The sequence below is a fragment of the Cololabis saira genome, chromosome 17, assembly GCF_033807715.1.
Source record: "Cololabis saira isolate AMF1-May2022 chromosome 17, fColSai1.1, whole genome shotgun sequence".
Classification (NCBI taxonomy): Eukaryota; Metazoa; Chordata; class Actinopteri; order Beloniformes; family Belonidae; genus Cololabis; species Cololabis saira.
In genome coordinates, this window is record NC_084603.1 from 27,417,993 (window position 1) to 27,531,949 (window position 113,957).

The 113,957-nt window shown below is 39.1% G+C and overlaps 4 protein-coding genes across 6 annotated transcripts; 2 read left to right on the forward strand and 2 right to left on the reverse strand.

Annotated features, from left to right (window-relative positions):
* Positions 1–7,283: 7,283 nt before the first annotated feature.
* Positions 7,284–65,585, forward strand: LOC133463303 (inactive phospholipase D5-like). Its single transcript, XM_061744776.1, has 10 exons — positions 7,284–7,761; positions 42,456–42,592; positions 51,854–52,040; positions 55,975–56,083; positions 56,285–56,412; positions 58,921–59,118; positions 60,452–60,588; positions 60,735–60,900; positions 60,998–61,088; positions 61,885–65,585. The coding sequence occupies exons 1-10, from the start codon at positions 7,756–7,758 to the stop codon at positions 62,424–62,426; spliced, it is 1,701 nt and encodes a 566-aa protein (XP_061600760.1). The 5' UTR covers positions 7,284–7,755; the 3' UTR covers positions 62,427–65,585.
* A 1,714-nt stretch (positions 65,586–67,299) lies between these two features.
* cfap36 (cilia and flagella associated protein 36) lies at positions 67,300–77,591 on the forward strand. Of its 2 annotated transcripts, XM_061744778.1 has the most exons (11): positions 67,300–67,653; positions 68,333–68,397; positions 68,545–68,646; positions 72,482–72,596; positions 72,680–72,767; positions 74,295–74,448; positions 75,657–75,756; positions 75,915–76,093; positions 76,343–76,507; positions 76,794–76,892; positions 77,115–77,591. In XM_061744778.1, the coding sequence occupies exons 1-11, from the start codon at positions 67,548–67,550 to the stop codon at positions 77,196–77,198; spliced, it is 1,257 nt and encodes a 418-aa protein (XP_061600762.1). In that variant the 5' UTR covers positions 67,300–67,547; the 3' UTR covers positions 77,199–77,591. The 2 variants fall into 2 exon arrangements, with proteins under 2 accessions (XP_061600762.1, XP_061600763.1); XM_061744779.1 differs by lacking the exon at positions 76,794–76,892.
* Positions 77,592–79,110: 1,519 nt separating this feature from the next.
* Positions 79,111–90,542, reverse strand: ppp4r3b (protein phosphatase 4, regulatory subunit 3B). Of its 2 annotated transcripts, XM_061744655.1 has the most exons (16): positions 90,117–90,542; positions 88,481–88,536; positions 87,883–87,981; positions 87,114–87,737; positions 85,918–85,995; positions 85,383–85,499; positions 85,174–85,290; positions 83,619–83,750; positions 83,278–83,380; positions 83,138–83,185; positions 82,557–82,715; positions 82,215–82,384; positions 81,989–82,128; positions 81,710–81,855; positions 81,474–81,610; positions 79,111–81,352 (listed from the first exon to the last, which is right to left on the reverse strand). In XM_061744655.1, the coding sequence occupies exons 1-16, from the start codon at positions 90,256–90,258 to the stop codon at positions 81,248–81,250; spliced, it is 2,373 nt and encodes a 790-aa protein (XP_061600639.1). In that variant the 5' UTR covers positions 90,259–90,542; the 3' UTR covers positions 79,111–81,247. The 2 variants fall into 2 exon arrangements, with proteins under 2 accessions (XP_061600639.1, XP_061600638.1); XM_061744654.1 differs by having other exon boundaries at positions 81,474–81,855.
* A 4,268-nt stretch (positions 90,543–94,810) lies between these two features.
* LOC133463226 (polyribonucleotide nucleotidyltransferase 1, mitochondrial) lies at positions 94,811–104,202 on the reverse strand. Its single transcript, XM_061744628.1, has 28 exons — positions 103,987–104,202; positions 103,749–103,809; positions 102,958–103,032; positions 102,521–102,626; positions 102,359–102,408; positions 102,162–102,225; positions 102,035–102,082; positions 101,811–101,924; positions 101,422–101,608; positions 101,264–101,315; positions 101,105–101,162; positions 100,901–100,997; positions 100,694–100,796; positions 100,388–100,458; positions 99,125–99,161; positions 98,967–99,033; positions 98,790–98,879; positions 98,282–98,335; positions 97,969–98,078; positions 97,781–97,852; positions 97,148–97,211; positions 96,961–97,044; positions 96,767–96,850; positions 96,519–96,625; positions 96,344–96,399; positions 96,169–96,247; positions 96,009–96,056; positions 94,811–95,918 (listed from the first exon to the last, which is right to left on the reverse strand). The coding sequence occupies exons 1-28, from the start codon at positions 104,103–104,105 to the stop codon at positions 95,763–95,765; spliced, it is 2,313 nt and encodes a 770-aa protein (XP_061600612.1). The 5' UTR covers positions 104,106–104,202; the 3' UTR covers positions 94,811–95,762.
* Positions 104,203–113,957: the final 9,755 nt, after the last annotated feature.

Sequence of the window (113,957 nt, forward strand, 5' to 3'; positions counted from 1 at the left end):
GCTTTTTTTTTTTAAAGCAGTCACTACCTGTCGTGGTATTCTGTCTGTACAATTGACTCTGTGTACTCTGTGTATCACTTATGGTACTTTGGCACATATCAACAGCAATGAATCACAGAGCTACAGTGGGCGTCATAGCTGAAGTGATCAAGAAAGTAATGACAGAATGAGGACAGAAGAGGAAACTAAGCAAGACGGATAGAATCGTGAGAACGACCTCCATGCCCGTGGGGGGAATCATTGAGCTAAAAATGACAAAATGTTCCTTTGTGCTGCTTTAACCAAGTGATATAGATCCATGGGGAGTTTGAAAGGCTGCACCTTAAACTTCCCTTTTAGCTGCGTTTGCTTTAATGTTAGTTATTACTTCTAACTGCATCAGCTTTGCATCCAACTCTTTTTGAGGTGAAAGGGATTCATCTGAAGTAACCTTTATCTTTGAAGTCTTATATGAATGAGGGGTGAATTAATAATGTGAGTGCTTTGAGTGTTTGAGAAGAGCGATATAAATCGAATCCAATATTATTATTATCATATAAGACATTTGTTCCTGACATTTTGCTTTTATAAGTATAGTGGTCAAAGAACAGTGATAATTCTGTTGTTTTTCAGAAAACTCTCAGGTTTTATGAGCATATTTTAAAAATGTTTATTAGAGCTAAATGGTTTACTTGAGTGAAAGAACAGGCATATAGTCAAAAGTTTATTTAATGTATTTTTGTGAGATTGTTTTAAACTCATTCATTTGCTCATCTTTTGAAAGTATTTATCAAGAAAGACAAAATGGGAACTTTCTACTTGGGTAACTCAGTTGCCAGAAAAACTTTTGTATTATGTGTGATTTCCCTACAAGCTGAACAAAGCCCTACAGTTCTTCTCATTAGTTCACAAAGCTGTCAGACTTGGCCTCTAGTTTGAAGCAGCTCAGGCACATCCCCTGAAGTTAAAAAAGGACCTGGTTTAATACTATGTTGTTCCTTTCATGCATTATTAATGAACTTTAACAGATAGTCAAAATTACTCACCTTCAGCTTTGTTCTGTAACTTTATAGTTTAACTCAGCTATAAAAACAGCCTTTCATAATACTTAGACGTTTGACTTTCAACTGTCCTTCCTCTCTCCTACCAAAAAGCATCGTATGTATAGCTAATTAAAAGTCTTACTCTTGTCCATTAGACAGGATGCTCTCTTTGCGTGAAGCAAGGAAAGCTCAAGAGGGAGACAGGTGAAATGAAAGCAGGATAAACTGCAGTGGCTTCAGGGGCTGATAGACAACATTTCACTTTTTAGGATATTTTTCCCTGCCTATTTGGCAGAAATAGGGACAAGGAGCGAGTAATGAACAAAATAGAGAGTGCATTTTTGTGTCTTAGTTGCTAGTGTAGATGCAACCAGAGATAAATATCTCAATGGAGGGATGTCTTTAGCCTTAAGCCTACTATCATCAATCTTCCTCCCCCATCACTGTGTTTAATATTGGATACCAATTAAATTGGTGTTTGGGTTTGATGGCTTGGCACATGCTCAGTCTGACTTCACTTTAGGGACAAACCTACCTTTGTGTCAAGGGTTCTTGTTTTAATTAAAGGGCTGAAGGCAAGGCAAGGCAGGCAAGGCAAGTTTATTTCTATAGCAACAACAGGGTGATTCACGGTGCTTTACAAAGACATTAAAATATAATAAAAACGATTGATTTAAAGTTTAAACAAAACAACAAAAAATTGGAATAATTATAATAAGATAAATAAATAAAATTAAATAAAACATAATTTACAGGATTTAAACTATGATTACATTTTGAAACTCAAATTTAAAAGTACCAGTGTAGAAAAGAGTTAAAAAGCAATTATTAAAGAAAAACCACTTAAAAAGAATGAACAAAAGGGATACAAGAAATAAAGGTTGTAGTGCATTGTGGGAGATTATTGAAATGCAGCAGTAAATAAAAAAGGTTTTCAACCTTGATTAAAAGCAACTGAAAGTTTCAGTAGCTCTGATGGATTCTGGGAGTTTGTTCCACAGGTGAGGAACATAAAAGCTGAATAATGCCTAGATGCGTTTGGTTCTAACTCAGGTACAGGACGTAGGTGTGACCCTGATGACTTGAGGGTTCTGGTTGGTTTATAATGGAACAGGAGTTCAGAGATGTATTTTGGCCCGAGACGATTCAGAGATTTATAAACCAACAGCAGGATTTTAACATCTATTCCTTCCATCATAGCATCATTAAACACCCCATTTCAGAGAAATACTTGATTAAATTCAAACAGTCCCAGAAAAACCATGCAGCTATGAGGGGTTGATAAAGTACTTAAAATGTATAGTTTTACAGAAATGATTACCTGCAATAATTAATTACTTTAAATAGTAAAATGGAAGTAATCAAATATATGCGTTTTTAAAACTGTTATAGTTTGATAAACATTTACACTTTTTAATATAATGTTTTCCACAGAAAGACAAAGGTCAGTTTACAGTTTACAGTTTTATTAGTGCAGTTTTCAGGGGGGAACAGAAACAGCAGAGGGAGCTCTTGCATTACGAACAATTGCAAAACAAGGATGACCTTTATTTAAACAGGTTTGCATACACATAATTTCCTTTCTCATTCCTAATTTCTTTGCATTTAAGGATACATTATTTCTCTTAAATTTGTGAAAAGGATCTGTTCTGCAGATATTTTAGGGGATAAGTGCACATCTCTTATAACGAAGCTATTTGATTATTTAGTACTGAGCTAACAATTACTAAAAATTAAATGAATAAGTTAAGAGTTTGAGGTTTACTTCCGTTACCCTTCATTTTCCTCTGAATATCTTACATTCCTTTTTTTTTTTTTCCTATTATTGAATTTTACCACAGAATATGTATTGCTGGCAGGGGTCTGGTTGCTTGTGTTGTTGTCTTGTGCCAGCCAACTGGGCTAGGGGACCTCCTGGGTCTTTTGGGGTCATTTTAGGGTGCTAGGTGTGGGCATATATATGTCTATGGGTGTGGGGCTGGTGGGGTGAGACTGGACCTGTTGGTTTGGTTTTGGTGCCGGAGTGCAGCAGGGGGGGAATTGGGGGGTCGTCTGAGTCCTCTCAGGGTGCACTGTCTGGGCCTGTGAATGTGTATAAGAGTATCAGTGTGTAGTTGGATGTGAAAGTCTATCTGAATGTAAATTTACAACGTTAAAATGTAACATTAAAATAATAAAGATTACTTTCTGTATTACTTTATATGTATATATGTTTGTTTGTTTTTTGTTGTTGTTGTTTTTTTAATAAATGTATAAAACCGGACACAAATGGATATAAAGTGTAATTATGGACTAGTCTAGAAGTTTTAAATAAGTTTTACTTCTTCCTACCCCTTTTCAGACATATTAAACATGATTTGTTTTATGTGTATTGTTATGCGTGTGCAGGTATATAGATATGTATATATAGAAAGGTGTGTGCACATTGGGTATAGATTTATTTTATTGATGTATCTATTCTATGTACATTCAGTTAAAATAGATTCATTTATTTATACAAATGTATTTACTAGGGGTTCTACATGCTCAACATGTGTGTGTATGCATTTGTGTATATGTGTATGTATATCTAATTGTGTACTGATACATAGATTCATACTAGTGTTGACGTTGTTATGCCCTACACAACGGTTTTGACATGTCTGGAATGAATCAATAAATGAATGAAAATGAAAACATAGCACATTTGGTTGTCATACTGAGAAAGCTCAGCTTTGCAAGACGTGCATCTGTCTCATTACTGCGAGTACTGTCTGTATTTCATCTCCACGCCTGACATCCTACAGTAAAGCCACCAGTGTACTTTTAATTTCTAATCACCATCTGTTGTGGTTACCGAGATGTGGAATTGTGTCCAAACGATGACTTTGATGGTTGTAAAACTATTTCCCAAGCTGTCCGACTTTGTCAGTAAATAGAAACCATGTAAATCCTATAACTACACACACTTCACACTTCTTATTAGCCAAGAAAAAAAAGCAAGACAAACAAATCAGCAACCTGAAATTTCAGCAATATCATAAGCGGGTCCCTCTATCACCCTTTAATTATATATATTACATAATGGAAAAGTACCTCGACTGTTGGGTGTACTGTAGTCCGAGGCCGAGCAGACAATTACCAAAAAGTGTCAGACTGACCTTTCCAAGAAGAACAGCATCTTGTGGCCCCCACCACCTCCCTGAGGACACAGCAAAACATCATTGGGAGCTGATACCTGAAAATTGGCTGTGAAATGGCGTGAACAACAGATCAACGTTATTACAGTTGTACTCTATACTCATGGCAAATGAACCAGTTCCTGTGTGTAGAAAACCTGACACATCCTGGAACATAAGCATGAATTTCACGGTGGAGGAATAATCATTTGGACATGTATTATGTGGATTTGAAATATATTTTTGTGTGCAGTTGGCATCACAGTGAACAGGTGTGCTCTCAGGGATGACGGATCCTGTGATGTGGAACACAAAGACCCACACATCAAATTCAGAGGCAACCACGGCAGGCTGAAACGCTGTCGCCGATCAAACACTAAAGCAATTAGTCAGCCTCAGTTTCAAAATAATATTGGAGCTGCGTATAACATACAAATGAGATTAATTCTCTCAGGCGCTCAGATTTGTGTTTGCCATTTCTGCGTTGATATAATAATGGTGTCACAGCACAGATAGGTGGTGTGGTACAGATGCATACAAGTATAAATATTCAGGGTAAAAAGAGTGGATTTTTAATTTATTTATGTTGTATGTACATTCATTAAACAACTTGGATATGGAGTTATAGATATGCAATAATACAGACTTGTGTCTTGTCCTGCAAGAGATTTGTCAAACTTGTCTCGATATTTAATGCTGTTTGTTTGTGGGCTTTTATTGGCAAAGGGCAACAACCATGAAAGACAACACATTTACGGTGTCTTTTACCGGCCTCTGCTGCCCTCTGCTTGTCTCTTATTGGTCATGGTTTCATCATTCTCCTGAATGTTGGTTTTTGTCGATGCTGTTCTGTACGCTCTGCAGTTACAGTTTTTCTCAGTCGCTTTGGTGCTATTCTCAGATCACTCTTAACATTTGCACAACACTTAGTGCATTTCTCAGAACAATTATCACAAACTGCAAAACCTAGTGGATGACCTGCAAAAGCGCGTCACTTGCTCAAAATGGATTGTCTATCCCTCAAAAGCAAGTACTCATGTCAATGAAACTGTCAGTGTCGTCAAAATGAGAAGTCCTGTCACCATCGTTTATGAGCATGATAGTCAAATGGCTTTGTCATGTTTTCATTAGGACACTATATTCTCTAAGAGTTTTCTAATGTAAAAAAAAAGGTCAGGACTTGGTGACACTACCTGAAAATGCTCAAGGCAGAACTATACACTACTTGTACAGCCATTTGTAAACTGCAGTAAAGTTACACATTGCTGTAGTTAGGGGAGTAACTGAGTACAAGACACTGAATATGTATGTTTCACATTTTTACTGTATGCTCTTTGCAATTCTACAGCATTGTGCAAAAGAAAAATACACTACAGTCACTAATTTACTGTAGAACAAACATAAGAAACACACAATTGTAGCCCATTAGGAATATGCGTATGTATGCGTATGTATTCGGCCTCTTCCCCCTCTTCCCCTGATTTTGTCCCCTTCCCCTTCCCCTTCCCCTTCCCCTTCCTTCCCGCATCCTCACCCCTCTTCCACCATGCTGACCTTCCATTTCTGTGTCACAGAATTGTAGAAATGGTACACATGTCTTGCTCGGTCTATATATGCTTGCCAAGTGATGGTTCATGGGATTCAGCCCTGAGTGATTGTGGACAAGTGGCTTGTCATTGGTTGCAACTAAATGCTTCACACACCTCCTCATGAGTGAAAACTGAAGTTCACCTGAGAGCAATTGTTCAATTTAGAGAGATTTCCAGGAAAAAATGATAAAGAAAGGTATTACAGTAAATTAGCTTGACACAATTTGATAACTTGTTCAACAATTTTGTATGTAATGACTAAAGCAATGAAATGAGGACTATTAGTTTTTTAGGAAATGACTATTCAGCGTCCATAAGTATAGTTCATTTTGACTGACATGACATAAACAAATGATAATGTTGTAAAACAGCAGAGAATTGTATGAGAGCAACTGATACATGTCCAAAAGCATTTGCAATTTGTTCAGAGGAAGGAGAAACTGCTACTATGATGTGGACAAAGGACTACATGTTGTGGAGGTTGAACTAATAGTTATGAGAACTTTCATTCTGATCTGAGAATAGCACCAAAGCGACTGAGAAAAACTGTAAGATAAATTATTTCAGTAATCAAAGTATCTATGAGGCTTTCATAGGATTCAGAGTTTTACCCTTCTTGAATCTTGTAATGACATACGACATGTCAATCTGACGATTTATTGGTGCCAGATATAAAGAAAGAGACACATTTTCATAGTCAGCCTGTATCTATGTGATCATACATAAACCCTGGCAATCATTTTGTTTTTTCTTTTCTTTTCTTTTCCTCTCATCCCTACTGCACTGTAACGGTATCTTACTTGTGAGGAGTACTACCACCCTCTGTTGACTATTCTATGTCAGCACATAACTGCAGGGCAGAGAGACTAAAATATTTACTGTCAGTGCTCTTGCATCTTTAACACAATTCCCTCTGCATTTCAGCCAGCTGTTAACATTGCTGCCACATAGCGAGGGGTGAAATCATCAACCAAAAATTATTTTGCCAAATCTGTGGTTGCTATTAATGATGAGCTTTTTTCTTATAAATAACATACAAAAGAACTTTTGTATTCACCCTTCGTCAGAGTTGTTCAATTGGTTGAAAATGACTCGAAAGCCTTTGCATCAGCATAATTTATTGTATTTCTACTTCAACGTGAGCTAACTGAGAAGAATATATCCAAATATTGCGTGCTGTAACCACACATAGAGTAATTAAGCACGAGTAAGTGAAGAGAAGGGTGCAAAGAAAGGTGAGAGGAGACAAAGAGGACAGATGAATGGCTATACAGTGAAGAAGAAAAAAGAAAGAGAGAGAGAGCCTGGCCATCTATTTTTCTCTCCGTTCCCTCCCCTTTATGGGTCCATACTGAAGAACATAGAAATGTGAGCTTGCTATTAGAGGGAGAGAGTGGTGAGATAGGAGGAAGGAGGCACGGAGGGTAGGAGAGAGTTACAAGGAGGTGGATGAACATTCGATATCGTGAGACGAGAGGAAAGGAGGAAAGTGACATACACAGAGGAGATGGGAGGAAGGGTGGAAGAACAGGAAGAGAGCGGAGCGAAATGATAGATAGATAGATAGATAGATAGATAGATAGATAGATAGATAGATAGATAGATAGATAGATAGATAGATAGATAGATAGATAGATAGATAGATAGATAGATAGATAGATAGATAGATAGATAGATAGATAGAATCATATCTGTTCTCTCTTAGTTTTCATTCACAGTTGTAGCAGAGTTTTGCGAGGAGCAGCACTTTCCCTCTGTGCCACACACATAAACTCTTTTCACACGCACACGTGCATTTAAACAACCAACACCTTCAATTTTTCTGCGCAGCGGACGCACAGCCTCCCCTCCCCTGTGACTCCAGGGGAAGAGGGGCAGCAGTGGATTCACAGCTTACACACATGCACATGCTCTAGCAGTTCCTGTCCTCACACATCAGGGGAAGCACATGTGTCTTAGAGTGGAAACGCCACAGAGGGATGCATCATGAAGGTGAGCTCTCTTTACATAAATTACTTGTGCAAATTATTTGTCCATTGATCTTTGGCTTTTTGAACTCAGTGTGTGTACGTACATGGGTGAACAGAGAGTAGTTTTTGAATGGTGTCAACAGCTTAAACAACAGCTTGAGGAAGGTTTCGTAATAGCATTAGAATATGTCATATTCTGTTTGCGGTTTGTATTTGAATTGAACTGAATTTCATTAAACTAGTTATGTGGCAGCGCTGTTTTGGAGCAGCGTCACAGCTCCTTATAACTCTGAACCTGTGAAGACTCTCTGAACCTGTGAAGTGCTTCTATGATGCTATGCAGAGAACAGAGGCTTTACTTCACAATGGGGGGTAAATTAATTCAGAGTGGGCTTTTGTTCTCTGATAAATTGATTTATTACATTTTAAATAGTTTTTTCTTCTACAAATTCCCTTCTATATCTTCATGTTCCTTGGACCAGTGATGTAGCGTCTATATGCGTGTATCATTTTACCCACGTCAAGGGTACAATACAAAAAATATTACTTGGTTAGGTAAAAAGTTGTGTGAAATTACTTTGATAAGATTTCGTGGGGAACATATTCACATTTCTCTTCTTTAAATAGAAAAAGCAGTGAATTTCCTTTTATGATTAGATTGGCGAGATGTTTCAACAGTAGCACAGGATGTCTACAGTATCAGTGTCAGACCCACCGAGGACTGAATAGGATTTCTTGGCACAAAAACATTGTCAAGCTGAAAAACACATTGTTCTTAAAGCAGCACAACGTAACTTTCAGCTTTTGTTGAGTTTGGCGGCTCCTTTGGACAAAAGCGGTAGTGCTTTACCAGTAGTGTGGCAGGGTTCCTACCATCCACCTCAAAGTTACATAGTGCCAGTGAAGGCGATACAGACCCCTCAGACCATGACAGAGGTGTCATTAAACCTGTTGTAAGTTGATGTTCCATCACAATGACTCTGGAAATATTATATTAAGGTGGAAAATTTACATAGTGCTGCTTTAACAAGAACAATGTTGCTTGCAATGCAGATGTGTTTACATGCCTCAACAGTTACCACAGCTGGAATTGTAACTTTAGGCATTGTGCTGTTGAAAAATTATCATTATCATTACTATTAAAGGCAGGAAAACAAGTTCTTGAAAACATTAAGATTTTTTGATTTATTGAATGCAGTGAGGGTAAAGTAATTTTTCTCAGAGAAGCTATGATGTGGGCAGAGGAGGTTGCAGTAACATGATGCCAGAATCTTTTTATGGTAATTTACAACTTGTGTTGCAAAGATTTTCAACTTAAAAGCAAATCCAAGTTATTTCTTTCTTCAAAAAATGTACCGCTCAGAGCATATTATAATGATAGATCATTAGAGTAGCACAAGAAAAACTTTTGCAGTTTCAAAACACTCAGACTTATTTGTTCTCTTCTTCACTCACTCATTTTTCTCTTTCATCACTTTCTTGAGGCTTTTCGTCACCTCTGCCATGATGTCCATCGTAACTCTGTGAGCTAGTTGCATTGTTAGTGATCACAAGTGACGCGCAGTTGTTGCAAGAGACGAGTAGGATGGGAGTTCAAATTTACTTCATCTGATTTGTTTTGCAGAGATAATGGATTGGAGACTACGAGAGTTAGACCATGCTTTCTAAAAATAATCAAATGTTACTTTAAATGAAACGGAAACTCATATTTAACAAAAAAAAATATGCTGTCTAAAACCTTTTTAACAAATTTACAAGTCAAACTCAAATCTTTTTCCAGGTCACTTTAGCTCTGTTACGTAAATGTTGAGTAAGTTCAGTTAACTCACTTTTTTCTTGGGTAATTGCATATTTATTGCACGGCTGTAAGGACATGGAATTTTTTTTTTTTAAACTTCATAATGGTACCACTCTGGCTTTGTCCTATTCTTCAAGGAAAAAATGTTTCAAAGTCCCCAAATGGGATAGTTGCAGAAACATTTTTCATTTCAAAATGCACCACACATTCTCTATTGATTTGTGTCCTTTCACATCAACATTACGTAACAACACGGTTCCCCAGAATGAAATATTCCTGGAGGAGTTCCATTCACAGCCCACACTTTTATCATTATAGAAACTAAACTTCTATACTATAGAAATACTTCACTTCGGGGGCACGGTGGCGCAGCAGGTAGTGCAGCCGTCTCACAGCAAGAAGGTCCTGGGTTCGATTCCCGCCGGGGATGCTGTGGACGCTGAAGTGCGTGTTAGTTCCCCCATGACTTCAGTGCCCACACCCTGGGTGGGGTTGGCGAAAGGATCTTTCAAGTTTGTATGTTCTCCCCGTGTTCCCTTGGGTAGCTAATGTGAGCTACCCTCACAAAAACATGCAACAGTCCTGGGCTATACATGCCCCTTCTGGCCAACCGGGGCGCCAGATGGGGTGGGGAGGATCCGGCCGGAATAACGTGATCCTTCCACGCGCTACGTTCGGCCGGAGAAACCCCACCCTGTCTGGTGAAAAGATACGGCCTGCTCACTCCTCAGGTTAAGGAGGAGACCTGAGCTCAGTGCAGGGCCCTCCCGGGGTTGGTAGAGGATGGCAATGCACAGGACTGTTAGGTAGGAGCACTGGGTGATAAAATGGGGAAAAAACCGGTATTTAAAAAAAAAAAAAAAAAAAAAAAAAAAAAATACTTCACTTCCCAATAACCAAATTGATTAGAAGTAAGATAGTACTTTGAGATTATTTGTAAGCACTTCTTGCATAAGCTTTTCTCTAACAGACATATTTTGTTTATTCTCTACCATAACGTGTAAATTCACAATTAATAAACCAAGGTTACACCAGCCAAATAGTTGTTACTTTTTAAGCATTTCATTTAGACTTACTCAATAATGTTCACTTGAAGGGGCATCAAGAAAGTTCAATAACGACAATATATTGAGTAATGACATGAAATGTAATTAAACTAAACTGGAATGATCTTAGTGCCTGAATTTAACTTGGTCATTATTTCTGCAAAGTGCCCAGAGATTACTTTCATTATGGATTGCAACTTTCTTATCGTTTCACTGATGCTTGAAGGCACTAAGTCTGGCTGTTTTGGAGTCCTCTGCTGAGCAGTAAATAGTACATACATATCAGACCTATCCAGACATAAGGCACAAATCTTGTTAGATTCTACAGCAATTTTAAAAAGAGTGCAAACAGTCAGTCTTTGAAAAGAGTCGATCCTCTCAAGACTTTCTGCTTGTCTTTGTCTTATCCCACATCTTTCCTGTAACTGTTTCTCTTCATCTTCTGGTGCCATCCATCCTTGAGGATGAATGTACAGATTAATGACTGATAAGTGAGCTGATGGGTCAAAATGGACTGGCCAGCTTTGACTCAGAACACTCTGTTTGTCTCCGGGAAGTAGAAGAAGTAGAAGAGAAAGGAAAGAGGGAGAGGAGCATAAGATTTCAAGATGCTGGGTGTACAGATACACATTCACAAACATGTTTTTCCACACACACACACACATATACCAATGGCACACAAAAACAGACCATAAAGCCAGCATGCAATTATGCAAAACACCAACAGATAATAAGTCCAAATGGCATCCTTGGTGCTACTGGATTTTTCATGTCAAAACAATGGAGCAAATCAGGAATCACATTTTCTCTGTGTGGTATGTTTTGAAAGAAGACGCTCTGGTCAACTTTCACATCTTGCTTAAAAATAAAATTCTATTTGAAGACTAGAGTTTGTGCTAACCGCACTTCAGGTTTAAAGTAGTACATGTTGACTATAGGGACTGCTGCCTCGTGACGGCTTCTGCTTTTCCCTTCTGGTATTATCTGCTCCTGTTCCCACAGATTAATAAGATGTAGTACACAAAATACATGCTGATAAAAGAAAAAACGCCTGAGCTATGCATATAAAGGGGATTAATTCAGGTCTAGATTAAAAAGGCAATGTTCACAATCGCACATTTTTATTAAGGGGGATGGGATTTTGTCCTATTATCATAATTAATCATAATATCTTTTACATTTTATGACCTGAGAGGATGATTCAGACTCAGTTCAACTCATTTTCTTTCAAAATTACATTATACAATTAGTCTGAAAGGAGGGCATTTTGTTTATTGAATTACTAATAATAATTAATCAAGATAATGAACAGTTCATTTAAGCAATAAACATGAGCAGCAATAAACATGTTTATGTTTAGTGGTATATTTGTGGGTGAACAACTGTATCTTTGTAGGCGGAAAGATGTTTCATTCTTGTGCCATTTTCTTTATAAATTGCACAAATGTAAATGTTGTTTCTTATATAAAGTCTCATCTCATCTTGTCATATAATGCCAGTCTCCAGGCTGCTACCTGAATGCTGACTGTAAGAAACCGACTTTGCATGTCTCACATTATTATATAATCTCTGCTAGAAGAAAACTGTTACAAACATTTATAATGCAGGAGATGCCTGAATAGATCAGCAGTTTGTCCTGTCTTTACTGTACCTTGCTGTCAAAAGTAAGATATTCTTTTCATGTTCCAGCAGATGATGTGATGTAGAAGGGCATAATTCATTTCAGTATCCTTCAGTGCTAAATTAAAGCAGCTGCACTTCCTTGAGGTTCTTAAAGATGCTTCACACCATATATGAATGTCTTCCTCATTTCCAACTGGCTGGGGAGTCTTCGCTCTTTAATCGTCTGTGGGGTCTTGACTTGTACCTCATCATCATGAAAGTCGTTAAGTCCAACATAAATCAGTATATGAAGGGTTGTTGAGCTGTCCAAGGAGATATCTTAGAAATAGATTGATGCTTCAAAGAGGGAAAAAGGAGGTCGACAACATTGTATTGAATTTTTATGAAGCTGGGAAGTGGACTATTGCAGGATCTAATTCAGCTCTTGTCTATCTCTGTGAGGTTTGCCGGTTTCTCCTGTGGCTGTTTGAGATCTCTTGGTTTGACTACTTTGACTGGTGTAGGATTGAGTGTGCATGGTTTCATTTGTCTCTTTGTGACCCAGTCCAGGCTGTAACCAACCTCTTGGCTGATAACAGCTGGGAGAAGCTCCAGCTGGCTCAAAACACTTCCCAGGACGTGATGAGCATTGAAAATGGATGGGCGGATATCTGCTCTCAAACAATTACAGGGAGTCTCAGATTGAACATCATTAGGAACACTGCTGACTAAACTTGAAACGCACTGACTGTAGCTTCCAGAGGCCAAGACAGCAGACTACTGACAATCTGCCGTCAAAAACAACGCCTGGTTTCAAGTCATGCAGATCTAGATTTAAAGTAAATCTGAATTGTAGGTAGTCAAATGAGTAATTTTTCTTCTATATCTAGAACTTATGACGGAGTATTAGGGCCAAACTAAGACAAAAAAAAAAAGGAAATTACGAGAATAAAGTCGTAAAATTACGAGAATAAAGTCGTAAAATTACGAGAATAAAGTCGTAATATTACGAGAATAAAGTCGTAAAATTACGAGAATAAAGTCATAGCCTAATGTTGCGAGAATAAAGTCGTAATATTACGAGAAAAAAGTTGTAAAATTACGAGAATAAAGTCATAGCCTAATGTTGCGAGAATAAAGTCGTAATATTATGAGAATAAAGTCGTATTATTACGAGAATAAAGTCATAATATTACGAGAATAAAGTCGTAAAATTACGAGAATAAAGTCATAGCCTAATGTTGCGAGAATAAAGTTGTAATATTATGCGAATAAAGTCGTAATATTAGTAGAAAAAAGTCGTAAAATTATGAGAATAAAGTCATAGCCTAATGTTGCGAGAATAAAGTCGTAATATTACGAAAAAAAAGTCGTGAAATTACAAGAATAAAGTCATAGCCTAATGTTGCGAGAATAACGTCGTAATATTATGAGAATAAAGTCGTACTATTACGAGAATAAAGTTGTAATATTACGAGAATAAAGTCGTAAAATTACAAGATTAAAGTCATATTGTTGCGAGAATAAAGTTGTAATATTACGACTTTATTCTCGAAGTATTACGACTTTATTCTCGTAACATTAGGCTATGACTTTATTCTCGTAATTTTACGACTTTATTTTTCGTAATTTTACGACTTTATTCTCGTTATTTCCAATTTTTTTTGTCTTAGTTTGGCCCTAATACTCCGTCGTAAGAACTTGCATATTTAAAGAAAGTATTTCAAAAGAGATCATATCAAATCTTTTAGCAAAACAATCTATTCTGTTACACAGATTGTTAAGCAGCTCCGCCTCCTCATGTCACTATGGTTTCTCCCGCCTTCCACACCTGGTCCACATCTGCAATCAGCCCTGGGCTGCTACTACAGCACTCCACTCCCAGCCATCACTGCCACGTTGTTCTTTGCATTATGCCTTACTTTCCAGCACTCACCTTTGGACTGATCACCCGGTTTTGACCCTTCCTGTGTCCGTCCTGGTAATCACCTCAGCCTTTAGTTTAAATATATCGTCTACATTATGTAATATCAGAAGATTCTAAGTATCAAGTCAAATGTCTGTGCGTGTGGGACAATACTAATCATCTTGGGATGCTTATGAGCGTTAAGAGAAGTGCATTCATAACGGTTCTTGAATAAATTACTACGAGGCTTGGGAAGTCATTTAAATAGCTGTGTAAGAACACAGTTGGCCGTGCGATCAAGAAATGTTGCTCAAAGCTCTATCTTGTAAAGAGGAGGCTATACGGTATGTATAAACATTATCTAGATACGCCAATATCTACACTGGTCCAAGGCTCATTCACGATTAACCTGTTTGTGAAAAACTGTCCTGTGGTCAGATGAACCCAAACTTAAGTCATGGTAACCATTGCTCATGTGTCCTCTGGAATACAGAGGAGAGGGGCCATCTGGCTTACTATCAGCACTCAGCTGTGGAATGGACAGTTTGCCCATTTGGAAAAGTTTTAGAGCAACATACTGTATGTCTGAGCCCTGCAGAGCTCAGTGGGTTGGATGGGCACCATTTACAGAGGCTATTGTCCTTGTGTAGGCAGCACAGGTTTTAATCCTGGCCCGTCGCTCTTTCCTGCGTGTCTTACCCCCTCTCTCTATACCCATTTCCTGCCACTAGTGCCAAAAAAAAGAGCAACATATGCCCACATTAAGACATCTTTTTCACTGAGGTCCTTGCATCTTTAAGCAAAATGAGGTTAAACCACATACAAAATCAAGTGTTCATAGTGAAAAGGTCTGGGTTCTTAGTTGCCCAACATGCAGGCCATGCCTAAGTGAAAACGTTAGGTGCATTGTGACATGAAATATACAACAAAGAAGATCCAGAACTGTTCAGTAGCTAAAATCTTATGTTAGACAAGCGTTAAACAAGATTCCTTCCCAACATCTCCACAAACGGATCTCTTCACTTTCCAGGTATGTTGTTATGAGAAGAGAGATGCAACACAGTCATCAACACCACCTCCTAACTTTGAAGAGATGTGACAGCCATCAAATTTTGCTAATTTTATTCATTTTGTTCAGTAGTACTCTCAGTAGTGTCTCCTTTGCCAGAAAGTAGTCTGTTTCATCATCTGTGCCAACTGAATACCTGGACCACAAACAAGACGGTGTAGTCTAGCAGTAAACATGACATCTTATACACTGCAGAAGCTGATGAGACTCAGGGGTAATCTTGGTGACAGAAATGTGTACAGAAGCATCCTGGCACTTGCAGGTATAAGCTGATGTTCAGGCTCTCAAATACTGACAGTGTATCTTTTGTGAAATTGATAGCCATAATGTCTTCAGATATTGAAAAAGCCATAACTCCACTGTAATTCTTGCCTAACCTTGTTATTGTGACAGTGAAAACCATATCACTGCTGCAGTTCTCAAAACTGATCAGTGTATACAGTAAACGGTGAACAATACTCTACTTAGTATGTACTGCATCCTGGTACGGCTGTTATTGTTAATACACTCACACCACATGCACACCACACACACACACACACACACACACACACACACACACACACACACACACACACACTAAACACGCAAATTATACAACTGAACAGGGAATGCTCCTTTTTTTGTATAATACAGTATCACTCATTTTTGTTTGTATATATCTGTACTAAGCTAAAATACTCCAGTGAAAATCAGTGCTGCATTTAGCTTGCTGAGTGCTTTAGCAGAACGATTACTGATGAGGAAGTGGTAGTGGCTAGCCATTGGCTGAGCTGACTGCCAGTCATATTGGAAATAAATGCAATGCTTTATATAAATTATCCTGGCATGGTACAAAACGATTCACCCCACTCAGAGTTGCAACGGGAGAGAAATCAAACAACTGGGACCAAAACAGTTTGAACAATTGAACCAGGCTGCAAATATGTTTATTTCTGCTCTAAACCTGGACATTTAAACATGAAGGTCAAAGAAGAGCGACTCTATTTTGGAGCCTGCCTCCAGTGGCCAGTCGAGGCACTGCAACAAATCTTAGATCCAAATGAGACTCAAGGTGGAAGTGAGATGGTTGGCACCTGGAGGAAAGTCATAATTTCCCATGGGCTCCAGACTTCGGGCAGTCATTAGCTGCAAAGGAGTTCCTTCCAAGTATTAAAAACAACGGTTATATTAACAACTATGTTGCTTTGTCCAAATACTTTTGATCCCCTGATAATGGAGGTGTCTCGCTTAAAATGCCTGTGATTTTTTGTGAAACCGTTTAAATTAAATCTGAAAGTTGACACTTTGATCCCAACATGATTGTTTTATCTAAAATGCATTATATACTGTATAACAAGGCAAAACAATAAAAACTGTGTCATTATCCAAATACTTTTGAACATGCCCATATTTGATCTGTGTTTTACATCAACAATACATTTACCGGTATACACACAGTGTGTAGATCATGTGCTCAATCTCTGTGTGGTTAAGAGCAATGTTGGTCTGATAGTGCTTGCTTCCTAGAAGCAGCTTCTACTGACTGGACACAAACACACACGCACACACAAAATACTGATTCTGCATTTTGAGTAGACACATTATTCAACATCCCGCACTAACAAGGGATTAACCAGGCAAAACAAATGACACATTACAAGATCTTAACAGAGAAAGCACAGTATGATTTGTCAAATCATTAATTATGAATGTGTCTGGGGGGAGGAGAGGAGAGGAGAAATATGTGTATCTTTATTGCTTTACAAATTTTATAGTTGTATATATGCATCTGAAATAGTTTGTCCATATATTGGAAAGAATTTATGGGATAGCCAGGAGCCACAGTCAGGATTGAATTATACTAAAGTAATAACACAGTACATCAGTAGGATTTCAGTTGTGTGGCTTTTGTCTGTGTGATAGATGGAGTTTGTTTTTTTGTGAAACCAGCAGCCTTAACTTTGTGTCCTTGATTCATGTCTCTGATAGAACAGCCTGACAAAACTGGGAAAGTGCCTTTATGTAATTTTTGCAACAGCTGCATCAATTCTCCCTAAGCTTCTGCCACTGCTCAAATAATGACCACATTCATTTCATTTCAGTTAACTAGGAGAGACACAATATGCAGAAGATCTGTTTGTAAAAAATTGATGTGCTTGTAGAAGATGTTTTTCGGATACAGTGGCTCTGTATTATAGACCTCTTACACAGTAGCCAGTTAATGTTCCCAGCAGGAAAAACATGTTAAACTAATAGCCTTAATTGTGGCTCATGCATAATAGGAGACAGGCCTGCAAGAGACCGGTGTTAATGAGACGGTGCCAGCATGAATGTCATTCATTTTACCTGCACAGCTACAGATATGAACATTCACAGTGAATATAACCATAACTGGCCAACCAGTAAGTCATTTAGTTTTTGTTCCTCATATGAGTGAAAATTGTTGATTTCAGAGACAACGGATGCAAGTCCATTTCTTTTGAATGATTTGTGGTGATAGTGTGGACTGGAGACTGAATTGAATCATTTAATGCTAAAGTATTAATATTGACATAGGCAAATATACTCTCTTCGGATAACAGCGGTCAGAAAAACAACAACAACTAAAAAAGTGCTGGTGTCGACACAAAAACAAGCAACTACTTCTACAGATTTTACACAACTGCACGAGTAGGTGTCAGAAATATTGAAGCGGTAACCAAATGAAGACATGGGAAAGTAGAGACAAAAGACTTTAATGAACAAAAATCTTCACGACCACCACTGCAGAACAAAAAAAGTTACGTTGACAGCAAAGTGCATGCAGAGCAGAACTTGAGCTGAATGGAAAGCAACAAGAGAAACACGCAAGGAAGCCATGCTGAAGACTTTGGTTACTCAGTATGATCACTGATGAGGACAGATGATGGACAACTGACTGTCTATAGACATGAGCAGTAAATGTAATGTCCCTGTAAATATATTATCATATCCATTACGCAAACGGTACACAAAGCAAACTGGAATAAACCATGTGAGTCCAGATTCCAAAAACAGTCAATATTTCACTCCCTAAAGCCGAGTTATGAAGTTCTATAGTACTACAGATAACAAGTACTACAGTACCACTGGATAATATGTGTTTGTCATCTCATTGTAAAAAAGATTTTAGAATCTAGTTTGGTAATTTCAACATTATCCGTGTCCCATTTCACTCATTATCCAGGCTGTAACATTCAGCAAATATATATTTTAAAATTAGGTTTTATATTAATAGTGTGGGGAAAAAAAAGGAAATTAAATTTAAAAAATACATCTCAAATAGAGACATGAATTGCTTTCCAGAAGCATCATCCTAGGGGTAGTCGTCCACAGCTAGCTAACATTGAAGAACCATAAATATAGATATTTTTGCCACCTGTCCTGCAAACATGTGGTGGCACAATGTTGGGCAACGTTGAATGCAAATTGAAACTGGCACGCTGTTAGTGCACATAAATAGCGATCAAGGACTTTATTACTATCGGTAATGTTTATTTTGCTATGCACTTAACACTATGGGATATGGAGCTTGGGTGCAGACCATGAGCAGAGATTTGTGACATAAATTTCTTTGTTTTATTTTTTTCTAGCACAGAATTAACTGTTGTTTGCTCTTACTGAGGCATTTTTCCAGGGTCTTTATAACATTTCTTGTGTATATATATGTCTGTCCTCAGAGAGTTCTGCTGCCCGCTTAGGATTCAGGGACAAATGTTATGTCCTAAAGCCATTTCCTGAACCACTATACCTATAAAGTAACATTTTACGGTAAGAATTCTATACTGTAAGTCTGAGACACTTCCCCCGACAAAAGAAATTAAGTGCACACAGTATGAGTAATACAAGAAAATGCACGCTCGCATACACACACTCTCACACACAACTGATGCACACAGCCAATAAACTGAAAGCACTACATAGACAACGAAACATATCAATCACTAACAATAGAGATGAATAGATACGTCCTTGTGTTGCTCTTGTTATCTGATACTTTGTCAAAGAACTGCTTTTAAGATTTCTATTGCGACTGAAAACACACGGGAGCAAGCGCCCCCAGTAAAAATAGCAAAAACTGCCGTAATCTACAAAGTTCTGAACCGTCTGAAGCCTTGGGGCTCCAAGTTTGCATACAAGGTCATGGTGATGAGTTATTGCTCCGCTGTATTTCAGCTGCGCTGCAGATATTGTGCCAAAACTCCTACGAGAGCAGTTCATCACATTGTCTCCATGGTGACACTTTAATATTGTGATTACAAAACAATGCAAATTTCTCACAAGTATTTTGTGAATGAACCTCTTTACAGATGTTTTAACATCACAAAAAAATCTAGTTTTATAATCCCAACATCTTCTGAATATTGAACCACAATGAAATACTACTTTTTTTATTTTGGTCTGGGTCATATCTGCTGAAAAGTGCAGCTTTCAGAGAGCTATACGAATTCATATGAAGGGGTGGAGACTTGAAGCTTTCTTATGAATCACTTCTGTCTCTTTTACTGTACTTTCTCTCATTTTCTTTGTTCCCTGTCATTGTGATAATTTAGCCAAGGCCAGTGGCTTGTCGGGGTATCGAGCCCAGGCAGCTCTTCTGGCAGAACTTTAATGAAACATTTTTTGGCTTACAAAGCCGATTGTGCCTGGTTTGGGTGTGTGTGTGCATTCATACTCAGTAAACCGTTGTCTGTCTATGCACCAGCTGAGCCAGTGTAATTGAACATCCTGCTGATTCCGCCACAGGCGCATGCACAAGTGGTGGCATGGCTGATCGCGATGTGACCCGGGGCAATAGGATACCCTTATTGTTTTAGACGGAGGAAAAAACGGCAGGAAACGCCATCACATGGTTGGAACTGTGGATAAAAATGCAGTGTTCTGCAAAAAAAAACCTTACTTTTTAGAAAGATGAGAACACTTTATAGTACTGTAGTGAACAGTACTGCAGTATTGTGTCACATTACCAGACGCAGCTTATTGTAACAGGGTTCATGGTCCCTACTGCTGCACGAATGCAGTTTTAAATCTCCCAGTTAAGTAAATACTTGAGCTGAGCTGACTGGATGCACGTACATTTAGCTTTGCTAACATGGGATCAAGTCTTATCATAGTCAGCAGGGTTCTGTTTGTCATTTAAGTGAGAATATAATGAACATATTGATTTTGGGAGCAAAGCTAAGATCAATGTGCAAAGCTGCTTTGCAAGTGGATAAAGCATGAAGTGACAGAGTGAGAAAGCCTAGAAGGATATAATACATCATAGAGCAGATGTAACAGCTGTATATGAATAAAATAGCATTTTATCAATTATAAAAAGATAATATGAAACATAGAATATTACTGCAGCTTATCCAGCACGTGTACTGCAAGCAGAACCTGATCAAAGGAACATATCTTAAAAACAAAAATCACTGCCTTGGACTCGACATGTTGTTAGAGCAACAATGTTCACTTGTAAAAAGCAAAGCTGATATTTCCGTGCATTATTTATTTCTCTATATGCTGCTGCTCCAAAAATGGTTGATTTTCTGAACCCTGTCTATCAGGGATTCACCCCTTCTTTCACCGACCCTAAATGCTGTGCTTGCAAACATTAGTGGAAAGGTTTTTTTTTTTTTAATGATTGTACAAAATATACTGTGAATATCTTTGTTACCAATCAATACATTTTCACTCAGAAATGTGACCATACATACCTATTATTGTTATGCTGTGATCTTTTTGGTATCTTAATCAATACCGTGATTCCTTTATTTTGCGTGTGAGTGAGTGTGTTTTAGGAATGTATATCGTTCACAGTGGTGGGTCAGCTTCAGGTCTCCTCCTGCTGTTTGCCCTCAGAGACAGAAAATGACCTCTGTCTGTAAAGACTGTTCCTGAAAAAGGTCAAAGGAATGGTTAGTCAAACGCTGCTGTGGGGGAGGGGCAAGTCACGTTGCCTCGTCTGTCTGGCCTTCAAAAGACCGATGCATTAGCGGATGTGTCTTTGTCTAGTTGTGCATTTTAAAATGCACACAGTGTACTTTAAACTTCCCTCTGTAGTTCAGGACCTTATTAGCAAAGCTAAAAAAAGAAATGAATAGAAGATGTAATTAGGGTTGTCTGTCTTTTCTTTTGTTTGTTAAACTTTGACATAGATGAAGATGAATCTAAGCTGATCACAGCCCACCAGTGGGTTTAACAAGCAAACATTACATGTAGGTGCTTCCACTAATCGATCATGTTGGTCTGAGAGACACAGGAATCCAGAGGTAGCGGAAGCATTCTCGCTAGTTCAGAGAAACTCATTAGTTCAATTCCCACCGGAAAAGAAAAGGGCATAAGTCAGGTTTTGTGCTGTTGAGGCTCTCAGCCTCTCCGATATCAATTACTCTCTAGTTGAAGCAGTGTGTCGACCTGGAGACATTCTGCAATTGAAATCATAAATTGTGATTTTGTTGTCAAGACAGCTATTTCCTGCACAAATTACATTCACGTTATATAACTCCTGTTTCTCAGCTGCCCCTGTAAAGACGTGACATGTTAAATTAAATAGGATGATAGATCATTTCAGCACAAAACTGAACAAAACAATGTGCTAACCTTCATTCCAAAGCACGAATTGGGGAATAGATCCCAGGAAGAAGGTGGAGATAAAGAGATGGAATGAACAAATAAAGACTGAAAGACGACAGCACAATTCCCGGCTAGGCCAAAATTGATGAGTTTTTTTGTTTTGTTTTGTTTTGTTTTGTTTTGTTTGTGTAGGTATGAGGCTGACTGACTGTCAGAGTAAATCTAACTGACTGAAGCTTCTGAGACTCTTTAGCTCCAGCTCGCTTCCTCCAGACTGCCTCCAGAGGTGATGGATGACTTTCCTGCTGTGTCTTTAATTTACACAGCAACTCCTTTTAGACCAACTTTATTTACAACGATCAAAGGAAATAGATCACCGCTGGAGATTAAAAAGAAAAGGCTTAGTCTAAAAGGAAGTCTATTTAGACAATCATATATGGCATAAACATAATAATAGGAAACAATACAAAAACATTAACAATGCTAAAGAGATAGAGTAGTTTAATAATGTAAGAATGCTGACAATATGTATAGCCTGTTTGTCTGTATTTATAATGTTCAGGTCTGTTGCATTAATGTGTTTTTAATCATCATTTCCATCTCATTAATGGATTTATGAAACTACATAGGAGCTAAAAATAAGCTCAAACCTGTCTTCCAACAGGTTTCAGTTATAAAACAAGATAATTCGTTATTGAACTTAGTATTCCTCAGTAAACACACCTGAAATCCCTGCACAAGGGCAATAGTCTCAGTAAATGGCACCTGCTCAACCCACTGACCTATCCAGAGCTTTCGTTTAAGCAGATGCAAGATCCACCATCTCAGATGTGCTCCTGCATAGTTACTTGTTTGGTCAGGCTCTCTTTTTCTCTTCAATCATTCATTGAGTCGCTTAGTTACCTGTGCCATGATGTGCACTGTAATTCTGTGAGCTAGTTTCATCAAGGTAGTTTGATAGTACTCTAAAATGTACCAAAACCAGGATGGGAGTCAAGTACTTTGGCTGGTTAAAGGGACTGGAGACCAAAGGAGCTAGACAATCTTACTGGAATTACCCATTATTTTCCTCCAATCCATGTTTTCTTTCACATGGGGATATCTACTGCTGAGTGGGGACTTACTAAGACAGACAGAAATATGCTAGTCACTGTCTTTGAGGCATAGCTCTTTATACATCTCCATGTGCATCATTTAATTAATAACTGTTATGCTATTATTAAATGTTGCTTCTAATTAGCTTCTTCCCACAAGTACTCTTGATCTAAAAAGGAAGTGTTGAGCATAAAGGTTCCTTCTGCCCTTCTTTAAAGATTGCAGGCAAAGATTGTGCATCTGAGGGTTGCTGCTTCATTAGAAAGAATAACAGCACAAATATTGATCCAAGGGCGGGATGTGGGATGTCCATTTTTGTGTCCTCCTAGTGAATGATTTGACCTTTATCAGTAGAAAAAATGGGGATGGATGGATGGATGGATGGATGGATGGATGGATGGATGGATGGATGGATGGATGAATGGATGGATGGATGGATGGATGGATGGATGGATGGATGGATGGATGGTGATGACAGCAGCAGCTGAACTAGTTTAAAATTCTTCCTGATTCAGACAGATAAAGTGATGTTCTTCTTCTTGAGGTGGTTAATTAAATTAGGATTTTTTTTAAATTCATCTCTGGCTATTTTATTGAATACCAGTGGGCTTTTTGGGAGTCACTGTCTAACTGCACATTTGCAGACAAAGCAAAGGAAAGAAATGCAATGCTTATTTTGCCAGCAGTTATCAAAAATTAGATTATTTCATTTCAGATTTCAGTTTTTAGGCACTAATTTCCAAACTTCACTCAACCCTACTGCTGCTTCTGATAACAAGTTGGCGAAGAAAAAAAATGTGATCTTGTTGGTTTAGCAAGGCATTTATTTAAAATGTATTATGCAGTGCTTTGTGTCCTTGTGCTCGTGTCTTAAAGACAGATGATGTTCACTGCTTTATTGATTCGATTCGATGATGCCTTGTATTCAGAGTCGAGCCAGGAACTCTGTTAGTGAAAAGATTTCAAATACATGATGGTGTGAAGATGCTTACAAGCAGATATAAATGAAATCACACCTCTTGTATGTATTTGCTGAAGAGAAAGTATAAAGGTATCCTCAGTTCCTGGCCATCATGTGTTCAACATCTCCCTAAGAAAACCTTGGAAAAATTAAATATTAAATCTCACCATTCATTTTGTGTCATGTGAACAGTGAGGATCACTGTAGGGACACTTATCTTAGTGTTTATTATCTCATCTAAACTAACTGGATGAAATAGCTTCAAAATGGCAAGGCCTTTATGGTATGTAGAGTATAGTGACATATAGGGTTACTAGAAAAACAAAATCAGTTTAGGTAAGTTATACTAAATGTAGATGTGTCAATACAGAGCATTCGATGAATTTGCCAATTTGCACTTTCCAAGGCCAACACCAATATTTTAGAAGAGCATTGTTCAACAATAAAGCCAGAGACTGGATGTATAGCACTGCAGTTTTTTCCCATGTTGTCAACAGTTTGATTTGTATCATTAAATGAAACCTATGAGAAGTAATTGGAGCTATTCCTGTGCACCATGAATTTTTATGATATGATTTTTATGTTCTCCGAGCCCTTTAATCTAAAAAGAGAGCCTGGAAAACACATTTCCCACTACTGATATTGTTTTAAGGAGTCAAGATCAAATAGAATAGTAATGTCACAGTGTTGTTTTTTCCCCCAGTTTTGGTATTTAAGTTCCTGTTATATTTTGAAACCCCATGTCCTCATGTGTTTAAGTTATGACTTCACTTCCCTTGTTCCCATCGGCCCTGATCGTCTGCACCTGTGTCTCATCAAGCCTTCTGTGTATATGTGGTCTTGTCTTTCCCTTGCTCCCTGCTGGTCCGTACTGTTTCCACCCTCCTTGTGTCCTGGCAGGTTTTTGGATTTATTCATGTTCAAGCTTTTTTTTTTTTTTTTTTTTTTTTTTGCAAGTCTTCTTCAGCAGCTTTTTTTGGTTTTCTTTGATTTTTGTTAAATAAATTGTGTTTTTGGTACTCCTGCTACCTCATCTCCTGCATCTGGGTCCCAACTCAGCCACCACCGTGACAAGTAACCACTGATTTTGTGACAAACATAACAAAAAAAAAAAAAAACAATGTGAGTCTCGATCTCTACAGGAAATTAAAAAAAAAAAAAATTGAATTAGCAGCTCCTTTACCACCGTCATCAACACAAGTGAGCAGTTCCATGAATACACATGACTTGACAGTGTTGTCAAACAGACTGATAGTGGAAAAAACTTCAAAGATATGTAGCTCCGGGCTCTCAGCCATCACAAACCAAGTGCCAGGAATCTGGTCATCTATTCCTTTCTTTGATTGGACCAGTGGTGTCAAGCAGAGGAGATTATTTCTCTTTTACATCAACCAGAGATGGAAAAAGGGCCCTGTGCCAAATAACTTCTGCACTTTATGATTCAAAGTTAACTCGATTTTCTTTGAAGGCGTGAACATACTTTCTAGCCCTCCATGAAGCGTTATCGTCAGTTCTTCATCCTAAACTCTTTTCATCTTAACACAGCATTGTCTGCAACATTTACATTTCTAAACTCCACCCTCTTCCTGTGAAGGTGAGCCCTAACATGATTAAGTCACGTCTTCACAAAGGCTCTTTGATTGTAATTCAGACCGGGCAGAGCTGTCTTATGGGTCCCAGCTGGCAGAGGGCTGAAGCCTGGGTTCACTCAGGATACCTGAGCAGACAGTTAGTTACAGCACATTGTCTGTCGAGAGAGGAGCAGTTACCACTTTCCATGAGACAGGAAAAGGCAGCAGCTCATAAATGACATGTTAAGTCAAGGTAGAGAGAACAGATAAATGGTTTTCACCTCTGTTTATCTAACTCGAAGAAAAACACAATAAAGTACAGCCTGTAAAGATACCAGCCAATGGTGGATAACAAACCTCTGTGAAGAGGTTTTCAAAACCCAAAATATAAAAACAGAAATGATTCTCAAAGCAACAAATCAAACAGATGTGGTGTCAAACTGCAGTGACAGCAAATGTAATGACATAAATGAATCACCTGAAAAAGTGTAGACTGTCAAGTTTATTTCCACTACTGGGAATATTAGAAATGAAAAGCTATGTTAAAAAGTTGCTACAGTATAAACCTTACACAGAAGTACTGTCCTATAAGAAACTATATTACTGTATGTAGTATGACTGTGTTTTATGTCTGAGGCCAATTTGTCTTTTTAACTTAACATTTTAAAAAAATACTTGAAATTCAAAAGAAAATCTAACAAAAAAATCTATATTCAAAAGCACACGGCAGCCTGGGTGCAAAGGGCAGATCTCAAACTGGAGTGCAGGAGTGAACAAGTGGTTCAGCAGAGCACTTTGCACCCAATCAGGGACTTTTTCAGTCATGAGGGTGAGGAGTTCAATATGTGTCTTTTTAAAAATAAAAAAAAATATTGCTCTTAAATTCAAAAATGATGCACCTGATCAACAAAAGTTTTATGTCCCAGATTTGTTTCTACATTGACAAAGTATTAATGGTATGATGCAAATAATTGCATGCTGTATCTCCAAGATTTTCTCCTACGTTTGGACAATGTGACTGGTTTGCATGTTTCATCTTTTTTAACAAGTTCACACTTGATTAGTAGTTTTACTTAGGTCTAAGTAAATTAAATCATAATTTACAGTATGTACAGTATACTTTGGCATCATTACCATTTGTGACCATCGGCAATAATGTTTGTGTTTTAACATTTAAATAACTCAATCGTGAGCTTTTGCCCATTTTCCGCAGAAAATGTCATTAATATTTATTCAGTGTTCTTGCAAACCTGTTTTATCTTTCTTTGCAGTCATGCTTGTGTCAAATTTACTGCAAAATTGAGAAACGATAATAGTCTCAGTCATGAAATTGGTCTCTTTTTGTCATACACTCAGGTTTTAGCTGTTCTTCACATCACACACTCACACAAGCTGTGATCATAATTGATATATGTAAAAAGAATATGTACAAGATTTATGCATACACATTAAAAAACTATGTGTTCAGCCTTTTAAAAAGCAAAGTGAACATCTGCAAAATCTCTGCTTCTTTTCACTACTGTCTATTTAGCTTTGATGAATTTCCAAGAGGCTAATATTACACCCTCATCTCTTCACAGCCTGCAGAGAAACATTCATGTCACCTTGATTGTAGACTGTAAACAAGATTTATTGCACATGTGACACCTGGCCAAGATGAGCAGCCACCTTAGCCTGAGACATCAAATATTTCAGTTCTGTTTCTGAGCAAGATCTTTACTGCATCTCTATTCTACTTACAGCACAGACATACTATACTTTTGGTCTCAGAAGAGCCAGTATAACATCATACCTGGTTCCAGACCATAGTTAGGATCACTATTGGTCAAGATATTTACACAAAGCAGTGACATGAGACTCAGTAAGGCTGCAGAAACAAGTATGCAATGCATACAGAAATCAGATTAGTTCCTAGACAACATGTCAGCAGCTGCTGGGTGTAGCAGGAGATCCATAAATCCACTCCTCCGGGGAAACATAGGAGATAAAGCGAAGAATCACAAACCTCCTTCTGGGAGTTGAAATATCCCAGACAGGTCATAAGCAAAAGGTCAAACAATATACATTGTATAATGATGAGAAAAACTTTATTTTTAACTTCCTCATGGACCATGACAGCATGCCGTCAGATATTGCTCTATTACTGTCAATCATTCTACACCCCACACATTCAAAGGTTACTGTACAAAAATACTAATTTGGATACACAAACACTAGAATAATATCCAGACTAGCTGTATCCTGGCTGTCTTTATTTGTGTTTTTATTTATTTTAGTCACAAAGGTAAGTCAAATTTGGACTCATAGCAGTGGTATTAAAACCCAAGTTCAGTTATATATTTTTGTTTTGTGTTTTGTGTGAGGTGGAGAATTTATGGCAGAAAAAAATAACATTTCACACTGTAGTGAGCCCAGCATGTATTATATTTTTCAACTCGGGCATCTAATAATGGACCAATTTCAGGCAATCAGTGATTGTGAGTGTCTTTTAACATCAGTGTGCATCATCAGAGAGTAAATTGCTTTTAGTCATCATTTAAGCATATGACCTCTTTAGCTTAAGTATCAAAAGCAGCATATCCAATATGTCCACCCTATGGTTCCTAAATACACAACAGTGTTGTCTGGATGCCAAGTAATGTAATTTTAAGTGGTTGAATGATGTAGGTATGCCTGCTTAATGCATTGCAACAGCAGCTGTAGGCAGGATTCAGTTTTTCCCAATGGTATTGTTATTTCATCAACTGTAACATCAATACAACAAACATCAATCTCTCTGAAAGATAAGTGGTTTATTTAAAGTTTCTTGCACTGGCAATTGTTTCTTCTGTGTTAAAGGCAGCACCTCTACAAAAATGTGCATGGGCTATAAAAGATTGCAACCTGACTTTGAATTCTGAGGCGAAAACCCGGCTTTGAATTTTGTGCAAATTGGTTTCACTGATGTGGTGACAGTTTAATATTTAATACCACTGTAATAACTGTTCAAAGTGCAGAGTTCTAAATGTCTAAATGATTACATGATCAAAGAGTTCAAATGTACAGATAGATTCAGGTCACCACTGATCTGCTGAGTTTACACTGGCCATAAATAGTTTAGAGATAATAATAATTTCCTAATAAATATGAATTAATGAATTAATGAATGCATAATGAATAAAGTTAATACCAATAATAATAATAAGCTGTTCAAAAATGAGTAAGAAGAAGCAAAGCTTATTTAACCATACCCCTTCTCCACTATCAATAATCATGATACATTGCTTTCTATAATAATATTACATACAGTATATGTACAGATTTACATTTACATCTCCAAATATTGCTTGCTTGTGGTAGTCCATCGTGTCCGATGATGACTTCTACTTCTTCTGTTGGTGGGTTCTGAGGTGACTGAAAAGTCCAATGCGAGAGCCACATGTTCTATTGCAGTGGGGGCATGTGAGGTTAGTGTTTGTTGTGCTGGTCTTGGCTGCAGGGACTATCTTCCTCTTCTGGCTTTTCTTTCTCTCGCTGCACTCCTCTCCTCTTCAAAACGTTGAAGCCCAGAAAGGCAGAGTTGCCTCCAGAGAGGACAATCCAAGGCAGACCTTTCCAGCTGTGTGTGCTGTATTCCACACTTCTTGAGTGTTGTCTTGAGCTGGTCCTTGTATCTCCGCTTTTGCCCTCCTGCAGATCGTTGGCCATGATGTAGTTGACCGTACAGCAATTGGCGTGGGAGTCTGTCATCTGGCATTCTGATGGTGTGGCCAGCCCATCGTAGTTGGTATTGGAGAAATGTCGCCTCCATGCTCTTGGTACCAGTTCTGCTATGCACTTCTGTGTGTGGTACGCGATCACGCCATGTGAGCCCAAGGATGCGTTGGAGACACTTGACACTTTCTCCAAATATATAAATATATACACATACACACACACATGTGAATACACACATATACATACATGTACATAAATACATGTATATATTCACATTTATGCATATTCATTCACCTCTATATGGAGTTAACAGCTTTCTTCATCCTTGTAGTCTGTGAAAATCATACTTTTGCTTTTTAAACCAGTTCTTGGTTAGGCAATGCTTTATTTCTACATTTAATCTGTTCCTCAGCATCACTCCACAGATAGAAATACAAAAAGCTTTATATTATCACAATGGGGCAAAAAAAAGTCTACTCTCAATAACACATAATATGAGCCAGTAGCAGTATACCAGAGAACAATGGCCATGCATTAAAAAATAAAAAATAAATGAAAAGACAAAGTACAACTGGTCACAAACAGCAGCAATGTGAGCATGATTAATCAACTCAAGGTACAAACGCTCTGTACCTAGCCTACGCCATCTAAATCTAAGGATGTACAAAGTAAGTAAGCAGTACAGTTCCCAGATGATAAGAAAAGAAAATAACCTACAAAGATTTTTAAAACTAGGCACCATTTAAATGTTAGGTTTGGTGTGATGCATGCCAGCACCACTCATCTTCAGGGTGACTTTGTCATTACAGGATCACTTCAACCTTTCAACAGTAAATGTCATGCATCGTAGCCTGTCAGACTTAAGTGGAGGGGAAGACTGTACAGTGAACCTGTAGGAGCCAAATGTGGAAAAAAATTATTTTTTAAATAACATTTTTGGTTTTAAAAATGTACTTTTATTCAGTGTTTGTGATGGGGTTAGTGATGATGTAAATGAGTGAAATCTGATGTTGGAGTACGTATGGACGTACTCCATACGTAAGTTTGTCTTCACCCATTAAAATAATAAGTCATCATATTTGAGTTTGCTGGAGGTCCCATTGATAAGATATGACTAATTTTTATAAGACTATGGGCCATTTTGCCTCTGTATGACAAGGAAGAGACAGGTGGGTAGCATGAAACAAATCTCACAAGAGAGTTTCAAATAGATGATGACACACTGCATGTCACAGTGTGGTGCTGCCTGTTAAAAATGCCAGATGATTTGGTCCGGCTTAAATACACCAGAAGTGGAGAATGTTTTCATCAAGATGAACCAATATCTTCTTGTTTATTTTGAAATGTGTCTACATAAGCAATCTGTGAAGTGAAGCTGGACTCTTTCATTGATATCATTTATATTATAAATGATATATTGATATTTGTCTCACTCACCCTAGGTTAAGCATTGTGAGTGAATTTCTTTATTCTTTTTACCATCTATGTATTTATTTCAGGCAAGTACATACAGCATACAATGGGATTTGTTTTAGAAAAAAAGATTAAAAAACTACATATTCTTTACGAATTTTATCTTTATGTGTGAATGCAGCTATCTCGCTTATGTGCGAAGGTTTAGCAAGATAAAAAAAAAAAACAGGAGATGTTCATGACATAAGTAAGACAAATGGGGCATCAAAGCATTTGGTTCAATACCTTGTGACAGCAGAATTAATCACTATTATTTGTGAGTCTTTTGTATGTCATGTCACTCTTTTGGTCAAGCGGCAGAATTCCAACTGAAGTTTACTTAGAAATGAGATACGAGAGAGGAAAAAAAACAAAAGAAATTATATTAAATTAAAAAAGTAAAAAACATGAACTACCTGAGGTGAATACCGTTTGCAAGTAGTAAATCTAAAAGGCAATTCTTTTTTTTTTTGTCTCTTTGATATGACCTCACTTTGGTCTGATTGTAGTTGTAGACCTTGATAAGTGAGCAGCAGGGACTTTCTAATGCTTGGGTATTTTTAAGAGGTCATGGAGATCTTTTGGGGCGTCTGCTTTTGAGTATCGGGTCTGTAACACTCAACATTTGATATGAAAATGAGAATGTTAAGTCTCACAGCGTTCCTCCTTTAAGCTTTGGGAAAATGGTTACAGTTCAAGGTGGTGCGTCGTTGGCCACTGTGGAGAACAGATGATTCACACTACGAAGCCTGGAGTGGAATAATTATAAAGTAAAGTTCATGCAGTGAGAAGTAAAGTTTTTCTCCTAGTACTGAAGAGAGGGAGCAAGCAGAATTGGCCCTCTTCTCTTGATTTTCCTGAGGCGCAAGGTGATGAAAACGTGTGCAGCAGGGACTTGGTCAGTACTTTAGGCCACAACACAGGAACAAATTAGCACTTGTGTGTTGTACAGAAATAACCTCCGAAGAGACACCACAGCCATCAGAAGTAGGAATTTATATTTGAAGACAACCGGGTGTGTGCTTGCCACTGGAACATCATTAAAGGCAAATGTTTGCCGTCAAAAAAAAAAAGAAATGAGATACGTACCGTAGATGACCAATTAGTCGCCCGCGCGCAAATACGCGCCTGTGCTCTAATAGCCGCCGGGGGTCCGAGCCTATTTGGCATAATAAACGCCGGTTCAATTAAACGCCCGGGCGACTACCGGTAATAACCTGGTAATAACACTGTATTTGCATTGTATTGTGTACAGTATCGTTCATAGTGCTCTGATCAGCTCCGTGTGTCGCCGTTACACAGACAAACTGTCTTTGTATATCAGAGCATGTGAGCGGAGTGAAGCGGCGAGGGGATTCTTTATTATTTTTAATTTTATTTTTTTATATATTAAAATCCCAAAATATCTGTACCGTTTCTGATTGGGTGTGTGCAGAGGCGCCTGGGAGATTTGCGAGGCCCTGTGCGAAACGGCCTGGGGGGGCCCTCGCGAAATTTTGGGGTTTTTTGGGTCGGATCGGGTGTCTATATGCGCAATTTTAACTCTCCAATTAGCAAAATACTGGATACCTTCCCCTGCCTCATCATCATTTGACTTGCCTCGACGCGGGGCCCCACGGCTGCTTGAGACCCGGTCGGATCGGTGATTTTTGTAACAAATTTATCAAACAAGCCTTTCAGAGAGACATTAAACTCTTCCATTTTCTTTAGTTTTTTTCTTTTTTCATCCCCTGATGGAAATTTCCTGAATCTGTCTCGTTCTCTCGACATTGTGTGACAGTTTGTTCCAACTCCACCGTCTGGATCAGAGCAGCTTGTGTCTGCGCTTGGTCTGATCAGTTGTATTGAACAACAGACACGCGCATCATTGCACATATATTTATTGATATGCACAGACTAGTACATATTTAGGTCTGTAATGGAATGTGACTGTTGATATTTATAAGGGAAAAAACGAAAAAAAAAAAAAAAAAAGATTTTTTTTTTTTTTCAAAAACGGCCCATAGCGCGAGGCCCCTTGGAGCGCGAGGCCCCGTGCGGTCGCACGGTTCGCACACCCCTTGCGGCGGCTCTGGGTGTGTGCACTGCGAATCATTTTTAGACACAACAAAGAACGCGTACCGCAAAAGTTGTGTCTCGATGGAGGAACCCGGCGTCCCAGCAAAATGAGAAGAGAAAAAAAGAGTTCAGCAGACAGCGCACACACTGAAGGCTGATTTATGGTTCCACGTTACACCAACGCAGAGCCTACGGTGCACGGTACGCCGTAAGGCTTATTTATGGTTCCGCGTTACAACAACGCAGAGCCTACGGCGTAGGGGACGCGGCGACCCGCACCATACGTCGAAATGCGCTCTTTTTTTTTGCTATTAAAACATGATTTGTAATGTGAATTTGCAAAACTTAAACTACAAATAATAGTTTTTGACGTAACATCAGAGATTGTGCATGCTCTCTGTGAAAGAATGAGTCCAATCGGGTCGCAGCTGCTTCAGCTGTGATTCCTTCACAAGGAGCGACCAGGATTTCAAACACGCTTGATTTTCTTGCGAGCTCACGATTCGTGATCGGGAGCTCGTCGTGAGGTGTTGTGTTGTGTACAGTGTGTACAATTTTAGTTCCAGTGGTATTATGGTGATCTCATATGTTCTTTGTAAGTAATGGTCTGGTGCTGCTCATTGCAAAAATAAATTGTAGCCCGGTGCAAATACCCGCCTGGTTCTTATAAACGCCTGGGGTCCAAGTGGATTTAGCATATTAAACGCCCGGGCTACTAAATGGTCATCTACGGTATACAACATTTTAACACTTATAAACAGCGGCAAGCAACTGTTTGCTGTATGAAAATATTTGAATGTAAAGTCTGATTTTAGCCTTTAACACGTGCCGTGTATTTTCCTGTCATGAAGTCTGATTTGAAAGCCAGCCCAGCCAAGCGTACATGTTCATGTGGGAAAACGGCTTTTTTCTTCCAATTATCAGCTGGGGGTTTTCAAAAATTGAATAAAAAGGTACACATTAGTATTTAAACAAACACATTCTACTAATTGATATTTGTAGTCTTGTTAGCAAATCTAGAGTAGTGTTTAATAAAAAATAAAAAAAATAATTAACATAATAGCTAATCGAAAAACAGCATTAAAAATTTAATCATTTAAAGACATAGTCGGTTTGACAATGAGGTGGAGCAAGTATAGCTATTTAAAGATCTGTGCTTATTCAGTTTCCTGTGCAGCAGTATTGGCTCTTTTAATTCAGTGTGTCATTAACACTCTCGATCCAATAACTGTCTTTCTTAATTCTCTATCCAATATAGCTTGGAGCAAGACTTTTTTTTTTCGCTTTCTCTATCCCTTCTATTCTGTCTGTTATTATGTGTATAGTTTTCTCTACAGATCACAGTGTTTATGGATATAAATTTGTCTAACAAAACTATTCTCCTCGTAAGGCGTGCTGTGACTCTCCTTGGACACAACATCCACAACACTTTGAGTCATTATTAGACCAATTAGACCTGGATATGTTAAGAGTTTGCAAATTATTCTGTTTTGATGTTGTTTCTCATTCAGATAAAGGACTCATAAGCTGGGCACTGACATATTCCTCAGGCTGTAGGCTACTGTGAAAAAACTAATTCTGCTTCTCTTCAAGCACTCTTTAGCATTTCCTTAAATGAGCCTCCAAAGCCACAAGATTGGTGTATCTTTTGTTTCATCTTCACAAAGTATAAGCTCACTGCAGTATTACTGATGTCCTTCTGCTTTATTTCAACACACTGTCCAGTGACATATCACAAATCAAAGTGAAACATAAGGAGAGTTTTGTTCCAAAATTATGTAAAGTTTTCCATTTCGCATCTTGCTGAGCGGAATGATGCAGTCCATCAGTGGATAGCAAAGAACAGAGTACTCGAGGTTTGGCAGAGAGTTGCAGAGAGAGCAGCAGACAGCCTCTGATTAATTATTCTGCCTGTGATGTAAGCATATAAACATCCACCTTCTCTGCTCTGGCCTTCACCTCTGTCTGTGTGCATTTGTGTGCAGGGAAGTTGACAGGCAGGGAGACAGAAACTGTTTCAGTGTATTTGTGTGTCTGTTGGTATCTGCATTAGTGTATAAGGGAGTTTGGCACTGTGCCATCCACTTTGCTAAGCCTTTTTTAATGGACTCCTAGGAGTTTTTTAATACAGTAAGAGAGTAATTTCACTAAATCATATTATTTATGACCCTTTATTTGCAAGTCACTCAAGGCAGTCTGTGCTTCTTATACAATATGGATTTTTTTTTCTATTTAGTATGACACCAAAATTAGCTATAACTGCAAGCTGCCTACAACCACTATTAAAGCGATTAAAAAATAATTATATATGGTAGCCTAGAAAATTATGTGAATAGGATTCAGATGTTCAAAATTGGGGATTTTGAGGTGACAAAATATATCTGTTCAGTTTGCAATGAAACATCAATTATGGTAAAGTACTCAGCCATGATTTACCATCAGCAATAAAGACAATTTAGAAATACACTAACACTGCAAAATTACATTCAGTATTTGAAATACATACAAATGGAAAAATATACTGGAAAAAATCTAATATTTTCTTACTTTTGAGATAACATTACAACGGGAAAACGTTTTTTTATATGAAGATTAAGGGGAGCACCAACACCACCAGTGAATAAAGATCGGATGGATACATTTGACCACTGCACGGTTCAGTTGCACTGTGCAGGGATCTCTCCAGGGGTCCAGGCAAAAATATTACACTATTTTGTTCATAAAACTTTGTTTTTTTAAAACTTGGGTCATTTACAATCTGTGTAATCTGCAGTGCCAGTGCACAGTGCCAGAGGGGTGACCTCAGCGCTTCGGACAATGGGTTGATTGAGAAAATTGAGTTAATACGTTGTGGTAGTTTGTTTTAGCAGGACTACCTACATTCAAAGAAATCTGCTGCAGGCCCTGTGATGAACTGGTAACACGTCCAGGGTGTGCTCACTGACAGCTAGGACAGACTCCGGCCCACTAACACTAAACAGAGCATTGGGCCAGTATAGGAAGAAATTCATTGAAGATCAAGCATGACCAAATGTTTATCACATAAACCAATACTGAAAACAAATTTAACAATGATTTCAAAAACAGTGGTTTGTTTTCTGAATGCTTTGCATTCATATCCCTCCATCACAATCCATGTCTGTCTTCATACCCCTTCCTTAAGTAGCAAGGACATTTTTCACAGACATTGTTTCAGTGCCATTGTTAAGAAAGTTGTAATTTTATTTCCTAACAATTACACCGTTGCAGACTGCTTCCCGTAATTATAAATGCGTTGACTCCCGGTTGTGCTGTAATATCAGCTGACACGGTCCCTGGTGTGAACTTTGAGCCTGATCTCTTTTATTCATCTGCCATCTTGCACATATACTGTACCTCAGACCACATATGCATGCAGCAGCAGACAAACATTAGAACTTTAGAGGCATGGACTTCTCCCAAAGAAAACCTTGAACTGTCTGTCCAAAAAAAACAAAAGTCAGCACCTGGATTTTACTAAACAAATAGTTAATAGCCTCCTATTGGATAATTACTGCAAGAATGATTGTGTTTCAGCTGGCTACAAGCTATGCTGCCTGAACTGATGCAGTGAGTAGCCTCTCATTTCTTAAACAATCATGTCGACCACATCCTGTTGTCGTGGAAAAGATGTTAATCTGTTCCAGAAGGCTCAAATTATCGGCATGCATCAAGCAAAGAAAACATCGAAGGAGATTGCTGGAACTACCAAAGTTGGGTCAAGAACTGTCCAACGCATTATTAATAACGGGAAGGATAATGGGGACCACTTCCCTCTACGAGGAAGAAATGTGGTCGGTAAAAAACCTTGAATGATTATCTTCGCTAATCACTTAAATGTTTGGTGAACTCAAATTGTCAAAAAACAACAGTATAACTCACGGCTATGTTTATTGGAGAAAGTAAGAGCATTTCCAAATGCGCAATGCGAAGGGAACTCAAGGGATTGGGACTTAACTGCTCTGCAGCCTTAAGAAAACCACTTATCAGTGAGGCTCATCAGAAAATAAATCCCCAATTTGCCAAAGAGTATAAATATTGGACTCCAGAGAACTGGACGAAGGTCATGTGGTCTGATGAGTCCAGATTTACCCAGAGTTCCAGAGTGATGGGTGCATCAGGGTAAGAAGAGAGGCAGATGAAGCGATGCCCCCATCATGCCTAGTGTCTACCGTACAAGCCTGTGGAGGCAATGCTGCGATCTGGGGTTGCTGCAGTTGGTCAAGTCCAGGTTCACCAACATTTTACATCATTTAAAAAAAATGAGGTCAGCTGACTATCTGAATAAGGACCAGATCATTCCATCAATGCAGTTTTTATTCCCTGATGGCACAGCCATACTCAAAAATTACAATTCCAGGATTCTTTGGGCACAAATTGTGAAAGAGTGGTTCAGGGAGCATGAACCATCATTTCCCCATTGGATTGGCCACCACAGAGTCCAGACCTTCACCCTATGGAAATGATTTGGGATGTGCTGGAGAAGATGGTCGAACTCTCCCATCATCAGTAGAAGATCTTGACACAACATTATTGCAACTCTGGATGGAAATAAATGTTTTTCCATCCAGAGCGGACCTTTTTTTTTTACAGTATTCGCTACCAGTTTTACATGCAGTCGTGCAGATGATTGACAGTTTTGATTGAACTGCCACAAACACTTTGTGCGTTTGCTAAAACATTTTCTTTTCAGTGCAGAGGAAGGTTTAATTTTCTTCCTGTCACCTTTATTTTTCTTTCTGTCACCTTTATTTTTCCTCCTGTCACCTTTTTTTTTCCTGTCTAGTATGCAGATGTGAACCAGCTGCCTTATTGTCAGGAGGTCATTTACTTTAATCGTCACGCTACTGGCAACTTAGCAGACAGCTTGGGATACAGAGGGACGAGAGTTAATCTCGTAAAACCTCCCACTAGTGCCTTTCCGCTATCAGACATCTGCTTTGATGGATGGTTGTGTAAGCGTGAGACCGTGAAGCTCCCTGAGACATCCATGTTTCTTTCTCTTTGGTTCGCTGGAAACATTTCATTGGCTGCTTTGTAGATTAATTTAATTCCCATATGAAGGACTATGAACATAAATCTCTGTAGCTACTGTACAGTTGCTCAATGAACACAAAACATAACAAAACCATGGCATTTTACCTCGCAAAGGTCGTCATGTATCAGATGAAATTTGTCTCTGAGGATAATGAGTTTAGCTGACTGTTAATGGCTGTGTTCATGGATAATTCGTTTCAGTTCTTCTAGCAGGTTTTAAATAGATCAGGACACATTTGATATTGTTTTACAGATAGTTGGCATCAGCCAGCATATGATAATGATAATAATAATGTAATTAATTATTCAGAACTGATCAATGATGCTGAAATTGTCATAACTATTTTTAAAACATAAATCTTTATAGTCTCCTGTCATGTATTAAACAGAACGCAATACACAATTTTCAATAAACAAAAAACAGGTTTTTAGGTTTTTTTTAGCTCTTTTGTCAGGACTATTTTGACAGTTGTATTTACACACAATTGCAAAAGAACATTTTGCAATACTAAGACATTTTTTGAACAACGTGACGGAAAGCAATGTTTCACTTTCACAAACCTTTTCTTTCACCTGAAGCCCAACTGAAGCATTGTATACGTTTACACAGCATGTATATGTATTTAAATAAAGTTGAATGGATTTTAATACACAAAAAATACAAAGAATGAGTCAACATGAAGCTTAATCAAGAGTATTTTGTATTTCTATGGGAATTTTTGGAGTTTCCAGAGTTGTTTCCAGTCTATCCCAGTATGACATTGGTCCGCCACCAAATCGACTGGTACTTTACAGTTTTTATCTGCCGACGACTGGTGCTCCGATGTATGAGAACAGAGGTGTTATTTAATGGGATGTAAATGAGAACTTATGACCCAATAGCTCTTCCATAAAATATAATATAAAACTAAACTAAACTCTTCAGAATAGTGCATGTATATATCCAGTTTTAGTGATGTTACCATCTAATTGTTGTCTATAAGAAGAACAAAAATTAAGAAAGCATGCAAGTGCACCTTAAATATCAATAATATGAACAGTACATTTTTCTATTTTATATGAATAAAACTATTTTGTATATAAAAAAACATATTATTACCAATTGATTACATTTTATGCAAATTTGATTTGCCATATTTATGTTATGTTTTCTGTGTATTTTTTTATAGTAACCTTAAATGATATTACTAAAATATTCTTACTGAATTTGCATAGAAGTGACCATTCCTAGTGATAAAAAGGTTTCATGTCCGTGCTCAATAATCATCTATAGGCTACTCATTTTAAAGCCCACAGCCAAGTGTAAGTTAATTACCGTACTTTTTTTAAAAATATTTAATAAACATACTGGGTCGTTGTTTGAAACGTTGTTGTTTGAAATTGAAATTGAAAACATTGATAGATAGATACGGTAATGCTCCAGTAAAATAATTCACTCACAAGCAAGGCAAGAAACACCGGTAAAAAACAAAAAACAAACTTACTTTTGGCTGCTGAAAGCATTTTTTCATCACTTGAGTTGGATTGACTCGCTCTGGTGGCTCCGCCCACTCTTGGTCTAAACACGCATGCGCATGCGGCGATAGCAACACTCTACATATTTATTTATTATTTATCTATATTACTTATCTATATAAGATGGTGGGAAAGTAGAACATGGTATTACGAAATTAACTGTATTTTAAATACCCCAATTTAAAACAGTAACTGTAACGTAATACAGTTACTCAAAATTTGTATTTTAAATACATAACGGCGATACATGTATTCTGTTATTCCCCAACACTGGCTGCTGGTTGTTACCACGATGGTTTTTGCATGTAAGCAGTTGCAGTATAATTAAATGCATACTTTAGCTGCAAAACAGCAGACACCAAGGACAACAAAGTCAGCAACATTTCTGCTCCATATCTGAGCTGTTGTTTACACTGTCATTAACACTCATCAGTCTGTGTTATCTTCTAGCCATGGTCACATGATTTAGTGTTAGTTGATCAGTAATAATTAAGTTAATTTGTGCCGCTACATTGTTACAACTACTACTACTGTCATTTAGCAGACGCTTTTATCCAAAGCGACTTACATCTGAGAGAACAACACAAGCAAGAAATCACATAGTCCAAAGCGACTTACATCTGAGAGAACAACACAAGCAAGAAATCACATAGTCCAGCTGGATCAGTGCTGGTCAGACTGCTGACAGTCCAGTTGGACACAGGTGCTGTCACGCCATTGCTAGGGTTTTTTTTTGTTTCCTTCCCACCCAACACAATAGTCCCTTTATACAAGAAAAATAGGTCTTGAAAGACACCATCATACGATCATCTTGTCATAAGTGCATGCAGCTTACTCAGTGCTGAGTTCTGCAAAGAGCTGGACAAATCTTCTAACTAATTCTGATGAGCAGAGAAGTTTACTAGATGCAGAAATGCTCCTTAAAGAGCTCAGTCTTTAGCTTACTTGTAAAAGTAGGTACAGACCCTGCAGATCAGACAGTTTGGTAGGTCGTTCCACCATCGGGGAACAATGGAGGAGGATAGTGATTTCCCGCTACGTTGGGGTGGAAGCACCAGACATCTTTCACTGGCTGAGCGGAGCTGTCGAGAGGGAGTGTATCTCTGGATGAAACAGTGAAGGTATTGAGGAGTCGTTTGGGTAATTGTGTGGTAGCCAGAAGCAGAGCTTTGAACTTGATGCGCAACTGGAAGCCAGTGCAGAGAGATTAGCAGCGGAGTGACATGAGCTCTCTTGGGTTGTTGTTTCTAAAGACTTTTGATTCTGTCCATCCGCACTAGCCTGCAACTGCAGAGTTACCAAGCTGAAACAGAGTCTGCAGTGGATCAAAAATATTTCAAAAATGTGTCATGATGGAAAGACCCAAATGCAGAAGATCATGGGAGGGGGCAAGAGAAACAAACAAGTTGTTTTTTCAAGTAAAAAGTGTGCTGAAGCAGGAAATTCAGAATGAAAAATGTAAATCAAAAGGCAACCGGAGAAGTAACAAAGCCCTGAGACAAAAGACAGACTGCAGCATGGGCAGACACACGGGCATAAACACAGTAGCATACCTTCTTATCAGCTCTACATTTATATGAACACATTTTAGTTTTCTCTCTCAATTTCTAAAACAAATGTTTTAGAAAAAAAATTATAAACAGCTTCTTGCATTTAACACTGATGTCATTGATTAAATCATCTGTGTTTACCTGTAAAACCATCAATCATGACATCGTGACTCGTTGATTCCTTTTTTGGGAGAACTCTGGTAATAAGGGTGTTGAAACATTTTAGGACTGGATTTCCAATCCCAGGTGTTACTTTTCACTCTGATCAATCTGGGAGAATACACACACAACTCACAGGGAAGACAGGACGATGCCCCCAGCAATGTCTCACTGACAAATTACTGTTTTTATTCGTATATTTAAATATTGGGGCATTTTAGCAGTAAACATTTTTTTCAGTTTGTAGTGTAACTTTGAAAAATATTTTTTTCTGTTGAGAACACTGGTGTCCATTTATCCATGAGATTTTGTGTTTGATATGTACTAGCGTAAATGTTTAACTATATTAATCTATATAATTTCCATTCAGTGATTAATAAAGAATTATTGAATTGAAATTTGAGGAAAATGGACCAAGTGCAGGCAACTGCAAACGGCTGTAATCTTTCTTATAATCTTTTACATGAGCTCTGTCCCTGAGCATGTGATTCATAATGTAATAAATGCATAAATCTGTTTTACATTTCTGCATTGCTCAGTTTTTTTCCGCCTCTGCCACAAGGCCCTTCGAAGGTCCAAAATTCCCTTTGAGTAAATTCTCAGTAGGAAAGTGGGAATATTTTTCCCCACTTCCTGTCAACAATAATGGAGTTTTTTCTACAAAGGGCTTCCTTGGCTTATCTGGGTTCATTGTTTTCTTTCAAATATTTGTCACCAGTGGATGTGGCCATCTGTGCACATAGCAGATTAGCTTACAAAGAAAAGAAAAATTCTGATACAAAATGTTTTTCCATTTTAACTGAACTGGCATGTGTTTGTTCTCTTGACAACATTCCCTCATTCATCTGTTTTCTATACCTACTTACTCAGATGGGGGGGTTGCGTCTATCCCAGCTGTGACTACAGCCTCAGTTTTAAAATTCATAACAACACAAGAAGTGTATAGCCCAGGATTGCTGCATTTTCTTGTGAGGGTAGCTCACATTTGCTACTCCAGGGGACATGGGGAGAACAATTCATCGTAGTTAATGTGTTCCCAAAAATTATTTTGATCATATATATAAGACAAAGCAAATTAAATACATTAGATAAGCTGGATACAATATTTCACACTGAATTATAAAAACTATGAATTATGTTGAGTACAACATCAGTGGTTCACAGATGGGCTGAAGAGAGAAGTAACAGTTGTAACAGTCTCCTTCACATCTCCACAGTCTTAACAGAGCATGGTGAGACATTGCCACCCCTACTTCCTTCTCAACCATATGGTTACATGACCAAAAATAACAACGCTGAAAACTGCCTTGCATCACTTTGTTTTTTTATGTCTGTCTCTGCCCTTTTCTGTCTCCGTCTGTTCTCCTGCTCCATCTCATCACTGCTCCATGTTTGCAGAGTAGTTTATGCAGGTTTGAACTTGCGAGGTCATCCATAAAACTACATGTCTGCGTTAAATTCTCCTTCATCATGTTGTGACCTCCTGCAATGTGCACTCAATCAGTTCTGTCAGCCAGCCAGCCATTGGGGGGCAAGGTTGGCGAACATTGGCCTTGTTTTTACAGTATTAAAGAGCAAAAATCTCCCATTGGTAATCAATATTACTTTTACTCTCTTTCTTACAGTCTCAGCAGAAATGCATTGTGATTTTTGCCCTGGTGTGCTGCTTCGCTGTGCTTGTGGCACTGATTTTCTCAGCTGTGGACGTTTGGGGTGACGACCTGGACGGGATCACAGAGGAGAACTGCAGCAAGAACTGCAGGTGAGGGCCGACAACTGACAGCTGCAGGAAATCAAACATTGTCACTGTCACTGCTTTGCAAACTCTGCCTTGATAAACATGTTCACCAGTATCAGTCAGGGCATGAATGCAGTAAATAGATCGGATTTTTTTTTCTTTACTTAAATATTTTATCTAAAAATTGACATAATGCCAAATTAGAATGTTTCCCACATTTTTTGTTGAACTTTACCTGCTTCATATTTAACAAAATGGGCTAGCTAATAAAATTGTTTTGGAGCCCCTGAAAAAAAAGGAAGTACTTCGATTAAAATGGTTATAATAGGTAACATGACTATTGAAAACTGCACCATGTTGCAGGACCTGCTTATTACTGTGATCACATTTCAATCACTCTGGTCTCTGAAGAGGATGCTCCAGGTCACTTCTGCAGGAAAAAAGTATTAAAGGCATCAGAGGCTGCTGACTGTATTGTAAAGCCCTTTGCCTGGCCCTGGGTAATTGTGAAGCTTTGTCTTTTCAGCCATCGCATTAGCTACCAGCTCAGTCTTGCCTCAGTTCTGAACCTTTAGGCCATTTTTAATTTGAGTTGTGACGCACTCCTTTTCTTAATTACAAGTGTAGTCTGAAAAAACTAATAAAGGTGGCAATATATAAAACAACTTTATGTTCTTTGGTCCAATCCTGTTGTAGTCTCCTCCACTGGCCTGGAACGACTACAAGGGTGTCCTGAAAGTAACTTTATTCAACACTGTAGCAAAACTCTAAAGCTTGTGCAAATTTTAAGAATCTGGATCATGAAATGAAAAACCTATAAAAAACTGTTTCCGTATGTCCCGGTGGTCCAGAGGGAAAGCAGCTGATGAGCAGGCATTGAGCTGATACAGCAGTCCATACTTCCCTCTGGTTCCCCACCATTAGATATCTAGTTTCTCCCTTCTCTTCCTCAAATGAGCCATTAGCATCCTTTCAGAGACTTTCGCGAGGCGTCTCTCCCCTCCAATTAAGGTTGAAAGCATAATCGTGACTTGTAAAACTAAATGGGTCTCCTCTTCCCTTCTGAAGGACCCTTGAAGCCTGGCAGTATGATGACTGATGAATATAAGGTTTGGGGGGAGAACCAGGTGAAAGGAGAGGATGCTGATGATAGTCACCCGCTGGTGGGCTTGTCACTTCACAAAATAACTCCAAATAAATCTTCAGAAATGTGTGCAGTCAGATTTCCATGTTTGCACTGTTATTTATAAGCTTCTTGTTGACGTTTGCACTGTGACATGCATAATTGAAAGAATCTAAGATGTGCAGCAAAAGATTGCATAAAGCACTTTGTTCAAATCAAACTTGGTTCGCAACAGGAGAGATGATGGATTGCTATATTAAACTGTGGGTTTCACTGAGGCTTGCTCCAAAGGGTAATTTCCTAAGGGTACCTGTGGTACTTAATTTAAACAAATGCGTGAAAAGCCCTTTTGTGGCATTTCTAAATGTTCCCACTGTGACGAACTCTGATTCATTTGCTTAATTTCTACTAAGTAATCTAAATGCAGCAGACCACCCTGCCTTTCTTTGTAGCCAAGAATGCCCTTTCACGATTAAAACCAATGTTTTTGGCTGTATAATGCAAAAACAGGAAATCTGAGTTGTCATTCCATTAAAAAAAGAAATACTTTGGCTCCTTGTGTCTGCAGTACAGTTGAAGGCATAGCTTAATCAATACATACATCCCTAATGGAGAGTAACTGCGGTAAAACATGCACTCTCTTAAAATTGCTGTGTGTTTAAGGGTTTGTAAAGTGGTAGTATTGATTTGTAATTACTTTATTTACTTTAATTACTATGTTAAAAATGATGGTGGGACGGTCAAAATTAACTCGTCCCCACAGGCTACGAGCAATATAATGCTTCAGGAAACAAAATCAGCATTATTTTCGATACATGAGCTTTTATTTCTACCACCATTGAAGTGCTTCCTAACATTTCACCAACCATACACAGGGAACATGTTTAACGCATCAAAGCCTCACTCTATTGCTCAAAATCTGCTCTGGCGGGAAGGTCCCGAGTTTCGTTTGCTCCACTGCTTCAAGAAATAAAAAACCTTGCCAAATCTGTGTGCGGGCTGTGAAGCATCGCTGTAACAACCCATGGGAGAGGACACAGCCGAAACATGAATAATATACTCTGTTGCTGAAACATTCAAAAACACATAGCACAAGTGTGTAAAAAATAATAGAGTCACAGTGTAATATTCTAATTTTGAAAATGAATTCATGGTGGCATTGAAAAAGATTCTGGATAGGTAGATATTGGATTGTTTGAATGAACTCCACCTTGAACTGCTGCTAACTATGAAATTAATCAGGATGCTAGCTCACTCCACTTCTGCAGAACTCTCAGTATATTCTGCCCAACACTGAAATGCAATATTAAGTGCACTAAAACAGGAAACCACAATTAAAAGCAATAATTTAAAAATTGGATTGAATTCTTTGATGCGTGGATGCTGGAGTGATAAATGTTTATGAATAAGCAACATATTTTTCTAATTTGGATCTAAATAGCATTAAACACATTCATTTAAATAGTAATCACAAATTACATTATATCCTTATTGTTTTTATTGTATTAATGTCATTGCTGCTGCACACCCAGGGATCATGGCAGCTCATAAGAAGGCAGACAATTTATGTTAGACATCAGGAGCCGGCTCAGGCACACTGTGATTTTCAACATGATGCCGTGCTGTTACTCTGTTTACTATAATAAAAACACTATATCACAATCATTTGCAGGTATTTGGCAGTCCAATGCTTATTATGTTGACAAATGTGTTGATTTTTATGTTGTTTACTGGATTTTTAATTTGGAAACACAACAGCCTCGATGCTCTGGAATGTGTTGAAATATAGTCTCATGCTCGGCAGCTATTTCTGAAAATGTGAGGACTCTAACTGTGCTCACCTACCAAAACATGGCTCTAAAAATCCATTATCATTCAGAGGGTTGGTGCATGTAGTTACACCATTCCTGGTGAGTGTGCCTCATATATGCACACACCAGGAAGTTTACACAACTGCTTTATTGGCTGCTGGGGCTGAATTGCACCCATGGCTGCTCAGATGGGTTACAAAGCAGGGAACCAGTCATGGACAACACACAGACTGCATAAATCAATAAGTCCCACTGCAGGAATAAACAACCAATGCTTTCCTGCTCTCTCTAATTTAAATACCAAGCTCTGTCAGGCTGTTTGAGCTAGTCAGACTCAATATTCATCATATGTCTCAGCTATTACAGGAGACTGAGAGGATTCTTTTCACAATAAGATTACCACCTCCTCCTCCTCAGTCTGTTTTCTACCTAACCGGGTCTATCTCATGGTGAGGTGTTTGCAGCAGTGTTCTATTTTTATTTATTTTCGTGTTCAGAACAAAGAACACTCATCTGTGGGCTGTGACCATAAACCTCGCTAATATCATCACTGCTTGGTATACTGGTTTCTGTGTCGTTTAATTGTATTCACTCAGTCTCTGTGACCAATACGCAGAAGAATAACAGCTGAAATAAAATCCCCTTCCAAGACATCAGCCTGTTTTAACTTGTATTCTTCCAAACATTGCTTCACCAAATGCATGGACTGCAATTTCCTTGAGGTAATATCCGCATGCTACGACTGTGTGTATGCTTTGATGAGAGTAAAGACCCAAACGTCTGACCTTTGGTCATTTTCAAATGTCTGACTTGGGTTTATTTTAGCTGGGGATGCATCTTCAAACTGTGAGCTGGCAACTGGCCTCTTAATGTTATTGCACTACATCGTCACCTGCAGCGCACACGCGGCAGTACGTCCTTGAGTCAAGCACTGGTCGGATCCAGAGGTGTCACTCTGGTTGACTCAGGGCTCGCTGTTGTGAGTGCAGGCACTCAAAACCACTAATAAGGATGAAAAGTGTCCAGTTCAAAAGGAGACCAGAACCATAAACTGTAAATGTCTACGGGTCACGTGACCCATTGGTTTCTTGGAACACGCCCACCATATGTCAGTCAAAATTAGCTTTGGGTACGAGCTCCTTTAGCCTGATCCCGCTAAAATAGCTACAGAGCTGCCGGCAAATGTTTACATCAGAACATACCATTTAATGACGTTCTGAGCAGTAAAATTGAAAATTACTGTGGCATTTAGCTGACACTGGGTTCGTACAAATGGCTGGTTGCTTCGTTAAGTTTGGTAGTATGATGATTACAGACAAATATGTGAGTGGATAGCCAGCAGCCATATTAGAAAACCATGTATTGCTCTGTTAGGGTTGCCACCCGTCCCGTAAAATACGGAATTGTCCTTTATTTGAGAAAAAAATGTTGCGTCCCGTATTGAACTAATACGGGACATGATTTGTACCGTATTTTCATTAACTTTTACACCATATTCTAGTTGAATTATTGAAATAAATTAACTTTTACACCATATTCTAGTTGAATTATTGAAATAAGTTAACTTTTACACCATATTCTAGTTGAATTATTGAAATAAATTAACTTTTACACCATATTCTAGTTGAATTATTAAAATAAGTTAACTTTTACACCATATTCTAGTTGAATTATTGAAATAAATTAACTTTTACACCATATTCTAGTTGAATTATTGAAATAAATTAACTTTTACACCATATTCTAGTTGAATTATTGAAATAAATTAACTTTTACACCATATTCTTCACCTGTAGGCTATATTCTACATCTGGGCTGATGTGGACATACGTAGCATAGGAGGCTATTTCAGTTGCTAGTATGGTTGTCTGTCTGTACAGTCATGCTAGTTCAATGCTATTAAAGCACTTTAAACTTTAAATCAAAGCATTTAGTTTTTTCATATAAAATAAACACATTTTTATTCAGTTTAGAAGTTTTGGGGCTTTTTTTTTTTGGCTCCTGCGCTGCTGAAATCGGGGCGTCCCTTATTTCTATTTCTGAAAGGTGGCGACCCTATGCTCTGTATACATTTTCCTGGCGTGGTACAAAAACAATCATCCTCTCAGAGTTGTGATGGATGTTAAAATCGAACAACAGGGGCCCCAATAGCTCAGTGGGTCGAGCAGGTGCCATATACAGATACCACTGCCCTAAGGAAGGCAGTGCAGGTTTGACTCTCTCTCTCTCTCTCTCTCTCTTTCCATTTCCTGTCCACTTACTGTTATTAAATTCCACCAGTGCCACAAAATAAAAAAATAAAAAAACAATAGAAACCAAAGTGGTTTTTTTAACCAGGCTGTAAATGTTTATTTCTGCTCTAAATGTAGACACTTTAAGATGGAAGTTAATGGAGAGTGATTCGCTTTCGAGAAACTGCAAGGAATCTTAGTTCTGGATGAGCTTCATCCCGGTTAGATGGTTAGATGGTTGGTGCTTGAGCAGAATGCAAACAAAAAAGACAGAAACACATATTGCCAAAACAAAAGTCCTGCTTTATTATCAGGATGAAAATAAGACATTAAAAGAAATAAAAAGCATGGAAGGGAGATTTAGTGCTGTTCACTACGGTGGCCTACAAGGGCCAAATGCACTGCAACGGCCTAATGCGTCTCAGTTAAGGAAAACGGCTTCAAGTACAGAACAGCTGACTGAACCACAGTGTTTACATCCATGGTTTAAGCATACAGCGGGAACGGTAATGTGATATAATGTGGTTTATATCACTGTACAACGCTGTACATTACGAGACGTTTCTTTATTAAATTTTAACGTTACAGTCGGCTGTTCGGTTTCTCTCTACATCCCGTGTGTCTGTCCATTGAGCTGTTACGCTGAGAGCGCCCCCTGCAGGTTTGGTAACCGGTTATGAAGCGTTTTTCTTTTGAAGATGGTTTCTTGTCTTATATCGTTTTGTGCTTTGCATCGTTTCTCTATTTGCAGCGCGTTTGATGATGCTGCATTTGTCTTCGTTTTTTGCAGCACGTTTTTTCATTTGCACCATGTTCCTCTTTTTGTACCTCGTTTTGAGTTTGTGAATTTGAATCGTTTCTGTACTTGAAGCCGTTTTCCTTAACTGAGACGCATTAGGCCGTTGCAGTGCGTTTGGCCCTTGTCGGCCACCGTAGTACACACATGGTAATCAAGATTAAAAAAAAGAATAAGATTTGCAAGAATCACTTCTATTTTTAAAGCTCCACTCATATTTGTATACGTGTAAAAAATATATTTATGTATTACTGTTTTCTTTGTAAAACAATAAGGATGTAACATGGGCAACTAACTCTCCGTTAGTACTTTGCTGGCACTCAACCAGTAAAGGTAGTTTCCAGCTGGTTTTGCTACGTCACTTGCTGGCTCTGCTCCTGTCTCAGTTGGAGGAATTCGTCGCTGGTCCAGGTCTTGGAGCTAGTGCTTTCATCTTCAAAACATCCAGCCAGCTTGAGTATTTTTATTTTTTGTAACCCCCCCCTTTTTTGTCTCTTTGATGTTTTCAGTTTTTGAGCTTTACTTCATCATTCATTTTCAACACTTTTTGCATATTGGCAGTGTGAGATAAAAGGTATGGAAATATAAAAGTACCAGTTAAAGCAAGAGTTTCAAAGTCAGCAATTTATTCCTTGATGAGTTTATTTTCATGCAGACTGGGTGAGTTTTGATCACAAGCGGTCACACATGGGGATGCATTTTAATGCCAGGTTTAGCATGCATATTCAAACCTGTCCACTTTGTGAAAATTCTCAAATTGATTGTTGTATCAATCCTGTTACAAGATTTGTCAGGAAATATCTCCATACCACGCTGTGGAGGTTAGTTGTTCTCATTTGCTGCACAACACACTTAAGGTTTACTTGGTGGACATGTTGGTGTGTCAGCTCTGACCAAGTCTGTGCAATTACAACATGAACGGAGATGACATTTACTTTACAAATAATACCCAATCCAACACTCGTGGACAGTTCCCACTCAAAGATGTAGGAGGTATTTTTTTAAGGGGCAAAACTGCATGGTAACATTTGAAAAATGTGAAAAATTTCTGAGAAGGAAAATCCACTTATTGCGAAAAAATGTTTTTGTTTCTGTGAAGGGTACACAGTGTGCAAAACCATGATGCCAAGGTTCCTGACAGTGTGACTGCATGATGAGTTAGACGGGACACCGTGCTCTCAAATCTAATTTGACTGCTTGTGATTAATGGGTACAAGAAATAATCCAATACAATAGTTTTTTCAGATTTGATTTAACTTGTAATATAATGACATGTCATTATTTAGGGAGGAACTACAGCATCATGTCATCAACCGGTGAACATAATTGCACATTCAATCATGACGATGTCTCAACCATGAGTAGACTGATAACATTAATGGACGTGTTAGTGTGTTGTAGAGTTATGTTGAGAGGATTTAAATGATGTGAAGCTTGATAAGATGAAATACAGGTTACCGTACATTTTTGCCTGTTCCATGCAACCAGTTTATATTTCATGCATTTTTCTCCCATATAAGTGAATACATTTCTGCTCAGAAAGATTCTCGTTATGGTCGTTATTTTAATTTTGGTTCTTGCTTGATTCTTCAGATGTTAAGTTTTAGATTATATTTTTTTTCTTCCCTCCCAAGCTTCATCTCTTGTCTGACTTGATTACTGTCACCTGTCTTTCATTTACCCCTGTTTTACCTGGCGTCACCTGTTTCATCTGTTAGTTCTAGGGCGTTGTGGGTGTGGGTGTGTTGAGAGCCATGCTTCCCTGTGTCGCTCATGTGTTCTCTGTTTTCACATCTCACTTCTTCATCAACGCTTTATTTATTCATCTGTTTTAAAGGAGCATGAGGCTCCTTTTAAGAAATGAGACTCATTAGCGCCACCCTTCGCCACGACGGCCGTTGGGGGTACTGCAGCCAACAGCGAAGCCGGCACGGGAGAACGGGGAGAACTCACATGCAGCGTCATGTGACGTCACATCCGCAGGACAGTGCGGGAAATTCCGGTCACAATTGCAGCACATTTTGCAGCACACAGCCTGTTCAAGGCAACGGAGAGATACACTAGAGGAAACATTCTTTTTGGTTTGGAACGCTTCATCTGACATTATTACTGGAAAACTTAAAAAGTATACAAATTTTTTTCATAAATCCTGCCTCAATCCTGCCTCATGCTCCTTTAATGGTTTATTTAGATATCCCAGTTTGGCAGCAGATCGTGTTTATGAAAGGCATTATTTATTACCCCTGTGTCCTGGTCTCCTGTCATTTTGATCCTACCTTTAACTGCACCACACATCTACAGTGCTAATTTCATAGAGAACATTTTATCATCCTCACAGGGGTTCAGAAAAATTCTGAAGCTGTTCATCAAGACTGAACAGCTACTCTCCCCTTTAAATTTCTATAAAATCCAGATGGGATAAATCAATGTCCAAGGCAGATGCAGGGGGCCCGTGGCATCGATTGGACTCTAACTATAACTTGTTTCTGATTGGTTCCAGTTGTAGCTAATACACTGCTGATCCTGCCCATTAACACCATTGCTACTGTGAATGCACCTGTCATTTTCAAAGATCCTGGTGAAACATAAGATTGAGCCACAAGATACTCATAATGATGTTTGCAAAACATAAAGGAAAGAGAACATTGTGCTTTGACTAAACTTCAGTTTATTTTATTTATAAATACCTCAAGTAAATATATCGAAAAAAATATGTCCAGGACACAGCCAAAAACTATACAATGCATTCCAATGAATACAACTTATAGCATATCCATGCTATAATATATTTTGTATTACTTCAGTATATGATATAATAACAGGCTACTGTTCGTTGTTCATTGTATCATCCCAGACTGTTGATTATTACAAAATATGTGCTAAAATAAGGGGCAGTATAGAGTATATGAACATACTGAATGTACTGTATGAACCTTTCTGTATGAACATTTCTGAATGGAGAAATGTATCCCTTTTTGTGATTTCTGTCATGTTAAATGAATCTGCAGTTCTCTCTACGCTGCGCATGAGTCTTTTATCACTCTTAGGCCGAGCCAGAAGCAACTTGTATGAGATTTAATGATCCTTGATGAAATCTATGGCCATGTGTGCATCTGGAAAACTTGATTTCTCTCATTAAGCTAATGATCCAGACAAAAGAAGAGCAGAGTTAGTTAATTTGTCAAGGGGCTGGAAAAAGCATGACCTGATTTTGTTGGACCCAGATATTGTGATAACTCTTCAGCTAAAGCAAAAAAGGCAAATACTATAAACATGATAATTATGTGGGGTTTTACATAATTTTGTTCTCATTATCTGTCACAGTGTCGTGCTTGTGGAGAACATCCCAGATGACATCTCGTTCTTAGACAATGGTACATCCCATCTCCCACTCTCAGCAGGGCTGTACAATTTATTGGACCGAGCTACGCGGGTCGTAGAGATAGTTTCCCCGCTGTGGCTCCTCAACTCATCTGATTATGAACTCAGCTTCCAGCCGGCAGCCAGGCAGGTGAGACCAGAGCAAACCATTAAACACCTAACGATGTAAAAGTTGGGGCTTCTATCTACATTTTGTGCATGCTATCCGTCCTTCTTATCTTGTGTATTTGAATGCCTTCTGTATGTAAAGACCAGTATAGACAAACCCTGTTAGACAAGAAAAGAAAGAAAGAAGAAAAATATGATCAAGATCAATCAAATATTTTCAAGGTTTCAAGGGAAACATTTTTACCAGGGATTTTATTTTTGTTGTCCAAAGAAGCTTTTATTGTCCGTTTCCACACTCATTTTTTATGGGAGTTTTATTACATTTTATTTCATAACACAACTTGTAGGATCATTTATATTGCTTTTAGTAATGCAATACGAGAAGAGTTGAGCTGCAAATGCTTCTTTGAAAAAAGGTAATCTTGCAAATTTTGCTGAGAAATCACTTTTTAGTAAAACTGCTACAAAGACCTGAAGCAGGAAAAACTGAATGTTACTCATTTATGCCCTTAAAATGCATGGCCACTTTAATACTCAAAAAACTGCACTGTTCTTAAATCGTATTAAAACTTTTAAGAGGCTTTAGTGCAGCATTAGTGTCTCTCCATTAAACATGTTTGTGAACATTAGCCTCTCTATTTGTGTCTTCCCACAGGTCCTTCATTTCGCTCTATTTAAAATGAACATATATAAGGTGTGTGCAGTGATGTTTCACACCTGCAGATGTTGATTCTAAACTGAAAATCTGTGCTTTCATATCTTGGTTAAGGATTAAACAGATATTTCATGAATGTATTCCATATGTCTCTCAGGTAACTGAGTGGAGAAAAAAAACAAAACATTTTTCCTACTGATCCCCTGAAATAATATATTTATTAAACATCAAATTGTATGCACACATTTTAAAGGAGCTTGAGGCTCCTTTTAAGAAATGAGACTCTCTAGCGCCACCCTTCACCACGACGGCCGTTGGGGGTACTGCAGCCAACAGTGAAGCCGGCACGGGATAACGGGGAGAACGCACATGCAGCGTCATGTGACGTCACATCTGCAGCCCAGCGCGGGAAATTCGGGACCGAATTGCAGCACATTTTGCAGCACACAGCCTGTTCAAGGCAAAGGAGAGATACACTAGAGGGCTCATTCTTTTGGGTTTGGAACGCTTCATCTGACATTATTACTAGAAAAGTTAAAATGTATACGGATTTTTTTCATAAATCCTGCCACAATCCGGCCTCAAGCTCCTTTAAGTTTTTTTTTTTTTTTTTTGTATCATTGTATGGATGCCGTCAATAGGAAATCACCCCCTACACAACCTGTGCAATTTAACAAACTAAACTGGCACACAAAAAGCTGAAGGATGCAAAGTATTTTTCTCTTCAAAAAGGCATATGAAAATTAAAATAACCTCAGTGCTAAGCTTTTTCTAATAAGGACATTAGAGGAAAATCATGTTGCCCTTATCAGTTATTAAAATGAGGTAAATACACACTTAAATTAGCAATATCATTTATTTAGTAGGTGTAGTTTTTCACATGAATCCAAAAGCTTTAACATTGTTTAATTTTTACATTTTATATGTAATTCTTGAAAAGTATTTAATCAACACAGTCAATTTTCATCACTAATCATTATGCACGTAAACATGTTAAAGTAGCAGAACTGTGCATCACAGCTCATTAACCAGGTCAGGCAAGAACCACTTCTCAGGTTTGTCAGATATTATAGTAACAACGTTCAGCAAATAAGTGTTTTTCTGCTTCAAATTAATCACTGCTGTCCAGCAGATCAAATATAATACCAGCATGATACTGGAAAACACACTACAGCAGAAAGTCAGTATCAAAGTTAAAACTCAAGTATGAGTTCTCACCGTTTTTAAGCTGCCTGTGGAAAAACATCATTTTGGATTGGAACTGCGTGTTATTGGCTGTTGACTCGAGGGTTTCACCAGGCTGTGTGTGAGCACACAGACACACACATTGGTGCACACGCACGCGCACACACAGCTCTGTTTTTAGAAAATAAGCCTGTCAGACGTAATGAAAGTCTGAGGCAAAAGCCACCGACCACTGAGGAACTAATGGTCTGTCAGCCAGTGGAGAAATCTTTACAGTATATCACATTTTAAATTAAATCCTAAGTGTAATATACCTCAAAGGTTGAATTGTAAATGGTAGAGTTGGAAAAATGTTGGTGGGGATTCTCAGTGCTTTTAAACCACTGGTGTGGATTCTGTATGTCCCTTTTTCATGTTAATGTCAGTTTTACTGTCACAAAAACACAACTAGTCTGGTTCTGAGATGCATATCAGTATCAAGCATATTAGTAAATAGTGTGTTTGAAGACATTCAAGCAGTTCACTGATTCAAATATGCAGATATTGAAAAAAGTATTATCACTTCAGATCAGTAGAAAATCAAGATGATGCATACTGGTAGATTAATTTTATAAAGCTGCCGAAGCAACAAATTCATCTGGTGGTGATCACTGAATAGCCAAAAGTGCCTGTCAAAAATATTACTCATTCAACCAAGGTGCCAGTGCCAGAATCCAATACAAGTCGTGGTTTTATATTTACTATATTGATGGTAAAACAGCAAGATAACATTTCCTTAGGCATACAAATAGTTCAAACACCATCAGAGCTCTTAAAACAATAATCACTGCATTATTTATGACAAATTAAAAGGACCAAGTAAGTAATAGGCTCATGGCATTTTTCCACACATTAGATTACCTGTACCAGTCCTTGAATGTGTCTTGTGAATCATGTGAATATATGGTATTTGTAAAAGTCCAAGTGTGTATTCACATCCTCTCTGTGTAAAACCGGGCAGTGGGAAGAGCTGCCTGGTCCCCCGGGAGGTTCAGAAGGACCCGGCAGCTCATGAATCTCAACCTTGAGATTTACTGCATTAGCTCTAATTCCTTAGCATTAGCATAGGGCTGCAAGAGAGGAGCACGGCGAGGCCAGCAGCCCACTAATCTAAGCATTCACTCATCTCAGAACATGTATAACATTTCCATTATTTACATATTTAGGGTGGCAACTCACTCGCTGAGGTTGACTGTAGATGGACTTGTTCACTGTTATTACTGAATCGTCTACCAAAGCTTGCAAGATTAGTCGCTGACTGAATAGCCTTTATTTTTCATCTGCTTAGCAGCTCCTTAGCTTGAAAGCCAACGGTTTTAAGCTTGAAGTTAAAGCTTGACATTTAACATCAGCTTTTGGTTGAATGCTGATGTTGCCATACTAATAAAGCAAAATTTAAGAAAAGTCTGAACGCTGAATAAACCGTTAAGAGCAGGGGTGTCAAACTCATTTCACATCGGGGGCCACATACGGCCTCAGTAGATGTCAAGTGGGCTGGACCATTAAAATTATACCATACATGCTATATTATAGCATGTATGGAAGTCGCACTCAAAATATCATGTCTTTCCTTTGTTTTGGTGTAAAAAAGTGCAAGAAAAATTAGGAAAATGTTGAAATTCAATGAACATTCCTTTTACAAAACATTTCATGGAACACCTCATATTTCCTTAGACAAATGTGCAATTTACTTTTATCATTCACATATATGCATTGCAACCGATCCCACTGATTGTGCAAAGGCACAAAACTTTAACAATTAATTGGTATTGAAAAATATAGTAATGCACTTTAAGATTAAATTAGATTTATAAAGAAGCAGATGTCGCATTGATACCGCTGTTGTCTTCTACTTTGATCAAAACAGTGCGCCCCCTAGCGGATAATATATGAATCACATCTTATTAAAAATTTGAATTCCATGTCTTTTATGCATTTTTTCACTTTTAAATGATCCAGTGGGCCTGATCGAACCTCCTTGGGGGCCGGGGCCGGTTCCGGCCCGCGGGCCGTATGTTTGACACCCCTGGTTTAGAGGGTCCTGTGACAGCTAGTTTTCTCTGGATGTTTCTCTCAGGGCAAAGCTCTGCTGTCCAAGCTGCTGGGATTGAAAGCAAAAGGGGTCCAGCTGAAGATATCCAGTGGGATGATCAACTCGACTGAGCTGGAAACACTCATCAGACACAGTCAGCTTTCTGTTTTAATCATTCTTTATGTTTGAACAAGCTGCTTACTTGTGTTCATTTAGTTGCTCTTTTTTCTTATTTGTCATTGTGTTTCATTTTCTGCATAGATCCAGTCTGTGTCCCCAGATCTTTTTGTATGTGCCTCCTTATCTTAATTGTAATTGTTCTTTTTTTTTTTTCTCCCTCCCTCCAAATTTGTAGAAGTTGAGGTTCACTATGTGAACACGACAGCACTGGCCAAAGGCGACCTCCACTCCTCCTTTTGGGTGGTTGACCGGACACATTTCTACATTGGGAGCGCCAGCATGGACTGGAGATCTCTAGCCACAGTACTGTTGATGCACCACACATTACAACACACTATCCACCCGTCAATTATCTGCACCCACTTATTTCCATTCAGGATCACATGGGCAATATAATCCTATTTTTGTACATTTTTAAACAGAATAGCTCTACAGCCTTTCCTATAAGAAAAAATGGTACCTCATTTAATTTTCTACACAGGGCTGCTATCAAAAAAAAAAGATCAAATCAATATTTGTTGTAATCACACTTCGCTTTTTCAACTGCAACAGCTCTTTCAGATCCACTCGAACTCTACACAGCAGAACGCTTTGTTGAAGACCATTTTTTTTTCACTGTCAACCAGCAGAGTTAATTTCCTGTCTGCTCCTTTCCTGATGGTATTGTGATTACAAAGGCTCTAGGAAATTCAAAATGCCTTGATAAAGACATAACATAGATTTCATAACTTTCATAACTCTTTCATAACTTTTATTGTTCAAAACTGGACATCTTGATTCAGTCATAAAAGAATAAATGTTTTTTTTATGATTGCTTCTATCAGTATTTTGACATCAAAGTGGCTTTGATGTCAGAAATGTATTGAAATAAAATAAAAGTTGGCCACTTAAGAAAAAAAAAAGCACTCTAAATAACATCCTCAATTACTGTATGGTCTTTCTTCCTTCTTTGAGTGTGTGTGAAAAATTTCCGTGAAGCCTTAAATTGTGGACAGTCTTCAAGTTACTGTAGAACACTTATTTTTCATTTAGAAATGCTTGCCCATGTAAATGCTGCAGGAGGAGAACAAATTGTGAAGAGGGGATGATGCAAAAGGCAATTTATAACGTGTAAGATGAAAAGCTGACACTGCTACAAAGACTAAATGCAGAAAATCGAAAGCAGAAATAATAGCCGATGACGTGTCTTTCCATTCCTTGCTGGTGGTGTAACAATAGGTGAGGGCTTTTCGGATGAAACTTGATGACACAATGTCCTGTCAAGTGGAAGGAGTGTGTTTGGCAGAGGTTGAAAGTAAATAAATGTGATAAAAGGAAGAAAATAAATGAGACATTAGCATATCCATGTTGACAAATTCATCAGTAATGATTTACCCATCTATAATATTGCTTGAAACGGAATGATGAAAAGTAATAATCAATCATAATTGAATGAAAATCAAAAAAATGAAAATTTCTTCTGAGTCAACAGAATTTTTTTTTTTTATGAAAATGGCTTTGACAATTTGGTACAGTACCCCTAGAACAAAAGGAAAACAATTTGACCGTAGTACGGTAACTACAGTAAAGTCAAACTGAGGTGTGTCCTGTTATTAGTATCACCATTGTCTTCAGTTTTCAATCAGTTTCACTATTTAAAGGGTGAAACATTGTCAATGTGTTCACCAAACTGAGCATTTACCAGAGAAAGCAAAGGACAGCATTGTCTGGGGAGCTTGAAAAAGAAAATGATAAACCAGAATGTTAAAGGTAAAGGCTATAAGAGCATTTCCACGCAGCTTGATGTTCCTGTGACCACAGTTGTAAATTTAAAAATCTTAGGGTCTATTGAACTGTAGGCAACGTCCCTGAACTTGGCCAGAAGAAGTTTGATGACAAATTCAATACATGTATAGAATGAACGGCAACCAAAGAGCACAAAACATCTTCCAAAGAAAGGTGAACTTCAAGGTCAGTGTACATCACTGCGAGATTACACCATCTGTCAATGTTTGAGCCAAATGATTTAAGGGAAGAAGACCAAGGATGAGTCCCCTGCTGAAAGCAAATCTTTAAAAAGCCAGAATGGAATTTGTCAAAATGTATTTTGACAGGCCACAAAGCTTCTCGGAGAATGTGACAGTTGTGATACAACTGGAGGTTTCTCATGAAAAGGCAAGTCAAGTTTATTTATATGGCACATTTCAGGTGCTGTGAGACATGGAAGAGGCTCAGTTATGTTGCGGGGCAGCTTTGCTGCATCTGACGTTTGATGTCTTGAATCTGAACTGGATACAATGAAGTCTCAAGACTCTCTGAAGTGAGATGTCTTGCCCAGTGTCAGAAAACCTGGTCTCAGTTGCAGATCACGGCTTCTCCAACAAGATAATGACCCAGAACACAGAGCTGAAAACAGACATGAATGACTGAACAAAACACTGCCAATCTGAAGTGGTCCTCGATGAGCCCTGAGCTGATACCTATTGAAAGAGCTGGAACATTCAGTTCCAGGTTATATCGGTGACCACTGTGTTTTTTTTCTGTCTTAAATGGAAATGATGGACAGCATACAGTATTTATAAAATAACAACACTTATTTTGTTGCTCATGGTTGCCCTGTATTGTTGCAGTCATTTCTGGGTGCTATATAAAACACTCTCATGCAGTATGGGGGCATTTCCAAAGACCTTTGTGTTCATTAATAATTTAGACCTCAATATGGGACATAGGCATCAAGCTGAAAAATTGAAAATAATGTCTTAATTCTCCTGTAATGTAATAGCTTTCTTCACACCCATCAGGGGAAACAATGTTTGTTTCTTCTTTCTGCAGAGGAAGGAACTTGGTGTGCTGGTGTACAACTGCAGTTGTCTGGCTCTGGACCTCCACAAAGTGTTCAGCCTCTACTGGGGTCTCCAGTATAAAGAGTTCATCCCCTCTTTCTGGTCCAAGCGCCTTTTTGCCCTCTTCAACAAAGACAGACCACTGGAGCTCACAATCAACAACACAAAAGCTGAAGCCTATGTCTCTGTAAGTTATGTTTACAGCATGAGTTTGTATTGTACAGTATTCTGCTATGTTTCATGTTGTTTTGGATAACTCAAATATCCATGTACTACTCATGACTAAATGTCTACTAGGATGAAATAATGAGTACAGCATTTCTGACAAAGAAAGTTCAAATGGGAGCTTCACAATGATATATTGAAATATCATAGCAATATATAATAATCATAGTGAAATCAGGCTTCGTAAAGCCAAGGCAGTAATTTTAGCCTTTTTATTTTCATTTAAGCTGTTCTGTTGTGTGTCTGTTTTATTTTTATTTACCTCTATACAGCACAGCAACTAGTTCTTACATCTATCACAAATCACATTGAGGAAGAGTAATTTATTTGATACTAATGATTTTTTTCTCCATTATAATCACTGTTGATGCTGCTAAATTATTTCATTTTTAATATCTCACCATGTTAACACATCATCAACTTTAGTTTAAGTTTAATTTATATGAGGTCAGCAACAAGAACAAATGAGGAATAATACATCTCATCTTCACAGATTTAACAGGAGACCATGAAGTGAAATAAAGTCTGTACACATTCACATAGTTCAAGGAAACAGGTCTGAGAGATGTAAGATGCAAGATGTAAACTTTCCTTCATGGAGCAGAGCCATTTTAAGCATAATAAGCTACATTTTAGCCTTTCAGAACAGAGTCTCACCTCTGAAACCGGGTACCAGAAACGGCATAGAAATGCAATTATATATCAAACTTTGTAACAATGTTGTGCAATTAAAAATGTGTTGAATGTAAATATGCACTGCACACTGAAGTGTAGGAGGCATTTGCAGCGGAGGTGACAGCAAGATATCCTTCATAAATTGTCTGTGCAGGATGCTGTGCCTCTCAGTGTCACTTCACTCCTGCAGATGAGTGATAGCGATGTCATCCAACCTGCAGCACAAAATACTGGATTCAGCTGTGCTGTTCATTTTAACAGGATTAGTAGGATACAAACCTCACTCTCAAGCACTCACTAATCATTCAGTGTCCACGGAAAGCTGAAACAACATCTTCAAGGATTTCAAAGAGTAGTAAACAAGGCCACAAAGAAGTACCATTAAATAGTAATACTTGTCGCTGAACAATAATAATGATGAGAGTTGAGTTAGTTGCTATTATTTTCACATTATCGACAGTTAAAGTGGTAATTCTACATAAGAATAAGATTCCTGCTTAAATCTCTGTGGTAATCACGCAATTCAGAGTCTCATTTAAGTGCTTTTCTTCAGAAAGCCATTCAGCCATAATATCAACGTTGCCTTGTTGTATTTTTCATCTGGCTTCCACTGGTGACAGAGCTCGCCAGATGTTTTCATCCCCAAAGATCGCAGCAGTGATCTGGAGGCCATTTCCAGGGTCATCCAGGAGGCCCGCCATTTCATATACATTTCTATCATTGATTACCTGCCCCTCTTCGGCCGCGACACTCAAAGGTTAGAGCCACTCTGCTACTGTACGCTTTTACGAGTTTATCATCAAGAGATTGGATGCATTGCTTTGATACAAGTTATTAAACTCTGTGTATGTCTTGATGTCCATCTGGCTGTGCGCCCACGTCCATGTGTGTTCCTGTGCCAAGGTACTGGTCTCGTATCGACGGTTATATCAGAGAGGCTCTGATCTTGAGGAAGGTGCGAGTCCGTCTACTGATAAGTTGCTGGGAAGAAACCCATCCTCTTACTTTCAACTTCATCTGGTCCCTGAGGAGTCTGTGCATGGAGCAAGCCAACTGCTCCCTGGAAGCGGTAAGCTAAAACACACTCAATGCACTCTTGAATTCTTCAGATATGTTTAATAAATGCCCCTCCCCACATCACTGTCTATCTTCTTTCGTGTATGTAGAAGTTCTTCAACCCCCGAGTCCAGAGGGACGGTAGTCTCCGTGGGATCCACCACAACAGGTTCATGGTTACGGACAGGTCCATTTATGTAGGTGAGAACATCAACTAGACTTCATGGCTGTGGCCTATAATTTTCCGCTATTTCAGTGCTATTTTCCACTGAATAGTTTGCATTTGTTTTGTTTTAGAGTGTTTGTTTTGAACAATGCTTGTAACTTATCTCATTTTTGAAACCATATTTCACCCTTTTTTTACAAGTTGACACCAAGCCCTGAATCCTCAAGGCAGTGCTGTCCAGTTCCAGCCCTCGAAGGCCACTGTCCCACATCTTCTAAGATGTTTCCCTGCTCCAACACATCTGATCCAGGTGTGCTGATGCAGGAAACATCTAAAACATGCAGGACAGAGACCCTCGAGGATCAAAACTGGACAGCACTGCCTTAATGGACTGAACATGAATCATCCTTAATATTATGACCACTTGCTCAATATTGAGCAGGCTTTCCTTGTGCTCCCATAAAAACTCATAGCAGTTTAGATCTAGCTAAAGAACATCTGATGGTCTGCTAGACTGTTTAGCAGAGGGATGAAGGTAATTAAATCCTTTGAGACTTGGGGCTATAGGATGGGGTCTCTGTGGATTGGGATGCTTTCCACAGATGCTATCAGACCAATTTAACACCTCAGACACCATTCTGTTCTTTAATTACTTTCTAAACACTCTGATGAGGTAACCGCTGACTTACTCGGGGAAGCAGCTATTAAAGGAATGTTGCCATGTGGAAGGACATGATTGGTACCATCAAGCTAAAGATTTTGTCAAAGCAATCATGCGAATACCAGAACATTCACATCTTTTACATCTCTCTATATTCTCTTTCCTGACAGGTAACCTTGACTGGGTCGGGAACGAGTTTGCCTTTAATGCAGGAGTAGGCCTTGTTATAAGTCAACCAGAAGGTGTCGAGGAGAGGAATTCCACAGTGGTGGAACAACTACGGGCTGTCTTTGAGCGGGATTGGTTTTCAGGTTATACCCATGCAGTCCAGACTAATAAAATTCCTGTTTGCAACAAGCGTCAGATCAACACGCTAGTGGCAGTCAAGGCCAGCCACTTAGACAATGGACCAGTGCCTATGACAAAAGGTGAGAATGAAAACAGACCTGCACCAATGAGAAACCATCACACGGTCGATGGAGTAACAGTTGACAAAGCAAGGCGCCGTGACGACAGGCTCAGAAAAATGAGTCACCAAAGCATCAACAATGGGCAAGCACCAATAATGGACCAAGAGAGCGGTCAAATTAAAAAAAATATCCTTGATGAAAGACACAAACAATCCAGAGATAATCAGGACAATCCAATAGATCCAACCAGTCAGTCAGCTGAGAGTAGTGGCTCCAAAGAGATGTCCAATGGATCTGTGTGACTCTGTTTAAAGGACTTCTTGCTCTCTTTTAGTGACAGTGGACTTCTACCACTGCCCCTTTGTAGCATTTTCATACTACTTTTTTGTAGTGAGCAAACGCTTTGAAGATTTAAATATTACTGGGTCTGCAACACTTCAAGAAGAAGAACTCGGGAATGAAGGAAAATTCTCTGCTGCTATCTGGCACTTTTGATGGATCCTACCAGAATGACACCAAAACTTTCAAGTTTAGAAGAAATGCTGATTTTTACATAAATGATATATCTCAAGCTTGCTACTTATTTATTATTTTTATTTGACCTTGTTTGATATTTTGCAAAGGTCTCATATTAAAGACTATCATTTATCTGACAATTGTATGTCACTTAAGATGTTTGTGTTAGTCACAGCTGATTAACCTTTAAAAGGGAGAGTTATACCTGCATGCTTATGCAGACAGAGGAGGCAGCACGGCATTTGTATCTGCAGTCAGCATTTAAGTTACTGTCCAAAATAGCGTAAACTTTATAACTTTATTTGTTGTGAATATTTTATTGCCTTTATACACTGAAAAATTTACATTTTTCTCTCATGTAGATCATTTTGTGAATCTCCTAAAGAAAACTGTAACCCAATACCTTTCAATCAATCAGTTCTAATAGATGACAGGTACATTTGATAAAGTCCAGTTAATGGAATCAGACAATCTTACAGGATATTGGCAGATAATTTATTGGAACCTGAGTTTTACCTTTGGTCATTGGGATGGAAACAACCCCATAATTCATTTTGAATGCTAAGGACTTGGGGCTCTAAAGGCACTTATAAAATCAAATCAATATCCGTCATATTTCAATCTCCCACAAGTACAAAGTCGCTGGTAATCCAGAGAGTCAAACATTATTCTATCACATGGTTGCATACCTCAAAATATGGATGTGTATTTTATGGAGGCTGTAGTTGAATGAGTTATGTTTAATGTGCTACAGCATACTTAATGAGTTCCTGCTTAAAACCTCACCCGGCACTACTTTTAAGTCACAGGAACATATAGTATTATTATTATTTATTTATTTTATTTATTTAGCATTGGAGGAACAAGGGTTATTGATGTGAATAAATGCTGTCAATGAACTGTTATTGTTAATAGGCCCTACACAGAAATTTCAAGAGGTGGGGGTGAATGTATATCTGTATCTTTCCAAACACAATGTTGTGACTCACTGTGGAAATGCTAAAGGAGCTAGTAAAAGGGGCCACGAGGACTCTGCTGTCAGCTAAATCGATACGATGAATTTTTAACCGAGCCTGACAGCTGCAGTTTAACCTCAAGGACATGTTGGCTTGTGATGCCGCGCCTGAATCTAGCCCACATTCACTGTATTGGAGTTGGAGCTAAATGTACACTGTACTGTAAGATTATTCGTGAGAAGTGACTCCTTACCACTTGAATGAAAGCTCGTAGCAATTTTCCTTTGCATTTTGAATGCTAGCATGTAGCCTGTGTTTACACAACTTTTAGCAGCAATGTTTGTGGGATTTATAATGAATAATGTTGATACATGGTTTTCACTTTCACTTTCAAAGCCATTTAATCGGCAAACGAAGATATTGCCAGGAAATAACTCATAGTGGGGTCAAACTTACCAATACTCAAGTTGTTAAAAGTAGCTCGTGTGTAGTGAGGGGTTTGTCTGAATTTAGATAGCAGTAGGAGCAATGCCAGTTAACTTAAGCCAGCCAGGATGCACAGAAAACATAGCTGTGCAGTAAGTATTGTGGTCCATGGATAATTCATTTGCATGTCTGATAACTGATCAGTCATCAGAAATTCACTTCATCTAGTTTCTCAGATGTGATTATTTAAGGATTTTCTTAACCTATCTAAAATATTATGCTACAAACAGCACCTTTAGGTCATTAGACCTAATTTGGGTTTAAAGAAGTTTTTTATACAACATTAGAAGGACCAAACAATCAGTCAACAAGGTAATCATCATATAATCATATATCAACATAATCATTAGTAGCGGTTCTGGTGTAATTTAGATCCAACCATCCAGAGCGTCACCTTTTTTTGTAAACACTCTTGGTGCATGTTTTTTTTCTACAGACACATTTAATCTACTCTACATACTCACTTGTGTCAGAATATGCGTTATATATTAACAGACAGGATGTGTGATGCAAATGGAAGATAGAACTATTATCTATCAAAAATACTGTACATGGCTTGACAAATGCTGACTTTCATCATGAATACCTTCTGCCATCTAGTGGAGGGGAATGTTATGGGACTGTTTCTGCTCAAATTTGTACTAAAATTATGTTGAGCCCTACAATCATATATTTTACAAAATATAAGACATGAATGATGTAATTTCAAAAACTAACATACTCTCCTATTTTGTATGAAGCACAGGAACACCACACTGTATTGTTAGCAATTAGAGAACTTGTCTGAGGTCAAGTTCACTACTTCATGCTGCTATTATCAATTGATTGTCATAAGGGGATGGAATGCTGTCAATATACCCAGTTGTTTTGTGTGTGTGTGTGTGTGTGTGTGTGTGTGTGTGTGTGTGTGTGTGTGTGTGTGTGTGTGTGTGTGTGTGTGTGTGTGTGTGTGTGTGTGTGTGTGTGTGTGTGTGTGTGTGTGTGTGTGTGTGTGTGTGTGTGTGTGCATGGCATGTTTTCATTGGACATTATTTTAGCTCTGAAAACTATATGTAAAGACTTGAAATTTACAAGGGGTTTACAATCTGCTCATTGCAAACGGCAAGATCAAAACAAAAAGAAAACAAAAAGTGTTTCTGCATCACCTGTTGCTTAATGTCTGTCAGCCATGTCTCCAATGAGACCGAAGAGAACTGAAAAACTCAAATATGGTGTTTTTCATTCATTCAGAGGGGTAGAAGAGGTTATGAGAAGCTGCATATTTAAACAGAACAATGCCATGGTCAGTTAATTTCACTGTTACAGCTATTCAATGTTGCCTACCTTTATTCTGTTGAATTGTTTTGGCATGACTGCTGCTTGCATGCCTTGCCTTTATGAGCTGTGCACAGTAGTTGTAAGCCTTTCTAGAAATGATGCTAATAGAGAAATCTTATATACCTTTAAAGTTACAGAGGGAATGTATACTTACTGAATATACTTGTTAATGCACACTACTGATAATCTGATCACTCAGTTTTTACTCTTAATAAAAAAATAAATATTGGATTTTTTTCGTGCCACTTGTGTTTTTTTTTTGTTTATGAACATTTTTATATAAAGGTAACGCAAAAAGAAAAAAAAATCTCCATGTCCCCTACGCATCTTTGCGTTTTGGATTGTATTGTATTGCATTTTTGTTTTTAATTTATTTTTTATAGTTTAGTTATTTCAATTTACATTTGGAGTCATACAAAATAAATCCCTTTTTTACTTTATTATTTGAGTCACTTGAAATTTGGAGTCATACAAAATAAACCCCTTTTTTACTTTATTATTTGAGTCACTTGAAATAGTAGAATGAAATATTAAAAAAAAAATGTTCCTTTACTTTTGGAGTCAAGTATCTTATTTTTTATTTACTTTTACTTTTACTTGTACTTGTACATTTACTTTTTTTTTGCTATTTAAAAAAAAACTTTATTAGCAAATCTTGCTATACAAACACCAACAAGGTATACATTTGTGGAACAGCACATACAATGATGGAGTAAATTATAATAAAAAAATCTAGTATGAATAGGAAGTCATAATATAGATAATGAAGGTAACAGTCATAATAATAATAATAATAATAATAATAATAATAATAATAATAATAATAATAATAATAATAATAATAATAATAATAATAATAATAATAATAATAATAAAGATGAGTAAGTAAATACATAGAAAATAAAATAAATACATAAATAAATAAAACAGGAGAATAAAACAGGTATGAGGAATAGAATCAGATGCATAGAAAACAATAAGGAAAGGTCAAGACAGTTATAAATAAAAGGTAAGTCAGAGGATACAGGGAAAAACTTTTCATAGTTGATTAAAAATATATTGCTTTTTTGGTTGTTTATCAAATAGAGAGATTGAATGAGAGAATCTAATTCTAGTAGAAAAGGGGCAACTTTAGGAGTAGCACCAGCAAATATTTGTTTGTGAATAAAGAATTTAGCGTAAACAATGACAAAATTCAATAGGCGTTCAAGAGCATGATCTTTAGGATAATCAAAGTAACAAATAATATCTTTAAAGTCTTTATGTGTACTTGTAGGTCATTCCAGAATTGGAGGACAATTTAGGCATCAACACTTTTGAAAAATTGACCCTTTATTTTATTATTTTCTGTTATATATTTATGAAGAACAGGTATAAACCATCAAATAATTTGATTCGTCCAGCTCAGGCATGAAAGGTATACTTTTTTTTATAAGATATTTTATTTGTTTTGTGCTATGCTTGGCACAACCCTGTTACCAATACTCAGGAACCTGTAAAAAGTACATTTTTAAATATTATCATAATAAATCATTTGCCATTAAGTAAAGAAAGTCACATTCTCATTGAATACTCATTTAATTTTATATATGACTTGACCTATATTAATTTAATTGACTTTTGAAATCTCTCTTGCCGAACTTTTCAATATTCACACTTTTTTGACTAATTTCAGTATTTATTTTCAAATATTTCCTGAAATACGTCAAACATATAATCATTCAAACTATTAAAAGGACATCCTTGTGAGGTGAGAATATAATTTGTGATTATTTTGATAAAAAAGGATATGGTAACAGGGCTGAAATGAGAGTAACGTAAAAGACGTAAAAGTAAGTACTTTAACGTCTACCTGGGGGCGCGGCGCGGTCACGTGTCGGTTACCGTGGCAACGGATTCGGCGTCAGCAGCAGTCTTGGCACTGAGATTCATGACTCCGCGTTTCTGCTGGAGGACGCTCTCGCCCGCTGAAGGGAGGACAGTCCGCCTCGCTGTCCGCAGCCTGGACGTGTTTATGAGGCGCAGCTAGACCCATGTCTGGCCCCGTCTCCGCGGGTTGTGTGTGCTCGAGCTGCGCGGTCGGACCAGAGAAACGTCTCCTGCCCGCCTTGTTGTTGCTGCTGCTAACGTGACGCAGCTCCGGCCGACATGGCTGAGGATGACAGCGAGTGGATCGTGGAGAGCATCGTCGGATACCTGGGGAGTCCCGAATGGGTCATTCCCGTCACCGACTTTATGGAGAACAAATGCACAGGTGAGACAGTGTCCCTCTTTTTTTTCCTTATTACATCTCACTGAACAAACCCTAGAGCCTGATTTGTGGTTCCGCGTTTAATCGACGCAGACCCTACGCCGGTGTAACGCGGAACCATAAATCAGCCTAAGCTCTGCACCAGACTTGTGCCGCGTTCCATTTGTCCTCGGAAGTGGGAATTTCCTAGTTACCAGTCGGAATTTTCAACTGGAACGCCCCTCGAAGTGGGATTTCCCACTGGGAAAGTGGGAGAGTCTTCACCACCCCCGAGTTCACATTCCAAGATGGCTGCCCCGGCTGTAAACAGTAGAAGAGAGCTCTGTAAAAATCCGTAGCACTTCATTCTAGTTTTGGTCACACTAAATCAGTCGTATACAAGTATTGTTCGGCATATATATGCTGCTATAGTGTAATTTACATTTTTCATTTGGTATATGCGAACTACAAACTTGTTTTCCGACTTTGTAACTGGAACGCTGATAACTCGGCTGTGACGTAATTCCCAGTTCCGAGTTCCGACTTCCGAGGTAAATGGAACGCAGCATTGGCTAAGCTACAGCTAACGTTGACAGTCTGACAGCAGCTCCTTCAGGTAGAAATGTGCCTTCTTGTCAAATGTCTGGCGGGGGTTTCAGTACAAGTGCTGATTTGTTAACTATCTGCGTATTCATTCTTGCAGTCTTTGACGACGAGGATGAAAATAAACTATCATACACAGAAATCCACAAGCAGTATAAGAAACTGGTGAGTAAGACCCAAGTGGAGATGTGTTAATCTCAGCTGAAAGCTCCTCTCTCGTGCAGTGAGTCGACAGCATTGTTGATGAATGATTTTTGGACTGCTGACTCGTCAAAACTGGACTGCTGAAAGAAAGCTGCTTTGCTTTTGTAGGTGGAGAAGCTGTTGGAGAATTACATGCAGGAGGTTGGCATCAACGAGCCGCAGTTTCTGCAGGCATGCACCTCTCCCTTTGCCAAGTCACAAACTCTGCAGGTATTTATTTTAAGCTCTTGCTGCATACTAGCACACTGTCAAGTGCCAGCTAACCTGAATAGAGAATCAGGGGTGGGATTTGGTTACATAACACTATTTATTCAGCTTTTTTCTCACTGCCAAACATGATTGGTCTCTTTCACCTCCTTCAAAGTAAACCATTTTTTCTGTCAAATAAACTAAATGAGAATCCCGTTTATTAGATAATCCACATTCCTGATCACAAAATAGACTGGTAAGAATTGTAACCGAAAACAGTGATTTGCAGGGATGTATACATATTTTGAATTTCATGATTTTATAGAAGCAGAATAAAAATAATAAAAAAAAAAGAAATCTGCTAAAACCTTTAGCCACAAATTATTATATAATAAGTATAAAAGAGCATCCCAAAAAAGAGCATCCCAGGAAATCAAGTCTTTGGTGTTTGGCACTCTGTGAAAGACTGCATAAACCAAAGGGATGTTTTTTCTTGTAAAAAGACACAGGCTTTGATCATTTCAGTATTTACTGTATATAATATATTTGGGAAAACTGACAGAATCCCCAAAGTCAACTTAAACAAATCTGAGTGTATAATTGTATTACATTCAGATGGCACTGCAGTTAAAACAGACATAAGATAATGCAATGCTTCTTTAAAACACATACGACTCTAACTCCAAGGAAAGCAACACATTTTTTTTTTATTTGAAAATAGACCTATGGAACGGGGGGGGGGGGGCTGATAAAGAAAGACATTTGATTTTTTGGGGAAATTGTAAATACAGTATCCTCAAGGCCAAGGATGAAAGCAGCAAACTGGACTGTCAACCACACTCAGTTCCTCAGTCAGCATCTGTGAAGGTTAAGAGGTGCATTAGTCTTCTTGGTATGGGTAAGTCACGATCAATGCTGAATGATTTATGGAACGTCATCTTTATCTGTTTACCATACTTACTTGAAGTCCTTCTACATGGCAATGTTATGGGAAAAAACTGTAGGACTGAATTTTATTTCAGTTTCTCTGTGGATAGTCATTAGTTAGGCCTTTACTGGGATCCCTCAACTATGTAAATCAGTGGTCACCAGCCCTGATCCTCAGGATCTACTGTCCTGCATGTTTTGGATGTTTCCCGGCCTCAGCACTCCTGATTCTAATTAAAGGTCCTCATTAGCTTGTTATCAAGGTCTGGACGGTTCTGTTGTTGACACAGCTCCTTGTATCACGGTGTCCTGATGAAGCAGGGCAGCATCTAAAACATGCAGGACAGTAGATCTCGAGGACCAGGGTTGAAAACCACTGATCTAAATCATTCAAAGTCTTCATCTTTTCCAAATAATGTTGTCTTGCTTTACTTGGTTATTTGTTACAGTAGACTGATTCATTTGCCTTTTTATGACTCATCTTTTATTTATTGTCTACCACAACCCCCCTCCCCCCTCCTTTATCAACATAGCTACCGTGCTCCACATTGCAGTTGGTTTTCCCAAGCCCGATTGCGCTGTCTTGAAGCAATGCTGCAATCTAAACTATGTTTTTTAAAGGAAGATTTTGCATACCTCAGGAAAACAATGAAATCCACGTTCTGTGTGTATCACTAAATTATCTAAACGGGTGGCAAAAGAGATGTGGACTAAAGTTTTTTGTTGTTGTGCAATGTCTTCCTGTAAGTCAAAATTTAATTCAAAAGCATTTTCTTTTGGCTAAATAAGATTTGACCGAATATCAGATTTGACAATATATTAAAACATTTTTTATTGACACTGACAAAGAAGTGTGAATATGGCTATGCCAGACTGGCAGAGAATGAGATCTGGATTTGTTTGCAGTCCTTACAAGACTGAAACCCAAATAATTTACTCAAAGACAAATAAACAAAGCAAAAATGATTAGTAGCAGAGACTGTAAGCAGAGATTTAGGTATCAATGGAAATGTGTTTGTTTCAGAGTATGGCTTGTGCCGACAGTTGAGATACATTAGATAAAGTATGCAGAGGTTGTGATGTTGGTGACCAATGTGCTGTATTTATCTACCCCGTTGCATGTGAAATAATTGAATTACTTAAGAAAGATCATGTTTGCGTTTGGGCTGTGGGAAGGAAAAAATATGGGACAATGACATGCAAAGGGAGAGATTACATTGTCAGGAAGGAAAAGGGAGAAGCTGAGGTCTAAAGCACTGAATGACTTTAAAGACTTGCCAAGTGGTAGCTTAGATGTGGGATGAGCTCTTAATAGAAACAATCTAATGTAATGATTAGCTGTGAGTATCGCTTTGTTTGAAAACATGCCTTAGTTAATGAGGGAGTAGTTTAATGTCTACGGTGCTAGAAGTACATCCTGTCCTGAACCAGAGGGTAAATTTACCTTTAATTAAAACTAATGGAATCAGACTTTTAAGTTAAAAGTTTCATTTCTGTAATAGTGAGTTTGTTTGAAAGCTCTCACACTGAAATAGCCCAAATTGTTTGAGTGTGATTTTTCTTTTAATATGCAAGTTAAATGTTCTTGAGACATTAGTGTACTTGATTAAATTAAAGTGAAGAAGCATGTATTTAAAGCAGCTGACAGGTTAGCAATCCCAGTGACTTCAGGTCAGAACATGGAGCAAGAACTAGGTTTTGAAAAAGAAAACATCTATATACACACTACATTTACTTGTAAAGCCATTTTAGTCACATTATTTTATAAGCTTTCAAAAACACAGCTTTTTATAGTAATGTAGAATAAGAGAGAGTAGGTATATTAGGACTCAGACACTGGAGAAATGGAAAATGTCAAAGCATGGACACACGAAAGATCACTGAGCATTAAAACTTTTATCCAGATGAAAGAGAGAAGACATGGACAAGGAGTCAGAGAATTATCATCAATCAGAGAGAAATTAATCAGTGTTGTGGAGAGAACTAGTTGAGATCAATGCAGGAGAGTTGATATTAGCCAATGATTGCTAATATGACCACAGTATTAAAAGGTTTAATATCACATATCAGGGCAAAAGAAAACACTTTTCAGGTATTAAAATGTTAAATCTAGTATTTTCATTACACACTGTCTAAGTTAATGAAATAACAGCTTTTGGTCTTTGCTGTTGCATGGAGTCAACCTCCACGGAGATATCCCATCTGGAATGCTGACAAATCTCTGAGTAGATCCTCCTGCTGTCTAAAATGAGCACTATAAATGATCGCATATTTCATTACATATAAAGTGGTGGGGTCTCAGGTCTGTACCCTGCACAAAATACACCCTGGCAGGAATGTAAGTTGGGAAAATTTCAGACTGTCTCCTGAAGGACATAGTACAATACAACATGCTATTCATAGTGATGAAAATAATTAAATATCTAATTCACAGCTGCCACAACTGGGCAAAAGAGCACTCCCGAGTGAACTTAATTTCAAAAGGTTTTTTAAGAGTCTTGCCTAATTTTTTTTCTGAACGTCTGCATTTATATTTCATAAATTATATTCAATTGATTTAAAAAAATATTTTTTAATAATAACTTGCCAGTTGCTCTATGTTTGGTATTAACTGCTTGACGTGTTTAAACCGTATGTAAATTATAGATTGATAACTACACAAAATCATGTCTGGAATACAAGTAAAGAACATCTAATTTTATGAATAATAAGATATACTTGTAGTACTTTACAATGAGGTTATTTAGTCAGGGCTTCAGAGCATCAGCATTCATTTATATTCTGTTTAGACATTTGCTTGACTCCTTGCATGGCCTGACTCCTCTGCTACTTTTACAGATACAGTATCATCTTCCACAAAACCATTGAATTGGATTTACCATTTGGCTTACGAATGTTTGGAGTGAAATTTTTTCTTTTTGTTGTATAGTCGGTGTTCCAGCCAGTTTTGGCCACAGATGACTTCCAGATATTTCGCTCACTGATGGTTCAGAAGAACATGGAGCTGCAGCTTCAAGCGCTCAGGGTCATCAAAGAAAGGAATGGTAGGCTGGATATGTGTGTGTATGCTGTACATCCAAACATACACCTTCAGAGTGAATGTGATCAGTCAAATTTCTGTGTTTAGGAGCGCTCCCTGAGTGCTTGACTGATGGCGTCGACGTGATGACAGAGTTGCAGCAGCAAGAGATGAAAATCCTTGAGGAGGTTCTCAAGTAAGCTTGTACTCTTACTTCCTGCTTTGTCATTCTATCGTTGCATCTCTCACACAAATATGGAAAAAATTGACCAGCTTTATAATTTTTTTGAATTTCCACATTGCCTTCGTCTTAATCAGCATATGTTGAATGCTAATCGCCTGTTCCTTTAAAGCATAATTCACCATTTCATCCTTCAGCATGTTTTTATTTTCAAACTCTCCTCAAGTGCAGGAAACTGAGCGTGCAGCCTTCCTTCAATAATTCTAGTGAAATAATAAAACTCTATTTAGTTATTTCAGTGAATGTGTCATTAAAACATAATATAGAGAATATGTTTGTTTACAAAAGCAGCATCCCTTTTCACACAATCACTGAAAGTTCAGTTCAAAATTGCTCATAACAATTTTCAATTATGTGAAAATACCATCATTTTAATTCAGTGTATTACAACTGTTCTCCATCACTTTCACAAAGCTGTGCAGCCTGTTCCAGCCAGATGACGGTCATATGAAATGTTTTGGATGATGTTCATTTGAATGAGGATCACAGTGAAAAACCTCCCCAGATGAAACGAGTCCTTTAACCTGGGACTTTTTTTAGACAGTCAAAAAAATATGGCGATCCACAATTAGTTGTGGGATGTACAGCCAATAACTTCTTGTACCACCACTGTTTTCCCTTTAATTTATATCTTCAGATATCTCAGATATCTAACATGTGTATTATTATTATTATTATTATTATTATTATTGTTTTTTACTAATTACATACACCAAAGAGGTTATGTGGCTGATATAGGTTGTGTTGTTAGAAGGCAAGAAAATGCCTTTTTTTTTTAATTTATTTTTTTTTTTTTTACTTCAGCTGTGCTGTTGGTATCAAGTTTCAGATTGAAGTTCACTACGGATCAGTTGTCCGCATGTGCCCAGGTAGAAGCTGCTATCCCGGTTCCTAATGGGATTCTGCCAGTAACATTTCAGCCAAACAGAACACAGAGAATCAAACAGGACTGCATTTAAGCTCCTTAGGTCTCAGCTAATTTAGGTTAGCAGGATTTAGCGGGATGAAGCTCAACAAGCAACTGAGAAAAAGGTATTTTTATCCGGTTTGTTTTACTAGGCTACCTTGGCCACACACCACCGCTGCATTATCCAGCTTCTAATACCTTCCAGATCATCGTAGTGTGATCACAAGCAACTTTGAAGAAATTGAACATCTCTGAAAGACTGAAAAAATTTGAAATAATAAAAATTATTTGGGCTCTGAATCCTGTCACAATACTAAAAAAGTAGTAGTAGACTTCACTGACAAAGCTGTTGATTTTTCTACTATGTCTTTGTGTACTTTGCCAAAGGCTGTGTGAACAATAGAAATGGTTTACAACCAGCTCATATCACACCAAAGACAATAAGCTACAAGTCTAACTTTGCACTTGTAAGACCTGATCCAATATTTACGAACAATTTTCTGCAACAATCTCAGCGGTTACTCCTGCTTCAGATCTAATTTTGGACTGCTTTTCTTCTGCTAATTTATTCCCAGAAAGTCAAAAGAGGAGTATGATTTGGAAATGAGCAGGAGGCTGCTATTAGAAGAGGAGGTAGGTTCCACCTCCAGCAGCTGCTCTGATAAGCCAGTGCTAAAAGGTGAAGAGGACCAGAGTACCAGATCTGTTCCCTGCCAAAACACTCCAGAGGTAAGACATCATGAGCTGCACGAGGAAAACAACACCTGTGAACCAGTCAAATTGTAACTCACAGAAAACCAGTAAGGCTTTTTGTCCAAAAATACCAAAATATCTGAAGTATCAGTATTTAGTGTTTCCAAATGTAATAGTCATCTATGTAACTGAAAACAATTTCCAGCATGCTCTTTACAAAGTGCAAGGTACTGTGTGAACAGTGAGAAGTAATGATACATTGCACCAACTATCACAAACATTGGTAATAAATTTAACGGAGTGACTATTTGCACCAGGGTACAAATAGCAAGCTCCCACCAGCTGAGCGATTCACACCCTGTTGCATATGAAAACAAATGTGTTGCCCATGCGCATGTGCACCACTCTAAAATTGGAACCATGTCAACAATAGAGCCAGGCAAATGTCTGCTCTCACACTTCTGTATGAACAATTTTTGCTCTTGTGTCATTGTAAGATATTTTGAAGAGATTAAATTAAATTATCAAAAGTGGTGTGAATACCTGTCAATCACTGTTGAGCTGGTGGATGTTTTTTTTAATAAATAATTTTTTTACATTTTTTTTCTAATAGCATACATTGATATTGGTAGCAGGGTGTAAATAGCCTACGCATCAGTACTTGCACCCGGGTGTAAATAGCCTAAGCCTAAATTGAATCTGCAAACTTAAATATCTGTTTAGTTCCATTATAAATACTTGATGTTGGAAGCAAATGAACAGCTGCAGTGTTCAAGATAATGAGAACTCAAAATGACACAAGACTCAGGGAAACCATGAATATATTGCAAAAAAGCCAAAATGTTACCAATTTTTTAATTTATTCCTTACACGTTCCATACTTGATTTGTTTACACTTTTTGAGTGATGTCGCTGCATTGCTTGTATCTCAATAAACTTGGAAAAGTTCCTCCAAAAAAGTCCCTTACACTTGTAGTGGGAACACATAACTCAGAGACTGTTAATTCACCTGTGTGAAGTTTGGGATTTGGCCATTCACTGCTTAGGAATGTGCACTTCCTCAGGAATTATTCAAATAAGAATTAAAAAAAACAAACAGAAAGCCTTTCATTGCCAGCATACTCACAGATATCAACTTGTTCCATTTACACTCTATTTAAAGTATGCGTTGATATAATATTTAGTTGAAGGTGATGTAGTATTTATGTGATGTGCACATAATGCTTACATGTTGATGATTTTAGGTCAACAGCAGTCCTCTCAGAGAAGAAGGGAAGGAGACGGCTTCCACCGGATGTGCAGCTGACAAAAATGCAGTCAAAAGTAGCTCTAAACCCGTATCAGGTATCCTCATGAACACCCTCCAACAAGGAACAAATACTGAACCAACAGCTTTAACATGAGTACTCCTACTAATAGAGCAATATAAGGTTACTTTTCAAAGGTATTGTATAACTATTATAAAATAACCAACATGAAGTGATTTGAACATGTTTGTACAGGTTGTGGCAATAACAGTGGGCAGTCCAGAGTTCTTCCTGCAGTTAGAGCTCCAACAAAGTCTGAAATCTCCACTAGCTGCAGTCCACAGACAAAGGGGGAGAGCAACAGCAGGCAGAAGGCAACTGATGCCCGCGTGGAGGAGGCGCAGAGGGACGCTGGCTCCGCTAAACTAAACACTGTGAGACTGAGCCTGATACCAACACAACTATCCATTCATCCATTTTCTGTACGCACTTCATCCAATGCAGGGTCACGAGGATCTGCCGGAGCCCAGAACATTTATTCCTCAATGACCACGATAAATAAATGAACAGAAATGTGTCAATACTGCTCACTAACCTCACTAGAAAATTCAATGCCTCACCAAATGTTGGTATTTAGATCAAACTTAGCAAGGATGGTTTATGTTGCTCTTCTTGCTGTGCAGGAGTCGTCAGCAGCGCAGCAGGAGGAGCTCCAGCAGAGGACGCTGTATCTGCGTCAGCAGCGAGACAAGCTTCAAGCCCTGAAAAAGGATCAGCAGAAAGTCAAACAGACAACCACAGCGGAGGAGGCACCAGCCAGCCCCCCGCCGCCACCTTCCACCTCCCCGGTAAATGCAACTGCTTCTTTTCACTCCCCTCTTTACCCATCCCTTATTTAAAATCATGCTTTTACTAGCCTGTATCAGCTCATTCAAATTAAGAAAAGCCTTGATCATTTAACTTTATTTTAATTGGCTGTGCATCATGTCAAGTCATCACCTTGAGCATCACGTTTTTATCTTCAAACTCATATTCACCCTTATTTTAAATGTTTCCTTTCCCGTGACATGTTTATTTTGTTTTCCATCCGTCTGCATCTGATGTAATCTGGTCTTTTCTGGCCCGGTCTGTCAGGAGGCAGGCGGGCAGCCCCAAAGGAATGGGGCCAGTTCTCCTCCTCCTCCTCCTCCTCCTCCTTCTTCAGCGCAACAATCTAACTCCTCTAAACAGAAGGTGATATCCATCAGCTGCCTCGCCTGCATTTGCTGTGGAGTGCTTTCCTTCCCTCTCTGCCTCCGGCCTAGAATAATACTTCTTTCTTTTTTGCAAATACATGTGTCCGTGGCTGTGTGGTTGAATCCTGGTAGTAATTCCCACCGCTTATTACTCCCCGCTCAAGCGGTCGCTGGAGATAATTTGTGTAACACCTGTGTCGTGTCTGCTGTCTTCACACAGGAAATATCTGCTGAGGAGAGGAAGAGGCTGCAAAAGAGAAAACACCTGGCTGACAAGCTGAAAGAGGAAGTGATCAAGAAATAACTTCCCGTCCATATGCAATATCGTATTTCTTCTCACTGCTAAACAATCGCATGACTTCCTTTACACTGCCTCAAAATTCCCTTCACAGGACAGATATCAGGGTTTTTATTTGACGATGGTGAAAAGTAAGACAGGTTCCTATCTTCCAAGTTTTCTTCCTCACAAACATATATTTCAGTCTCTTGGACAGACCACTCCAGTATTTCTGGTAATTGTAGCTTCACATGTTTGAACAAGTTCAGGAAATTAAATGACAGAAATCAAGCTACCAAAAGGCTTTTGCTTTTCATTACATACCTGGCCTGTGTCCAAAATCCCTCTAATAACCATCACATTAAATGTACTGCATTCATGTAATTGACTGGTAGTCTCTGGATCTGAAGAAGTGCTGAATTTATGTACGTCTAAAGGGCTGAGTATACTTCTGCGTCACACACACGCAGAGCACACGGCGCACCCGTGGTGCCGTCACGAATCGTTCAGAGTTCTCCGTCTCTCCGTTTGGTCGCGGTGCAGTACCCCCCGCGGCCACTAGTTAGCGATCTTTTTCTGAATGGTTTATCCGACTTTTTCCGGTCACAGTAAATCAAAGAAATAAGGACAACTATTGTGCAAAAAACAAAAACAAAAAAAATCACATATAAACGAAGAAAAAAGCCCTGGAAGTTCACTACTGATTCAAACCGGAAACCGGAAATGCTTCGCTTTCAAACGAACCAATCACAGCCCTCTCGGTCTGCGTGTGGACGGCGTCTCCTCGACGCGTAGTTACAATTTTCGGGAGGTGCACGTCACTGACGGCGCATGTGACGGCGTGTCCTCTGCGTGTCCAAAAACCACACGCCGTAGACACGGCGTCGTTTTGACGCAGAAGTATAATTCAGCCTTTAGTATGTACAATGAAACATCTTGAGCTGCAATAGTCAATTGTTTGGTCGATCAGTAAATCAACTGACAATAACTTTATTTTTGCCATTTTTCAAGCAAAATGACATGTGAAATTTGAGGCTTCTGCCTGAAGCAGAATGTAAAGTAAGATTTTACACACATTTGTTCAACTTCACAGAATTTAATTTGATACTGGCCAAAAATGTCTTTTAATGTCATAAGCCTACTTTATAAGTGTCTTTAAAATAATTTTATGAAAAGGAAGAGTGATTAAGGACACACTGATCTTCCATGTGAGTCATGTGATGAAGACACAGCAGGTCTGAGAGTCAGTGGGGTGTGGTGGACCAGGACAAGACTTGGGATGGTTTTACATTATGATAAAGGTAAAGTTAGCCTGTATATGTGCACAATCTTGTTTTTCCCCCCTCCCGTCCAAACTGTTGCCAGGACACATTGTAGCACCTCATTCCAGACAAGAGTTCAGAGGAAGATGTGAAGATGAACATCGTCACATGTTCGAAGGTTCTAGGAGAACGGCACGTTGCTCTTCGCGAGGACTTAAGTATTGATCTTCAAAGCCATCTGCAGTCATCCACTTTCTACATATGTAATAAAATAATGTATGCTGTTTAATAAAATCACATTTTATAGAAATGACTTGGGATCCAGAGTGTCATTATAAATGTGTAATGTTTTCCATGAAGAAACCTGGTAATTTGGTAGTTGGTCTGGTGTTCGTGGGAAAAAGCTTTTCTGATGTTATAATCAGATGTTATTTTTGTCATAATTGTGATCAAAGATGTTATCATTTGAGACAAAAAATGGTTTTGTTGTTGCCAGTAAGACTAAAATGTAATTTAAAACCATCAATAATTGCAAATATGCAACGTCATATCTAAATAAAGAACTACATTAATGATCAAATCTGAAACCTCTGAGACAACGAATCTGACAGAGCAAACCAAAGAATAGTTTTGAAGACTCCAGTTGTAAATTGGTAAATTATTCAAACAAAGCTAGATTCACAAGTTCAATGTCAGGGTCACATTTAATTTCCAAAACTTATCAAATAAATTCATACAAATGTAAAGAATGGATAGTGGTAGTAAATGCACTTGGTACAAATTCATCAAAGGAGAGCAGAAACAGTCATCGTTGGGTGATTACAGACAGGAGGAAAGGTACCGCTCAACTCCTGACACATACGTTGGCAATAATCACTTTGCTTGTGCTCCAAACCTGCTGCTCATGGTGTGAATCAGAGGTTATAGATCAGAGTCTGTGATCTGGCATTTTTAAATCAAAATTTGAATCCCTTCATCTGCCTTTGTGCATTTATAGTGAGACCAAGTAAAAGATGATGTTTCAACCTGACGCTGAACTATCCCGCTGCCTCGTGACGCTGTCACAGCTGTGTGGTTAAGAGTGGAAAACTGCACCTCCTCAACTGCAGGGACAAATCTTTTATTTTAAATCACAAATAAAAACTCATTGTTGGATTTCATTTTTTTTTTTCTTCAACTTATTTCTGATCAGTTAAGTTTTTAAATGGACATTGAACTCAAATTGTGTGAGAAAGCTGATCTCAGCTGGTGTTATAAACTTTCGAACTCAGGAAAAAAGCCGCTGTGCCCCTCAACTAAATCTTTCCCCACTTTCTCTCGCAATAAACATTTTTCGTCACCAGCTAGAAATGTTACAGTGCACAGACAAGGTGGCTGCTTTCACGTTTCTGCAAGTTAAATTCTGAACCTGAGATCTATTTGAGAGGAGAGGGTTGATACTTTACCTCCTGAAACATGAATGGGTGCTAAAACCTACTTTAAGCACGCCACCAGCTCATGTCTGCCGCCCAGTTACATCCAGGTCTGGGCTGATCAGTAAGTGTGGATCATTAACACTGCTAAATTCTTAAACTGACTAAAATACAAAACTCCAGACATCCTCAAAATGTTGGCTGCAAAAGTGACTTTACTGCAAGTTTTAATATGATATTTTTAAAATCAGCATTTGCAACTTTTCTGCATTTTACATTAAATCAAATGAATTGGACTGAAAGTCTGAAAAGTGAGCCCACCTTCTGCACAATAAAAAAAAAGAAAAAAGAAAAAGAAATAAGCAGGTGGGTAACTCCCTCTCCTTTCCAATCCACATTAAGGGAAAACGATTAAAAATGGGAGGGTGGGACATCTGTACAGTACTTTTTAAACAAATCCATGAAATACAGGAGTTCTGGCTATCACAGTCGTGTGACACCGAGTAATTTCTTGTGTGCCGTGACTAAACTGACGCCATGGCTTTTAAGGTCTGAGTCCTGCTCCTCTGGATCTAAGCATCATTACAGCATCAACTTGCCTCTTCTTTCAACATTTTTCTTTTCTTTTTTTTTTTTAAATGCTGCTCAGATTCCTCAATTTCCAACAAAAGTGTGTGGTTCTGTGGCAGGGTGGCGCGTGCACGCGCACACACATGGCTTCAGCCAGTCAAGCTTTCTGTTACTAAGACGGCTAGTCCCGCTAGCCTGACTGGCCAGCTGAACAGTTTTTACACTGGCTGGTTGTGTTCTGGCGTCCTCTGCCTCTGGAGCTCATTGGTTTGGGTCGAGAAGGAGGTGAAGGAGAGTTCAAACAATAACAGGGAGAGGCTTCGGAGTTGCTGCGGTACCGCAGCTTCATTGCTACTGTTTCACCAGCAATCAGTGGACAACCACTGCGCCACTGACTTCAACGGCCCCTGGTTGGTCTGTAAATGTTGGATGAGGAAGAAAAGAGCTGAAAAACAGGAGAGCAGGCAGGAGATTTGCAAAAAGGTCAATTAGGTTCTCCTGGAGGGGGGAAAGTACATTTAGGAGATCTTCCAGAAGATACTAATAGTGAGATTACAAAAAAAAAAAAAAAAAAAAAGAAAGAAAAAAAAACAGCCTGAGGAAACAGACTAGTCAGTCTACCGAAGGAGCTCTTCGTCTCCTTCCACAGATAGAAAAAAAAGAAAAATAATTCAGGAGAGACTGAGTAAGGCGAGAGCTCGTCTTCACCCGTCTCCTCGGTGAGACTGGCAGGTGGCACAGGCAGGCCGAGGACCAATGAGACGACCAGAGGAGGGGGGAGGGGAGAGACTCTGTGTCCATCCACTGTGACCAAACAACAGGACAATTAGCCTTAAGAGCTCAAACGGGGTCGTTTCCTTGGAGACTGATCTTCCTCTTCATCTTCTTCCTCTTCGTCTTCATCGTCGGGGTAGTCCACCAAACCAACCAGTGCAGTCTGAAAGAAAAACATAAGAAAAAGACTTATTTTCCAGAGGCTATTTACCATCATAACAAGCAGGGGCAAATAAAGACATTTTTCAAAAAGATTACGTGCAACTTTGGTGAGGAGACGTTACCTTCACGACAGGAGCGGCAGGAAGAGCTACTGTTTTTACAGACGAAGATGAGCTGTTGTTTGGAGTGGCGACTGGTGAGGCAGGAGGGACTGCAGAAGCCTTCCCATTGTTGGCAGCACTTGCTCCGTTGGCAGCTCCTGCAGACAGCAACAAAGTGATCAGGCAATAGTCCAAGGGGAGAAAAAAAAAAAAAAAAGGCTTCCTTGTGCTTTTTACATCAATACCCAGCAGCTTACCTTTTTTGGCTTCCATATACTTTCCATAACTATCAGAGAAGTCATCCTCCATCCTCTTCTCCACTGCCTCACCATCTTCATCATCATCGTCATCATTGAACCACAATTCTTCATCTTCGTCTAATGACCGTGCATCTCTACGATATCTGCGGGACGGAGGGCTTCATTAGATATCCAGTTACTTTCCCATGTGATGGAGCAGTGTGAACGCTAAATTTTATACATGTTTGGATAAAAATCAAATCATCATATAATTTATCTTGAGATCAAACTACTGACCTGTTGAGTCTCTGACTCTGCCGGTCTTTTTCCTGCTCATACCGACCTTTCAGGCCCTTGAAAGTCTGTACATATTCAATGGGTTCAAGTGCTTTGTAGAAGTTATCCACAATGTGAGCAATAAGGGATTTGATGTCCTCCTGAAAGACATGGTGGAAAATACTATATTTTGCAAACACAATAAAGATGAGCACGATCATCAGATTAAGAACGAGTGTTTACGCACCACTTTAATAAATTCAAATAGTTCTATGATGGCTGAATTGAGGAGGTTGTATCGGGTGCCGTTGTCCAACAGGGCATTAATGACGGGCTCGAACAGGTTCCCTTTGATGATGTAACGGTTGTAGTACTCGTCCTTCAGACCGATGATCCTGCGCATGAACCGGAGGGCACCTGGGGGGACAATAATAGGAGTCATCAGTATTCACTTATATCCATTGTATTGGATATATACACCAGCTCTATAGCTTAGGTTTATTAAGCTATAATATATATATAAATATAAAAAAGCAATATTTTAGAAAGAACAAGTAGTGTAATGTTGTTTACATAGGAAAGAACTTACAAAGAGCAAGGAAGGTGTGCTTTGAGTTCATGAGCACCAGAACTCTCCTGAGCAGGTCTTTGTTCATGATGTAGGTCTTGATGTGGTAGGTGTGGTGCTCCACACAAAATGTCAGAAGCTCCAAGATCAGTGCTAGCAGCTGAGCCGTCTGAAAGTTGTCTACACAAAACAAACAAAAAAAAGACACTTCAGGTTTGAAAATGAAAAGCATGGGGCTCAGTTTTTCCAAAATACAAATTCAAGCTGCACATTAAATCTTACTTTATACTTTTTCTAAGCATAAGAGAGTTCTTTTGCTAAATTAACACAATTCACAGTACCAGAATATGCAACTGTATGCTGCATTTTCATTTTTTATCAAAGACATGTACCACTTCTAAATCAATCACAGCCACATCACCATTGAAGAGATAGTTATTAATTCAATCTTTTAAATTGTGAGTAAAGAAAACAAACAAGGACTAAAACTAAATCTATATGACTACAAAACAACTCTACCACAAGAAGCGTAATTTCCACTCAAGTCTGAGTGGGATAATCTTCAACTGTAAAAGGTGTTTATGGTTGAGTTAAATACCCACCTGGGCAGACTGGGTTGGATTGGATCTTTGTCGACCCCTCTTGCTGATCTGTATGGTCACACGGAGATATCAGTTGAGATTGATGGGATTTTTTCTGTTTAATCAGTGTGAAACTCTGTACCTCAAAACCCTCAGTTTACCTTTAGAGTTCTTGTCATGTGAAGTGTTGGCCAACAGAGGAGCAGTCAGGACATGCATGCAGTACTTGTAGAAGAAACTCAGGAACTCTGTCTTCTCGGTTTTCTAACGCAAGATAAAAGAGTGTCATTGATGTTGGACAGAGCAAACAACAACTTATAATCCACCCAGTATCAAACAGAGATGTGTACCACCACACAGAAAAGGAAAATCAAGAACTAACAGCCCTCTAACAATTAAAAAACTGTGTCTATCACTCCTTAATGATGACTGTTGTAATAAAAAAGAAAAAAAAAGGTGTCATATTTGAACAACTGCTGAAAACCTAGTTGGTTGTGCTTACATTGGTGGAAGCCAGCATGTTCTCAGGGTCAATGAGTGTCCTGAGAAGACCCATCAACTGGACAGCCCCTCCCAACTCTGGATCAGAGTCACAAATCATCTGCTTGATCACAACGTTTATCAGCAGAACATCCTGGGAAACACACAGAAGGAGATACAGACGTTGTGATGCAGGGTTTACTCAAAGGTTGAGAGTACATGCAGTTCAATAAAACCTTTGCATATGCAGCGACTCTCACCCTTGGAGAATAAAATGTAGTGAGACATATGAAAAAAAGAAAACAAAAAACCCATAGACAACCCAAGTTCAGCGTGGTGTTTCTCAGTGATGATAATCCATACAACACGTGTCTGTCTGCCATCAGACATTATTACATCTGTTAGGCAGAACAAAATAACACCATCTTAAAGAATTACAAACCACCATGAAAATCTGAATATTTCCCTTTTCTTTTATCCTTGGTATTAACTACTTCTTTACATATATGTTTAAGCATCCAAAAACTAATACCTGACATCTTCAACTAGGCTTCACTCTTAAAGGCTCAGTTATGCTTCTGCGTCAAAATGGCGCCGTGCTTACGGCGTGTGGTTTGGATCGACGCAGCGGACACGCCGTCACCTGCGCCGTCACTGACGTGCACCTCCCGAAAATTGTAACTACGCGTCGAGGAGACGCCGTCCACACGCAGACAGAGAGGGCTGTGATTGGTTCGTCTGAAAGCGAAGCATTTCCGGTTTCCGGTTTGAAGCAGTAGTGAACTTCCAGGGCTCTTTTCTTCGTTTATATGTGATTTTTTATTTTTTTGCACAATAGTTGTCCTTATTTCTTTGATTTACTGTGACCGGAAAAAGTCGGATAAACCATTCAGAAAAAGATCGCCAACTAGTGGCCGCGGGGGGTACTGCACCGCGACCAAATGGAGAGACAGAGAACTCCGAAGGGTTCAGCACGGCGTCACGGCTGCGGCGTGTGCTCTGCGTTGGTGTGACGCAGAAGCATAACTCAGCCTTAAGCCTGAGATATACTTGCAGTTCAGTTCAGACGCGTATACATCATGGCCGCCACACGTATCCTGCGTTCATTTGACACGTCGACGTGCACGTTCTCAAAAAGACACTGAACGCGTACGCGACCTGCAGTTCTTGCTCTGGCCGCGAGTGGGTCTGGTCCCGGTCAGATACCAGCTGGCCACAAGTGACGACGCGGAGGTCACTGGCGCTGTTTCCTTTGCCGAGATCGCAACCAAAGCAATGTTATAATCTCCTACATCATCCAATGGTTTCATGTAAACTTGTTTGTTGTTCTAATCTGCTACTGCTACTACCGCTGCTAAATATTTAATCACTTTTCCAACTGTTGCTCTGCTTACTGGCCCCTATCGGTCACCGCCGGTACAATGCGCTCTCCTCGCGTACTACGCGAGCAACGTTGCGGTTGGTGGTGCAGGCGAACGGACGCAAACGGACGTGAACGCAAGCACCAATAGCAAGTATATCCCAGGCTTTAGGGAAAAAAAAGGCAAGATTTTCTTTAGATATGTTTCTATGCTTACATCGTCCGTCTGCTGTGGCTCCTGCATGACAAACTCCCTGACCAACGAGGGGCAGAATTCCACCAGGTAAGAGAAGATGTCAGTGGCTGCAGCTCTCACATGCAAGTCCTCCATTCCCTGATGAAGAAACGAAGGAAATAAAACATGAATATGACAGTGAGTGAACCCATTTAACAACAACATGTACATTTATGATGCACAAAACATACCATGACTATTTCAAGAGCAGGTAAAATCCCCAGATTTGCTAGAGTTTTGAAGAAGGCGTCCCTGTTTTGCGGCTGCAGAGTTTGTGAAAAAGCACAGAATTCCTTCACAAAGTTCACCTGAGGAGGGAAGGAGGATAAATAAATAAATAAAACCAGACAGTTGCTTGGTATGCAGCCCAACACACACACACACACAGCCCTGAAGTCCTTATACACATGAAGAGTTATATGTGGATATTTTAGTTTATACAAATGATAATTATCTGTATCAATAATGTAAATTATTAAAGAAGTTCAATCAATAATGTCATCCTTGTTGCTGTTTAAAAAGCCATTTAAAAGAACCATCACATCAAACTTACTATGGAAACCCCAGTAAATGTTAAACCCATATCATAGATAATATACAAAAAGAACCAACCTACATTATTTATCTGTAATAGAACGTTGTTAAGAGACAGATACGATATGCAGCCTGCTACATTTTTGCCAGAGACAGATACGATGTCCAGCTTTGTGATTTGTTGCAACTTACCAGCTCTCTCCTTTTACTGTCCTCTGTGGCTTCATCTGTGAGCTGTGCAAATACCTCAGTTAAGAACTTCTCGTCCTCCTGTGGCACAGTCAAAACAAAGTTTAGAAATCAACATACATGAAAATCACAGACTGATGCCGATTACGCTTACCACACATTTTTTGCATAATTTTTCCAACGTTTTCCATTTAGCTATATAAAAATAAATAATTTAACATCAATCCCGTGGTCATGTTTTAATGGCAGACACCCATTTGTCTCATGAAACAGAACTTCTCACAATCCATGCAGTTTTGACATATATCAATTTACATGAAAAGACAAAATTTGGGGGAAAAGAAAAAACAAAACTTGGCTCTAATCTGGGCAAATTTTAAACTTGATGAAGAATGAAAGCCCAATAACTTGAATGGGATTGGTCATATTTGCAGAAAAAGAGGGACAGTATAAGGGCACTAATACCAGCGATATCAAAAACATTGCAATTGTTTTAGGATAACTGCCAAACAAAATTAATAACTGACAGTCCTACTCCTAGACACTCTGAATTCAAGTAAATTTAACTGAAAAGGGGGGAAAATGTACTACTTATGCGTTTGATTGGGCATATAAAATAAAATACATCAAAAACATACATAATACATAGCAAGAATGCTTTGATAACACAGAGAGCCCTTAAGAGATGTGGGGGGAAATTTACAGGCAACAAGTAGTTGCCCTTGCAATAAGTTAACTTAACACATTATGAAAACAATTATGGGGTACATATGATGTGCTTGTAGGCATCACAATGCATCTTTACTCATTGCTGTGTAACTTTTCAGGTCTATTTTAATTGGTTAATTGCTGGATTGCAAAACTTGTGGACTTACAGGTGACAGAACAGTTTATAAAAGGCATAAAACATCACAATTTTTTGTGCTTCAGTGTGTGGAAGATTTTCCTTTGGCATTTTCACATGCTCCGATGGGTCATATTTCCATGTTTGAAATCACTATATTCGGAAAAGGAAGTTCTGCTTTTCACTTATCGAGTACGAGTCATCTTAATGTGTAACAGGGAAAACAGACTGTCAACAAAAAATATGATTGTTCAAAACACTGGAAAATGCAATGATATCCAAACTAGAAGATATATTCATTGAAAAATGTATTCTGACAACTATGCTTTATTAGTAGCGTGGTCCGAATCCTTACCTGTAGCATGCTAACAATCTCCACCTTGTTGAAGAAAATAAAAGATGTGAGTGTGGACAGGAAGTTCTCCTCAAACACTGAGGGTGTAGGCAGGATTATGTCCTGGATGTACTGGACCCGGTAGGTCTGGTGGATTTTCTGCCGCAGCTCAGAGTCTGTAATAGGGATTACTTCCTTAAACTTTGCCGTCTTGGTCAGGAATTCCCGGTGTCGTTTTGGCTGAACCGGTGCGGGGTCATACTCAAGGCAACCCACCACATCCATAATGCAGTCGTCCGAGAACATCACCTCAAAGATGGCTGCTTTATTGAGGAACAAGACTCCCCGCACAATCTCATAGAGGTGATGGAGGCCTTCCCTGTTGTCCAGGTCCTCACATACTCTGAAGAGACCCAGCAGTTTCTTGATATAGCCCTCACTCATTAGGGCCAGGGCAAGTTTTTCCCGTCGGATGGGTGAGGACAGGACAGAGGTAACCAGGTCAGCAATTTCCTCAAGTCGGCTTAACTCACAAGGAGGTAGCTCAACTAGGTGACTTGTCTCTGGAATCTCCTCAAAGTGGTCCTCTTCTGACTCATCAATAGGGTCCTGGGTGATGTCCAGAGCAGGGTCCTTACCTTGAACCTGAGCAATAAATGGTTCATAATTATTACACGGAAAAAAATTAAAACATTTTTTTTTTTTAAATCTATGCATCAGTTATTTTGTATTTAAGATATAGTGAACAAACACCAATTGGACAAAAACAGCCCTTTTTGTTAGATGTTACCTGACAAATCTTCTCCCAGATCTCATCGCAACCAGCCTTTTCCTGGAAACTTAGGGCAAGGTCATAATTATCTGCTTCTGACCAAACAATCAGTGTGTCCTGGAAGAGGGGGAAAAAATACACATCCAGTTGTACACAAAGACTATTATGTAATCCACAGGAATTGCAACCATTCATTCACACAGAGACACTGCATACTGATGGCTTTCCTTCAAAGAGTAAGTATTGATAATGCTCACGTATAATGGGCTGAACATGTGCAAGTTTCCTTATGTTTGTACATGTGCATGACCAGGATCAAGTCTTTTAAAACTATAAGATTGTTGTGTAAAGAAAACGCAACAGGCCAAACACATTCTTACCCTGGATCATTTTATTTCACCATTGAATTGTCTCAGTTAAAACAAGAAAAAAACAAATTAAATGTGTTAATTGATTATGGCAAGCTCTACTGTAGCTACTTGTTTTCAAGCTACATGTGTAATTGTAATGACTGTCCAGCAACTGAAACAAGTGCTACACTGAATAAGACATTACACTTATATGTTCAAAATTCTTTGAATATGAATAAAATAAAACGCAGGTGCTCAATATTTACCTGTTGCTTCTGATATGCAGTATTCGGGCTGATCTTCGACTCCAACAGCAAAGACCCTAAAGGACAGTAGCAATAGATCAGAGGAGAAAGGAGAACCGTCAAAATTAACAATGAGGGTTTCTGAAGGGTTATGTCAATTAATCAGTCTGCAAGTGAGCAGGTACCAAGACATTTTAGTTTTTAACTTTACAGTGAAAAAACCCCACAAAAATAAAACAAGTGTTTAGTTATATATTAGTCAGATGATTGTGTGAGGTTATGGTTGCCAACTCCCTGAAAAATAAACAAGGGACACCTCATCGGCAGGACCCGATTGCCTTGACCTTTCCTGGCGTGGTTTTTTTAACCCCTTTTTTGTGAGTGAAACGATTTTTCAACTATTTGACTCGAACCTGAATTGAATTAGATGCATATTTTTGAATGCCATGAACACATGGAAAACAAATCATTATCCAGCAATTCACTTTAGTACAAAATAACAAAATGAACTGAATAAAATAAGTATCTTTTTTTTTTTTTAAACAGAAACCTGTCCCGCTTTGTACTATTTTAACTTAAAATAGTACAAATTAATATAAAACTATAGAAAGAAAGCAGAACATCCATTCTGTAATAGTGCACATTTTTATTGCAGAAAACAAAAAAAAGAAAACAAAGAATCCAAATCAAACATTACATTCAAAAGAACAATTAAAGCCTGTATGTTAAGGAAATATAACGAAAAATGTTGAGTTTGATTGACATACCCGTAGGCGGTGGTAATTTTATTTAATGTTATTTTAATTTTATTTTAGTTGTTTTTATTCACTTAGTTGTTTTTTTTAATTATTATTTTTAATTTATGTTATTTGTGAAAGGGGCAGATCAGATAAGATTCTTCTTCTTTCTGCTCCCTTTTCATTCATAAGTTAGGAACATTTGTATTTGTGTTTGTATTAAATTGTTTTGTTTTTTGAATGAAATAAAGAATAAAATGAAAAATGAAAATGAAATTTCAATAACAAAAGTGTTTAATAAGTTAATAAGTGCACATTTTTAGTGCAATAACAAAAGTGCAAACAGAAAGTCTGTAGAAGACTTGTAAACATATTTGTGCCTCCCAGGCCATGACTGTAGGCTACAGTTGTAGTAAAACAGGAAAAATAAGAAGTGAACTCAACAACTCAATGCCATTTTATGACTATTTTCTGACTCTCACAGTAAAACGGGACAAAGTGCGTCCTTTTCCAGCTCAATACGGGACGTACTTTAGTTTATAAATACGGGACGATTCCGTTTTTCAAGGGACGGCTGGCAGCCGTGTGTGAGAAGTGTTTATATATAAGTGTTGAGCAGCAATAACAAGTTTGCTCTGCGAGGCCCCCACGCTGCACCAGCACGGCTAAAGCCTGATTTATGGTCCCGCGTTACACCGACGCAGAGCCTACGGCGATGTAACGCGGGACCATAAATCAGGCTTAACCCAGCTGCGGCCGGTGGCTCCGCTACTGATCCCCGCCAGCCTGGCCCGGCATGTTCCAGCCCCTGGAGCCCCTGGCTCTCTGCTGTGTTACAGAGGTACCACCAGCAGCAGCCCCAGCCCCCCCCCGGCCAGCAGCAGCAGCTGCCCGCCTGCAGCGCTCCCCCCCGGACTCACCGTCCGCCTCGGCCCGCACCAGCAGCGAGATCCCCCGCAGCCGCTCCACGAAGGTGGACGACACATGGCCGGTGCCCCGGTCGTCCCACTGCCGGTCCTCGTTGAGCGTGTAGACCTTGACCCTCCGCCGGGTGTCTGCCATGGTGTCCCGGTCCGGGCTGTGCTGCTAGCTGCTGCTCTAGCGTCTTCCTGCTAACTTTGTTCCCACCTGCATGGTACTACACATGCACGTCCCCGGCGACTTCACGATGTCTGGGCTGGATTCTGGGGGGCTACCACGTCGACATATTACGTTTTACGACGAAGAAAAGCTGAACCGACCGCCTGGTCTGACACGGTAAAGCTGCGGCGGCAAACAACAACTCCGACGGCCTCCTCGCTACCGTCCACACGCCGCCATCTTGTAATCCGATCTTGTGTTCTTTTTCTTCGTTGATGACGTCAATCACGCTCTAACCGCCGCGGGGCGGGGCTTAGTTAGCGCTGCCGGCGGAGGAGGCTCCGCAGCGCCCCCTATGGGCCAACACATGAATACGACTCTTAGGCCCAATCCCAATACTCCCCCTACTTTCTACCACTAGCCCTACTTTCTATCACTAGCCCTACTTTCTATCACTACACCTAAAAAAGAAGGGACAGATTTTAGAGCACTTGAAATCTTCCCAGGGGCCTGTCCCAATTCACCCACCACCCCTACATTCAGCACCACCCCTAAAATCAGGAAGCTGAGAGCCAAAAGCTGTTTTAATTTCAGATGTAGCGCTGTTAATATGCCACTTTATTAAGTTTTAATATTTTTTCAGTCGTAAAAGTAACCGTTAAGATCCCCAACCCGGGCTCAGTTTATCCAAATAATGCCTGTTAAGAAATTTGACCCGATGTTTTCGGAGATGAGAAGAGCGGCCGGTCCGGGACGCAGCAGCAGCAGCCGGACTACAGACGTGATCGCCCTGCACCGTCGAGAAACCTGCAGCTCTGTTGAGAATTACCGCTTGTTGAAATAAATCATTTAGGAAGATAAATGTTGGTTTAATAGATGAAATCTAACAGTTGTAGCTACGCCTGTTAAGAAATTTGCTCCGAAAATTTCGAGATTTCTGCCTGCTGGCTCCGGAGTTGATTTATGGGTCTGCGTTAAATCGATGCAGAGCCTACGGCGTAGGGTACGGCGTACGGCGCGCGTCGCTGCGTAACCTACGCCGTAGATTCTGCGTTGGTGTAACCCGGGACCATAAATCAGCCTTTATTCTGGCGTGATCTTCGCGAACAACGGGCAAACTAGTGATTTTGTACATTCACTGAGTGAATATTATGAAAGTAAAATATATATTTCTCGCTAGAAAATGTAATCAAAACGCATTTTTATGCAGAAACTAACTCAAAATATTGATTTTATTCACTAAAAAATAAGAAATGTCCGCCATGTTTTTTTTTTTGATTCAGTCCGCAAATGACGACGAAAAGCATTCTGGGAAATTTTTTTGTCCCTAGATCAGCTAGTCAGCATCGGAAAACACTTGCTCCGTAGGGACAGATTCATAGCCACTACAGTACTTTTCGTCACTACCCTTAGGTGGAAAGAGGAATTGGGACACCACTACCCTCAACAGTTTTTTAGTTTGAAGCAACTTTTTTGATTGAAGTAGTTGTTTTGTGTTTGGGCCATAATATGGGTAGGACAGTTGTGTCTTTATCATTTAATTAAAAAAGAAGTTGCTTTAAAAAGAAAAAAATATTTTCAATAAAAAAAAAATAACTTCAATAAAAAAAAAACTTTTCAAATCAAAGAAAAAATGTTTTTGAATGCAAAAAAATATTTGAGACCCAAATATTTTTCTTCTTTTCGAAATTATTATTATTATCATTATCATTATCATTATCATTATTATTATTGCATTGCATTATTGTTACCCTTTGCCCTGCCGGCGGGAGGGGCCCCGCAGCGCCACCTATGGGCAACACATGAATACGACTCTTATTCTCAGAATCAGTCTATTTAGCCAAGTCACGTCAAACAAGACAGGGAATTTGACTCGGTTATTTTCATTCACTCTACAGTAAATTATACAGTATATAGATTATATTAATTATATATTTTTTTTACTTTTTTATCCTTTCCTGCATGTGTGTTGTGGAGTGTACTGCTGCTGCACAAAGCGAATTTCCCCATTGAGGGAGGAATAAAGGGCAATCTAATCTAATCTAAATAGACAAATGACAGCTCTTATTAACATACAATTTAAAAAAAAGTGAAAGGTGCAGCAGTATGAGGTAGACATGGTTATTGAAAGGTGCATTGTTACAGCATATGATTGTGGTTATTATTATTATTATTATTATTATTGCACAGTGATTGATTACTCTGAGACTATGAGTGATGAGAGTTCATCAGAGCAACAGCTTGGGGGAAGAAACTGTCTCTGTGTCTGGAGGTTTCTAACAGACTACTCGTTTTTTAAATAAGACGTGCAAGTTTATTTCGGGAGGCGGGGAACATTGAGTCCGAGTGGACCATGTTCTCTGCCTCCATTGTCAACGCAGCGGTTCGAAGTTGTGGACGCAAGGTCTCCGGTGCCTGTCGTGGCGGCAATTCTAGAACCCGGTGGTGGACACCGGAAGTACAGGATGCCGTCAGACTGAAGAAGGAGTCCTACAGGGCTATGTTGGCCTGTGGGACTCCTGACGCAGTAGATGGGTACCGGCAGGCCAAGTGAGCCGCGGCTCGGGCAGTCCTGGAGGCAAAAACTCGGGTCTGGGAGGAGTTCGGGGAGGCCATGGAGGAAGACTTTCGGTCGGCCTCGAGGAAATTCTGGAGGACCGTTCGGCGCCTCAGAAGGGGGAAGCAGTACTCTGCCGGCGCCGTTTACGGTGTGGGTGGGGAGCTGTTGACCTCGACTAGGGATATTGTCGGACGGTAGAAGGAATACTTCGAGGATCTCCTTAACCCGACTGACATGCCTTCCACTGAGGAAGCAGAGGGTGGGGACTCTGGGGCGTGCTCATCCATCACCCAAGCCGAGGTCACTGAGGTAGTTCGTAAGCTCCTCAGTGGCACCGGGGGTGGATGAGATTCGCCCTGAGTACCTCAAGTCTCTGGATGTCGTAGGGCTGTCTTGGTTGACACGCCTCTGCGACATCGCATGGAGGAAGGGGACAGTGCCGCTGGAGTGGCAAACCGGGGTGGTGGTCCCTCTGTTTAAAAAGGGGGACCGGAGAGTGTGTTCCCACTATAGGGGGATCGCACTTCTCAGCCTCCCCGGGAAAGTCTACGCCAGGGTACTGGAGAGGAGATTACGGATAGTTGAACCTCGGATTCAGGAGGAACAATGCGGTTTTCGTCCCGGTCGCGGAACACTGGACCAGCTTTATACCCTCCGCAGGGTGCTCGAGGGTTCATGGGAATTTGCCCAACCAGTCCACATGTGCTTTGTGGATCTGGAGAAGGCATTTGACCGTGTCCCTCGTGCCATTCTGTGGGGGGTGCTGAGTGAGTATGGAGTCCGGGGCCCTCTACTAAGGGCTGTCCGGTCTCTGTATGATCGAAGCAGGGGTTTGGTTCGCATTGCCGGCAGTAGATCAGACTTGTTCCCGGTGCATGTTGGACTCCGGCAGGGCTGCCCTTTGTCACCGGTCCTGTTCATAATTTTTATGGACAGGATTTCTAGGCGCTGCCAGGCGCCGGAGGGGATCCGGTTTGGGAACCACAGGATTTCATCTCTGCTTTTTGCAGATGATGTTGTCCTGTTGGCTTCATCGGACCGGGACCTTCAGCATGTGCTGGGGCGGTTTGAGGCCGAGTGCGACGCGGCAGGGATGACAATCAGCACCTCCAAATCCGAGGCCATGGTTCTCCATCGGAAAAGGGTGGCATGCCTTCTCCGGGTGGGTGGAGAAGTCCTGCCTCAGGTGGAGGAGTTCAAGTATCTCAGGGTCTTGTTCACGAGTGAGGGAACAATGGAGCGGGAGATTGACAGACGGATCGGTGCAGCGTCCGCAGTTATGCGGTCGATGTACTGGACCGTCGTGGTGAAGAGGGAGCTGAGTCGAAAGGCGAAGCTCTCGATTTACCGGTCAATCTGCGCACCTACCCTCACCTATGGTCATGAACTTTGGGTAGTGACCGAAAGGACAAGATCGCGGATACAAGCGGCCGAGATGAGTTTCCTCCGCAGGGTGGCTGGACGCTCCCTTAGAGATAGGGTGAGGAGTTCGGTCACCCGGGAGGAGCTCGGAGTCGAGCCGCTGCTCCTTCACGTTGAGAGGAGTCAGCTGAGGTGGCTTGGGCATCTGTACCGGATCCTCCTGGACGCCTCCCTAGGGAGGTGTTCCAGGCATGTCCCACCGGGAGGAGACCCCGGGGAAGACCCAGGACATGCTGGAGAGACTATGTCTCTCGGCTGGCCTTGGAACGCCTCGGACTCCCCCCGGAAGAGCTGGAGGAAGTGTCTGGGGTGAAGGAAGTCTGGGCATCCCTGCTGAGGCTGCTGCCCCCGCGACCCGGGAACGGATAAGCGGAAGAAGATGAGTGAGTGAGTGAATTTTATTTCTAATTTTAATGTTATCCCTTGAACACCAAATGTAAATTTACCAAGGCCAAATTATTCGCTTGTGTATAACCAGCCAAGTTTATTCTGATTTTGCCATGTTTTACAGAAAAAAACTTCAGGAGTTCTAGATCCAAAAACAGTCAACAACTTTCATTATCATATTATTTGGGAGCCTACAAGCAGATCTCTATTTCTGAAAAGTTGTTCTTTTTGGAACATGTCTGGCAAAGGGACCTTTAGTGCATCTATTTGAGCCACCGAGATAGGCAGAATCAAATAAGAGTTTTTTCAAAGTAGTTTGTTCAAAGGTGTTAAAACATCCAGCATCCAAGAAAACACATTTTATAAATACCTTGAATTGTTCACTAAATTAGCCTTTTTTTTTAATTAAAAAAAAGTTTTCCTTTTTCCACCTGTATTTAAATAAACCCGATTTGTATCTTCCTTAGAGTGGTTTATAACTTTGGATACAGATTTTAAAAAGGTTGATGGCTTTATTCTTGTAAGATATCGAATTCAAATATAACATTTGAGCAAAGATTTGCATTTCCATGGTTTATTTATAGAAAAAGCTGTGAAATTTACACTGTAAAATATTGCATAATTGTTCTATTACTTACATGAATACAAGGCAACACAAAGCCAACATTAAGAACATAACATTCTTATTCACTTCTCAGACTTTGCTTTTTTCATATTTTGATACTGGCAGCTTAAAGAACACACTTTAAAGCCAATATCAAACCATAAATTCCCAAACCACAAAAGAAGCATTTTTGTGGCGTGATCTGGGAAACTAACAAATATTCTAACTCTGAAGTGTTTTACAAAGTCCAAAAACATTAAGAACATAAAAAAGACATGCTTGAAAAGGTATCACACTTATAGTCAGTATTATTTGTCTCTCAGTTTGTAGACAGTCCCTGCAGCACAATGTCAGCGCCTCAGTCATGTCCTGAACAGGCAGGGGAGCCTCTTTAATCCTCAGTATGTTTTCAGTTCACAACAACATTTGACGCTCTGGACCTTTTAGAAAGGACTGCTCCGTTTCAATCCCCTTCGTAAGAACAGTGATAAGTTATCCTGTTGTGATGGTATGTCACGAGTCTGTGCCGCTCTCCTGGCGGGTGTTCGATCCCATGGAGATGCTCTGTTTCTCACTAAGTGTCTTGATGACAGTCGCAGCTGGAGACTGCAGCACCTTCCGCGAAAGCCTCATCCTGCCGTCTGTCGGGTCCCGTCCAAAGTACTTGACCTGTTAGAAGAGCACCGGTTAGGATGTCCAGCTCGGAGCAGAAGCATAGGAAGCTACATTTAACATCTATTTACAGTAACTGGCACGTACCTGTATCTCCTGTCCCACTTCTAAACCCAAAGCACTTGGATGCTTGATCTATTAAAAAAAAAGAAGGAAAAGAAAAGAGGATGTCAATATTCTTTCCTCTCATACACTCATAAACATGTGAAATGACTGGGAACTAGTCCCCAGAGCTGAATTCACTGACCCGTTTGTGATCCAGTTGGCTGTTGTGCAGCAGGACAGCACTCATGTTGGGGTACAGTTTCACCATCACACCAATATCCCTGGAGCCGAAGGGAGAAATCCCTTAGTGGCTGGATAAATGCTTAAACATCATAGATCAATTTCAGTGCTAACAAATAAGGGATATATGAGCTTACCTTATTTCTGTGATGGTGGCTGTGTATATGGCGCCAAACTCCAGCTGCTGTTCTTGCTGGAAAAGAAGGTAAGGAAATACAAGAATGGGAAATGGACGCCATGTTATGAGATAAAGAGCGAGACGGAGCTCTAATCAGCGTTTGTGAACGGTCCTCTTAACCAGTGAAGACTTACGTCATCTTTGCAGATCTCGCTGATGAAGTCTTGAGCTTCGTTCATGGCTCCTGGCGTTGGAGCGAACACAGAAAATGTCTCCTCGTCCACCTGACTTATCGTAACACCTTCAGAAGGAAAATAACATATTTTCCATTTTCAATAACCTGATCAAAATAATTTAATGTGGTGCCCCCCCTCCCCATCCATCTCCAAGAAACAACAGTACAATTAGAATAAATGAGATTTCTACTGCGTTACTTGAATACCTGTCTGAGCTTGAAGCCTGCGAAGGTTATAACCTCCTGGACCAACGAAACGAGCTCTTCTAGAAACAGGAACCCTGACATTTTCTGCAAACACATTAGAACCCAAATTAAAAACACATATTGTTAAACAGACTGTACTGGAATTCAATGACAAATAAATTAATCTGAATCTGGATAGACATTCTTGGGCTTACCAACAACAGGTCCGTTCTCTTTCCTGCCTTCTCTTGGTCTTGCTATACATTTGTTCATGATCCCCAATATTTCCCTCTTTGCCACTAAAAACACAACAACAGTTAAACAAAAGCACGATAATCACCATAACTGCACTACTTTAGTCTATTGTTACGTATTTTGGGAGGGTTTCTGGGATTACTGTACCTGTGGCCTGTTGGATCGCCTCCATGACCACCTTCAGAGGTAAACCTGGAATCTTCACATCAGCCTGGACATTAAATAAAAGGGAAATAAATCAACTGGAACCAGCATTCAAATATTATTGATTCACTATTGGTAGCTGTCACGTAGTGAATCCTGTTTGAATGGTTCTTATAATAAAACGATGCAATCTAGAAAAGATTCCTCACGTAAGTAAAACAACGCTGGAGCCCAGTCGGGTAAAAATCTATCAATTCATTGTATCTATCAGCTTTAGTTGTATTGGGGATGATGGGAGTTTGATTGAGCATGTCCCTGCTGTCACTGGCAGAAGGGAGAGTGGGCTTCAGACAGGTCACCGGTCCGTTGCAGGGCCACACAGACACGAGCATCCACGCCAGCTCGTGCTCAGTCCTGAGCTCAACTAAGACTCTCCAGTTGACCTGATAAATATGTTCTTGCACCGTGTGAAGAAGCCGGACCCACAGAAAACCCACAGAAGCAGGAGCAGAAACGGCGCTCACCGCAGAGAAAATGTCATATTTTGTGAGGCATATGCATTTAGTTTTCTTTCTAGGATTTTCCCCTACAGATAAAGCCAAACCAGTTATTATTTGAAGTGATCAAACACATTACCTGTAAAGCAGTGATACCCTTGTTTGTCCCTGATAATTTGAAGTCCATGTCTCCAAGATAATCTTCTATTCCCTGTTCAGAAAGCATTTACTGGTTTCATATCTGACATATGCAACATAAGGTAAAAGCTTAGTTTGGGATCAAACTGAGTTACATATGTATATAAAGTAGGGTTGAAGTGTATGTACTAGAATATCTGTTAATAATCTGTAGTCTTCTATCTCAGCAGGCTTCTCAGGGTTAGCCTTGGAGATGAGGCCGATGGCAACACCTGCCACAGCAGAAGATATGGGAACACCTGGCAACACAAAAGTGGACGTGAACATTATTGCAGCATAAACTGTGACTTGAAAGCTTGAAGCAACAAAATTCAGTTGAACAAAATAGCTTTTAATGCATAAGGAAATTAGCAGAACTTGTAAAAATCCTTTGCATTCTGTACTTTTCTAGTTTTATCACAACAATCAACTGTAGCTGCCACATTCAGTCCAGCTGTGGTACCTGCATCCATAAGAGCAAGGCTGCCTGCACATGCTGAAGCCATCGAGGAGGATCCTGAGAGGAGACAATGAGACAATCAGACAGATAAGGCGTCGTAGCGTAGAGGAGACAGCAATCAGCTGTCAGGAACATCAGGAGCACTGACTAATGCCTCACTCCGTGTCAGTGTGGAACTTACAGCTGACCTCGTCAGCTCCTTTCTGATTTTAAAGCAGAGTTAACAAGTTGAATCAGTGTCAAGTTTCTCAGAGAGATCGCTCTGATTGGCCACTTAGCAAAGTGAATAAGCTCAAGACCCTGAATGGCAGGTTTTTGAATCTTGACACATTAAAGCAAAGTGGAGTAAGCTAAAACTATATTGGACATGTATAACTGCTCTAATAATGCAACATTGATAAAAAAAAACATGCATTTCTTTGGTACATAAATGTGCTCTAATTAAACTTTTTTTGTCTCAGAGAAACAAGGAAAGATTTCCACAACTTTTTTTTATCTTCACAACTCTTACCGTTAGACTCCAGCACCTCAGCTGTGACTCTGATCGTAAAAGGGAAATCTTTAGGAACGATTGGCCTCAGACTTTTCTCAGCTAGAGCCCCTGAAAATAAACAAAAACAACACTAAAGGACTAAGATGTCGCAAGTTAAAAATGAATACAAGTAGAGGATGTAAAATGTCAACTAACCGTGTCCAAGCTCTCTCCTGTTCATGCCTCCCATCTTTCCAACCTCATTGGTTGCATATGGAGGGAACTGAAATAAAGTTGAGTTTATTTAGAACTTGGGAACTAAGAAGAAATAAAATAGCCTGTCTTATTTTTACATGTAAATGTAATTGACTTGCCTCATAATGAAGCATGAAGTTTTTGTCTTTGATTCCACTGCAGAAACAAGAAAAACACGAGACAGATATGGGTTAAATTTTCGAGTGGGTTGGTTATAAGTGCATTTACTTTCACAACAGTTTAAACTGGGTGTTTTAGGATCAAAATACAATCAGAAGGAATTAAGTTTAAACTGATAGATGAAGGCTAAGACAGGCTTGATTACATCCTGTCCTCTGTCAGCGTGTTTCACAGAAGACGTTTCAATCCCCCAGACCTGCTGGAGTGTCCTTAGGTAAAATATTAAACCCCTACATTGCCCACCCAATATAATCAATACATTTTAAAAGGTGGTATATATAACTGCGAGACATTTACCTATCAAAAAGTGCTACAAGAACGATAAGTGTAAATCGATGGATTCTTATAATGGAAATTTGAGACTAAAACAAGAAAACGTGTCAGAAGAGAAAACATGATTTTTAAAAAAAAAATTTTTTAGTATTCAGACTCTTACTATGAAGCTGTGATGTTATAAATAATATGTACACCAAGTGGTTTGGCACTGTGCTGAAAAAAAGTGGGGCCTTCTTCAAAAAACGACAACAAAAACATCACTAATCAACATTAACGATTCCTTCTTAAAAGGGATCGCTGCCCCACGCATCCTCATCCCACTATGGACACCTGCCTACGGACTGATAAACAGCAGGGTCTGTTTATTCTTTACTCCAAGGGATGCAAAAAAACATACACATTTTTATCCTCCAGACAAATGACTGTTTTCCTCTCAGTCCATAGTTAATGAAAAGAGAGAGGGTTGCTGAGATTTAATCTTCCCCATAACATGCATTCTTTAAAGCTACAATATACCATCAATATCTTCTATACCGACAATATCTTCATTCATATCTTGATTTTTCACATTTTTATGTTTAGAAATTATACTGAACAACTACTTGGCATCTTAGCTCATAAATCCCCTGCCATCTAGACTTTAGAAAACCCAAATAAGTGTTGTGATTAAAAAACCTGAAACATTTCTGCACTGACAGTTGATATTTTGGTTTTACACCATTGCATAGTTTTTAAAACATGCCATTCTGTTTTTATTTTATTTATTTATATTTTAAGGTCTCCTGACTGTTTTTGTGATAATGGGATTATGTTTGACCAACTCTTATTACACATGTTTTATTCATTTTCTAAATCATTATGAGGATTAATTAGCCCTAATCCTCAAAACTATAAAAGAAGTATGTGATACTGGATGATCATTTTACCTCAAAGCTGTGGTAATAATATCAGTTTTGACGCTGGATTCCAGGGAGTCAAATGTGACGCTGCACAGCACCTACAAGGAGCACAGGAGAATGTTTCCTTCATTAAAGAAATTAAACAACCTTTTTAATGCAACAATTGTCACTATGGAAACCAAGCACACTCATTTATCATCAAACATGTTTCATATTTCAAAACTGCAGCAAGCAGCTTCCGCTCCTTATGAGAAAATTGACGACATTCTCCTTTAACAAAACATATTTTAGAGTTAATGTTTAATTTATATGTTCTTTACATTCTTTACACACCTGCGTCTGTCCTCTCTGAAACAGAGCAGAGCCATGAAGCGGCTTAAAGAGGTCAACGTCGCAGGAAATGTTTCTTAAACCAGTCAATTCCCTTCCATCACACCTTTACAACACACAAAATAAGACAGGCAATGTTTTCCACGATTCAAAATCTCAAACTGGTGTGTCATGGGATTATTATGAGCATCCCTTGCAGACAGCACTTACCTCCTGTACTCATTAAGCACTAAATTACGAAAGATTTCTTTGCTCACAGTGTTGAAAGACTCAATGACTTCAAAAGGCTCCGCCTGAGGGAATTTCTCTGCACATGGAAGACAGTGCCGGACACTTAAAAGAAGAATGGATTGAAAAATAACGAATGTACGATGATGTGTAAGGGGGAAAAAAATTGCTAAACAAAACAAATACCTTTTATGTCTTCCTCGGTTTCTAGTCGTATTTTGTTGATTGCTTCATCTCTTGAAATCTAAGATTAAGATAAAGTTATTGTTGAAAATTTCCATGTCACAGATGAGTGACTGGCATTTTAAGGAAAAATAAACATATGAAGCAAATATCAGGCTGTACCTTATCATGATTGAAATCTGTAAAAACAGCATAGATCCTATCAGAAGATAATCTGGAAGGAAGAAAAACAAATGAAAAAAAAATTGTAAAAAATCCAGTTCCTTCTGGCATTTATAACGTTAAGGCTTCAAGTTTTCTTTCTCAATCAAAGGTCTCACCTCCGAACATGATCCACGATTTCTGTTGGAGCTGAGAACATTTTGACGGGCGTACGCTTGGTGACCTTCTGCTCTCGTGCCAGCTGCTGGATGGCGTGGATAATCTGCTGGCTGTGTTTGACTCCAATCTTCACTGCATGGCAGAAGTCCTGTTGCAGCACGTTCTCAGCTGAGGCCTCAATCATCACTGGCAGACAAAAGAGTCACATGGAACATAAGACACCTATGACACAGACATTCAGGATGCAGAAGACGGGCTCAAAGCCGCAGATGCTCTCAGGATGAAAAAAACTTTAGCAACCTAAAGTTCAGTTTGAACGACTAAATGTGAACAAATCTATGAAGCCATTAATGTTATGGAGCTCAAGTCTCAAAAGTGCAAAACTTACCCACTTGACTGCTGGGTGCTCCTGCCACAATTAGGTTTAAAGTGCTGGAGGCCATCTCTTTTCTTGTGGGGTTGACTAATAACTCTCCATTAACCAGTCCTACTCGCACAGCACCTGTAAATGCACGAGGAGGGAGAAAACCACATTTAAAACTACAGAACCGTTTTGAGAAGACCAGGGATAAATCAAAACTTGTGTAGAGCTAAATCTGTTGTTTTCCTCACCTACAGGTCCTTCCCACGGGATGTCTGACAGGGCCAGAGCAGCAGAAGCTTTAATAAAAGAAAGTATGGGGTTACGTGAGGGTTTAAAAACCTGTGGAAAACATGAATAGCTGAAATATTACCTCACCTGCATTAATAGCCAGCACATCTGGATCATTTACACCATCAACTGCAAGCAAGTTACAAAGGATCTGCGGGAGGAATAAACACAGATACGGAGAAGTCACAGACTGATGCACATGAGTGTCAGCTTAAAAAAAGACATACTTACATACACACACGCATACAAACATAGCTGTGACAATGGTTTCAAAATGAACTGACCTGAGTGTCATAAAAATAACCAGCCGGGAAAAGTGGTCTAATTGACCGATCTGACCAACAGAGAGAGAAAAAGTTAGTTAAAATATTAAAAGTAAAATATCAGCACGAAGAGATGGAACCTAAAATCTGCACATTTAAGAAGGCACATTCTTCTCAGCTCACCGATGAGTCTGCTGGTGAGGATCTCATTATCGGTAGTGCCAAGCTCTCGCCTCAGATAGTTGGTGGGGATTCGACCTGCAGCAGCGGCTTTCTGTCTGTAGTCCACCTGTCAATCAAAGTGGGATTTCACTTACTAGAAAAGCCAGTCAGTCATGAAGGAAAAAAAAAGTCAATTCTACAATATTATGTAACAGGACAGAACAAAAGCACAACCTGGATTTAACCAGGAGCTTCTCCATTTTAGGAAATATCTAACTTTCAACTGTTCATATGAAGTTATAAATTCAATTAAATCAAATACAATTTTAAAACATGGTAAGGACCAGATTATAAGATAGATACTTGATTCATGGTATTTTACATCATCTGGCTCCTAAGGTTTGAGTGTTCAATCAGATTCATGAAACAGATGCATAGTTTTATTACTATGGACATACCACGAGCGGCATGAATTGAGATGGAGAAGGTTTCGTTTTGCTGACAGCAGTCACCATCACTGAAGTCTCTCCCAGCTGGAGGCAGATGAGAAGAAAGTTACTATGCAACTCTACAGTTCACATACTTTTCTTGTCATTAAGTTGATTTTTAACAAATTTTGTTCAGAAACTTAAAAAAAAATAATTTATATATACATTGTCATGGTTTGAGTAATTAATATAAACTCATATAATAAAGGGGCTAAAGATGGCAATTTATCTGTGTCACCTGCAAGTTTTAGGTAATTGCAAGTTCATATCTGAATAACACATTAATTACATTTATGACTGAATCTACAAAACAGGGATGGTGCTAAAAAGATTTGCCAACAAAGTTGATTATGAAATAACAATCAGCAACTCTTCATATTATTAGTTAGAACAGAATATGATAGAATCTTTATTGTATTTGTATAATACAACAAAACTTCAGATGAGCTACAACAGGTGCCTCTCGTAGTAATATTCAAGCACAAATAAAGCAGATTTCCTTCCATCCAGACCAGACTCTTAAACTTAAGATGGTCAAATTATTCTCTTTTTTTGTAGTTGTCAGTTGCAGCATTAAATATTTGACACACTTTATGTTTAAGGAATGAAAGTTAATAAAATAATGTTTATTTAGTATGGCTGGAGATTGAACAAGATACAACACAACTATACAAGCACAAAGTAAATAAAGAACAACATAGGAGAAGAAACTTAACAATGACATTGAGAATCTGAAAAAGTTTAATTTTATTTTTATAAACCTGTACAACAGCAGATCCATCAGCAAATCTGGCGAACCTCCCTGAGGAGATTTCAAGTTTCCTACAAAACAGAAACACACATCTCTGAGACTAAACCACCACCCGAGCAGCATGATTGCTCCTGAACGTGATAACAAAGCAGTCTGACATCGAACAGAAAACACATCATACTTAGAAACCTTGCTGAATCTGATCATAGATAAAGAAAGACAAAAGAGAATCAGGAAAGTCAACTCACTTCTCTCCAAGGTCCACTCCCACTCTGCGGGGGTTTGTGTGGCTGCTAAAGACGCTCCGGGAACATAAACGGACATGAAGGCGGGCAAACGAGCTACCCACACGGAGAAAATACCTCATACTTGGAGAACCAGGGCACAAACCTAAGAAATATTTCAGCGGACAGTCAGAGCCCTCGGTTTACATATGCGCCTGAATGAAGGCTGCCATGACAGTTTGTCACGTGTACGGAATGACGTAACGAAGGCGTGACTTCTGATTGGCCCGATGGAAGCGCGTGTGCAGCATCAAAGTCTCTCCTGTCAATCAAGGGCCGTTCCGCTTTGTGTCTAACATTCATTTTATTTATCCCAAAGATGAATCAAGGTGAATTTTTCTAATGTGGTCAAATAATATTACATCCTCCATTAGTAATATTTTACCACCATGTGTTCTTAACCCTTAAACAGGCAGGAGTGGAAAATGAGTTGTAAAAAATAATTTAATGCCACTAGGCCTACTTATCTCATTTGCCTCTAAGTAAAACATTTCAACAATTAAAACTTGTTTTGTATATTTTAGATTTTATGAGTTGTATCTCCCAAGATACGTTGCCCTATTAAGGTATAAATGGGGTCAAAATGGTAAACATTTCAATGTTTAATTTGATGAACAGATACAGTATTATACATTGTTGTTTATCCTGGTCATTTACATCATACATACTAATTTTAAAATTGATTTCATTCAGTTTTACCAATGCCACCTCCAGCATGAACATCTTTCATTACCTTTTGGTGCATAAAAAGTAACGTAAAAACAAAACTGATTTAAAAAGGACAAGGCACATACAAATGAACTACAATGCCTCTCACTTCCTCTCTTTATTCACTTTTTGTGGAATATTTGGAAGCAGTTGCGTGGGCTTTTCCCAGTGACGATGCACAGACGAACACCACATTTCTGACAGTAGATTGTTGTCTGTCCATCTGAGCAAAACCTGCACATTCCCTTGTCAATAAAAACCGGGAAGTGATCCACTTGATCATAGCGGACATCAGCCACAGGTCTTAGGGTTGTTGGTCTTTGGATGCACCTGGTGGGACTGTGCACATCCATCCTCCTCCCTCCTCCTCGCCTTCCCTTCTTCTTCCCACCGTTAATAAGTGCATCTGCAAACTCCAACCTGAATGTCTTGAGCTTTTTGTGCTTTTGCATACCAAGGCTTTTGGCATCTCGTTGATACAGCAGCCATCCATTGTTGATGGCTATATCAGCCATTTGCCAAAAGAGGCACATGTACCACCGGTGTGATTTTGCAGGGGTGCGGTACAAGGCCACCATCATGTCAGCAAGGTCAACTCCTCCCATGTGGACATTGTATTGTGACACAATGTTTGGAATTCTTCTCTTCTCTCCCTAGCTGTCACTTGAATCCCTTGGCTTTTTTGGACTTTTGATCCGTCTCCTCCTCCTCCTCCTCCTCCTCCTCCTCCTCAGTAGAACTATCCTCACTTGCTGCCGCTATCTCTTGCTGCCTGAAAATGACTTCCTCATCTTCATCACTGACTGAGTCTGAGTCTGAAGAGCTTGCAGGGATCTCCTCAATCACTCTCATCTGTCTCATTTTTGTACCCGCCTTTATTTTGCCATAAAAAAAGCTAACTGTGATGCCCTGCAGGAAAATATATAGAACAAAATATATGGTTATACTGTCATAATGTACATACATGTAAATGATAATATCTGTTTTTGCAGTGAATATTTACACATCTTGCAGTTTTAAACAAAATTTTGAATAATACACATTGACCAACTTTCTACCATTTCTACCCCTAATCTGGCAACGTATCTTGTGGGATACATACATTTCAAAAGTTGCTAAATAACACTACAAACACAGTTAAAACATTTTTCTTCATTAGCACATTATAACAACAGTCATAATTAGTTTTATTAATTTATATTATTGTTTTATTGAAAATAACTATGATAGGAAGCAGGTCCTGCATCACTGGCAGCCAATATGATTTCTGATCAGATTGACTAAACAATGACAGATAACCTGAACCAAATCATGTGACCTACATACTAACACAAGACAAGACTTTTGATAAATGATAACTTCATTGGTGAAAACCTCCAATCAAGCCCCCTACAGTATGTTAAAGACTTTGTATCTCCTGGTGCACGATGCCTGTTTAAGGTTGAGATAAACACTATACATTAAATTATTCAAGCTGTAAGATTTTATTTATTTTGTTAGCCTACCTTTCTCTGATCCTTAAACAGTCTGGTTGAATTTTGGTGATATATTTTAATTAATCTCGAATTAACAGCATCAACAACAACAACAAAAAAAATGCTGCCATTCATGTTCAGCCACAGAAACACAATTTGATGTTAAATAATGTATTGATTCTTTGGGGTCATTTGCGGAAATGCAGTAATATTGGTAAGATGTTTTACATAAGTTATTGAAAATGATTGTTTTAAGAAATACATGCAGAGAAAACATACTGGATGAATCAGTCCCATTGTTTTTGTTGCACTGGCTGAAATGTGTAATTCTAGATTCTGACCACTAGGTGTCAGAATTATAACGCTAACGTGTCGTTTGGTCAGCCACATGTCATTTTTCTGACACACCACTCCGCTGACTCTACGGAAGTATGTGACCGCAGCGTCGACTTGAGGCCATGGGTAGAAGAAGAGAAGATTCCCTTAGAGTCCCTCTTTCTCTGCATTTAACCCATTTTCTAGTTGAACTAGTAGCAGTGGTCTGCCATGCAATGGCACGGCGCCCGGGGAGCAGTAAGGGTTAAGGGCCTAGCTCAGGGCCCTGCTCAGGGGCCAAAGGTGGTTGACTTTTGGTTGCAATCCAGGGGCACCCGGGTCCTCCAGACTCCAGCCCTCCTCTGTAACCACTAGGCTGCCACTCCCCCAACACGTCTGACAGAAGGTTCGAACACGAGTCTCCCGTCCTTAAGACGTGGACACTTGCGCTACACTATGTAGGAAGTCGGGGAAGTCGAAGGATAGCCCTTTATATTTTATACACAACTGGCTACAGCTACAGCAAAAACGGTGGAAGATTGCGGTACAGTTGTGTCCATGTCCATACCTCTCCAGTGAGTGCCCAGGGGGGTATTCCAAGAAGGAGGTTTACTGGCTAAACTGGGTATGTTAACCCAGGGTAAATGGTAAACCTGGGATTTCCGTTCCAAAATGGTCAGGTTAAGTAAGTCACCATGGTAACATAGGCTCTGAACCTAACCTGGTAGGGGGTAGGTTTTATGCCGGTTTTGTTCAGGTTTTGTACCCCTGATACAACATCATTCAAAATCATTTAGCTTCTTTTCACATATGCATAACAATACTGGAGTACTGCCGGGTGTTCTGCCAATGTTTGATTGCCACGCCAATCATTTCTTGCACCATGTAAAATTGATAATATGGGATGTTGAGTATTTGATCCTTCAAAATACACCACCCATGACATGAATTGCATTACACTTTGTGAACATTATACAATAAAGAGAAAAAAATACAATTATCGCTTTATTTGATATTCATTCAGTCGTTCGCCTTTATTTAACCAGGCAGGTCATTAAGAACACTTTCTTATTTACAAGGACGGCCTAGCAAGCGACAAGGACCACTTGGGGGGGAAAGGAAGTGGGCTAGGGAGTAAAACACAGTAAAATTGTAGCTGTACAAAGGTAGAAAACCATTAGGTAGCCTTTTTTGGCAAAGCAGCAGAAATTAGCAGAACACCGGTGGTGGTTGGAGAGAGTGGGGGAGGACGGGACTGAACCATGGATCTATTAAAGTAACCCCGGGTTTCTTCTTCTGGGGTCCTAATTTAAGTCGTTGCCCGGGAAGTTAGAGTTTGAGTCTGCCGTTGTTTATTACTGTAAACCTGTTTGTTTTCCTTCCTGGTAATGAACTAGTAGCAAGTAGAAGCGACGAGCCGTCTCCGCCTGGTTTGTTACAATACTTTAGTAATCCTCTCACGAATTCAGGAATGAAAATAGCCGATATGTGATTTAATTGAGAACAGAGTGGGTTTGTCCACAATAACTTTTTGTGTCTCCAGTGAAACATTAATTCAATTCAATTCAATTTTATTTATATAGCGTCTAATACAACAAAAGTTGTCTATAGACGCTTTCCAGAGACCCATACCCAGAACATGACCCCCGAGCAGTTACTACATAAACAATGGCAGGTAAAAACTCCCCCTAGTTGGAGAAAAACCTTAAGCCAAACAGTGGCAAAGAAAAACTTCCCTTTAGGAGGGAAGAAACCTTGAGCAGGACCAGGCCCATAAGGGGGGACCCGACTGCCGAGGGCCAGACTGGGGGTCAGGGACGGCAACAGTACAGCAGGCAGGTGGAAGCAGCAACGGGATGACCAGGGGTGGGGACCGCAGGCCAGCACGCAGCTCCCGAAGCTCCGGCCCAATCAGCAAGTCCCAGGTGAGGGTGCAGGGTCGGGGAAAGGTTGAGAAGGGGCAGGGCCAGGGAGAGGAGTCTTTAAGGACAAATCTCTCCCCCGCCTGCCCGGGCCGTTACCCTGCCCCTCTCACTCCCACGCTGCAGGATCCGGTGTTTTGCATTCAGAGATGCTCTTCGCCACCGGCAGAGGATGCTGCACCATGAACAAAAGAGAAAAAAGAGAAGGGAAGGGGGGGCCAGCACAAAAAACTACAGGAGCGACTCTAACACACTAGAGTTTACATCAACTAGAGATTTACCAACACCAGCTAGAGGTTTACTAAACACTAACTATAGGCTTTACTAAACAGAAATGTTTTAAGATTATTTATCATTAGCATAGGAGAACAAATTTTGTGTCCCGGAATCCCTGCGTGTAGTAAACATGAGCTTTTCCCCGACTAGAGTAGGAGGTTTTTGTCCTTGAGATGCAATTGGGTGGGGGTATATTCATTAATCCATCTGTATCTGTTAGTCTGCTGTATGTGAGGTTGCTTGCAGATGAGAAAGCCTCTCTGGAAGTTAGTTTGCAGCAAACAGCCTCCAGCCATCAGTCAGCCAGATCCCTATAACACCGGGGGCTCTGCCGTTGTTATGGCAACAGATGAGCATTAACAGCATCCCTGACATTCTCTAGATTACGCTCAGGCAGACACAAACAAACACACACACACACACACATATCATCATCAGCAGCTAATTACAGGGGAAAGTAGCTGGGATCGCAAACAAACAGACGCTATATGAAACCCAGAATCGCCCATTTCCATTATTACCAAGACCTGTAGCTGTATGGTTTTATTTCAACGGCTCAGAGGAACACTGAGATCTCAGTAACACAAAGCAGAGCTATGGATTATTAGTGTAATTGACCAGTTAGTGTTTAGTGGTGGACCTAACCTCCTGAGACCCAGCAACATTTAAGTTTGAGGAAGCAGATATAGCTTCAAAAATGTTGCCATCTGTTTGGTGCTGAAATGTGTGGGAAAAAATATAAACACTACCAGGTTTTGTGAGGTTAAAACATCAAAAACAGCACAGTGAATGATCAAGAACTGGTTATTATTGGAGAGGCTTTACTGGAAATGGCTTTATTTCAGAAAAACATATACGGTAAACGTAAATGCTATGTCAGTTATTTATCCACCCAGTCTTAAACATGATCTGGACATTTTTTAATGGCTCTGTGGTTGTTGAAAAAATGTATTGCATATGTGTAAATACAGGTGATGTCATTCAACTGTAAAGGTTAATCTCTTACGAAAATGGGAACGGAAAAGACTCATGTAAACTGCAGAATTTGCAGAAGGTATTTATAGAGGGATTATTTCTCATTAAAAACGTCCTGTGACGTCTTCACCGAAAAGACTACTCTCATGTGGTGTGCTGTAATGCATATTTATTGTGACTAATTTAGCTTAATAACTCTGAAAAGGCTGCAGCTTTAGGTTTACTGGGTTTAATCACCAGGGAAGTAGAAATGCCTTTCATTCATTACTTTCTGTGGTCAAAAGCATCTTACCATTGCTTGTTTTCGTCAATGAAAAGCCAGTAACGGCTCTGACTAACATGCATAAGCTTGATGAAACCGCTGTAACGACCGCTCTTGGCAACCTGAAATAGTGAGACATGACTCCCTTTGTCAAAGGGGTGATAATTACACTATGTCACATGGCAAAAACCCACATAATGAAACTCCACTCGCTCTCTCTCTCTGTAAAAAACCGTGGAAAGCGTCTCCTTTTTGGCAAAAATAATGCCAGTATATTCAGATCTTGAACTTGAGTAGAAGCACTAAGACTGTACTGTACAAAAATACTCTTAAACAAGTGGAAAAACCCTACTACTACTACTACTACTACTACTACTACTACTCATTTAGCAGACGCTTTTATCCAAAGCGACTTACATCTGAGGGAACAACACAAGCACAAAATCACATAGGAGGGTCCAGCTGGATCAGTGCTGGTCAGACTGCTGAGAGTCCAGTTGGACACAGGTGCTGTCACGCCAGTGCTAAAATATAATTTTTTTTCTGAATTAAAGTGTAAAATGACAACAGAAAGGTACACATCTGCACGAAACTTACCTTTTGAAATTATACATTTATTATAAATTATATTAATTATAAATTATATGTTGAAATACAGTTTTTATTTACAAGGATAATATGGTATTACACAAAAAAAATCAGCAAACATTTCAAGAGCAGATTTCCTTTTTCAGTATACATTTACGTACTATTTCAACCTTACTCGATTAGTTCATTGAAGACAGGGGACAGACAGAGGACAGATGAAAAAATGTTACAGTTCCAGACAAACATGTTATACTATTCATTGTGTACCTTGATAGTTCTGTTATTAGCTCCCGTCAGAAGAACACCATGCAAATGTCCCATGTCTGAAGTTAAATTAAAAAATGAATAACTGAGCTTTTGGTATTTTAAACTCTGCTCTGTGCATTATTAAATATTGTCAAGGACAAATCAAGCCTTGACTGCAAAGAGCTCAAGATTTTTCCTTCTTTGATTCCTATCTTGAAAATATTGTATTTACTATGCTTTAAATAATCAAGATGAAGCAGTACAACAATCTTAGTGATTGATTTGGGAGAAATTTACGTTGGCATCCTGGTGAGGTGTTGATAATATTCATCAGTCTCTCAATGAAACAACACTCTCAATATCCCTGGGTTATGGGAGGTATTGGCATTTTGATAACACAAAATCCTGTTTCTGTCCTGTAATGTCATTGGGATTTGACTGACCCACAGGGCTCTTCCCCAATTGGAGGTCGGAGAATTGGGTATGGATTTCCCATGAGCAGAGCAGGATGGAGACAATGACAGAGTGGACAGTCAAAGTGACCTCTTCGGGACAGAGGATGTTAAACCTTTCTTGGATGTTTGAATGTTTGTTTGTTTTTATTGTTAATACAAACTTATTTTTTATTATTAATACAAACGGCTGGTTGCTTCATTAAGCGTGGTGGGCATGGCGATTACAGATGAGGAAGTGATAACGGCTAGCATTGGCTGAGCCAACTGTCAATCAATCATGTTCGAAATAAATGTATTCCTTGATATAAACTCTCCTGGTGTGGTACAAAAAAATTCACCCCCCACAGAGATGTCATGGGTCTGAAATCAAATGATAGAAACCCTAATGGTTTTTTGAACCAGGCCGTAAATATGTTTATTTCTGCAATAAATTTTAACATTTTAACATGAAAGTCCATCTGTGATTGGTTCGTTTTCGCAGCCAGTCTCTAGTGGCCAATCGAGAAACTGCAACTAATCTTAGTTCTGTTTTTTTCTTCGTCTCATGATGTCCCCTTTAAATTTTTAAACAACCATTAACTAGACCATCTTACACTTATTTTGGTTGTTGTAAAAATTTAGTGAAGCTCATAACAGAAAAATGCTCTCCAGCTTCCCATTAAAAGTTGTATGCTTTTTATTCTAGGAGGCTCGGGGCCTTTTGAGCGACTCCGTTTTACTTCATCAATTTATGATAACCATGGTAATTTTTTTTTTTTTTTTTAGCACAATCTACCGTAAGTGGCCTTATAGTCAGTTTCTGCAATGTGCATACTGTAAAGAATGAACGGTGAAAATGTACAATAATTAGAAAAACACAAAAATGAATTTCGAAAATTAACTTTTTTACTAGAACATGCACACATACTTAACAAAGGTCGTTGAATGGAAATGTGAGTTAAGATCGTATAAGTATACATACAAATGTTCAATGAAATGAGTTCAAGGTAAAAAAAAATTATTTTCTTTCAAAAACAGGTGCTATCAGTTATTGTATAATTGTATTTGTATGCAAATATACAACTTTTGAGTGTTAATATATGGCCTGTGCCCTTCAGAACCAGTAATTTTATTTGATCATGCCAGCATAATGGAAGGACTATGGTTCCTTATCTCTCAATTCCTCTGGTTCATGAATACAAGGAGCATCTAACAGGAATTGTCTGGAGCCCTGAAGCAAATCCCCAGCAAGTATGACTGATCAGAAGGTCAGGCGGGTAATTGACTATAACTAAAAGTCAAGCTGGATCCTCACTGGTAATTAAAATGAAAAATACATACAATCCATCATACATACATACAAAAAAATATAAAAAATTACATATATATATATATATGTATATATCATAGGAGGAAGAACTAGGATCGTTTAGACAGGCATTTGTGTTCAGAACAATTTGGCTGAATGTGTGCATTTTGGCCATTGGAAACTATTAGATGCTCAGCTTTAAGCAACAAAAACATGTATATATACCCCTTACTTCCTATTCAGGATTATGGGAATCTATTGGAACCTATCCCAGCTCTCTTTGAAGGAAAGCCAGGGGAACACCCTGCACAGATCACCAGCCCATATCAGATAGAGAAAGTCTTTTTTTTTTTTTTTTGGGGGGGGGGGGGGGGGGGGGGGGGGTTTCTATTACCAGTTCAGTGGAGAGAAAAACTCTGGTTGAGATGAGTCAGCAGCTCACGCTGCAGAAGGAGCTCCAAATCAAAATGTTTGTGGTAACTTGTAAATTCCTATGAAATAAGTAACAGGAAACTGCAGAGGATTTTATCTGTAAGAGGAGCTGCATGTCATCTGTTTGCTCAGTTAAAGAGCAGTCATAACCCTTGGGTAAATTAACACTTACTAGTGGAAAAATGTGTTTCCCCATGTGAATTGCAGACTTTAAGCAAAAAAAAAAAAAAAGGAGGTTGTTGGGTTTCCACATGGGTAGCTGTGCTCCTGCCATAGAGGAGTGTGAGTGAGGAATGCTGCGGTGGGTCTGTACGCTCACTGATATGTTAGGTGGAGGTCGGTGCTGCTTTGTTAGCATCGTGAATACCAAAATAGGCAGGAATACCATGTCCAGTCCAAGGTTAATGAACCCCTCACAAATGCAAATGAATACTAACGCACAGAGTTGCGAACACAGTCAGCGTAACAAAATATCCAACTGCTGTACGCCTCCACAGTGACAGGGCAGAAAATGACTGTGCTCAGGCCGCTGTGTGGGTAAGCAGCCATGACAGCATCCATGAAGGGTTTTCATTACCTGCGTCAGGGTTTAATCATCCGCTAAGATAATGGGGCTGGTGCTTGTGTGTGTGGGTTGCCTAAGAAAAGGCATGGATTTAAAATGAAAACATGATAAGGCTTAATTTGCACAGCTTGAGGTTTTTATTCAGTTAAAGGAAGATAATAGAAACTTGATATCATATTCTTTTGTCTTTCAATTTCTAGCATTCTGCATGAAGTGAGCACAACATTAACTGGAACAATCAGATACAATTTCCTGAGAAATATTTCTGGAAATTCACACTGTCAATTTAACTGTTGTGCAAATCAATCCTCACACAGTGGAGTGCCATTCAATTAGCTATGCGGCATTTGACTTAATCTGAATAGACATTATATATCCATAAACTTTGTAAATTTATTTAGGCACTTCTGTCCTCAGACACAATGATA

What these genes read in the sequence shown, in the direction of transcription:
- LOC133463303 (XM_061744776.1), top strand. An exon ending in AAGCTGAAGCCTATGTCTCT is followed by an intron (nt 59,119 to 60,451) that starts GTAAGTTATGTT and finishes CACTGGTGACAG; the next exon opens with AGCTCGCCAGATGTTTTCAT. An exon ending in TTCGGCCGCGACACTCAAAG is followed by an intron (nt 60,589 to 60,734) that starts GTTAGAGCCACT and finishes TCCTGTGCCAAG; the next exon opens with GTACTGGTCTCGTATCGACG.
- cfap36 (XM_061744778.1), top strand. Translation starts at nt 67,548, where the DNA reads ATGGCTGAGGATGACAGCGAGTGGATCGTGGAGAGCATCGTCGGATAC. An exon ending in TAGCTCTAAACCCGTATCAG is followed by an intron (nt 75,757 to 75,914) that starts GTATCCTCATGA and finishes ATGTTTGTACAG; the next exon opens with GTTGTGGCAATAACAGTGGG. An exon ending in GCTCCGCTAAACTAAACACT is followed by an intron (nt 76,094 to 76,342) that starts GTGAGACTGAGC and finishes CTTGCTGTGCAG; the next exon opens with GAGTCGTCAGCAGCGCAGCA.
- ppp4r3b (XM_061744654.1), bottom strand. Translation starts at nt 90,258, where the DNA reads ATGGCAGACACCCGGCGGAGGGTCAAGGTCTACACGCTCAACGAGGAC. An exon ending in ACATGCTGGCTTCCACCAAT is followed by an intron (nt 83,381 to 83,618) that starts GTAAGCACAACC and finishes ATCTTGCGTTAG; the next exon opens with AAAACCGAGAAGACAGAGTT. An exon ending in CAGAGTCAGAGACTCAACAG is followed by an intron (nt 81,856 to 81,988) that starts GTCAGTAGTTTG and finishes TCCGTCCCGCAG; the next exon opens with ATATCGTAGAGATGCACGGT.
- LOC133463226 (XM_061744628.1), bottom strand. Translation starts at nt 104,105, where the DNA reads ATGAGGTATTTTCTCCGTGTGGGTAGCTCGTTTGCCCGCCTTCATGTC. An exon ending in GTTATTTTTATGACACTCAG is followed by an intron (nt 102,226 to 102,358) that starts GTCAGTTCATTT and finishes TTCCTCCCGCAG; the next exon opens with ATCCTTTGTAACTTGCTTGC. An exon ending in AGCACCCAGCAGTCAAGTGG is followed by an intron (nt 101,609 to 101,810) that starts GTAAGTTTTGCA and finishes TTTGTCTGCCAG; the next exon opens with TGATGATTGAGGCCTCAGCT.